Source organism: Dermacentor andersoni, chromosome 6 (genome assembly GCF_023375885.2).
Source record: "Dermacentor andersoni chromosome 6, qqDerAnde1_hic_scaffold, whole genome shotgun sequence".
Taxonomy (NCBI): domain Eukaryota; kingdom Metazoa; phylum Arthropoda; class Arachnida; order Ixodida; family Ixodidae; genus Dermacentor; species Dermacentor andersoni.
The window spans coordinates 139935715-140079893 of NC_092819.1; the positions used below are offsets into that span (position 1 = coordinate 139935715).

The 144179-nt window shown below is 46.1% G+C and overlaps 3 protein-coding genes and 1 long non-coding RNA gene across 6 annotated transcripts; all 4 read left to right on the forward strand.

Annotated features, from left to right (window-relative positions):
- The first annotated feature begins 17903 nt into the window (after nt 1-17903).
- On the forward strand, nt 17904-60727 carry barc (RRM1_TatSF1_like and RRM2_TatSF1_like domain-containing protein barc). Of its 2 annotated transcripts, XM_050172187.2 has the most exons (7): nt 17904-18315; nt 21886-22078; nt 30060-30259; nt 32342-32517; nt 39580-39676; nt 45525-45614; nt 54385-60727. In XM_050172187.2, the coding sequence occupies exons 1-7, from the start codon at nt 18166-18168 to the stop codon at nt 54739-54741; spliced, it is 1263 nt and encodes a 420-aa protein (XP_050028144.1). In that variant the 5' UTR covers nt 17904-18165; the 3' UTR covers nt 54742-60727. The 2 variants fall into 2 exon arrangements, with proteins under 2 accessions (XP_050028144.1, XP_054922904.1); XM_055066929.1 differs by lacking the exon at nt 45525-45614.
- Nucleotides 60728-78699: 17972 nt separating this feature from the next.
- LOC126523309 (palmitoyltransferase ZDHHC15A-like) lies at nt 78700-82347 on the forward strand. Its single transcript, XM_050171959.2, has 3 exons — nt 78700-79283; nt 79857-80174; nt 81855-82347. Exons 1-3 carry the CDS (start codon nt 78700-78702, stop codon nt 82345-82347), a joined length of 1395 nt encoding a protein of 464 aa, XP_050027916.2.
- A 9666-nt stretch (nt 82348-92013) lies between these two features.
- LOC129382753 (uncharacterized) lies at nt 92014-107459 on the forward strand. 2 transcript variants are annotated; one of them, XR_011895289.1, is made up of 4 exons: nt 92014-92529; nt 94228-94333; nt 96843-96912; nt 104276-107459. It is a non-coding gene; the product is annotated as an uncharacterized lncRNA (long non-coding RNA). The 2 variants fall into 2 exon arrangements; XR_008610808.2 differs by lacking the exon at nt 92014-92529 and adding an exon at nt 92775-93398.
- Nucleotides 107460-120262: 12803 nt separating this feature from the next.
- LOC126523372 (palmitoyltransferase ZDHHC20-B-like) lies at nt 120263-134083 on the forward strand. Its single transcript, XM_050172005.2, has 3 exons — nt 120263-120760; nt 130528-130885; nt 131514-134083. Exons 1-3 carry the CDS (start codon nt 120318-120320, stop codon nt 132015-132017), a joined length of 1305 nt encoding a protein of 434 aa, XP_050027962.2. The 5' UTR covers nt 120263-120317; the 3' UTR covers nt 132018-134083.
- The last annotated feature ends 10096 nt before the right edge of the window (nt 134084-144179 follow it).

Below are 144179 nucleotides of genomic sequence, written 5' to 3' on the forward strand. Positions count from 1 at the left end.
AGCATAAAGCTAGAGGAAATTCCCGGGTATTTCGTCTCCTACATTTTAAAAATTCTCCCCCCAAGACTCATCTCAAGTACGAAAGGAGTCGCGGTCTTTCACGAGGACTCTTCGCGAGCCATTGGGAGTCAATTGACCTACGCAGAACGGTTGGCCATTATTTTGGGACTCTGCTCTTGTAAAAATGGGATCCTAAGTAAAGAAGAAAAGAGTCAAATTGCTGTGACTGTGGCAAAATGTGTCTTTCCACTTCACCACAGAGTAGCGCCACCTTCACAATTGAGTTATTACTGAAAGCAGACTGTTCACCCGCAGGTGTGAATAATTACTCCAACCGACACCGGATGAAACAGTACAAGACCTAATTACTGGGAATAATATTGCGCCAGCTACCACGTTACTGCTTGGAATTACAGCGATACGGCGACATTTTTATTGTGTTAGAATCGGTTATTGTGTCCAAGGGAGGATTTCAAATGTGTAACGGAGAACACCGATGAATTCTAAACCTAAATAGGAGGCATACCTTAAATGCACAGTACAAGCTTTTGCATCAAGGTTCAGTCATCAGCATAAAAAAGGCAACAGGAGACCATAAAAACTCATTGTACTGTTGCCTTGGTCAACTACAATGCAGAAGTATAGAAAAGGCAGGCTGTGAAAATGGCAATTCATTATGTGAACACAAGAGCGACCCTCGTAGAGTACGCAGAAAGGAGTCAATTGCGACTCATCCAGTACTTCTTTCGGAGGTGCAATAATAGAAGCCGTCCAGGAAACGCCCCTAAACGGGGAAATAAGAAATAAAAAAAGGCTTGTTTCTCCAGTCTGCCACCATCATTTTAGGACTGCAGAAGTGTTGGGCGTAAAGGAAAGTGAAAAAATAGTGAGTAAGGTCTAATAGTGCCCTCAATTTCAAGAAAAAACATAGAAAATTGTCTTGCAGAATGAAGACTTAGAGTACCAGTCAAAGGAAAAGTGGAATAACTCAGTGAGTTAACTTCCGAAGCTGTAATAGGAAATAGAGGTAAGTATTGAAGATGTCCAGTTGCAAAGGGTTACGTATATAATGATACGCCTCAGTGACCCCCGGTTTGCATACGGCGTTGCCTTGGTCAGCAACGAGATAACTTACAATTAATTATTGCATTTGTTAACCGGCCAATTCTAAGGATAGGTTTCAAGATTAACATGTATGCCGAAAGTTGAGATGATGTTCATAGCTCGGCAAGAAATCAAGAGTTCGTAATTGACATTTAGCCTCTAAATCTGTACCAGAGTACGTTCATCTGTGACAAGTAGTTACAGATACACAGGTCACGAGATAACTTCCAGATCAATAAATACTTGTTGGAGCGCAAACACAGCAAGCACTCTAGAAGTCAAAACGCTTCCGAACACGGCTTAGTTCGGTGTTCACAAAGAGCACGCCCGTGTCCTCTTCCAAGGGACCGCCTTCGGTTGTTCTTCTCGGGTAGTGAGTATAGCACGTATCGTAGCTCCTCGGTCTTTCTATCATTTCAACTTTGAATTAGTTTCTTGCGTGCGCAATGCCTTCTCGTCCCTTTCATGGGAGAGGGGGACCTGATTTACTTATTTACTTACTTGTACTTTTGCTTGCTTGCTTACTTACTTTAACTCCCTCACTCACTCACTCACTCACTAACTTTGCTTTGCTTTGCTTGGTTGGTATACTTGGTTTGCTTGTTTTGCTTGCTTTGCTTGCTTGCTTGCTTGCTTACTTTTACTCACTCACTCACTCACTCACTCACTCACTCACTCACTCACTCACTCACTCACTCACTCACTCACTCACTCACTTTGCTTTGCTTGGTCGGTATACTTGGTTTGCTTGCTTGCTTGCTTGCTTGCTTGCTTGCTTGCTTGCTTGCTTGCTCACTCGCTCGCTTGCTCCAAACTTTTGGAGTCTTTTGGTGCCTGTCAACTAAGCACAAGCCATGGCTCGATGATTACTGCTCTGCACAAGCTCGTTGAAGCATCCGCAAGGTAACGCTGCTATAGGGTACCGACCATGGGACATTTTATTTTATATTAAGCTTTCAGTGTATTTTTATTCTTTCATTTATTTAGCTTATGTCTATAGGTCCTCTCGAAATATGTGTTGTGAGTTAGTCGCCAAATGCTTTGTTCTGAATGTTCGCCTTTACCCCCTTTGATATGTTGTTGGGTGTACGTTAAAATCCATCCAGTGTGACCAATCCCTTGAGTGGGTACGAGACATGTTTGGAGGCAACAACAACACTGGCTACGCTGTTGCGAAATCAATAATTGCATATATCATTAAATCCCTGATTGTTTCTTCGAAATTATTCTAATACCACTATAAAAGAATACAAAATTTGCTGTTTATATATAATTTAAAAGAAAATTATTTCTATGCCTGCCACGTTAATGCATTTTTCAATTAACGCGGACGTTACACTTCATCCCGATTTCATTTTACGTTTAAGTATTTCTCTCGCCCCTTAATTCCTATAACTGTTAACCTTTAAACGCCGGCTTCTTGGACAATCCCCCGTAGTGGGTAAGCGCCATAGTTGAGGAACAAGCAAGCAAGCAAGCAAGCAAGCAAGTTGCTGCGCTCGAGTTAGTGTGTTCGATAATGATCGCGGCGTTTTTTTTTTTCCTTTCGATGTAGGTGAAATGCAAAGTCGCTCGTGTACTTGGATTTAGGTGCACGTTAATTAACCCCCGGTGGTCGACACCACTCCGGAGTCCATCACTAAGGCGTGCGTCATATACTGATGGTGGTCTTGCCTCAAAAAACCCCATTTTTTTATTCCTCTTCAAGTTGCCATATAAAGATTGCTTATAAGTTCCTATATAAGGATTGCTTTCGCTCGAATCTAACTTTTTTATCAGTCACCGCTCATGACTACCCTATCCTAGTGATAGCGTAGGTCACGGACGAAACGCGAACATCAGTGGCATTGCAGTAGAATCGTCGCATTATTCGGGCCTCTTCCTACAGTAAAATCTTCATCGTATGTTATACCACTCATCAATAGAGTTAACCTATGCAGTACTTTCCTTAAATAATCTATATTAACTGCATCTCAGTAGCTTAGGAGGAAGCCTCCGTCATCATTTTCGTCAGTCGTCCCTAAAGAAGAAGCGAACAAAGCCAACCAACACGCGCCCAGCAGAAGAAGATGGCCTACTCCGCCTTTCTGGTGCCGTTCAAGGCGCTTCTGCCCACCCAGGCTTTCAAGAAGGCGTCTCCCAGCAAAACGCCCGCGGTTGGCAGAACGACAGCGTCTCCGGAAGCCAATCAGCGCCGGCCGCAGGACCACCACGTGAGCCACGCAGCGGCGACGTGGTCGTTTGCCAAGCCCGGTGGTCCAGCGCGGGATTTCACCGAGAAGACGCAAGAGCTGGACCGAACTTACAAGTCGCTGTCACCATTCGTGGCCATCTACCTGGGCATACTCTTCCTCACCGGGCTTGGCCTGCTCCTGTATTTGGTGGTGTCCAGCAACCAAGGGCCGCACAACGAGACCACAACCGAAGCACCGCAACACTGGAACACGGCGCGCGACGCATTCGTCGGGTTGCCGAGGGCTACCCCGTCACCGTCCCGAAGGCTGGCCGCTAATTTGGCGTCATCGACTGTGCACTCGACTCGCCCTGCTACGGAGAACACGACGCGTGCCGGTGACTACTCGTATTACAGCTACTGATCTGCTGTGCGTCACGTGTGATGAACCGGCGACATCATGTCTGCGACGACTATACGACGACTATACTACTCCCGCGTGACCGTATGTTCTCAAATAAAGCAAAAGCAAAAAAGTGTAATATATTTATCCTACACAGCTCTATTGTGACACCAGCGGTACCAAAGAACTTATATCTCTACCTCACTACCCCCCCCCCCCCCCCAGAGGAAATATTGTGCGAGAGCCATCAATGATTATCAATGCAAATGAATAGCCTGACCCAGCGAACGACGAACGAGTGAGTACGCGAACGAACGAACGAACGAACGAACGTTTTCCTTGCCGAGTCTCGCCACCGAGCAACCGCGAGAGTGGGCGGAAGAGTCAAAGAAAGAAATTGGCAGTGGCTTAGCACGGCTAAGCCAGGATATACGTAGCGAAAGCTAGGGCATAGCATGATTAGCCTTGGTTAACTTGATTGCCAGTCCAGTTTAGTCGGATTGACTAGCTATGTTGCGGCGTTTAGCCAGTCGTTCGGCGCACTGTTCGTCTGTTTCCTGGGCGATTCGTTTCCTCTTCATCTCATTCCGATGTCGGTTCCAGGTCTCCTCCTGCTTATTAGAATTGTCGCCATCCATACTGCCGTCTCAACTGTGGTTGCGGCGCACGCGAGCTCTCCTTTTCAATCCTCCGACATGTTATCATGCATGCGAGGTAGCTGGCGAAGCGAGCGGAGGCGAGCCCAACGACGAGGAACGCGGTGTGACGTCATACGCCAACTCATTTATTGTCTTGATGGGTGGTCATTGTGACGAAAGCTGCGCACATTCATTTATTCATATTCAAGCATTTATTCATGCTTGCTTGCCTTTCCTAAGAGAATGCAAATTACCCGCGTTGTTCCCGTCTTCAAGCGTGGTGATAAAACAGCATTAAATAATTATCGGCCTATATCAATAATTCCAGTATTTTCTAAGGGCATTGACAAAATAATGCATGTGCGATTACTCTCATTCTTTAACCGTCACCATTTGATTGCAGACTTTCAACATGGTTTTAGAAAGCACCGCTCTACGGAAACAGCCCTCCTGAGCCAAAAAGAAATAATTTTAGATGCATTCAGCAGGAAGCATATGGCACTAGGCATATACATAGATTTCTCTAAGGCTTTTGATTTAATTAATCATTCCATCCTTCTTAACAAATTAGAAATGTATGGTGTACGTGGGACCGCCCACTCGCTTATGACATCTTATCTGTCCCACAGATCACAGTTCGTAGATGCCAGTAACACAATATCTTCAAGGAAGCCAGTTATCACTGGTGTGCCGCAAGAAAGCATTTCGGGCCCACTTTTATTTTTGATTTATATAAACGACATTGTACGCTGTACAGATAACGCTACATTCGTTTCGTATGCCGATGACACAATCGTTTTTATTACAGGCAACGTGGAAACAGATATAGAAATAAAGGCTAATAAGACGCTGTCTGACTTAGAACGGTGGTCCGTGATAAACTGCTTAAAAATCAACCCTAAGAAAACAAAAGTTATCTTGCACGCACCTAGAGGAAAGTTGTTGACAACTAATATGAATTTGTGTCTGGGCAGTGAGCAGTTAGAGATAGTGGATTCCGTTAATATCCTTGGGGTGCGTTTTACAAAGCACCTTACCTGGAATGAGCATGTCGATCATCTCCAATCTAAATTGTCATCTGCCATTGGTGTTATTGCTCGTCTGCGTCGCTTACTCCCGACCAAGATAAAAATAATGCTGTACAATGCTCTGGTGGTATCTGTCATGCAGTACTGCGTCATGGTGTGGGGCACAACTGGTGTAACAAACTTGCACAAACTACGTTTGCTACAAAAAAGAGTTGTGCGTTACATAGCTGATGTCCATTATACGCACTCCACAGAACCACTTTTTTCCAAATATGAAATTCTTCCTGTATTTTGTTTTTACAATTATAGGTTGATGTTGTGCTACGAAGGTTTCGTAAAATTTGGCATTGATGATACAATTCATCTGGAAAACTTCGATAAAATACAAATATTCGACAGACCCGACATAAAGAAATGTGGTTCGTACCCACCCCAAGAACCTCCTATGATGAGCAATCTTTATCTTATACATTACCTTCGCTTTTAAACCTATTAGACCGACAAAATTTTGATCCCTCCAGAAACCGAAACTCTCGCATTAAACGTTTTTGTCAACTTATTTATTTGCAAGACTAGACCATGCCTTCTTATTCTCCTAATTTTGTTCCCCACTGTTATTTATGAGAGTTGATTATTTCTTGCCGTCTTGTTTCACTCTGTATTACCCGTTACATTGTGATGCTTTTTTCATTTCTTGTGTATGACTGGCTGTCATCTTGCTGTTATGCCAACTTACAAGGGGTCAGGACCTCGTCAAGCTGTCCAAGCTTTTAGTCCTGTACTCCTCCTTCTTTAAGGAAATAAAATGATTTATTTATTTATTTATTTATTTATTTATTTATTTATTTATTTATTTATTTATTTATTGCCTTTACTTTTGAATAAAGGTACGAACTCATTTATTGTTTTGATGGGTGGTCATCGTCATGAAAGTTACGCACACTCATTTATTGTCTCGATCAGTGGTCATTATTTACCTCGCAACTGCAATCATATTCCTTGATAATGACAAATCGATGCACGTACGCTGCTGGGTGGTCGGCTGGGCCGCATCGATATGGTATCGCAAGGGATATGTCTGCAACACGGAACGCGTAAACGACTCCCCTTTCCCGTACCGCCAGATCCACATTGAAATCATCGACAACGTCAACAGGGGTAGTGTCATCGCAGCTAATTCACGCAAAGTGAGTAGCCATGAACCTTACGGGACTATGAGTCATTGCATTTTTTGCTTGCTTACGGGGGTATAAGCCATTGATGATGACAGTTTTGAACATGCTGTTCTGTATGCTGTATGCGTGATTAGAAAGAATTTAAGCACTGTTTGCCTCGCTTTGCTGAGTGCTTGTAGCCTCTGCTTTACGCGGCTATAAGCCATTGCCGTTTTGCTTGCTTACGGGGGTATGAGCCATTGATGTTGATAGTTGTTCTCCACAGAGAACAAAAATGCATGGAATCCTATCCATATATATATATATATATATATATATATATATATATATATATATATATATATATATATATATATATATATATATATATATATATATATATATATATATATATATATATATATATATATATATATATATATATATATGTATATATATATATATATATATATATATATATATATATATATATATATATATATATATATATATATACATATATATATATATGTTCGCTGTACAAAAAGGAAAGAAGAAAGAAATGAGGTGCCTGTATAACAGCCAAGCTTTCTTAGGAAAATAAAGGCCTGCTGAACTTTTAAAAAAAGGCACAAGCACAAATATCAAATCTCTAATTATGTTTCGTTTCTTCATCGCCTGTGTATAGGTTACCCTACAAAATTTTTTCAAGCTAAAGCATGTGTCCCAAGGCCCCTACGCTCAGCCACGAGCGATGATACTCTTGTCGATATAAAACACACACACAGATGTATATATATGTATGTATAAAGTGCCAACTTTCAAGATTTTACCGCAAAATAAATAATTTTGCAGAAGACAGCTGCAATAAAAAGAGCTTCTGGAAAAAATAATAAATGTGGAGCTTTCCTAACAATTGTGAATTTCAAATGAAACTAATTCTACCTGTGTTCTTATGCGTGTGTATAGTTATTTAAAACATAGTTTCCTGGCTAACCGCCTCTACATTATTTTGTTATTGCTTTGTGACTACACGTCGCGATCTGTTGCTTTGCGAAGTCGGGGAGTGAAGGGGATACCAAAAGGTTTAAAATCACAGCTAACGGGTTCCGGATGGCCTACCGCGTCCGCGCCGTTCGTGTTGCTTTATTTTGTCTGAAGTATCCCATAAGTCCTAGAAAATAAGCCAGCCGAAACGGCAAACACACTTCTGTCTGCCTCTAAGTTTTTTTGTTTTTTTTTCCTTTCTGAGAATGTCGGTGCTACTTATTTTCTGCACTTCAAATTTGGCGCTACTCGTGTCGCTGGCTTACGATGGCGACCAAAACAGCTTTTTTTTTTCGCTTATTGGAGTACTGACACAAAATTTTGAAGTCGAGTTAACGTGTGAGATCGATCTATATGGGCACAAAAGCATACATCGTCTGCAAAATATCAACGGCGAACATAGCTTAGAGCATACTCAAAATAAATTTTAAAGTACGTGCGCGCAGCCAACCGCAAAACGCAGCACCTCGCGACGTCGACATCAAGGAAGGATTGTAAACAACCAAGAAAACGCCACGGCATGAGTTTGCGCTGCCGTCGGGCGGGCCTGGCGGCGAATTTACAATTGCCTGTGCGTCCGGTATACGCTCCTGACACCGCCCAGGAGGCGCGTCCGAGCAGCGATCGTCAGCGCCTCTTGCGGAACCTTCCGTCAAAACTGACACTGACGGACCACGCTACTCACGCTGCCCATGCGGATCTTCCAATGTGATCGCATGTTCATGCTTGTTTTGAAACGAACAACTGGCGCAAGTACTGCTGTGTGGTTTCAAACCAATCTCAAAGTTAGACGGTCGGATACGCCCTGCCATTCGTCGTAAAGGGGAAAAGCTCTACGCTGCCGGGCACATTCACAGCGTGGTAGAAGTCGCCGGTGTGACTGCTGGCGAAGTGTCACTGCCAGCAAGGCAAACACAACTACAGCGTATCTCTGGCCTGAGTACACTGAACGATCATATGTTTTGATCAAGCAGCTCAATTGAGTGTGCAGGCATGGCTGAGCTTATTAAGCGTTAGGCGTAGGTGTTCTTATCGAACCGTTTGAGTTACCGTAGACAAAACGTGTCCTTCCCTGGTGCTGTTTTGAAACGCTTGCAAAGCCTCATTGGCCACGGATGATAGGCGCCATATCTTTTCGAACTGCACAAAAATTTTATTAGACTGCTATGTTCTGCCAAGCAACCGCAGTACTTTGTTTACAACTGCCGAGGCACCGGCACGGCCTTGGGCCGCTCCGGCCGCCAAGACTCGGGTGACCGTATCCGGCAACCTGAACCCAAGTGGAGCCGCACAGCGTGAAGTGCTCAGCGACTCACGCATACCAGAACACCTGAAGCCACCACGCAGTACGCTTCGTACAGCAAAATAAATAGTTCTAAAAGATATGGATAACTTACAAAAAATATAAGTCGGCTGCCCGGCAAAACTCTTTCTCGACCAAAAACTTCAGTCTACTGACTACAATACCTTCTAGTGCGATCCTCCAGGAAGGAAGCGCGAGCACAAAACCACGGCCGTCCAGGAAATCTGTAGAATCGGAGAGCAGGCCGCCCTGCGCGGCTGTTACAGCCTTTGACGCAGCAGTACCAACGTCCCCACACTTTTTCTTCCTGGGCTGTTTTCGATGTCTTGCATATTTGCCATCGTAAAACAGCGGTATGAGAACGTTTACCTGCAGGACGGTGGCGCACGTGGTTCAGAAGTTTTGAACCACACGCGGTGATAATAACAACACGTGCGCCACTGGATTCTACGCCGTCTACTGAAGTTGTATAAGTGCCAGAGCCGCGCTTTCGACGCTACAGTTGGCGCGGCCGTCGCTGGGAAACTCCACTGTCAGGAATGAATGAATGAATAAAACTTTATTTGAAACGGCTCTTCGTCCGTGTCGTCCGCCGCTTCGGTGCCGTGTGATCATGTAGCAGCACCCGGAGAGGGGGGTGTGGTGGCGCCCTGGACGTGCCTTATGTGGTGCACAAGGAGCAACCAAAAAGCGGCTCGGTGGGATTCAGGCGAAGTGGTCCAGCTCTCCCAGCAGAGAAGAATAGATGGGCTCAGGGGAGCGATGGAGAGATAGTAAGGCGAGGACTGTGCACGGGAGCAGGTCCAGTACGCGCGGCGAACGTCGGGATAGCCACCGCACACCGGGCATGCCAGGTGGCCGCGGCGTTGTTCAATAATGTGTTGCGTCATTCGCCAGAGTTAGAATTTGAGCCTGACGAATTAAGGAGGCATCATGGCGGGTGAATGAAGGATCGGGGGCCGGAAGGGTACATACAGACGAGCGCAGTTCGCGGAGCCTAGCGCGGCTTTGCTTGCGGTGTTCAGCGCGGTGCATTCTGGCTCAATAGGTGTGAGGCCATGGAATAGGAGCGCTCGGTATTTTAGGCCCGCGAGCGAGGGTGTGAGCACTCTCATTTCCCTGTGTCCCATGATGGCCCGGCACCTACTCCAAGAGGACATGAACAGAGAGATGCTGTTGTATATGTAGCGCGAGGAATGCCCTGATATGACAGGGAAGTAGATTGTTTGCGAAAGAACGAAGGGCTCCCTGGCTGTCTGAGCGAACGGTAATGGTTGGCGTGGAGTGAGAGGGAATACTAATGGCGTCCGATGTGGCAAGGATCTCAGCGTCGGTTGGAGACGGTACTCCGCCATGCCAACGAGTGATGTCACCCTGAGGGCAGATGACTGCCGTCTTGGATGCGGTCGGCGAGAAGGCGGCGTCAACATAGTAGGTGTCATGCGCTGGGTCAGTTAGATGGGTCGCCCGCGCCTGTCGCCTGCCTGCCTTGCGTTTCGGGTGCATATTCCGGGGTATCGGTCGGACTTCGATTCGAGGAATAGTTATCCATGGTGGAGGGTCGAAAGAGGTGCAAGTGGTGAAGTGTCGTGTCCTAACATTCTCAGGATGGCGCGTGCCTGGGACGAGGTGCTCAGACGGAGATGCTGAGACTCTCGGTGTGCTTGGACCTTCACATCCAAGGTGTTGTGCAGGGTTGCGCGTTCAACATCGACGCTGCGGGCGTACCTGGGAACACCCATTTCAATGCGGTGACATTGCAAAGAAGCCTCGAGTTGTTTGGTCTGGGTGCCTGGAAGTGCAACGTATGGCAGGCCGTAGAGGATTCTGGAGTACATTGCTGCCTCAGCAATTTTACGGAGTTCGTGTTCACGCAGGCCAGCGTGGCGCTTGCTTACGCGTGTCATCATGTGTATGACTTGACTGGCCTGATGGAGAATGCGCCGTAGCCACTCCGCACTACGTCCAGTCTCTTGCCACAGAAATCCGAGGATGAGGACGGATTTTCTGCGCGGGATAGGTTCGCCGGTCATAGTCAAGGTGATGCGGGCGCGTTCAGCAGCTGCTTTGCGCGTAGAGGAATTCAGTACGACGACGTACTCTGATTTTTCCGTGGTGCATGTGAGGTCTAGCTGCTGTATGCAGGTGTCGACGATGTCTAAGCCGGTTTGAAGTGTGGCTTCCTGCTCGCCTGGGTTTCCGGTGGCACACCAAAGTGTGATGTCGTCAGAGTAAATTGCATGGCGTAAACCTGTAACGAGGTTGAGCTTTGCGGGGAGGTCCTTCATCGCCAAGTTGAAGAGAGTCGGTGACAGAATGGAACCTTGTGGTGTTCCTCGGTGTATAGGGAAGCACATGAATGGCTGGGTGTCCGCACCCAAGAAGCATACTTGCCTAGCACTCAGGAAGCCGCAGACGTAGCGAACCATGCGTTCTCCGGGTTTGGTGGCTGCTAGGTTGTCGATGATGGCTTGGTTCAGGACATTATCGAAGGCACGTTTGATATCCACGCCTACAATTGTCCGGAGTTGTGCCGAGCTAGGGTGATCGTAGACACCTGTCGTAATTTGCAGGGCCACGTCTTTGGCGCATACGTGCCTGCGAAAGCTGATGAGTGTGTCTGGGAGATAGCCCTGGCTCTCAAGGTGCCATTCTAGTCTCGTCAGCACTCTTTTCCATCAATTTTCCAACGCACGATGTGAGGGACATCGGTCGAAGGTTTTTAAGCGTGTCAGAAGGTTTGTCAGGTTTGGGGAGGAAAATAACTAAAGCTTCCTTCCGTGACTGTGGAATGTTCCCCGTCTCCCATGCGTGCTTAATGAGGTGTAGAAGGTGCTTCTGGTGGTTTTCGGGCAAGTTGCGGGGCATGGTAGATGTTATCTGATCCGGACCCGGAGTTGTATTGCGTCGGAGCTACACGAGTGCTGACCGCAGCTCCTGTAGTGTAAAGGCGGAGTCAATTTCTTCTGGCTTGGTTGGTGATTGCGGAAAGAGTGCAAGTTGTGGTGGGGGGGAACTCCGGATAAAATGTCTCTCGCAGTTCTTGGATAATTTCTCCAGTGGAGCGCCCGGTCTGTATTTGATATCGTTGGAGCGCGTAGCGAGATTTGGCTTGGCCCATGGGAGTGCGAAAGATTTGCCATACTCTAGGTGTGTGAAGCTGGCCATTGAGGTCTTCACATGTTTGCCACCACCGCTGAGATGCCAGCTGGTGAGCGTATATTCCAGGCTCTCCTGAGTTATTATGTGTATACGTTGGTGAAGCGTCCTATTATTCTTTGCACGGCGCCACCAGCTCACCAGTCTGCGGCGTCGTTCCCAGAGGGCTATGTGGTGGGTGTCAACCTGGGCTTCATCTTCTGCGACGGCAATGCGGGAAACATGTTGGGACAACCTGCAGCACATTGTTTGTCCATTCTGTGGGGTTAGTGTTCTCATCAATCTCACCCAGTTCGAGCCGTTGACGCACCTTGTTCCAGTCAACGATACAGATAGTTTTGTGGTGGGGTGTCCGATTTGGCTTTTGTGTACGCAAGGGAAGCCGGATCTCAATAATAGAGTGATCGCTCCCCAGAGTGTCTTGGGTATTCTCCGGCTGATTGACTAAGCGAGATCAGGGTTTGTGTCCTCACGTGAGTTCCCCAATCCGGTGGGAGTGGTAATGTCGTTTAGGAGAAACTGCGCAAATTTGTTTGACAAGGGGGTTAGAGCGGTTAGAATGGCGCGTTGTATCTGTTCAATAATTATAGTTGCGATAGTAGATTCGATCGCTCGTTGCACGATGCGATGAATACGTGTATCTAACTCCTCTGACAGGAAGTCTGAGCTCAATGGGGAGGGCTGCGGAGTGAGGGCAGTTTCTGGGAGAGCTGTACCACTCACCGTTAAAGGCGTATACTGCGTCTGTCGCTAGTTAGGTAGCGCAGGCCAGTTAATGTCGTCAGCAGCAGGCCTAGGTTTAGGTAGTTGTTGCCACGAAGGATGGCGCGGATCGTGTTGATCACATTGCGATTTAGCTGTCTGACTCTGTCTGAAGACCACCTTCTGCCTGTGGGCGGGCTTCGGTTTCTATTTGGGACGATTTTGACTGGGCTTGCGGGTGTGACTTCGGCTCCGGTTGCCACTGCGACTACGGCTACGGCTGCAGTCGGCGTTGAGTGCCGAATACCGGTTGCTCGTTGGCACGCCGGAGTCTTCTCGAGTAGGCGGTCGTGAGCATAGAGTTTCTCACTACATTACCTAGAGGGAAATCTGGCGCTGCTGCGCTGTGGTATGAATGGGAATGCCAGTATATTGTGGATTCGGATTGGCATCGTTCTCGTAGAGACAGGACACCTTGAAGACGCGCTTGGCAAGTACCGTTCCGTCTGTCACAATGATTCATTTTCTACTAGAACAGCACGTAAAAAGCTGTTTTAGCTTTATTATTACGCGAAAACATGTTTCGTTTAACTATGAGAACTTGTTATTGCGTGTACGATTATATGTTACGTAAAAAGTATCAGCGGGCCGCTAAAGTTGGAGGACAGACGACAAGGTTCGCGCTCGCTTTGAAACAGTTGGTCGTCTGTTCTTGCTTTTCTTCGCTTGGTCATGCATCGTGGGTGAGTAAAGATGTAATATGCGTGAATGGAAACATCTTATGAAGATTTTTCTTTGAGAACGCGTTATTTGCGTAGCCATATCCAGGTTTTAGACGAAGCCTCTTACAACACCAGCCAACACGAGCCTCGCAGACACATATACCGTCATTCCCATGACGGCACGGTGCTCCCTTAAGAAACTCCCATAGACGGTGGCGCCAGATTACCCTCTAGGTGTTGTAGTGAGAAACTGTATGGTCGTGAGAGACGGTGAGCTGCTTGGTGATTCGGATGGATGCGTGTCGGTGGTTTGCGTCGGCGAAGTGCATCCTCTGCAGCGCGGCGGTGTGGGCAGTTTCCGTCCGTAGCCAAGTGGTCACCCCCGCAGTTGCAGCAGCGCATATCGCACTCGTGAGGAGTTGATGTATCAGTTCCAGTAGGGAAATGTTGCCCACAAGATGGCACACGAATATGTCGAGGCGTTGGGGCAGACTTGAGATCTGTGTTTCAGGCTGTAACAATGCCAGCAATGAAGGCATTTCGGCTTGGGTGGATACAGTCGGTATACCGCTGAAAGCAGAATGGCGCTCTTTGGTATTTCAGGGCCCTTCACCGTAATGATCGGAGACGCCGTCTTGCCAAGTCGATAGACGAAAAGACAGGATTTTTCGGCCCGGCATAAGGAGTTCTTCCCGTACGGCATCTTCAGAAAAGGAGAGTAACACGCCGTGCAGGACGGCGCGGGCGTTTCGTGGGTCGTTGGCGCAGTACGCAGTCACAGGGTGCGATTGTCCGCAGACATCTACGGACTGTAAGGCGAGTAGTTTGGTGGTGGCCGATGCACGGTACGTGTCGACGGCGATGAGGTTTTGGGCGGTTCGAATTTTCACGACTGTGTCCTGTCTCTCGAACTTGGCAAGGTGGCCGCACGACGAATTTGAAGGGTCTACTCGATTGGTACTACTGAGGAGAGGTTGAAGCCATCGGTCAACTTCAAGATGGTGGTGGCCTCGTCCTGCCATGGTGCTGAAGGGGTCACGCACGTAAATGCTCCTTGCGAAGCGTCACCAAAGTCCATGCCCTGCGAGTTCAGCGTGGTGGATTGCGCGGGCTGCGATGCAGTTGTAGCTGTCGAGGGTGGCGGATTTATGCAGAGCACGGCAGCGGCCCACTGTCAGGAGCGTATTCTGGCAAGCGCGGGCGGTTTGCCGGTTGAGCCATAGCCATGGTTGAGTGGGGGCGTAAACGTGAGCGGCCAGATTGGTGGCGCCAGCTGGTGGTGCAAAGTTCAACCACACACAGAGCCAATTACTATATTCTTATTAGCTGCTGGTGTAAATTTTCGACAACGGCGTAATCGCGTTCACAATTACGCCGCTGCGAAAATTTGCACCACCAGCGAAGCAGGATTTAGTCGGTTACTGCACTTTTATCTCTGTGTTTGTCTGGTTGAACTGTACGTCACCAAGCGGCTGCACCGCTCCGGCCGCTCACGTTATGCCCCCTCACAAATCCGGCAATCCGCCCAAACCGCCCCAGTTTGCCGGAATAGCGGACGGTGGCGCGGGGAATTTCCGGAGGCGCCGGACGTTTGCACTCGTGCGCGAGTAAGAGCGGGTGCGAGGGAGAAAATGTGGGGACTTCTGCTCCTTGAACATCTCGCTCTGCCTAGGCACTACAGAGAAGCTTGTTTGCGCTAAAGCCCCTGCATCCACGCACCACCGCCGCTTGTCGGCGGAAACGTGCTTTAGTTTACGCGTGTTCGTTTGTCCCTAGGCGTGCCGGCATTGCGGAGTGGAGTTTCTTGCCGCTCCGATCGCCCCGGGATGTTTTGTTCTTGTTTTTTTGTCGCCGCTAACGGCGGCACAGAAATCGCCTAAATATGTATTCTGACACAAAATAACTAATAAAGTGACCTCGAAAGTAATAAAAAGTAGCGCGAAATAGCAAATCTTTGGCGTGATTTTGACTCGCAAGCGTACAGCGCAGCCGCCGCAGCAATCATCTCTGCAAAGCGGCTCGCCCGGCTGAGGTGTTTTCTTATCGCTACAAACGACGACGGGAAAACTAATTGTATTGTCACTTACGAGTGGCATAAATGTGCAGGCGTTGATTGTGTTGTTTATTACGAGCTGTGGACAGATCGCCTTTGTTCGATTACGTCACAGTTTTGTGCGAACACTTGTACAGCGGTTTTACAATCCTCTCCCTTTTCTCCTCACGAGACGTTCAGTTGAGGGATCGCCAGCCGTTTGTGCGCAGGCGCGAGAGAGAAAATATGGGGGCTTTTGCTCCTTGAATATATGACTCTGCCTAGGCACTACGGAGGATGTTTCTTAGCGCTTGTTGTAGGCGTTTGTTCCCTAGATATGCCGGCATCGCCAAGTGCGGTCGGGTTTGTTGACGCTCCGCCACTGGCTGCCCGTGCGGTGAGCCAGTGGGCACGGACGCCCCATTTGGTGATCGCTGTGTCTCAAGGTTAAAGGTTCTGACTGGTGTTCGCGGATCGCTTTTTTCGTCGCGACGATAGATTGGATTTTTTTTACAAGCAGTGCTCCATGAGGGCATATATGTAACCGGCAAACGGAGGCCTCAATGGAGCACCTGAAACTGTAATAAAGCAGGCGGCGCAGGATCTCCATGGCACCCAAGGAGTAGAAGGGGCATCAAAGGTGGAAACAGGGCGGCCTGTGGTTTGGGGCCGCGGTGGCCGAAGCGTGCCAGGGGGTGTTCGCATAAGAAATTGGCTGTCCGCCATAGTATACAGCCGATTTTATACACCCCTGGCACGCGCAGGCCTCGGCGAGAGCCAACCCACGGGCCAGTCCGGGTTCTAGCTTTGATGTCCCCGTTGCCGCTTTCGTGTCCTGGAGGCGCCAATAATGCGAAATAATGACACGTTGTTTCAATAAGTAAAAAGACCTGATTGAATAAATATAATTACGTCCAGCAGCACTACCGCGCCCCGCGACTTCTGCCGGCTCGCCTAGGGACAAACGCATACAACACGAGCTAAACTCCTCCGTACTGCCTAGGCAGTTATATATTCAAGGAGCAAAAGTCACCCGCCGTGGTTGCTCAGTGGCTATGGTGTTAGGCTGCTGAGCACCAGGTCGCGGGATCGAATCCCGGCCACGGCGGCCGCATTTCGATGGGGGCGAAATGCGAAAACACCCGTGTATTTAGATTTAGGTGCACGTTAAAGAACCCCAGGTGGTCGAAATTTCCGGAGTCCTCCACTACGGCGTGCCTCATAATCAGAAAGTGGTTTTGGCACGTAAAACCCCATAATTTAATTTTTTTTAAGGAGCAAAAGTCCCCACATTTCCTTTCTCGCACCTGCTCTTACTCGCGCATGCGCGGACACGTCCAGCGTCTCCGCAAGTGCCACGCCCGGCTGTACCTACTAGCAATTGTATATACGCGTCCGGGTTCTAGCTTTGGTGTCCTGTAGGCCCCGCCAATAATGCGAAATAATGACACGTTTTTTACAATGAGTAAAAAACACGATTTAATAAATATAATTACGTCCAGGCGCGAACTTGTGACGATAATTTTAGCACTACCGCGGCCCGCGACTTCTGCAACACCAGTCAGAACTTTGCCTCTTAAAGTACGGCGGACAGACTTCTCGCGCCTGCGGAGTTTGTGCTGAGTCAGTCATCGCCACCGGCAGCCTTTCACCCACTTGCGTTCAACCGCGGTTGCTAAGGCGCTCTGCCTTCTAGATTTTCAATATATGCGGCCCGGGCACTACTACGGTCGCAAGCTATGATCCGCCACGACTGACTCAGCACGAGCGCCGCAGGTGCGAGACAGTCTGCCAGACACAGCGGTCGCCAAATCGGGTGTCAGTGCCCGCTGCTTCACCTATATTACCACACCGGCAGCCAGCGTCCGAGCGTAAACAAACCCGACCCCACTCCGCAATGCCGGCACGCCTAGGGACAAACGCCTACAACACGCGCTAAGAAACCTGCTCCGTAGTGCCTAGGCGGAGTCATATATTTGCAATGAGCAAAAGCCCCACGTGAAAAGCCCCCAGATATTCTCTCTCGTTCCCGCTCTTCCTCGCGCCTGCGCACAAACGGCTGGCGATCCTTCAAATGAACGTATCGTTTTTCTCCTCTCTTTGCTTTCTGAAACAGAAACTTGAACTACAAACAAGACTCTAAATAATAACCTGTCGCGCTTTGAAGCAAATGGTGTTTCGTGCCGTGACTACTAGATAATACTGGGTCATTAGCTACTTATTGCAGCAGAAAAGCAAGATCAAAAATTTTTGTGTCTGTACTCCTTGAATGTTGGACTTCTAAATCTAACTCTAATGCTCTGTCTAAAATAAAGGTTATAAAAAACACGAAATGTGTTAGTTATGCTTTATGTAGTCTTTAATAAAGCTCTTGATAGGAATTATTTCGTTTAATTTGGCACAAAACAGACGCACCTCAAGAAGGCAACACTGTTCACCGCCATATTCGTTGATGTTGGCGTGCTTTTCTGTCGCCGACAAAAAACAACCGTAATTTGCGCGCTTTGCACCGCGTTTTCTGTTTGTGTTTGTCTTTTTCGTGCTATGGCTATTTGTAAAGTAAATGCGTACTATGCTTATTATGTGACGAGCATGAATGTGTGATCGCTGAAACTCTAGAGGTGCTCATCGGTTCGGTGAGGAATCGAAGACTGGTTGAAGCTAGCGCTCATCAGCGTAGCTCCTGCTATCCGGTGAGCAATGAGTGACGAGTTCCAGCAACAGTTAGAACTGGAGAAGGCTGAAAAGGAACGCCAGCAGTCCAGTGGTTCCGATCCCTACACTTACGTGGACCCCAACGACGGCACTGTTTACGAGTGGGACCACGATAAACACGCTTGGTTTCCAAAGGTTTGTGCGACTTCGTTCAGTAATGCGTCGTGGCGCTCTGTCGGTGAATCCTGCCTGCTCGTTGCTTAGACAAAGTGACTGCTCGCTGTAGGGCTGGGTAGTGATTTGGTCTATTCAACTGTGAAATCTTTTTACGCGCCCATAATCCTGCAGAACATACATCGCAGGACTTCAGTCCGTCGACCTAAGCGCCTCCGTTTAGGGGATTGTACTAATCGGATGCAACGCATGCTGAAGAAGAGAAGCGCTCACGACATCACCTTTCCCGAGTGTAGCACGAAAAACCGCTCAATGGGTGACTGTGGAAGTGCCAATTTGCTAGTGCTCATTAGATTTTTGGTGACGTAACCAAAGTGTGGCCTTCGTATGCTGCACTAGGCCGACTGGCGCATGTCAGCGATTTGGAATACCACATGCCCACCATGTCCTCCTTTCCATATATGACTGACTGCACATTTCATGCCCAAATCCATGCTGCGCTCTGTGCATGTTTCGAGCTGCTCACATGGAAAGGGGACATAACGATTGGATCTAGTCAAAGCTTCGTGCCATTATTGGGGAGTTCGCAGCTTCCTAATGAAGCAAGAAAAAAAAATTATGGCAGGATTTTTGTGTCAATACCCTTTTAAAATTCAAGCTTCAGCTACACTCCCCCTCACAATCTTTATGCAATATGGCAATAGGTACGGGAGCTGTTGACTAGCCTTGAATCAAACTGGCTACTTGCCTCGGAGGAGGAAGGGTTCCTCTATTGTGTGCTACCGATCTTTCCATGATCATGTTCATTCAGCCAGTGTTGCACACAGGAGCATTAGTAGCAGATAGTGTGATAGTGTTCAAGCTATGGAGAAAGGATACCTTACCAGGGCCACCATGCAACCTGGTTTCACTTGTAAAGTTTGGGTTGAATGAAAGTGGTGCCAAGACAAGTAGGCCAAGTAGCAATAAAGTCATAGCAACTGTATGTGGGCCAATCCCTGTTTACCTGACAGTGGTGGTGCCATGGATAGAGCGAGCTAAATTATTGATCATGGTCTGTAGTGTAAAGCATGTACTTTGTCATTGCATCTTGCAATGCTGGCCGATGGGCACAATGCGAACTCTGCCAGCACCGGCTGGAGTGACTTTATGATGTATGCCACATGAGCACGTTGGTCTGTAAAAATGTGTATGATAAAAAAAGGAAAGGATAGTCAGAGCAGATATGAGGGGGTTCACCAGGCTGATGGAGTCATTGTAGCAAGGGGCAGACAGATTGCATAATGGAGTAGGAGTACGCAGCCTTTCTGCTGATTGTCAATCTTGATGATATGACATGACTTGCAGCTTTTTCAAGTGAAGATTGTATTGCCTGACTCACACTTGGTGTGGCTGTCGTCGTACGGGAAAAACCAAGTCCTCCTCACCCGCAGCTGGTAGCCGGAAACCCAATCTCACCCACAGCTTCTTGATAGGTTCTCCTCGTCACCCACTCCACATGCTCCGTTTCTTGCCAGTTCAAGGCGAGCTGCGCTATGGGTAGGCCGCGCTTGGTCCAGTCCGCCGAAGAGGAGGCAGCCTCCAAAGATCGACAACGGGAGCAGGCCCGAAAATCTGCGCGAGCTCGCCAAAGTAATCCCAAGTTTTGCCAAGCTGAAGCGAAAGCCAAATGCAAACGCCGCACCGATGAAGGAGCTTGACAAGCCGAAGCATAAGCAAAACGCCAATGCTGGGCTGATGAAGGAGTTTGACAAGCCGAAGCAGAAGTGGAACGACAGCGGCAGGTGTAGCTGGAGGTTAGGGCTAGGTGTGTTGAGAGAAAAAGAGAACGACGATCCAATCCAGCGGTTCGACAGGCTGACATGGAGTCAAAACGACAACGGCGCTCGGATCCCGAGGTCAGGGCTGCCGAAGCACAGGCGAAGGCTGCGAATCGAGAAGCAAACTCAGAAGTCCACAAGCATGAAAACGAAGCTAGACACCGGCAGTGGGTAGAGAATCCGGAGCTCAGGTCAACCATGAAAACCAGCTGTGCGATGCCAAAACAACCAAGTGTCTTTAATGTGTCCCGGCAGTCATATGGAAAGGCCGGGTTTGGTTCTTTATGCCGAACAGCAGGCTGTGTTGAAGGAATGGCACCGGGAGCGGGCCAGTGAACGTGTTCGTGCACGCCAGACGAATCCACCGTTTCTCATCTGCCGACAGCCAAGTCTTTTTAATGTGTCTCAGACGCTCAACAAACTAACCAACCCCTCACCTAGGGTTGGACAAGCTTTGCATGCACCCCTATTCCCGGTAGAGGAGGGGTTCTAATTTTTCTGCACAGTACATTGTGAGAATACAGGAGCACATTACCTTGGCTTGATCTTGCAACAGTGTGAGATGCCATAGCAAGTTGCTTCGCTTAATCATGTTTACCTGACACGCCCATTTCTGCGCTCTCAGAAACATTGCAAACCAATCATAAAATTCATTTACAAACAAGGCATGAGGATAGAAAACTCAGCGAGTTGGTAGGCGTTCATGGTGTAGTTTTTTGCCGCACAAAAATACATTACAAACAAGACACATGACAGTATAAATACTAAAACAATACTACACTGAGCAACAGTTGCACATTGCTTAGTATGTAAATTAATTTTGTGAGGCAGTTACAAACAAGGCAACTCTGTTAAGCAAGAAAGGAAGTAAAATATACTTTAGTCATTGGTCAGATAGGCCTCCGGAACTTATAGTTGTAATCAACCATTATACTTCACATTGCCCCTTCTATCAATGTTATGTTTTTGGTCAAAATGATCTATGTACCCTTTGAAAGTTGCATGGCAGGTCATATTTGAAGCAACGTTTGAAGGTGGGGAGGTTATTTTTGAAGCAGTGTTTGAAGCGGTGATCTGTGTTTACTTGGATCCTGTTATGTCTCATACAGCAATGAGCATTCCTTAGACGTTTTCCACGAGGCAGTCCTTTCATCAGTGCACGCCCAGATGCCGCCGGGGCCCAACATAGACTGTTACATGCAAACAAAGGAGCTCACTTCGACGTTACAACTATTGCAAAGATCACTTTACCTGACCCTGAGAAGCTGAACTAATTGATGAAAGGGGCCAACGTCGAAGACTACCGTGCGAACAATGTCGACTTGAGTTTCCTAGATTGTGACATAGTTGCCTCGTATACAGAGGCGAGGGTGCAACATAGGAGGAGGAGTCTGCCGGGACAGTGCGACAACGTGGGTGGGATATTGCAACCGATTCGATGATTGTGATTGGCCGAGATACAGTCATCTGGTTCCAAAGTCTAGTCTCCTATGGAAGACGACCATTTAAAAAGTGGACACCTGTGGTGAAGTGGGTCTGCTGATGCGTCCTGATGTGAACTCATTTGTTTATTGGGCGTTTATTGGACTGTGCTTCCCTATCAGGAGCCACTGCAAATAATGTAAAGTAAACCCTTTTTCATTCGTTCCATTACCAGATGTACTCATCATTGTGTCTAGAGGATTCCTGGCCTAAACACTACCTCGAGCCGCAACAATTCACGGCGTGTGTTTAGCTCAGTGCGTTATGCGTTGGTCTCTCTTCATTTCAGCTGACTGAGGACTTCCTGGCTGCTTATCAAGCTAACTATGGCACAGCTGTGGGGACGCCCTCTGAAGGTGCCGGTCACACCAGTGGCTCAAGCCAAGTGGCTGCCATCCCAGAGAAAGCAGCTGTCCCTGCAGTGAATCCTTCTGAGCAACTAAACCCAAAGAAGCCAGACAAAGGAAAGCCGGCTGAACCAGGTATAACCTCAGCTCATTTTCCATCATGTAGTGATTAAAGTGTGGCTTACATCAACATAAGCAGATGACAGATTTCATGACAAGTCTCACTGTGCCGCTGTGGTCACAAGCGATGCTAGTATAGTCCCCGACTTTCATTAATTTGACCCTGATGGGATCGACTAAATTTATTGATTTATTTGATGAGTCGAATTAAACAAGATGCAGAAAACACACCAAAACGCACTGCTCATTAATTTGGCAGTATTTGCCCACTACTAACACGCCCTTGAATCAAATCTCACTTTCAGTGTCTGAAGTAGAAAACTAACATAGCACTGCCATTAAAGCTTCTTAAGCAACGCATAAATCTAGCATGCATCCAATTGTTTTAATGAAGAATAGCGAGCAAGGGTCTAATATGTGTTGCAATATGGCGACCGGTTTCCTTAAATCAGCTTTGACTAGTGGTTTTTTTTTAAAGTCACCTTTGCCGCAGTGCTTCTAGGTTATGTGGTAAAGCATAAGAATGCCACAAAAGGGGCTTTGGCTTCATGCCCAATTGGACTATACAGGCAATTTTTAGCCCAATTGTCATGAAGAGAAAAAAATGAAGAAAAAGGTACACCTTGGAATTAGGTAAATACCGTAATCAGACATTGTGAATTACAGTTACTGCTTGGAGATTCTCGAAGGGCAGACCAAAAATAGGCGTTTCTGACAGGAGATGATGTGTGCGCAGTGCATTCACTGTCCGCTAAGCTCTGCTGAGAGAGATGTTGCCACTAACGAGGTTGATATTGGGGTCGCTGTAAGATTGGATTTATTGATAGGAAAGACAGAGAGGTCGACCTGAGCTAGTGCGCTCTAGTCTGCTACTCTGCACTGGGGAAGAGGGAAGGGGAGTGAAAGTACTGGGATGGATGATGATGATGATAAGAGAAGTGGTGAGTGCTTATGTACATGAGACAGTTGTCTTGCTAGAGCCGCTCGTCGAGCTTGGTGTCCTGCAGAAACTTCAACAATACTTTTGTTGCACGTATTGAAGTTGCAGTGTCAGGCCATGGGCCGAGGATAGCTTCCTCCGACAGTGGTTGCCTGCCAACGCTGGCTAAGAAACTTTCTAACGTCCTTCGCTCCAGCATATATGCTGGGCAGTCGCACAGTAGGTGTTGCAGTGTTTCAGGCATCTGGCAGTGATCACAATCAGGGCTGTTCGATTGGCCGATAAGGTGTGCATAGCGACGGGTAAAAGCAACGCTGAGCCAAATCCTGTGTAACAGTGATGTTTTGCTCCGTGTAAGCTTCGGGGGCAAACAGAATTTACGGGGTCGCTGTAGGTGTCAGACTCATGCATGTGGACTCATCAAGTTCAAATTACGTGGTCAAGGCCAGTTCTAACATTGAAATAACGGAAGTTTGGGCCCATAGAAATGCAAGGACACCAGCCGGGACTTTCGGTCGAGATCAGCTGAACAGACAAATCAAATTAACCAGAGTCAAATTAACAGAAGTGTACTGTAGCTGTAGTCTGTCTGAAGCGCAACCATGGTTAGAAAACAAAATTTCTTTGTAGCGTTCATTCCAGTGTTTCTCACCTATCACAGTGGTTTAATTACTCCTTGAAGTACATTTAAAATATTTTTTCCCTCTTGTTATTGTTTAAAGGGACTTTAAAGGCAAATACTAAGTCAATGTGGACTCTTTAAATACCATTCCAGAAACCTGGAAATGCTTGTTTCGTCCCAAGAAAAGAGTAAGCGTACGAGAAAATTGTATCTGAGGGGTCCAATACGTTTTTCAAAATTCAAATCTCCCGCCGCCCAACCGGGTAGTGGTGACGTTGCATATGCCATCACAGCCCTTTTCTGCCATCGGTGAGTAAAACTGTGCCTGACAGATGGCGGTGCCGAGCCAAGTAATGGATTCGCCGCTGCAGCTTCTTTTTGGTCAAGTGCCGTAGACCATTCGGGCATTTCGCGACATCGCATGGAAGTTGAATTCTCTGCTACTTGCAGTTTGTTAGAGTTTCGCGAGCCAACAAAACCAGCTAAACGCGAAAGCGTGGGTGGCGCAGAGTCGAGTGGAAACCTTTTGACTGCTTGTGTCATTGTCAATGGTAATTTCAGTGAGTTCTTTTTTCTAAGCATGAAATGGAACTGGACAACTAGCATTTTATTTCATCTTTTAATACACTACGAGGATGTTTTTTGCAACGAGTAGTTGAGTACTAGTGACAGAATTTTACTGAGGAGTGCTTTCATCATCGGGCAAGTGCTTGAATGTCCCGGGGGAGTCTGTAATCATGTCCTGCATTTACCTCGATTTCTCGATTATTAAGGCCCTGTTCGCAATAATATTGATGCCTTAGAGATTCTCGAGCACTAATCCATCACTTTAGTTTAACTTAGTATTTCCCTTTAGTTTCCCTTTAATAATCGGGGTTCTCCACAGGAATTTTTTAAGGGTGTAAATCTTGCAACCGAACAAGAGGGGGGGTTATGAAAGTAAGTTTTCCCCCTCTTTTTTTTTCCTTTAGTATGACCATTCAGTCATGTTGAATGGTACATTAGCACTTTTGGTTGCATTAATGAAAGAAATGCAAGCCAGCGATGCTGCCTACAGTGATTGCCAAGTGTAGCCAGGATAATGAAAGGCACAGCTCGTGTCTGTCAAGATGCACGCCAGTGATTCAAATCTATGTCAGCCAATAGCAGTGCTTCCTCTGTGGCCAGAGCAACGTATTGAGGCACCAGCTTTTCCTCCTTTCACTTTATTTTGTTTTTGCACGAGTGATCGCACCCCGAACTTGTCGCTGCGATATGTCGTGTGCCAAGTCTAGCTAATGATGATCGCGCTTACCGTCTGTCAACTGCTATGCAACGACTCGTCAAGACATACCAAGCGGTCTGCATGCACCCAACATTCTTAAGCAGATGCCCCATTTCATTCCTTTCATTACTTTCCGCACTTGCATGGAAAAAAATAAAGCTACAACCAAACTTGCCTTGGCTTTATTATTTGTAGGCTTCATAATGGTTTTGGTCAACAACAACAACATAAAGGGCGCCTTTAGATTCTTATCGTCTGCACTCGTCGGCACGTAACAAATCGCGAGCAGCAACGATAGTGGCCACGTTTACACTGATACGTTAGAAGTGTACCCTATTCATACGCCGATGCTTGTAACGCAGCTAAGATATTCGCCCACCCTTAGCGGAAATGTGCCGTATTAGGATAGCAGTGAAGACAAATGCTGCAGTTTCCGCAGCATGCCCGCCATGTGTTTATATGTCACTGGCAGCTAAGCGCGCCCATCTCTGTTTCTGTCCCCTCAAAGTGGACATGGCTGTGTTATTGTCACAAACTTGTCAATATTAACGATATTATTCATTACTGATATGGAAGAAACTGTTTCAATGCGGGTAATGTACTCACGAGAAGAAAAATAATCGCGTTCGGTGCATTGGGCTTGCTCCACCGGCTGCATTTTTGTTTTGGTGTTCCGCACTGACAGCGGCAGCTCCCTGCTTGTCATCCCGCAGCAAATGCAGGATAAAAAAAGAAAATGTTTCTTTTCATGGGAAATTTAACCCATGTATGATCACACCCCTAAATTTGCATCCATTTTCTTTTACAAGAAAGTGCCATCATTATGCGAGTAAATATGGTAGTTGGTTAAATTTCCTATTGAACAGATGTTGAAGAGCAGTGGCACACACACAAAAGGTTACAGAACTCATTAAACTGGGCGTGCACTAGATTCAGGGGCATGTTAGAATCTGGTAAATACAGGATTATGACACAAATTTACCACTCGACTGCACTCTGTTACCTCTGCTTATCGATAGGTTTTGCTGTAGTGAAAAAATTTTATGAATATTTTTTATTAAAGGCAATATTCCCAAAAAAACATGATGGCCAGATAGCACTGCAAGTTTAGTAGACACTTGCTTGTGCTTGTAAATGTTATTATTCTGGACCTGCCGTGGTTGCTTTGTGGCTTCAGCATTGCGCTGCTGGACACATGGTCTCTTAATAAAATCCTAGCTGCCGTGGCCACATTTCGATGGCAACGAAATGCAAAAATGCCCCTGTACTGTGCATTGGGTGCAAATTAAAAAAAAAAAACTAGATGGTCTACATTAATCCGGAGTCCCTTTTGCGTGCCTCACAATGAAATTGTGGTTTTGGGAGGTGGAACCCCAGAATTTAATCATTTTTTGTTTATTTTTCTGGTCTTCATTAACGTCCAGCCCCATTCACTGAGACTCACGTTCAGGAAGAAAATAGCATGCTCTCTACCGAGTGCACTCGGTAGAGAGTATGTTAACCAACGAGTGGTTCACATATGTTACATAAGAAAATTAAAGCATTAATATTTTGTCACGATCCACAAACTAAGTTAGTGAGAAATGACATGTCTTTTCTGTAAGCTACTACAAAACTCCAAAACATGGATGTTTTAAGCCCGTAGCGCAGCATAAACAAATTTAGCGCATTTGGCACATCCACGAGAGAACACGTAGAAAGTAATGTAATGTGATCGTACCAAAAGCTTTACTAAGCCAATAACATGACAACCTGTGGATTCAAAGCCATTGGCAATAAATTTAAGAAAGGGACAAGGAGAGAATGACAGTAATCCTGATTTAATACAGCGGCTGAAAGTTCTCGCCAGTGTGCCTTGGAAAACAATGTCTAGTGCCGCCTTCTAGTATGCGCACTGTACAGCAGGGATCGCAGCATTTACAGGGATGGAAGGGCTGCGCCAATTGTGCCATCTTGCGCCAAACCGTCGAGCTGCGCCAACCTGTGCCAAAACACTAATTTCGAATGAAGTTGCCAAATTTAGCAGGATGCGTTTGTTCAGTGGCAACCACACAGCCTGTAGATGTGCATTGGCTAGCACTTAGCCCTGCAATCCAAGATTGAGCATTCCGTTTCAGCATTGGCATCTTTGAAGTGTAGGTGTGTTTGGGGGCATGATTGTGCCTAGGCCACAATAAAATAAAAACCGTTTCGTTCTATACAGTGCATTACAAAACGCTTTATAAAAGTGTTGCGCGTTTCTGTGTATGCGGACCAGAAAAACATGATGTGAACTGGCACTCTTTTCAAGAGGCAGCCGGGAAGGAAAGCCGCACTGAATGAATAAGGTCATACAATCTGCTCAAAGTGTCGCTCATCAGTTTTGTTATAAATTTTAGCACTCGATATTGCACCCTATTGTTGCATCTGTGTCGATTAATCGGCGAACTTCGTGCGTGTGACGTTCCAAATCTATTTTGCATGTGCACCACGTCCATTTACCAGGATGACAGTGCGACACGCTGACAAATGACCTGCTTGCTTTCATGAATCATCTTGGTCACAAGTATCCAATGGCAACCGCAATCGTCACTCAAATTTCCACTCGGGCTGCACTATTTTCGGCCCAACCACACGACACAAGATCAGGCTCCTGCTGCCACAGAATGCAAGCCAAGGATGTAGTGTTTCATATTTAGTCAACCTTAGGGGCCAAGTTGTAGCTGTGATTAAATGTTCAGCGGAACTGCAAACCCCCGAAATTGTGTTCGCGGCAACAATGCTCACGACGCGGCTTGCACTGATCGGTTGAAATATCGGTTGCCGTTTTGCACTGGCTTTATGGCGCCTGTGGCAAAACCGCGAATAAGCCCGAATAATCGAGCTTATTCAAAATATTGGTCAACAATGCAGACCGCAAATCCAGTGCACAATTCTTAACCTTTCATGGTCTTCAAAAATATCATAGAGCTTTCACTTGGCAAGCGATGTGAAATATTGGCAAACTTGCAATGACCAGTACGTCACTTTACATTTATTCTGCAGTATTCCACTATTTTCATTGAAGGTCGCCGAGAATTAGCATTTACCAGAGGACGCTACGCAAACGGCGTTCACTCTACCTTGATGGGTGTGACACTGTGTTTTATGGTGGCCACTGTGAAATTTCTCGTTCATTGTGCACCAACTCGTTTAATTAGCGGAAATTTATAAATTTACTTTATCGATGAGATGTCAATGAAAAGTTGTGAATGATCTCGACAAATGACCGATAACAGCATTTAAAACAACCTAGGATTCGTGAAGACCTTTTTTAACAAAAAAGAAAACCTGTGAAATAAATAAAAAGTAACGAAGAAAGAGATGCTGTGACCATGACAATGCATCCGCGCATCAAAGATTGCATCAATCTTTATGCTAAACTCGTCAAACAGTTGCACTAGGAATGAGCATCCAGGCTTTTTTCTGGCCGCATCAGCAGTTTCTGACATGCATCTTTGGTCCCCATCGTGTGCGAAATAGCGCTATCTTGTAACAGTTCGCTTTCTAAACTATTACGAGACCGTGACCCAGGTTTGCACATTCATAATATATGCAATGCACTGACGACCACTCATATTACTGATGCGGGGATGTGTTGTCACGTGGATATAAAAACAGTATCTCAGGCTTTTATCTTCTTTCAACGGAGGGGTGGGGGCGTGGAAATAGAACCACACAATACCTTGGTCACTATATACGTTGTTATCGATCATTTTCTTTAATGTATTCCACAACCTTTGCATTGGCACCTTATTGAATAAGTAAGGCAATAAATGTTACTTCATTAAAACTAAATGTTAGTTACTTGTTCACAGCGAAAAAAAAATTTTAAATACACTCGACTAGCATAACACAAGCCTACGAATGGAAAGCCCTTGGTGATATTTTTCTTGGTTACGATTGGTTGTCACATCCGGTATGCAATTTTATGGTGGTTTCTCAGAAAGCTTTATGGGTTTTCTCATAGCTTCATGCTACAGTCATGTGGGTGGCAATTTTTCCCTGTGATGAATTTTGCTTGCCTTGCAGGCTTCCGCAGAACTGATCTGCCATAACCTAATAGTGTTCTGCAAAGTCAAATAAGAACACCTTTCCTTCGTGTGCCTGTGCTTCACTCATGTTGACCTTTACCAAACTGCTCCAAAACGCATGTTTATTGCTCCAAAACGGACAATTCATGCTCCAAACCTGCTCCAAAGTGCAAAATTTGCTGCTCCCAGAGCTGCTCCCAAGCTTCCTTGGCCGCTTCCATCCCTGCATTTGGACAAAGTTGGAAAGCGTAGCACTTCAAAGGATGCCTACAAGACGTTTGCATGTCTTCTGAAGCTTTCGCCAAAGTTTAGTCATTGTTGTTGACATATGCGAAAACATCGACTTGCTCCACCTTACTGGTGTTGTGTGCTGCCGTTGTAAACAAAAGCAGCGTAAGCTGGCTGAGGCAAGCAATAGAGACGTCACCACATTGTCAAACAAGGCGGTGCTCACATGAGCACGGTGACAAGGTTCTGTAAAGACTAGGTTCTGTATATATTGTGTACAAGGTACTGTATAGCTGGACATGAAGCTTTGGATTGGCATTGGTAAAGGAGTACTGATGGATATTTTAGAATTGGTAGAAGCTCTGCCACATGGTTGTTGCACGTAAAAGGATGATGCTTGGCAAGCATCAAGGTAGTGAAGCACTTATGTTTGAAATTGTTTTTCAACTTGGTCAGCGAATGCCTATTCTGCTGTCATTGGCATCATCTTGATGTCATGATGTAGAGCAAAGATTCCTGATGTCATAGAAAAATAAGGCCAGGTACGATGTTTTGGTCATCAAAATGAAGAAAAGAGTGTTGCTTGCATTTTTCTTTTGGTTGCGCTTGCATGCAGCAGCCATAGTGATTGTAGAAACGGAGCCATCCAGTTAATCATGATGTCATGACGCATACAACTTCGGGGTACCAAAACCAAAACTGGCTCATAGAAACAAGTGTTACAGTAAACCATTTAGGGTGCTCTGACGTTTGCCAGTATTTCCTCCAAGTTAAATTTAGAGGGCCTGGACCTTTACTCAACGAAAGAAAATTGGCAAGTTGAAACGGTGGTGCGAGCGCTCCTCTAATCCAGTCGCCAGCTAAAGGACACGTAACTGTTTTGAATGCAGGCTGGTTTGAGATTGACGATGCCCACAACACTCGGGTGTATGTGAGCAACCTGCCAGACGACATCGACGAGGAGGAGTTCTTCGAAATGATGAGCAAGTGCGGCCTGGTGATGAAGGACGAGAAGGGCCAGTTCAAGATCAAGCTTTACCGCACGCCCGATGGCCAACTCAAGGGGGACGCCCTCTGCTGCTACATCAAAGTATGCACCTATGTAGTAGTGATGAGTGGCTCTGGGGCTTTTTCAGGTCAATTCCAGAGTTCCTTACTTCTCGAACTAACAAAAGAAATGGAAGACTGTCTTAACGGAGTACTGACAGAAGTTCTTTTTTTGTCCTGCATTTATTACTTTATTAGATAGCCCTTGACCTAGTAATTAAGTTGTGAAGTCTGAAATCACCGAGAGCACAGCAAATAATTGATTATGTTAGCTTTTAATACAACCTTTCCAAATGTATGCCAAGAGCAGTGCAGCATCGGATGTGAGAAAGATTACCTATTTCATCGCTGAAACCTGTTGTGGCGGTCTTGGGGTACCACATACCACTGGTTCCAAGATGTCTACCACTCAGCTTCATCCATGGTGGATGAAGCTGAGTTCATTCAGTACTCAAGGGTATAATAGGGGAGAGAGCATCCCATTGTATTTCTAAAAGAAGTGAACCGTAGGAGGGGCCAGTTTCTTGGCAGCTTTTGGCAACACAGTCACTTTATTGCCTTCAACCACCGCACCCTGCCCCCTCCGCTTTCGGTGACGTGACAAGTAACCTTTTTCACGTCTGAAACTACACTGTACTTGACGGGAGTTTTGGGTAGGCTGTACAAAAGGTGCTGTAATTATTCATTTGTGATGCTCTCTAGGAATTGAGACTTCATACCGTAACTACGGAGCCGACAGCTACCGTAAAATCTCGAGCAAGTGCCGATAGAAGACCGAAATTGAAAGGGTGTCGACCCTGGATCTGGCAACCAACGAGCTAGGCCTATACCATCTCCCAGCGATCACAAGCTCACCTAGCTTGCTTGTTCGCTTCCATTGGCATGTATGAAACTAATTGCATTGCAATTTAAGAGTGGCATAATTGTGTACACGTGCTGACCAACATAGGCACTTTATTACAAGCTGCATGCAGTATTGTTGCAAGCACCACCGGTCTCTGATTCTACGGTGCAGTGAGCTAGGCGTGCTGGCCCCTAGCCATCGGCTGCTGTCAACGGAGGCGGCACTGCAGACATGGCTTTGCAGAAACGTGTCTACTCTGCTCGCATAATCGTGTTTATATTTGCATCATTTATTTAGAATGAGGAAGCTGTGCAAACACGTTTGTTTTCACTTTCTTTGCAGTAAAGTCGAACCCACTTATAACCACATTCAGGTGGCACGAAAATTCTATTGTTATAGCCCATAATTGTTATAACTGGGGTGCATGAAAAAAAATCAAAATAGGGGGAAGGGAAAGTTATGAGAAAAGTGTAATGGCAGGGAAGCCAGTGCCCCTCCCCACCAGCTTCCTTCATCTGACTGCTGATTGTGTTCACTCGTTTAACTTGTTTAACTGTTCAACTCTGTTACCCTGTGCAATCTGATCGTGTGTTACAAGCCGCAGCTGTTGGGTCGCCGTTAGGGTCATCATCGGCCTTTCCTGCTTCCCCCTTCGAGCTTATTTAAGTGTACTTTAGCTTTTATTGCGAGCAAGCACCTGATAGTTCTACAACTTCTGTTGTGTAGACAAATTGAATTTGTTGCACTTTAGAAAAACGACATGGTATCTACAGAGTTAAAGTGTTTAACCTTTTGCTAGATGGTTGGGCGGCACATATTGTGTAGCTACTTGCTCGTAGGCCTTGCTGTTAAGCATTGTTGGGGCTCCTCCTGCTACTGTTCTGCAAGAGAGGTGTGAAAGCATGGAATGTCTGGTGTCCTCACGGTGTCTCTGTATGCGACTTGTTCGTCACTTGCTCTGTTGTTTGTCCTGATCATGCGCTGTGTTATGTGCAGTCATACTGGTTCATTCCTGAGCACCATATTGAGCGACCACCAATTAACCATTCACACCAAGCAACCTTTCAGGTCGTACCTCACTTGTTTTCCTGTCTTCTCCGCCGCAAGAAATGTAAACAAACTAACATTAACAAACCAACGCAGCAACAAGTAGAAATAGGAGACGTCGAAAAACCCCAGTGAAACTTTGCGCACGGCTGCCTTACAAATTTTCAAGACAACGGCGCAACTCCTCTTGCTGGGCCTGACTGAGCCCCTTGCGTTGATTGTCGATGCCACCAGGTGGAGTCTGTGGAACTGGCACTTCGCATTCTGGATGGGTACCGCCTGCGGGACAAAGAGATCCGTGTGGAGCGGGCTCGCTTCCAGCTCAAGGGTGCCTACGACCCGACAAAGAAGCCCAAGAAGAAGAAGCAGGCCTCCAAGGACAAAGAGCGACTCAAGAAGAAGATTGACAAGTGAGCACACCTCCCTTTCTGGTCTTTCTCCGTTTCTTGTCCCCTTTTATTACTGAGGATCGCACAGCGTGAGTGGAAGACCATGGCTTTAACACTAAAGGGACAGAAATAGTGGGGAGCAAACATGTGTTAGTGATGGGTGAGGTTACAGCCGAACCTCAATGTAACGAACACAAGCATAATGAATTATTAGATACAGTGAGGTAAAGCTAAAATGTTCTTGCCAGTATAAGCATGTCGCAAATGAATGCTTATAACAACTGTGCGCATTGCGTACAACAAGGGTACTTTCGGGTCAGGTGTGGCTTGATTATGCTAATGGGACTCGAAAGGAAGAGAGGAAGAAATGGGGTTGGGCAGGTCATGTGATGCCTGGAACACATAATCGATGGAATGGAAGTAACTAAATGAGGTAACGTAATGAGATTGTGAAGCTTCGATCGAATTAGCGACCACCAGACAGTTGTAATTGGTCGTGACTGGGCGGTCACTCCACTCGTTGCATTACTCAACCACCTCTTGTGAGTGGCGAGCTGTCGGCATTGGTTTGCTCCGATCAGGATATAAGTATTCAAAGCGTGATGATTGCAGCTCAAGTAATGAATGACCATGTGGTGGTTAAGTCAGGCAGTGTTCCTTCAAACCACTTTAAGGGATACTGGTCACAGCACACAGGTGCGTAATCACGTGGCACTTTTTGTTTCGCATGCAACGAGTAGAGCATGAAAAAAAATAATTACAGAGGATGTGGTGTTCTGAAAACAGCTGAGTGGGATGCTTTAGGACGCAATAACAGCTTTCGTCACAGCCAGGTGTTGCCTGCTCCTGTGGAACACGCGGTGAACACGCAATAACGTGCAGAACTTCTCTTTGAAGCTACCAATAGGCAGTAACACGAGTTTATGCCAGCATCGCCTTGGAAGCAGCTAGCTTTCCCGTAAATGAAGGCCTCTGCATTGCTTCCCCCAAAACCAGCCAAATAACTTTGCCAAGTGTTACACTGAACGATCTGGAGCATAAAACGCGACCTTTCTGCAAAATTTGATCAAAAACAGAGTAGCAGTAAGTGCAAAATGTATTTTTTTTTACTATATTGAGTGAAAAACACACGACCCACTGGTGCAAAACACACGTGCTGCTGCTTCTGCAGTGCTTTTTGCGCAGGAGCACTGTGGGAGCAACACAGTTTCACAAGAGTCCAAAAGGCCTTATGGTGATACCCATGGAATTCAGTTTGCGAAAGTCTATGCAGTAGGGTTCTGTGATTCGGCACCAGTTAACTTGATTTTTCGTTTAATTCGATCCCGAGCGAAGGTCCCGACCTTAAAATTGGTCTTTGCCACATAATTCGAACGTGAAGAGTCAGCATGCACGTGCCTGACCCTTATGGTGATCTCAATAGCAACCCCTTTAGTAGCAGTGTCTGTGGAGTCTGTCTCAGTGGAGCTTAGGGCACAGTGAAAGCGTCGTGAACACACGTCATCTCCCATTGAAATTGCCTATTGTTGGCCTCGCCTAGTAAGATTTTCAACAAATAACCATAGCTCGCAATGTCTGATTACAGCATTTACGTGATTGTAACGTGCATTTTTTTTTTTCATGAATATTGGGCCGAAAATTGCCAGCATGGTGCAATCCGATATGAAACCAAAACTACCTGCACAGCATTCATATGTTTTACCGCATCGCGCATGTGTACTGTGGCGAAGCTTGCTTTCAAAAACCGGATGCAATTGTGCAACACATTTTTCTTGCTAAAAAATTGGATGCACTTTAGATTTCTACTTTGTTCAGGAGCTTTAATGTAATTTCAATGTTAGTTTTTTGCTTTAGACATATAGAAAGTAGGTGCACGTTTTATTTGTGCGCATTAAATTGTATCAAATACTGCTAAATAAATCAGCAGTGTGTTTTGACAATTGTTAAGCATCTTGTTTAATTAGACCCACCAAACAATCCAATCATTTCATTGTGATAACACTTATATAGGCACTCCAGGCGAAATTTTGCCGTCGGCATCGCCATTGCATGATGCTCCGTATGAAGTCCAGGGGCGATAACACCGTCACCACGCATCGTCTGCTGTATGTGCGAGCAAAAAGCACGCAGGGAAAGCCGATGATCACGGGTCAATCTGGCTCATGCAAAGACAGAAAGCAGAGAGCAAACGCACTGTCTTCCGCTGTGCGAAAGGCCGTGGGGGGATAGGTGAGAAGGAGGGGAGGCGGACGGGCGGCTTTGTGCTTCGACAGCAAGTGCGCATTTTGCAAAAGTGAAACTGATGATTGCGGCTCAATCTTGCGCGCCGTATACGGAGGAAAGTGGGGAGGCAACGTGGGAGGCAGGGGGGAGGGCAGCTTTGAAACCGTGCGTACTTTGCATAGCCGCGCGTGCGTCGTATCTTGAAAGGGATCAGCAGATGGCTCATACCTTTGGGCATGCTGTGTTCTTGCTGCTCATGCGTTGAAGCGATAGACCGCACGAAGGTCACTTCGCCCGCTGCTGCTGCCACATTTTCACAGTGAGTGTCCGTGCTCATCAATTGGGATGTGTTCATGTTTGTGCACGCTGACACCATGCTTGTTAATTCACTTAGTAAGCAAATGTTTCCAAGTTTATACAGTCGATAGAATACCATCCTTACTTCGTATCACTGTCTACTAATTTGCTATCACAATCAATGTTTCACCTTTCGGGCGAAAGTGCAACCATTTTGTCAGTGCCGTCAGGGTCGAATTAACGGAAGTTGATTGTACTAACGTGTAAATGCCTAGAAGATGAATAATATAGCTACTAAATGATCCGGACTGCTTAGAACATAGTAATCTGTGTGCATCAGGTATTTATTTTTCATTGTTCTGCTTGACAGTGTGCAAACATGCATTAAAGGGACACTAAAGGCAAATATTAAGTCAAGCTAAAGTGATAGATTAGTGCTCGAAAATCCTTAAGGTGCCAATATTATCGCGAAGAGAGCCTTAATAATAGAGAAATGGAGATAAATGCAGGACATGATTAGAGACTCCCCAGGGACATTCAAGTACTTGCCCAATGACGAAAGCACTCCCCACTTTAATTCTATCACTAGTACTCAACCACTTGTTGCAAAACACGTCCTTGTATTGTATTATAAGACAAAATAAAATGCTACTTGTCCAGTTCTATTTCATTTTCCAAAAACGAACTCATTGAAATTACAGAAGGTTTCGCTTTTGCTCATCTCTGCGCCCCCCACGCTTTCACATTTCAGTAGTTATCGTATAGTGCTGCGCTGGTTTTGCTGGCTCGCGAAACTCGCGCAAACTGCATGTAGCAAAGAATTCAACTTCCACATGATGTTGCGGGATGTCCGAATGGTCTACTTTACTTGACCAAGCAGCAGCTGTAGTGGCGAATCCACCACGCTGTCTTGGCTCGGTACAGCCTTCTGTCAGGGGCCGTTTTACTCACCGACGGCAGCAAAGGGTGATGATGGTGCATGCAGTGTCACCACTCATGTGGTTGGGTGGTGGGAGATTTGAGTTTTGAAAAAGGTATTTGGACCCTTCAAATGCAATTTGCTCGTAAACTAAGTCTTTTCTTGGCACAACACAACAGGGTGCCTACCAACCGGGAAAACCGGGAATTCTCAGGGATTTTGAATAGTCCGGAAATACTCAAGGAATTTGTGCTTCTATCAGCGAGAATTATCTGTAATTTTATTGAAACGAAACGAAAGTCGCAGTACTGCTGGTTCGCGTAACAAAGAGGGATCGTAACAAATCGTCTTTTGACGCCGTCTCGTCGGCTGAAAGAGTTGCCAGTGTACAGTCAATGGCCGACTTTCTGGACGCCCGACTGCTCCGCGGCAGCATCACGTACCCCATTGTCAATGTCTAAGAACGTCTGAAATTTCGGACGCAAGAGCCCTTTGCCGTCCGATTTTCTGGATTTTCTGCCATGACTGCAGGTCCGTAACGGCATTAATCAAAGCCATCACTGTCGCCATTTTGATTACCTCGCCTCCGTGGTGAACGCTAGGCCTAGCTGCTTCAATGTTCATTATTAAGCTTCTTGCCATTCGGCACCATGTTCTTCATTGAAAGAATTCACCGCTGTAAGCAATGGTACCGGCTCCGTCTTTGTGGTCCTCACGATTGGCTTCGAAGCTCGGAAAGTATGGCGCGTTCCATAATGTCAGTTCCCAAAAGTCAGCTTTGCCTCAATACAGATGTGTTAACGCGGTGAAGCATAACAAGCGTGGGAAGGGGAAATTGTCACTGGACACAGTATCAATTCCTTAATTATACATGCGTCCATCCGCCATCTCCTGTCACAGTACAGGCACTGACGTGCCTAATAAGCGTGCTGGTAGGCCTTTTCGGATGTGCCTGTGGCGATTTCAGCCTTTAATGGCTGTAAAAGACATGCATTTATTTTTTCGGACTGCGACTGCCCGATTTTACAGACATTTTCACGGCCCTTAGGGAGTGTGAAAAATTGTACGTTGACTGTACAGCTGATGAAGAGGATGCTTCGAATGGTCCGGGGGGCGAACGTGTGGTGGAAGGAGGACGAGCACAGAAAAGACCTATGCATTGAGGAATGAACGGGAAAGGAAGCCGCTTTTTTCAAGGAGCTTGAGTGCAAAAAACAAAGTGTTGGCTGATGCCGGAATGCAGGCGTCCCTCATCCAAACCGAAATAAACTCTTTAAAGCAGTGAAATGCAGCACTGAGGCGTTGTGCATGAGCTGAGAGTATGTCAGGAGAGTTTAGGTTGACGCACCAGCTGTTGAGAATCTCATTTGTGACAAAGTTTGGGCCTCGCACCAATGAGCTTGCTATAAATTGATAAATGTAGCTCATATAACCTTCAGCCACGGCGTCCACATTTGTAGACGTGACCTGTTTTTGCCATTTCTGTGCAGTGATAGCAAGGAATAGAGCATGAACATTAAGCTTACGGCAAATTGAAGATTCTGATAACCTAAATTACTTTAATTTTGTTTCTGAGTGATGTGTATCGTTACAGAGTGTCGCTTTGGTGAAGGCACTACCATGTTTTATGTGACGTTTGATGTGGGGCATGTCGGTAGCAACCTTGAAATATATATCTTTTCTTCTTTCTTTAACTTTATTTAAGCTTGAGGCTAATGAATAACTTGTGCATGCAATTCGAGCAGGGGATTTAATCCTTTTTATGAAGCAACACAGCATGACTTCTTTACAATATTCAAATATTTAGTTACTCTGTAATTATAATGACTCATAATAAAATGCTCAAAGAGTCATTCTATCACCTTGATTTGCTTTCAGTGGAGTCTCAAGCACCACCAATGTTTCACACATATGTATCGACAGTCGATCATAATTCGTGACTGAAGTAGATATTCGAAAACATTTGTTTATTTATGCATCTTATTTTTATTCATATTTGAGAATGTTCCACTCGATTTGCAGTTAGGTTTACCATTTTTTTCAAAGATATTTTATTCGCTGTGCATTTTCCTAACCCCTTGCTTCAGATTTTTTAAAAATAAAATAAATGATACTCCCTACTATTCAAATTGGATTAAGTCGTTTTTTAGCATGCTTACTAGAGAGCGACAGCATCGGGCGGCATAATTTCAGCCTGTCTCGATGTAAAACAAAGTTCTGTGTCACTCAGGGAATTTTGCAAAGGTCCTCAGGGAAAACCTGGAAAACTTGGGGAATTTGGGAATGTCAACTTCATAGACACCCTGAACAAGCATTGTGAGGTTTCTGGAATGGTATTTAAACAGTCCATGATGACTAAGTATTTGTTTTTAATGTCCCTTTAAATAATGTGATTCACCGGGGCTGTCACAGTCGCACCGTCATACGGTGCGGCACCTGCTGAAACGGGATGTCATTGCTCTTGTCTTGGCTGCACTTCCACGCTGTTTAAATGTGGTTAGTATGGGAAGCATTTGTGCTCTTAGTGCTGCCCAAACAACTTCCTTTAAGGCACAGACTCATAGAGCTTTAGTTTGCTATTCTTAACTCATGGGCACCATTTCGGACCACCCATTGAGAGCATGTGCATACGAAAGGCTATTGTATCCTAAGTGGGGGAAAAAAAAAAGAAAAAAACTCTTTGTGCAGTATTGTGTTCGGCTGTTCTCAAACACTTTGCAACCTTATCTGGAGCCAGCACTCATGCTAGTCAGTCTTGTTACCTCAGCGATATCGGTGGTATTCGCTTCCATGGGTAGCCTCATCTCTGTATTGCACACTTTCCGCCGTCTTCTGGGCCAGATGACAATACGAAACTTGTCTGCCTATGCAGCCGTCAAATCGCAAGATACAAAAAAGGTAAACAAATTCCTCATCTTGCAAAACTCAGGCCCTTATTATCAGGCAGGTGTTAAGATGCAGCAATGAAAGAAACTCGAGGTTATCAGGCTGATCTTGAAATGCCAGCCTTGAATAGTGGGAAGTGTGCAGTTCACTACTTCCAAAATGTGTGCAAAATAAGTGCGGCAAGAATTCAAATTTGTGTCAGCCAATAGGAGCACTCCCTGAGCGCCATGTAACTGCAGTGACGAATCGCGATGCTAGTTTTCCATTTTCACATTCGCTTTTGTTGCTTTCATTTCTGCCTGGAGAAATACAGCCCTGCAGCTGTCTGAATCGGCAGTCTCTCGTGCACGGTGCCCTCCCATTTACAATGATAACAAGATGGCGGTGCTGCACCAATAGAAAGCCACATGCGCACTACCAGCTGTGCAATGACATCTCGCGAAGCCTGATTTTCTTCCCAATTTCGAAGGCAACGCACTAACAGAATGTAATTTTCTCAAATTCTGCTGTGCATTTCTTCTAAATATTTCGCTATGAAATAAAAGGAGCAAGTTGGCCATTTAGTTGCCACGTGTCCCCTTAATTTCAAGATTTTCTTTGCGCTCTTGGGTGATACGAATTTTGGAGAATATGAATTATTGTGCCATCCTGAAATATTTCTACTGCAGTTGTAAGCCTGTTCTAAGTCATTCGTAGTGCGATTCTCAAATTGGGTCCTTGTGAAGGTTATGTGTTTTCGTGCCTGTTTATGTATGCAGGTTGTTTGATTGGCGGCCGGAGAAGTTGCGGGGCATGCGAGACAAGCACGAATCCACCGTTGTCCTCAAGAACATGTTTGGCCCACAGGAGTTTGAGGCAAGTTCTCCTTGTGGACTCTTTGCATGTTTGCATCACAGTGCTTTAGCATTTACAGTCGCAGCTAGCTTAGTGCATGTGAAAGTGCGAATTAGAGTCATGTCTTCTCTCTTTCACTTCCCCATCCCATTTTCCACATGTAGGGTAGCAAACTGGACTCAGTTTGGTTAACCTCCCTCCGTTCTCTCTCTCTCTACAGTCGCTAACTGATCATTCGGACTTGATGGAAAGTCTTAATATAGTAATGCCTTGTTAACTCAAAGTAGTAAAAACCAAGAAAAATTTTAGGATAAGTGGATTTTCGAGATAAGGAAAGTTGCAGTCGATAGTTGCAGTTCATAAGCAATCACTACAGCTAGATGAAAGTACAGTCATGCCTGCACCAAATTTCCACCCCTGGTAAACAAAAAAGTAGATTGTGCTGCTATAGGTGAATAATCGCATGTTTCATAGCAACAGTCATTGTCTGACACTCTCATAACTGAATCATCACCCTCATTGGCGCAAACACCGACGGTGAAGTTGGTGCCACTTGAAATAGCTTGATGATAGTACTGTAAAACCTCGTTAATTCGACCCTTATTGATTGTAAAAACCTGATAATTCGGGCTTGCCCTTTGGTCCCAGCAGGTGTATGTATTATTTAATGGCATAAAACTCTCATTAATTCGTATAACCCTCGGAGTGCGGCGACTGCGCAGTGCGGCAAATACGTGAAGCAAAACACACAGTGCCGCGAGTGGCCAACTGAATCGAAGCTATGGAATCTGCATCAGCAGAGTCATCAGCGGAAACCGTGTGGGAACAACAGAAACACCGAACAATTCGTGTCTATTTGTGTATATATGCGTTTACCGCCGCAAATAACACTGTGTTGGTCGCACATGCCCTGCGTAGTTGCCATCCCTGATTCTGTCGATAACGATCATGCATGGTTTCGTCGGCGGTGGTAATGGCAAACAGTAGGTTTGTTTTGACTAAGTGTGCATGTTGGGCGTGTGCATTCATAATTGCTTGATCACCATTCGTGATTGCGTCAATAACAACTGTGGTTTTGGCGAGCAATATAGCGGCTCCACAGCCACTGTAGTCCTCCGTAAAGAAAACAGCAAAATCCCAATAAAGAAGGGCGTCAGGCAGGCAGATACGATCTCTCCAATGCTATTCGCAGCACGTTTACAGGCGGTATTCAGATACCTGGATTGGGAAGAATTGAGGATAAGAGTTAATGGAGAGTACCTTAGTAACTTGCGATTCGCTGATGATATTGCCTTGCTTAGTAACTCAGGGGACCAATTGCAATGCATGCTCACAGACCTGGACAGGCAAAGCAGAAGGGTGGATATAAAAATTAATCTGCAGAAAACTAAAGTAATGTTTAACAGTCTCGGAAGAGAACACCAGTTTATGATAGGTAGCGAGGCACTGGAAGTGGTAAGGGAATTCATCTACTTAGGGCAGGTAGTGACCGTGGATCCGGATCACGAGACTGAAATAATCCGAAGAATAAGAATGGGCTGGGGTGTGTTTGGCAGGCATTCTCAGATAATGAACAGCAGGTTGCCATTATCCCTCAAGAGAAAAGTGTATAACAGCTGTGTCTTACCAGTACTCACCCACGGGGCAGAAACCTGGAGGTTTACGAAAAGGGTTCTACTTAAATTGAGGACGACGCGACGAGCTATGGAACGAAGAATGATGGGTCTAATGTTAAGGGATAAGAAAAGAGCAGATTGGGTGAGGGAGCAAACGCGAGTTAATGACATCTTAGTTGAAATCAAGAAAAATAAATGGGCATGGGCTAGGCATGTAATGAGGAGGGAAGATAAGCAGTGGTCATTAAGGGTTACGGACTGGATTCCAAAGAAGGGAAGCGTAGCAGGGGGCGGCAGAAAGTTAGGTGGACGGATCAGATTAAGATGTTTGCAGGGACGACATCGCCACAATTAGTACATGAGCGGGGTAGTTGGAGAAGTATGGGAGAGGCCTTTGCCCTGCAGTGGGCGTAGCCAGGCTGATGATGATGATGATAGTTTTGTTTTGACTCGGTGCTTGCAATGTCTGCGTCTCTTCAGAGTTACGTGGTCACCATGTATGATTGCATCTATAACAACCGTAGTTTCTTCCATTACAGTTGCGGCAAGATGTGGTTTCGTTCCAACTCAGTGTGCGCATTGGCCACGTGCCTTTAGAACTGCGCAGTCACTATGTATGATCGTGTTGATAGCGACTGCAGTTTCGTCCGTAGCAGTTGCGGCGAGCAGTAGTTCTGTATTGACTCAGTGCAATGTCAGAAATAAGGTAGAAGCTCTTGAGGATGAAGACCAATTGTATTGCGACCTGCAGGATGGCATCAAATCCACAGCCACATCACAATAGTCGGACGATCTGTTGAAGTCATTGGCGAAAATAGTCACAGGCCTGCATGGCACACGCAGCATAGTTGCAGCGTAAGCTGGAGGAGTGGCTTCATAGGAGGTTCATTTTCAGCAGCACACACTAGAGGGTCTTTATATAGTTTTCACGAGAACGATCTGAACTGCCCGCCCGGTGTCGACGGCGAGCTGCGGCTTTGTGCTGCTCTCTGCGCAGTGGTCTGCTGAGCCCGACATTGCTTGGTTGCAGTCGTACCTATAGCTCTACTGCTATCTACGCTCTTTATACCGGACCCACGTACAACAGAATTTCGGATAACACAGACCATATTTCAGCCTTAGTTTGCTCTACCTATTTTGTTAATGCAAAGAAGTTTGCTTTTAATGGACAGCGCTACAACTGACTAGCAGCTAGAGCGGACGAAATTGGTGGCAATATTTTTCAAAATCGGGCATATACCGTATTTACTCGCATCTATCGCCGTATCTTGTAAGCGATTTGCGATGTGGACAAAGTTAAAAAAGCAATCTGCGATCTGGACAAAGTGCGGCCAGTGCCGGTTGCTTCGAATGTGCTGTGCTTTCGATGTTTAGTTCGCGTTGAAGTGAGAGACAGCATGAAGGTCAATTTGCTCCCTGCTGCTGCCACGCTTATCTTGCTTGATTTTCTATCGCAATCGATGCTTCGCCTTTTCGGCGAAGCTGCGAATATTTTTGTTTGTTTCTAATTTTGGAACTTCGTCACTCACTTTTTACAATAAAGTTGTTAGACATTGCGACAATAGTTTCTGAAGTGAGGCGTTCTGGATATTACGGACTTCGGATAAAACGGACATTCTATTGTGGGATTATCAAGGTCCGTTCTAACAACAGTCGACTGTATTCGCTTCTTCAGCAGCGTACCTTGCGAGGAGGCGCCAAAACGTGTACCAAAGAGTAAACACAAGTATCCAGATACGCAACGCACACATCCTGTCTCTTGACCCGTGGCAGAATAGGGTGCTGTTGTTGACGATGATGATTTATGAGCATCCCCTTTGAAACGGGTCGGTTATAAATGGTCACATGGCCTGCTTGATTTAATCAGGTGTGGTATATGTGCTTTTAATTCTAGTAGTTTTGTATACATCTTCTTAATCATCCTTTCCCTTTTCCTTTCTCAAACCTTTTCTATCTGCCGTAAAAACTGGACTATAGGTCGGACCGGAATATAGTTCGATCTCCCAATAATGAATTATAAAAATGAAAAAAATCTTTTTCAATGGCAAAAGTACCGAAAGACACCCTTACCTTGAAACAAATGTGACTGAGCCGGTTGCACAATGGTGACAGTATTTATTTAAACGCTGCTCGCATGTGCACCTGGCCAAGCTTTTAGCAGTATCGCACGACCATAGACCCGCGTGCTTGTCAGCACCTTATTAACGGCGCTGAGCGGCGAAACAAACGAGATACGCGCATGTGTACACATGTGCTTACTATCGCTATTTGGCCGCTTCGTGCCGTGATGATAAGGTGCCAACATGCGGGTCGATGGTCGCGCAATACTGTTAAAAATTGGCCGGGTGTACAGTACACAGAAGGGCACGAAGTGCGCAAGCGTTGCTGCGAATCAGAGTAACGCCTTTGACCTGAGTCGTCCGAACTAGAGTCAGATGACGAGTGCTTCTCGCTGCCCAGTCCATAGGCGCGCACGATCTCTACCGCTTTCAACTGGGTGCATTGGCAGTGACAGGCAGCGATCTTACACGCAGCTTCCAGACGAACTCCGCAACCTTGTCTCCCAGTTCTGCGGTCCGCGCTGTGATCCGTCCACGAAATGACGTTTCCTTTTGGTTGCTGCAAGTTGTAAATACGTTGCTTTTACCTCCGCCACTACCGAATGCTCTTTTCGGATACTCCAAATTTGCGCTGTGCTGCCAGGTTGCCGTGGGCTTCCGCGCACTCAATCGCCTTTTTCTTGAAGGCGATGGTGAATTGACGTCGGCTTCCGCTCATTTTGAAGCAAAATGTGAAAAAGCAGCCTTTAACCAATACAACTTTGCGACAATGGAAATGCGAAATGCCGGTGCCACAATGTTGCCACGCCGCACGGCTGCTGATGGCGATGACACTGGCGATGGCGGCTGTTTGCTTCGTCCGCCCATTGTTGCAAGACTTCCATAGGTTTTCCGCCAATGTCCGGTATGTAAGACGAGGGTCGACTTCTCGCAATGGTTTTTTGAAAAAAACGTTCGACCTATATTCCAGTTTTTACGGTACCTTGTACCGCTACCTATGCAACTGCTGCATGGGATGCCACCTGGTGTAAGAATACGCAACTGCAGTGCAAAGTGTGCACATATTGACGTATGGTAGCGTGCACGTCACATTGCGTGTCTCCTCCCTAGCTAGGACACAATTATAGGTCATGTTTTCACTGCAGACTAGCGAGCGCTGGCATGGCTCAGTGGTAGAGTTCACTCAGTCTGGGCCCACTGCTGACATTTGTGCAGCAAGCCTGGGTTCGATCCCGGTGCGAGCTGGTCTTTTTTCTGCTCACTCCGGGCGATAGCTGTCACAGGCACCGGCGGCGGCAGCAGACATCGCCTACCCAAACGGCTATTGTAATGAGCCCATAACAGCGTATGCTGTAAAATAATCGGGATATGCTTGCAATAGTAAGAAGCATCTCTACTCGGACGAAGATGCATGTCTTGCGCCGCGGCCAGACGGGTCGTGCTACGGAGGAAGTCACGAGACCCTTGCTGCTACAATTGCTAATAGGTCACGAGATAGCGAGAATTGCTGCTTTTGTGTTTAGTTTGTGCAGAATAGAAGCAAGGGTTGTGAATTTAAACTCAAACATGTTATATGCGCTTAACGGTGTCCTGGGATAACTAGATAATTCACAGAGTTTATATTTAGAGCTTAAAAGGGACAGTAAAGAGAAAAGCAATTTGAGGTGCATTACTATATTGCCCTTCTACAATACCAGAAAAAGCTACCCCTACTGCGAGACGACGCTTGATAAGCCAGAAAAGACGCGAGAACGAAACACAGGTGGTGACACTGCCACCTGCGCCAACTGGCCTGTGGCATCATGGATATTGACGTCTGCTGCGGCCTAGTTACCTTTTTATTGGTGAACACGGGCTACATTGTATCCTAAATGAGCCAGAAACAGAACTTAACAACTTTAGAGAACTTTCACATTGCCAAAACGGCACAAATGAGAGGAAACACTTTGACTTTCATGACAGTATACCGATGTGCCCGCCCTTGGGTTTTGTTGCAAGATTAAAAAACAAAATTATCTTTGCCCTTCATTTAAGGTGTACTGGAACCAAAACTATGGAACGGGAATATTGACTTGTCTTTCTTTGACGTTTTATATAATTTTTAGGATTTTCGTGCTTAATCTGTGCTTGGCAGAATTAAATTTATAGTCGAAATTTGTATTCCTTCGCACCTTGTCCCTCGGCCTTTTGCAGAAGGACCCCACCTTGATTCTGGAATACCAGAAGGACCTTAGGGAAGAGTGTGGCCAGTTTGGAGAGGTGAAGAAGGTGGTCGTGTATGATGTAAGTAAATACCTGAGAATTCTTATTGCAGATCGCTTGGCTACTTTGGCAAAATGCTGCAACTTCGGTCTCAAAGCTGCTTTGAAACCTCATCTTCGCTCTTTAGTGGCATTAGCTCTGTGTGATGCTGCACGTGACAACTGTATAAATACACCATGGTGGAACATTTTTGCGCTGCTCTATAGGAAGTTGAGTGAGAGAGCAGCTAATTCAAGAGTTGACAAGCCAAGGCCTAGAAAGGTGGTGTTCACAGTCTCTTACTGAATAAGGGAAACTTTAACCCTCTATAGGCGATTGTTGTTTATATGCATCAAACAAACAAATTGTTGTTCTCACATTATTTTGGTATTCAGTAGTTTTTGGCTAAATGTGTTTGGCTAACACTGAATCATAAGCAAATTGCATTCATTGTTTGTTGCACTAGAGCAGGAACAAAGGATGAGGAAAGAAAGTTTTACACACGACTCGCTTTGTTCTGAAAGTGTGGTCAGAGAAGAAAGACTAATGCAACATCCCCAGCTGGCAAAGGTATCACACAGGTCATCGTCATCATCAGCCTATCTTATGTCCACTGCATGACGAAGGCCTCAGGGGACATAATGGTGATGTAGGTGACAATACAATGGTACAATACAGATAGTCCTAATGGTGACATAAAGGTGATGTAGAGCAAATACAATGCTCACCTCTGTTTCACGTCCACCGAGAACTTTCCATACAAGTTCCACATGAGGCCAGTGGTGGCTCGGGGTGAAAGTCGCGTTCAGTGTTTTGCTTAATGTTGCCCACAGGCAACACCAAGCAAAACACTAGCAAAACACTAGCAGCTAACCTATTGCTAAATAATTTTCCGCAATATATTTTATTTTCTTTTTGGTGAATATCCTTATTCTCGGTGTATTTTGCACATTTGAACAAAAAATGAGCACTTCGGGGTATTTACAATAGAACCTCATTGATACGTTCTCGTCATGTACGTTTTCCTGGCACCAATGTTCGAAATCGAGGACACAAAGAATGACCCATAGAGTTGCGCTCATTCCTTATTGGTTCATACGATCCCGAAAATACTATTCTTCCACACCAACATTCAATGCGTTGCCAAACTGCAATCGCATGATATGTTTTCGGGCCGCTAAATCCCATCTAAAAAGGAAAATACACGAAGCCCGCATGATCGTGAACAGTATGTAGCTGCCCGTCACTGTAGCTTCACCACAATAAACAAAAATTCTGCAGTGGGCCAGATAGTTCAACATAATTGAAGGTACACTAAAGGCAAATACTAGGTCGACGTAGACTGTTTAAATACCATTCCAGATTCCTCGCAATGCTTGTTCCATGCCAAGAAAAGGCTTAGTTTACAAGAAAATTGCATCTGAAGGTTTGAATGCCTTTTTAGAAATTCAAATCTCCCGCCACCCAACCGGGAGAGTGGTGACGTTGCATAGGCCATAACCACCATTTGGTGCCGTCAGTGAGTAAAACCCCACCTGACAGACGGCGCTACAGAGCCAGGACAGAGTGGTGGATTCGCTGCTGCAGCTGCTTTTTGGTCAAGTGGTGTAGACCATTCGGGCATCCCGCGACATCACATGGAAGCTGAATTCTCTGCTACTTGCAGTTTGTGCGAGTTTTGCGAGCCAGCAAAACCAGCGCAGTACTACGCGATAGTGAAACGCAAAAGCGTGGGCGGCATGGAGTCGAGCGAAACCGAAACCTTTTAATCACCCACGTTGTTCTCAAGGGTAATTTCACTGAGTTCTTTTTTCTAAAAAATGAAATAGAACGGGACAAGTAGCATTTTATTTCGTCTTATAATACAAGGATGTTTTTTGCAACGAATATGTGAGTACCAGTGACAAAATTTAACTGTGGAGTGCTTTCGTCATCGGGCAAGTGCTTGAATGTCCCAGGGGAGTCTCTAACCATGTCCTGCATTTACCTTAATTTCTCGATTATTAAGCCTCTGTTCACGATAATATTGACGGCTTAAAGATTTTCGAGCACTAATCTATCACTTTAGCTTGACCTAATATTTGCCTTTAGTGTCCCTTTAACACTGTTGCGCAGAGCAACGAAGGGACATGACTTAAGCGAGAAAACAACACGACACCTGAACGCAAATTATCATCTGGTTTGCGCTGTAAACGGTCAACACCCATGCGTAGGGATGCTCTTCCCTGTCTACGTATGCCCTCTGTTGTCAGTGATTATGCTAATCTCTTTATTGCTGAGTGAAATAGATGGCGCGCTGACACATGAGCCCTGTGGGTCCATCTTGATGTTGTATGCTTCCACGACTTCTCTATTTCTTTGGTTCCTACTTTTCAGCAGAATCACCGTCTTGTGGGAGATAGCCTTGCACTTGCATGAAGCGCAAAGAGCGGCTAGGTGCTCTGGTGCATACGCACGGTCAAGAACAGTGTACAGCCGCCCATCTCACTTGAAAATGACGGTGCGGGCACAATTTCTTACTCCACTACAGTAAGACCGCGTTAAACCGTACCCGCTTAAACAGTAGTTTCATTTTAAAAGTAGTAAAGTCAAATCCCCAACTCGACAGCCATTGAACATAATGAGCTTTGTATCCGCATAAACGATACCAGCTTATTGCATACGTGTCGGTTAAGACCTAGTGTTTCCACTTTTTGTCACAAATCACGGCAGTGCGTTGTCCCCATCGGGCGGCCTGGCAGAACAAGCCTCAGAGATTGGAACAACGGCCTCCAAGCGCCCTGTTTGTGTGCGCATGAAGCCACATCAACATCGTTTAAGCGCCATGCCACAGAGGGTTGTCGCGTCATACTCGAATAAAAAACACCGAGTGCTCAGCATAGAAAAAAAATTTGACCTCGTTCGTGCTATGTTAAAGATTATGTGCACGCCAGCCAAGAAACCTGGTGGAGCTTATAACAGCGATACTACTGCCCTCTTTTGGCTGGCATTCCCCCGCTATAAGCTACGTCAATTAGAATGGGGAAGCTGGGAAGGGGCTGTGTATGCAAAATAATCCTATCGAGTCAAATTTGACTAGAATGCTTCAAAACGAAAGTGTTATTAATGAATCAAACTAATTTAAGTTGTTTCTGAAATAATCACTCAAGTTTTAAATATAAGCATTACTTTAAATCGTGCAGTAAAAGAAAAACTATTTGCTGGCTCTATTTGTTCCCAAAAATTGTGTCTGCTAAAAGCACATAAACCACCTGTGCGAGCAACTATTTGTGCAGATATCAGTTTTATGAAGAATTCATCATCATCATCGTTATCAGCCTGGTTACACCCACTGCAGGGCAAAGGCCTCTCCCATACTTCTCCAACTACCCCGGTCATGTACTAATTTTGGCCATGTTGTTCCTGCAAACTTCTTAATCTCATCCGCCCACCTAACTTTCTGCCACCCCCTGCTACGCTCCCCTTCCCTTGGAATTCAGTCTGTAACCCTTAATGACCATCGATTATCTTCCCTTCTCATTACACGCCCTACCCATGCCCATTTCATTTTCTTGATTTCAACTAAGATGTCATTAACGCGCGTTCGTTCCCTCACCCAATCTGCTCTTTTCTTATCCCTTAACGTTACACCTATCATTCTTCTTTCCATAGCTCGTTGCGTCGTCCTCAATTTAAGTAGAACCCTTTCGTAAGCCTCCAGGTTTCTGCCCCGTACGTGAGTACTGGCAAGACACAGCTGTTATACACTTTTCTCTTGAGGCATAATGGCAACCTGCTGTTCATGATCTGAGAATTCCTGCCAAACACACCCCAGCCCATTCTTATTCTTCGGATTATTTCAGTCTCATGATCCGGATCCGCGGTCACTACCTGCCCTAAGTAGATGAATTCCCTTACCACTCCCAGTGCCTCGCTACCTATCGTAAACTGGTGTTCTCTTCCGAGACTGTTAAACATTACTTTAGTTTTCTGCAGATTAATTTTTAGAACCACCCTTCTGCTTTGCCTCTCCAGGTCAGTGAGCATGCATTGCAATTGGTCCCCAGAGTTACTAAGCAAGGCAATATCATCAGCGAATTGCAAGTTACTAAGGTATTCTCCATTAACTCTTATCCCCAATTCTTCCCAATCCAGGTCTCTGAATACCTCCTGTAAACAAGCTGTAAATAGCATTGGAGAGATCATATCTGCCTGCCTGCCGCCTTTATTTATTGGTATTTTCTTGCTTTCTTTATGGAGGACTACGATGGCCGTGGAGCTGCTATAGATATCTTTCACTATTTTTACATAGGGCTCGTCTACACCCTGATGAAGAATTATGAAGAATTACTGATACTTTAAGTCTCAGAGGCTTGTATAATTTGGAGATAATGGTGTTCTGGCAACACAATAAGGAAATGGAAACTTGCCAATAGCATTTGAAAAGGTAAAGGAGGAGGGTGTGCCTAATCCATTTGGCTCTACTGTATTATTGGCCTACCTTTCTTTTTCACAGTGTGCTTCATTTTAAAGGTCACACTTATAGCATTAAATCTTCGTTTTGGGCAAGTTGGTGCATACTTGATTTGAAAATTATAACAGCGCAAACACATGGAACCACAAAGGAACAAGGACGAGACACAGCGCTTGAGTCTCATCCTTGTTCCTTTGTGGCTGCATGCACTTGTGCTGTTTAATTTTCAAAAACATTTATAACAAGGAGATCACACTGAAGGTTCTCAAAACACCTTCGAAGTCGTCACGTAACCCGTCTAGGTGGTTCCATGCTTTTCTAAGCGATTACTAATGTTCACTTCGAGCACGTTTTAGGACATTACTGCTTCATTGCAGTCCATATTGAGAACACTGATGAAGGAGGTGTGTCATTTTTAGTGTTTGATGTTATGAGCCGGCAACCACTTACTGTTTTCATGTGGCTTGCCCACTGTAATAGTTCAGATAATATGGTTTGCAATTTCTTTCATAAACCTGCTCCTAAAGTACATTTCACTCCTCTAAAAGCTGCTCCGAAATGGCATGGGCCAGTAGCATCACTGTGAATTGAGAGGTAGAATAATCTAACAGCTTCTTACCATCATGGGTAGATGAGAGAAACAGGCTTCTTTTAGCACATTTCTAGCTGGCACACTACTCTTCTTTTTTCCTTAATATTCTGCAATTGAAAGCAAAGGTACTCTGGTTCAAAGTGTTTCTAAACAGAATAAGGCTAGTGGAGCTTCTTATGTTACAGTCTGTAATGAGCCAGGGGATGGCTGGTATTCAAAGTTTGAAAGTTTTGAACAGATTTCCGTCTCCATCTTTTTTTTTAAGGAGATGCACTGTAATCAAAACACGTGGAGTTTGTAGTTGTACTGAGGTCATCAGGCAAAAAATTCTCAGAAAATGCAAGCTGTAGAAGTACTTTCCCATGAAAAGTACTTCAATGCATTCAGTGGAAGCGTAGTTATTGGCAGTTAAGATCGCCTATGCTCCCCTCACAGTGCTCCTGCTCCTTCTTCGATGCCTCGCACTGCGAAGGCCATGGTAGAGTGGGGCGTGCTCACAATGCTCTGCCTGCTGAATGTCACTATGGTGCGCAGTTCAAATGTGCTTTTGGCACCTGCGACATACCAAGCTCTGAGGCTATCCTTCAACTTACGGTAGACTTCACGGTGTCTCATCTTTTTGCTTTGCTATAGTGTACTAGGTAGTTATGTGCTGTTTTCTCGCACCAAGTGACAAATAGCAAATTTTTTTCCCCCTTATCTCCACAGCAGTCACACAATTTGGGAGGTTTGAATGAAGCATGTTTACGTTCACTTGTAACGAGCTTCAACCATGATGGTGGCACACTTCGAAGATGAGCAGCTTGGGAAGCAGATGACCTGTTCCAGTTGGATGTTGTTGCACAAGCAGGCTCACCACACACCTGGAGCCACATCGCCCACAGATACAACTCGGAGCATGTGGTTGTCCTCAGCGAACCGCATGTTCATTGAGCGGGCTCGTTGCCACAACCATGGTATCTACGTTATGTAGCAGTTACAGCTATATGCAACTGTAGTGGATTTGCTATGTGCACAACAGAGCTGGAGTGTGGGTTCACTCTCACGGGCTCCAGTCTAGTCGTGCTTTGGGGTACAGACTGGCTTTGTCTTGCACCAGCTTGACTTAAAGATAGTAGTGACATTCAAATTGCGCATTCAGAAGCGCTGTTACTAGCTCAGTACAAAGCGATGTCTGTCAAGGCATCTGGCCAGGAGCTGCCAGGAGTGAGCGCTTGCTGACAACCATACGTGTGGTCTGACCTTAAGTTTTGCATGGTTTGAGGCTAGTTTAGTGTTCACACAGGGTGTGTACCAACCGGGAAAACCGGGAATTCCCAGGGAAATTGAATAGTCTGGAAAACTCAGTGAATTTGCGCTTCTATCAGGGAAAATTAGCTGTAACTTTATTGAAAGGGAATGAAAGTCGTGTTAGTGCTGGCTCCAGTAACAGAGGAATCACAACGAATCGTCATTGACGCCATGTCATCGGCACAATGTATTGCCAGAGTAGTTAACGACCGATTTTCCAGACGCCCGATTTTTCGGTCATGCCCGATAATTCGCACGGCATTGCGGCACCACCACGTACTCCATATAGTCAATGTATATTGCCCTAACTGCAGGTCTGAAATGGCATTATTCAAAGCCGCCGCCATTTTGATTATCTCGCCGCCTCGAACCGGCACTCTCGCACACAGATCCGCTGGCAGCCGTAGCCACCACCGCGGCAACGTTAGGCCTAGCTGCTTCTACGTTTGCTGTTAAGCTTCTTGCCGTGCGGTGCCGTGTTTTTGATTGAAGGAATTCGCCGCTGTCAGCAATGGCACCGACTCCGCCTTTGTAATCCTCGCGATTGGCTTCGAAGCTCGCAGAGCACAGCGCGTCGCGTAATGTTAGTCTCCGAAAGTTAGCTTCGCCTCAATACAGAAGTGTTAGGCGGTGAAGCATAACAAGCGTTGGAAGGTGAAACTGTCACGGGACACAGTATGTATTCCTTAATTATACACGCGTGCACCCCCGTCTCTTCTCACAGTGTGAGCACCGATATGCCTAATTAGTGTACTGGCAGGCCTTCAGAGCTTTTTCGGACGTGCCTGTGGCAATTTTAGCCCTTAAGGGCAGTTAGACATGCATTCATTCTTTTCGGACTGCCCGATTTTTCGGATGTTTTTGCGGCCACTAGAGAGTCCAAAAAATCGGACGTTGACTGTACAACTGACCAAGAGGATGCTTCAAATCATCCATGGGGTGAAAGCGTGGCAGAAGGAGGATGAGAACAGAAAGGACCGACGCAGTGAGGAATTAACGGGAAAGGAAGCGTGCTGCTGCCTCTTTGAAGGAGCTTGAGCTCAAAAAACAAAGTGTTGGCTGATACAGAGATGCAGGTGTCCCTCATCTAAACCAAAGTAAACTCTTTAAAGCAGTGAAACCCAACACTGAGATGTTATGTACGGGCTGAGAGTATGTCAGGACAGTTGAGGTTGACTTCCCAGCTGCTGAGAGAGAAATCATAGTTGTGACAAAGTTCAGGCCTCATACTGATGAGCTTGCTATCATTGATAGAAGTAGCTCATAGTCAAAAATATTTACTTATGTATGCATCTCCTTTTCATTCGTATTTGAAAAAGTTCGACTCAATTTGGAACGGGTTTTACCATTTTTTAGCTGTACATTTTACTAACACCTTCCTTCTGTTTTCTTTTCAAATAAAATAGGTATTACTCCTTGCTATTCAAACTGGATTAAGTCATTTTTTTGTTTCAACATGCCTACTAGAGAGTGACAGCATCGGGTAACATGGTGTCAGCCTGTCTTGACATAAAACTAAGTTCTGGCTCATTCAGGGAATTTTGCAGAGGTGCTCAGGTTAAACCTGTAAAACTCAGGGAATTTGGAAATGTCAACTTGGTAGACACCCTGTGAAAACTGATCGAAATTTAGCAAGAGCCGACTGCTACAACATCAATAAGCAGTGTGGACGAAGTTTAGTTGTTAAGCAGGTGGCCGTGGCTGAGCATGAACAGATGATAGTTGGCTTCTTCCAGAAGTACGTAATTCTTATCAAGTTTCGAAATAAAGGTTTTCGCTTACTTCAGCCTGTTTAGTAAACTGCATCAGTAAATACACATTGACAACAAGAAGAAGCAGTCTCATTCCAACACCATTTTTCGATGGATGTTTGCTATTGGCTAGTGGCAGTGCTATGTGGGAATCTGCCTGCTGACGTCGAGGGGCAGCCACAAACAGCTCCTAAAGAATGTGAAGAAAGTCTCTGTTAAAAGTGTTAAAAGGTGACTTCACGCTCAGCTTTTAAGGGCCATGCGCCACACACAAGTGCAAAATTTGGCTGAGATGCTCACAGCGGTGTACGCTATCTGCAGGATGTGCCTTTTTCACCAAGTTTGAGAGGTGGTTCAGGGAATTTTTAAGGGTTGATAATTAAGCAAATACATTGTTGCAATATCTGCGTCACACAGGGCTGCATGGTCTTATGTGATTATTGTTTTTTACCTTGTATGCGTTTCCTCAAATCTCGCAATACAGAAAATGGACAGGCATGGCTTTTGCTTAGACCCCTTCGTTCGAAGTAGGAAGAAGTCTTGCAGTGAGGCTGTGTATTTTCCTTCTATAAAGCGCAAGATACCAAAGGGAACTGGAAACATACAATTGTATTAAAGCTTTTGTGACAAAGCACTTAGCCACTGTGCTGACACAAAGAAGGCAAGAAATGTTCTGTTGAGTGGAAGTTGAAGACCTCACATCTGAACTAATCTTTTTTGCTTCAGAGGCATCCTGAGGGCATTGCCACCGTGACTTTCAAGGAACCCGAGGAGGCAGATGCCTGTATCAGCAGAATGAACGGACGATGGTTCGCCCAACGCCAGTTGTCTGCCGAGACTTGGGATGGCCGAACACGCTACAAAATCTATGAGACAGAAGAGGAGCTTGAGGAACGGCTGAAGAAGTGGGACGAGTACTTAGATGGAGAAGAAGAGGAAAAGGCCAAAGGCAGCACTTCGGGCACATCGGCTGCACCACCGTCGTCTGTAGCGAAGAGAGAGGCAGAAGACGGCGCAGAAGCCGAAAGTGGTGCCAGCACGCAAAAGAGGCCTAAGACAACGGCCGATGAAAGCACGGAGTGAATGCTTTTCAAGTGAATGGGGTGTATCGATGGCGTTCTTTTTGTACATAGAGAAGCTCATTGTCTGGCTATTACTAAGTAAACAAGAAGACCCTTCAATTTCTCTTTACAAACATGTTGGCTCTTGTTACCCTAATTTGGATATGCATATTCTGGCTCAACTTTTTAATATGTTGTCTACTGTAAAGCAGAGCACTGGATGCTTCTGATTTGTATTTGCCGATTGTTGTTTTTCATTATAGGTGGCAGTGTTTATAACATTGTCTTTGGAGTGAAGGATTAGGGCAAAAGCACTGCATGCATTTTTTTTCTCTTGGTGCTGATAGCACCTGACACCCCCATAAATGGCTTTCTATATGTGCATTGACTTTCTATGTTCAAAATTTGCGGGAAGGACACTTGGTGTTCGGCACACACTGTTGCTTTGCCGCAAGTGGGGCTACCATGTATATGTTGAATGCGCACTTTTCCTGTCATGCTGCCTCGGAAATGTTCAGGCTAAATAGTTATATACTGTGTACATGGGTGTACACAGTTACGGACTTCACGGAAAGCACATGTTACTTATGTTTGGTTCGTGGTACACTTCATTCTGGATGACATGTCAGGAGGCAGCAATGTACCGAGAAACGCTATAAGCTTTTTCTGTTCATCCCCTGTAGTCTTGAGCATACGTTTCGGGCAAAATCTGCAATGTACAGTCGTTGGCATAGTTGCTAGGTCGGCAAGTCGTGCAACACATTCAGCCTGCTAAACATGCTCAACATTTTCAAGCGATAATGTGAATGAACAAACCAGTGTATTGATCTTTTTGTTTGTGCCATTCCTCTTGTACCTGGCAGCTGCCACATAGCAAGCATCAGTCATGTGGAGGTGGGTGATTGCCTGGTGCCACTTTATCTCATTGGTTCACCGTGGTCTTTGTGGTTCCTACGCCCAATTTGTTGCAAGCATAAGAGTAGTTGGGATTATTAGGAAGCAACCCCTTGTTATGGCCCTTGCTCTACTCCAGGTGTACGTACCTATACTATGTTCAAAATTCAATTTTGAGTTTTTTTTCCCTCTTTTTATGTAATCATCTGTGAAGGAAAGTCATGGCTATTGAGTGAGTTTATGCTATGCATTCTTCTAGCAGACAAATCTACACATGGGTTCATTTTAATGCTACACGTGTGTGAGTATGCATGTCAAAGCTTTGATATTTCAGGCTAGTGGAGAGGGACACGAGACTGTAAGCAAAACATTAGTGGCTGCTTTCAGTTCGGGTCAGAGTGAAGGCTTTCCCTGCTGTGGGAATAATGAGTTGCCTGTGATGTTTGTGACTCGATAATTTTGAAAGGAAATGTGTAGCCTATGCTCACTGCTGAGATCTACCTCAGGGTATTGGGCACCATTAGTCATTTTTTTCGAACAGTCACAGAAATCTTGTGCATTCATTACCGTTAGTGCACTTCGGAAAATAAGTACGACCCATATGGCTTGATAACCAAGGCACACGCTTTTATGTCTATAATGTCTCGTAAAATATAAGACTGGCTTGCTACGATTTCACATGCGTGTCTCTAACTCCTAATCAAATAGCTGCCTTTATATCGGTGTTGAGTTTATAGTGGTCTGTTTAGTTTTTATTTTCACTACCTGGCTAACCTACATGCCAGCAATAATTGTGCTTCACGACTTTTCACTACGCTAAATGGCACTAGTAAACTAGTAATGATCAGTGGCATCACTATGGGGCTTATTGCACAGCCCACTGAGCTGCGGCTCTGCTGCGGTTGCCAGTGAGCCTTTGTTTTCTCCACCGCTCGCAGCCGAATGCAGGGAACGTCTGCGCTCGGGGCAGCTGAATGGGCTGTCACAGAGAAGTGCTGATAGAACAGAGTGCGTGGCGTAAGCTTTCAGACGCTTGTATATGTGGCGCAAGATGTAATGACGCCAGCAGCGGCAGCATTTTTACATAAATAAATGCTGAATTACCGGCAGAAATGGGAGCATTGCCCGTTTAAATTATTTCACATTCACCATGCAAATGTGTGTTAAATAGAAGAGAGTGGAAAGAAAAAGAGGGGAGGGTTGACATGCCGACCAGGTGCACTGTGTGCCAGGAAGCAAAGTGATGCCACTGACAATGACGAATGCGCTTCTACACTCTTCGTTCATTCAGCTTGTCCTGCACTTTGGGGACTAGTTTGCATCAGTTAAACGCCAGCCAGTTTTCTGCTCGCGTGGAATGAGCCTAGCACTGTATCTTTGATTGATGTATAAATCGATTGATTGACTGGATTTAATGCCTCGTAGAAAGACCTGGGTGAAGAGACCCAGCATAATCCGGTAGTCTGGATTAATTTTCACAACATAGGGTTCTTTAACACACACGTAGATATAAAGACACTAGCAATTTTGTATTGTGCCTCTATAGGAAAGCGGCCCCCGCAACTGGGAATCAAAAGTGCAACCACCACAGAGCCACTGAGGTTGTTCTGCACTATGTCTTGCTGAAGTGTAGGAAAGGCTGCAAGAACATTCTGCATATTACTTGTGCCATATACAACAAATTACTAAGTGCAGCACCTCTGGAACTAAGTTAGGAACTGTAGGCTGATCAGATGAGAGAGGCTTGGCAAGTGCAAGTGGCAAGCTGCACTTATTTCTGTACAGCAAAAAATGATAATAATTGTACCAAATTTACAAAAGCTTTTTTTTTTTTTCACACAGATCGTAGAACTTTTTTTTTCCCAAACACAATGGTACCACTTTTTAAATTCAGTGAGGTAGCTTTACTTTTGAAATTGCATGAAATGAAGGTTTGAGGAAGGCTTCTCTGCACTGCACTGAGGTCTTGTGGCACAGCACCGTGTTTGGCTCGATATACTTACAAAAAGACAAAAATAAAATAACGTAAATGGTGCAAAACACATGTACAGCTCGAAATTGCACTGCCATTATGTGACGGAATAGCTCGAGGACATTAATGAGAAGCTCCAGTCCATCCACATAATCGTCATCCGAGTCCTCAGAGGGGACTACCGTATTTACTCGCATAATGATCGCACTCGCGTAATGATTGCACCCCTAAATTTTGTCGGCAAAATTCGATTTTTTTTATTTCCCGTGTAATGATCGCACCCCGAACATGCCGCAGCGATGTGTCGTGTGCCAAGTCTAGCTAATAATGATCGCGCTTACAATCTGTCGAATGGTACGTGAACGACTCTTCAAGACAAGCCAAGCGGCCTGCACGCACCAAACATACTTAAGTAGATGCCTCATTTCATTACTTTCATCACTTTCCGCACTTACATGACAAAAAGAGGTACAATCAAACTTGCCTTTATTATGGGTAGGCTTTATAATGGTTGATGTCAACAAAAACAAAAAAGGCGCATTTCGATTCTTTTTATCTGCACTCGTGAGCACGCAACAAATCGCGCGCGGCAATGATAGTAACCACGTTTACTCTGATACGTTAAAAGTGTACCCTATTCACACGCCGACGCTTGTAACACAGCTAAGATATTCGCCCACCCTTAGCGGAAAGCATTAGGATAGTAGTGAAGACAGATGCCGCAGTTTCCGCAGCACGCCGGCCGTGCATTTCTGTCACTGGCAGCTAAGCGCGCCCATCTGTTTGTGTCCCCTCAAAGTGGACATGGCTACGTTATTGCCGCAAACTTACCGATATTAACGATATTATTCATCACTGGTAGGAAAGAAACTGTTTCAATGCTCGTAATGTACTCACGAGAAAAAAAAATCGCGTTTGGCGCGTTCGGCTTGCTCCGCCGGCTGCCATTTTTGTTTTGGTGTCCCACACCCGCAATCCTGTAGCAAACGCGGGACGAAAAAAATTTTTTTTTTTCGCGCGAAATTTAACCCGCGTAATGATCGCACCCCTGATATTGCGTCAATTTTTCGGACAAAAAAAGTGCGATCATTATGCGAGTAAATACGGTACGTCATTTTTTGTTTCTGACCAAAGCTCTACAGAACTGTCTTCTGATGAGGAGTTGTCAGAATACTTTTTTTTTGCACGCACTTTTGTTCTCCTGCAGCAGGAAGGTAGCCATGTTTCCTGCGCAGGAGTCGGAGGATGGATGTATGGATTTACTTTATTGTGGTCCTTTAGGGCGTGCGTTAGCGTGTGGCGGGTCGCTCCCATGTCGGGACAGAGAGGCCGAGCCTCTCCGCCGCGTCGCAGGCCCGTTGGACAGCCCATAACTGTTCTTTGAGGTCAGGGCTGCGCAGAACTGCATCCCTGCGTGAAGAAGTGTTGCTTTCATTGCCGCATAACACAGGACATTGCCAGAGCATGTGATCTAAGGTCGCTAAGTCATAGCATAGTGCACATGCATTTGTTGTCTGAATTCAGGGGTAAAACCTGTGAAGAAGTAGGGGGTTTGTGTACGCCCTCGTCTGTAGAAGCCTTAGTGTTAAAGCCCGAGTTCTGTTGAGTTTACAGTGTGGGAGAGGGTAGATCCTCCAAGCCAAGTAAAAGTGCTTAGCAAGTTCTTTGTACGAGGAAAGAGAGTCCTGATTGTCTGTACCCCCAACATCACGCTTCCGGGTAGCTACGTGGTCAATGATCCCTCGCTCAGCATTGCGTGCCGACTCATTTTGGTTGGGAGGGGCACACTCAATCTGTCCCATGTGGGCTTGAAACTAGATGACTCTCTGTGGCTTGATCTCCTTGCTTCCTAGTATTCCTAGAGCCAGCGTGGGTATGGTTCCTTGGTAAATGCCTGAACGGCTGATCTCGAGTTACTGTATATTGTTGTCCTCATGTCGTCCAATAAGGCCATCGCTATTGCAGCCTGCTCTGCGATTTCAGAGGACGTCGTCCGACTCGAGATTGTGTTTGTGACTTGAATTTCACGGTCTACCCTAACCGCAGCGAAGGCGCATCCGTCAGTGTAGCGTCCTATGCCTACTAAGCTGTTCTCGCAAAGCCCGTTCATGAGCCTTTTCCAGGAGGGCCTTTGCGCGCGCCTGACGTCTTCCCGCGTTGTGTTCCAGATGGATGTTTCGTGGGATCGGGGCGACAGTGATGCGGTCCTGCTGCTCTCGTCAGAGGAGGCGGCAATAAAAAGAAAGGCGAGGTACAATGGCGCAGTATGGTCAAGTGTGGCAATCTATGGTGGAAAATTGCTACTGGATGAAATTTGATGATTATGATCATCATTGGCTACATTGGTACAAAAACTCATAACGATTCTACTTGTCAGCAGTATAGAAATGGGTAATTATTAGGATCCAAGATGAAAATATAGAAGTGTAGAACATAAATAACTGCAATAATTAATAAATGTATTAAGTAAATAACTTTTCTTAAAGAGTGCACACACATGCACACATTGGCTTAACACAGCTGGCACACCAAACAAACTGTACAAAATGTGGTTTGAGCTTTGGTTATGCAAAGCACTGAAAAGCCAATTTTTAGTAAACAAATTGAAAGCCATGCTCCTAAAAAAATGTGGGAATGTCTTGTAGTCTGAGGCATGTGATGTGACTGAAGTGTAAAGAACTCTTTAGGGCACTCGTCGAAGCTTTGACGTGTCTACAGATACAAATTACGGGAGCCGAGCTATGCGTACTACAGCATGTGGCATATTGGTGCACTACATGCATTCTGAATTTTAAATAAAACGTGATCAGCAAAAGTGCAAATGAACCTTGCGTGGCATCTGCAGTAAAAACGGTAGTAGCACAACTTTGCCAGCAAATTCGGTCTCGGTGAACACTGATAAGAATCAACAGGTTGGTGACAAGATTGGTCACAGAATGAGAACGCTAAATTTTGCATGTGTGCAAATGTTACTTATTGCTTCGTTGTAGAAGCATAGGTGATTATTTCAGCGCCTAGTGTTGTTCAACATCGAGTTTTGTCACGTGCTGCTTGAAAATAGGCATTGTCTTTTTGTTGTTGAATGGACTCATCGTGGAAACAAAATTGTAAGAGCTAATAAAGTCATTGGACTTATTTCAAATCGTTGTGAATGTTTTTTTTTTCTTTGATTGTATGCTTGTGCATTGCGGCATGTGTGAACTTTGGCACTTGACAGCAGCACATAGAATGCTCCTTGAAAAAGAAAATCGGGAGGAAAAAAGTAAATCCAGTAAAAGTCATTGTTAATGATCATCAAAAACTGTTGACGTCCTTGAAATCCGCTGGAATTCTGTTGAGTGGCATTTTATAAAAACTGACCAAAGGACGAAGCGAGGATAAGCGTGCCATGCATCCGGTGGGGGAATGGTGTGATTTCACCGCCTTACTCCACCACGTGACCCGCGTGACCGCAGATGACAGTGTGTGGGATTGGCCCAGTTTTTTTGCACCATCACCGGGAATGGCCCACTTAACTGTTAGTGTACACTGTCTCCACTGGCCCTCTTGGCGAGAAACCAACTGAGCAGATGCCCCATACCTCGAGGTGGAAAGAAAAGAAAGCTTCCCTTTAATAAGTAAACATATTATGCACTTTAATGCGTATTGTATACGGGGTGTTTCATCTAACTTGAACCAAGGATTTAGAAAAGTGGTTAACCGCAGCTGAATGAAACCAAAAACTTATGGTATGCCGTCACGTGACGCTCCTCAGAGTATTTATTATATTTCGTTCTATTAACTAAGGTCGATTACCATGTTTACTCGCATAATGATCGCACTCGCTTAATAATCGCACCCCTGAATTTTGTCATCAAAATTCTATTTTTTTCTTTCCCGCATAATGATCGCACCCTGGACTTGTCGCGGCGATTTGTCGTATGCCAAGTCTATATAATGATGATCACGCTTGCCATCTGTCAAATGCTACGCGAACGACTTTTGAAGACATACCAAGTGGCCCGCATGCACTCAACAGTCTTAAGCAGATGCCCCATTTCATTCCTTTCATCACTTTCCGCACTTCCATGAAAAAAAAAAAAAAAGCTACAACCAAACTTGCCGCGGCTTTATTATTTATAGGCTTCATAATGGTCTTGGTCAACAACAACAACATAAAAGGCGCCTTTCGTTTCCTCTCGTCTGCACTTGTAGGCACACAACAAATCGCAAGCGGCAACTATCGTTGCCGCTTGCTATTTGGCTGCAGTTTACACTGATACATTGGGAGTGTGCCCTATTCATACGCCGACTCTTGTAACACACCTAAGATATTCGCCCACCTTAGCGGAAACGTACCGTATTAGGATAGCAGTGAAAAATGCGGCAGTTTCCGCAGCATGCCTGCCATGTGTTTCTATGTCACTTGCAGCTAAGCACGCCCATCTCTGTTTCTCTCCCCTCAAAGTGGACATGTCTATGTTATTGTTGCAGACTTGCTGATATTAACAATATTATTCATTACTGATACGGAAGAAGCTGTTTCAATGCGCGTAATGTACCCACGAGAAGAAAAATAATTGCGTTCGGTGCGTCCGGCTTGCTCCGCCGGCCGCCATTTTTGTTTTGGTATCCCACACTGAACAGCGGCAGCCACCTGCACGAGACATTCATTTGAAAGGTCGCCAGTCGTTTGTGTGCAGGTGATCTCCAGATCCTGCGGTAAGAGCGACCGCAAGAGAGAAAACCTGGGGGCTTTTCCTCCTTGAATATACGACCCTGCCTAGGTACTACAGAGGAGGTTTCTTAGCGTGTGTTGTAGGCATGTGTCCCTAGGCTTGCCGGCATTGCGGAGTGGGGTCGAGTTTGTTTACACTCGTACGCTGGCTGCCGGCGCAGTAAAGTAAGTGAAGCAGCCAGCTAAGTCGTGGCGGATCGTACCTTTTTAGTGCGTCACGGCGATGTAGCTTGTAAATAATGATTACAGATATTCCTGTGGGATCATAATGACCATAGTGGAGCCCGGATAGCATATATTGAAAATCTAGAAGGCATTCCCATGCATACCACAGCATGAGACGTTCATTTTAGGGATCGCCAGCCGTGTGTGCGCAGGCGTGAGAGAGAAAATGTTGGGGCTTTTGCTCCTTGATTATATGAGTCTGCCTAGGCACTACGGAGGAGGTTTCTTAGAGCCTGTTGTATGCGTTTGCCCCCTAGACCTGCAGGCATTGCGGAGTGCGGTCGAGTTTGTTGACGCTCCGCCGCTAGCTGCCCGCGCGGTGAGTCAGTGGGCACGGACGCCCCATTTGGTGATCGCTGTCTGAAGGGGCAACATTCTGACTGGTGTTGTATAAATCGCAAGTTGCTTTTTTTCATCGCGACGATAGGTTGGATTTTTTACAAGCACTGCTCTAGGAGGGCACATGTAACCAGCCGCCAAATGGCGGCCTCAGGAGAGCACCTGAGGTTATAATAAAGCAGGCGGCGCAGGATCTCCAGGGCACCCAAGGGGTAGCGGGGAGATCAAAGCTGGAAGCAGGGCGGCCCGTGGGTTGGGGCTGCGGAGGCAGAAGCATGCCAGGGGGTGTTAGCACAAAAAATCCGCTGTCCGCTATTGCAGACAGCCGAAAGTCTGTCCGAAGTCGGACAGACTTTGTCGCGCCTGCGGCGCTGGTGCTGAGTCAGTCAGCGTCACCGGTGGCCTTTCAGCTACTTGCGTTCAATCGCGGTTGCTAAGGCGCTCTGCTTTCCAGATTTTCAATATATGCGGCCCAGGCTCTACCACGGTCGCTACTGCTCCCACAGAAACATATGTGATGTTATTTACAAGGTACATTGCCGCAAGGCGTGAGAAAGCTATGGTCAGCCACGACTGACTTAGCACGAGTGCCGCAGGTGCAAGACAGTCTTTCCGATACAGCGGTCACCAACTCGGACATCAGTGCCCGCTGCTTCACACATTTTACTGTGCCAGCGTCCGAGCGTAAACAAACTCAACCCCACTCCGCAATGCCGGCACGCCTAGGGACAAACGCCTACAACATGCGCCTCCGTAGTGCCTAGGCAGCGTCATATGTTCAAGGAGCAAAATCCCCCAGATTTTCTTTCTCGCACATGCTCTTACTCGCGCCTCCGCACAAACGGCTGGTGATCCCTCAAATGAACGTCTCTTGCCACCTGCTTGTTGACCCGTTGTCATCCCGCAGCAAACGCGGGATGAAAAAAGAAAATGTTTCTTTTCACGGGAAATTTAACCCACGTAATGATTGCACCCCTGAATTTGTGTCAATATTTTTGAAAAGAAAGTGTGATTATTATGCAAGTAAATAGGGTATGCAAAAGTAATATTAATCACTTTAGGACCAAGTGCATTTCGTTACGTTGTAGAGGGGATTCAGAAATGACGAATCCAATTTTTTGTGGCAACGTATATGCTGCGAGGTGATTTTTTTTTGGCGTTCAAAGAAAGCTCGTCAAATATTAAATAAAGCCATGCTACTATGCTCATGCGCCATCGCATTGCAGCGCTCTCAACCATGCGAGCAAAAGAACCGTGTGCACAGACTGTGGTGGAGTGAGCGGCCACTGTTTTAGGCATCAGCTTCAAATTGCGTCAGCACCTCCCACGACAGCATGCAGAAAACACTGTGGACATGAAAAGACGGTTGAGAGTACTGAGGTTGAGAGTTGAGAGTCACATGGTTTCAATGCGCCTCGAGTGTCCGTGTAAATTATTTATTTACTTATAAATACTGCGGTCTAAGTTAGACCATAGCAGAGTGGTACATTTTCATAGGAACGGTGCATTTGGGCAAGAAAAAAAAGATGGCTAATAACAGTCAGTATTAACAGGCTACAGAACACTTCAAATTAAATGCTCTTGAAAGGATACCAAAGATTTTTGTATTACAGCTTCATTAGAGGGGTTATTCTAATTGTTTATTGTATGAGGAAAGAAAGAGTGTGTAAAGAAATTGACTATTTGCTTTAGAACCGTAATTGTTTGTGAGTGTCAGTTTCTAGTTGTGTAACCTGCAGGTGAAGCCAGGATATGTGATGTGTTAATATTGTAGTGCCCATTTATCAATTGATAAAAGAACTTAAGTCTACAAACATGGTTTCCTTTAGTAACTGGTTGGAAATGACCCTTTTTTATTAATTTGCTAATAGAGCTGCAACTATATGAGTTGTAAATTAATCTTGCAGCCTTTTTCTGTATTTCTCATTCTTCAATGTTGGATTTAGTGAAAGGGTCCCGTATTGTCACGGTATACTCTAACATAGCATGGATAATTGATTTGTAGGCAAGATTACACACTTGAGGGGTAGCTAACTTTAGTGTATGCCTCAAAAAGAATAGCTTCCTTAAAGTATTGGCTACAACTTTATTCATGTGTGCATTTCAAGAGAGTTTTTAGTAATCAGTAATCCTAAATATTTATAATGTTCCACCTCAGAAAAAACTCGATCAGCTGTAGAATAACTAATGAGCAGGGCTTTCTTATTGCAAGTAATTCTCATGAAAACAATTTTTTTCAGAATTGATGGGCATTTGCCACTGCTCACGCTGCAAAATGATCTTGGCAACATCCTCGTTCCTGCACAATTCTTGCATTAAAAAGATAGACTCTTGTGACATTCTATAAGCACAGCCAAATTTCTAGCGTAATATTTAATTCGAGCATTTACATTAAAAGCTTAATTTGGCTGTAATTAAACCATACACATTAAAAACTTTATTAAGGATATTTTGGGTAAAGGCTGTATTTCGCCCATGCTCATTAAACTTTATATACACATCAGCCATAATGTTGCCTCTATTTTCACCAAATTTGATCTCAGTGGCTGGTATAGTTGTTCCAGTGCAGGTAGTTAATTTAAATGCTGTTCTTAAAGGGACTAACAACTGACTGGAACATGTGAGACGTTGATGGAAATGAAATTACCATGATTTATAGTGATAGAATTCAGCACGCTGTTTGTAAGTAGGAATTATAATTTTAAACTGGCAAAGAAAATCTCAAAAGCCAGTAAGTGGCAAGAACTGGCGGTGAAATCTTGGTACGTTGGATGTATTCTATTAGCTTATTGTACGTAAGTCGACTGTTATTAAGTACAGCATAATTGCTGCTTAAAATAGCAGTTCGTATATTATTAGGCACTTGCTAACTATTCTATGCTTCAGAAACTAAAACGCATGCGTGGCTACAACAACAGGCTGAATCCTGTATCACGTGTAAAGGCGTTGTTTCGTTTTGACTTTAAATACCAAAACAGTCGGACAGGAAACCACAAAATTACTTAGCCATTATCGCAGAATAATATAACATTCCGGAAAACATGAATTGTAGGAACATCTACTTGATAAACAAAATCATACTTTGTTACAGCTATGGCGACACTTGTTGTTGTCTGCCTCCCACTTAGGCCGGCAGATAATTGCTATTGTGCTCACGTATCACCGTTTTCAGCAGGCTTCCAGTCAATGACTACATCCTACCCGCCGTGGTTGCTCAGTGGCTATGGTGTTGGGCTGCTGAGCACGAGGTCGCGGGATCGAATCCTGGCCACGGCGGCCGCATTTCGATGGGGGCGAAATGCGAAAACACCCGTGTACTTAGATTTGGGTGCACGTTAAAGAACCCCAGGTGTTCAAAATTTCCGGAGTCCTCCACTACGGCGTGCCTCATAATCAGAAAGTGGTTTTGGCACGTAAACCCCCATAATTTAATGACTACATCCTCACTGCAGATAGAAAAATGCTGATAAAAAATGTTCCACGGCGTTTTCCGCATTAGCACTTTATGATTGGACACTCTGACCGGTAAGCGTCCCATTGCAAAAAAAAAAAATAGGTACCTTGAAAATTGGTTGTTAGTTCCTTTAAGACACTTGTAACGTTCCCGAGTGCTTGCACAAGTAATTTATTGAAAAGGCTGTAATAAAGCACACACTTGGAACTTTATGTGCATCGTGCCCATAACCTGCTCATTGCTCGAAATTTAAGCAAGGTGTCTTGTTTAGCTTAGCGAAGGTACCGCAGCTGTGCATAACCAATGAAAACTGGCAAACGTCAAGGGCTTAGTAATTATTTGCAAAGATCATAATTAAACTAGATACGCGAAGCTTCTCTCGCACATCACCCTTAACATTGCTCCCATTTCCACCGAATCTGAAATGGGATTCACCTGCAGTTTTAAGACACTGAGCAATGTTGGGATGATGACAGAGTGTCTCTAGTAGAACACACCTGAGCTTCGTTATAAGTTTTTCTAATTTTTTCACTACAAGACCAAAGGAGCGGCACTCCCAGCGTTGCAATGATGGAGTTACAGCTCTTCGAGACCTAGTCAGGATCGCTATCTTCCACCAGAACCACCTCAAGGAAACATAGAAACGTTTCTAGAGACAGCGAGGACATAGAGGTATTCTCAGCCTTGGGAGACGAATCCTCTGGCGACGAATTTTGGTTGTCTTGCATCACAAGGAAAAGGGACATTTCTCGATACATCCTAGCCATGAAGTATGTTTACTCTTAGGTCCGCACCTCAATGCTGGCCGCGTATACCGTGTTGTTCTTGCCAGAATACTCAGCAAGCAATCGGCGTGTTCTGAACTGGCAAAATTTATTTATTACAGTGGAGCTGTCTTAAGCTAGGTTCTGGCAGTTTGTGTGCGTAGGCAAATAGATTGCAGTCACCCCAGAGCTAAAAAAGTGTAAAGCAAAAGCGTATCGCCGGGTATGCCCCAGCTGCGTTTAACCACGAGATTGTCAAAACGTATTGTGATAAAAAAATATCCTAATAAAAATAGTAAAACCGGAATAGGCACTGTTTAGTTTGGATTGCAGTTTGACATCACAGGTTCTATAGGCAAACCGCGTGACCTTATCTCAGTTAACTTCAACCCGTGCGGTGAGTAGGTCGAATGCAATGAAGACTTCAGAAGAGCAGCGTCTTACAAAGAACACCGTCGTGAACAGAAGTGGGAATGTGCATGGCGACGGTGGACAGCACGTAATACGGGTCACCAAGCATATGCACCATTGGTTGGATCACCCGTGCGGACTCCACTCCCACAGTAATTCTGGATGATTTCAACATAGATGTGTCTCGTCCAGACGGTAAGTGGTTCGTGACATTTTTCTTGGAAGGGTTCGGTATTCAGTGTTACACAAACATCATTGAGCCCACGACGCTTCATCGGTCGTGTATAGACCTCACATTAGGGAAGAACCTCTCCAGTGTCGCCACAGAGCCACTGGCCATATATCATAGCGATGACAAAGCAATACTCATCTTGGTGACAAGTAAATCCAAAAAAACAAGTAAAGGAAGGTTAAAAAAAAAAAAAGCAGTGAGTATGCAACTTAATAAAACAAAAAATTGGGAGAACACAAAATTCATTGTGGTATGTGTCTTTTATTTTCAGTCACCATATTTATTATCAGCATAGTTATCACCATATATGCAGCTCCGCTGGTAATCCACCTTCACAGAGTGGAATGGCTCTGAATGTTTCTTCAAAGCGTTGTTCCGAATGAAATTAAGCACGTGAAACTAAACACCAGAAGAAACATACTGCCCATTGACGGGAGCATGCTGTGCACACAGCGCACTATAACGCAGCTGGACAACGCCAAAGTTCTATGTTATATACCTGAGGTCAGTTTCGCCACAACTGGCATCTATGATATTCCATGTTTTACTTTAATTCGGTTTATTTAGTCTCCGTGAAATGGAGAGGCATGAAATGGAGGAGGCTATAAGGAGCAAAGCCACCGGAACAACTTGAATTACTGAGATAAATATACATAATGCAGACCTATACCACTATGCATAGAGCCTGCTAACAAAGGTGTAGGCAGCGTGCACATTGGCCACCTCGGGAAGGCATGCTGCGACGAGGTTACATTTAAGGGTAACCCCATCCCCATATGTCAAGGTAGGCCATTTCCGGAACATAGTTTGCTCATTTGTTACAAGATCACTTCAGTGGCACAAGTTCCGTAAGCTTGGACATGTGAACGCCGTGTGTACATGCATGCCGATGTGTGCCCAGTGTGCAGAGAACCACACAAAAGGCATTTGCCGTGCAACCATATTCAAGTCTTTGAACTGTTAGGGTTGTCATGATGCCACTTCTAAAGACTGTCGTCAAATTAAGAATTAGTGCACTGTCTTCAAATAAATGTTAGGGAACAATTCTACTCCTAGAGATAGAAGTCAGTGAAGTTGTTCTGCGTCACCGAATTCACCACCGACATTCTTGCAGGCAAAATACAGCTGCAGTCAAAGAGATGTCTAAACTCTCCAGTACACTACAGTTGCAGTGCTGCCTACATTGGAAGTTGAAGGCCCATCGGAGAAAGAAGTCGGCAAGGCTAACTGTTCAGAAGGATGGCCTGGCATCATCGCACGCACAGATTTTGAAGGAGTCGCAGCATGTTATTCCAGTAAAAAAGTCAATGGGTTGAACTGGTCATACCAATTGTTAGGAATGGGATCCAAATGGAATGAACTAGAAATCAAGTGGAACGTTACAATTGGATTGTGCAATTTGACTTGACAGTTACAAATGGTCATGCCAATTGGTGAATAATTTTCCATTTGGTCTTTTAATTAGAATGCTTGTTAGAATTAGAATGGGGGACTCATTAGAACAGTGCCTTTTCAATTGGAATGCTTGGTAGTTCTATTGTTTTTACAATTGTAATTGGGGTCAACTCTTTGGAATATTGCCTTTCCGGTTATAATGTTTTCACATTGTTGTAGATCCAGTTAGTGTTAAGCGTTCCATTTGGGCATTGTGATGAGGCCGGCTGGTTGGCAATAAGTATTCTTGTGAGACCAATTGGTATTAAGACAGCTCCATTCGTCTTTGTATGGCCCAATGGGACATATATTTGAGGTATCATATTTATAAAGGGGTTTAGGCGTTTCATGTTGGAATCTAGAATTAGCAACTAGAAGGATCCTAAATGCCACCGGAACATAATGGAATTTGATCCAGTTGATTTCAGTGGGAATTGACTGATATAACAATTGGTATTAATTGGAAGTCGCACAGATAAGCAATGCTGTGAAACAATGAAATAGTTAATGAAACTAATTGCCAAATGAAAGCACAAGTCCGTAAGAAGAGATATTTGTACTTTGATATGATGAATGGAGAGCAGCGTTTATTTATTCTCGGAGTTTTATAATCTGCCATAAAAATTTGCCTATTTGTTTTAAAAAAGCTCACCCTATCTGCTGGGCCAGAATTTACTGGCATATAGTGGGAGTGAGCTACTTGCATTTAGAGAAACGGAAGTACCTCAGTGAAGCAATATTCTTTGTGCAGTTACAAGCATTCAGACACCCTGCTTTCTTTATCTTTACAGAGGCCACTAAACAGTAATAATAATGTTTAACAGAACAACTGTGTGCAAAAGCACACACACAGGTCCAGCTGCGCACCAGATTATATTCTTGCAATTGTAAAACTATAGAGGCAAATTGGGTGATCATTTGGATGCTATTTAGATCCCATTGGTTTTTAAGGGAAATCTAGTTGGGAAAGCAGCTGCATTTATTTAACTCGTCAGATCTAACTCGTTGACCAACTGGAAAAGTTTTTTTTTTTCAGGTTGACTACCATGTTGTATACAACTGGAAGTATAATTGAATTCAGATGGCATTTCCAATTCGTTTTGAATGGTATGGTCCAATGGGCGGCGAAAATCTAATTGGTCCGACAGCAGTTGGTGTCTGGAAAATTTCTAATTGAGCCCACTGGAGTTTTTTGCTGTCTTCCCCTGCTGTGACACACACTACACCTGCTGAGTAGGTACCATTTTGAAGATTGACAAGTCATATCTGTACTATGATTATGTATGGATTATGACACTGTACTGTGTACTGTAGTGTGCTGTTCTCCTAAAAACCAGCACACTACGTCTGCTCAAAGTGCGATGTGTGTACCGGATGCACTGAATGCAGTGCTGGCATCCCTTGTGTAGTGCGCTGCTTTACAAGCTACCATCATTTCGTGCACCAAAATATCCAAGTGTCCAGCTATTTGCAGCATATAACACCATGTACTACCTCAGGACAACTGGGTCGGCTGTCCAAAATAGCGGTAGCTTAACGTCGACGACGGAGATGGCTGGTGCGTCGGCTGTAGTCTCCATGGCGTCGATATGTACTTGACGCGAGTACGTGCTGAGGAGAGAGACCACTCAGCGGCGTGAATCCCAACTGTCAACTCGCTTTATTTTTCTTTTGCGTCAACCCGCATTAGTGCTGTTCGCCCTTCCCTCTCCTCATTATCGATGGAGAGTGGAGAAGGAAGGGGGAGAGAATCCGGTTCGGAGGTGCGCTCGCGGCTCGCTACAAAACGCCGTCCTGAAGGATCAGTAGGCGCAGATTAAACTTGCTGAGTGACGATCCGCAAAGTGGCGTCAAGGCTTTGCTCATTGGCCTTGTCCAAAAGCTGGGAGATGGGGAGAACGCAGACGGAAGCGTCCATGACTTCGACGTCGGGCGTGTCCACGGGGTAACGGGACATGCAGCCGGCTTAGATGTGCTGGCACACAGATTTGTAGACCGCTGGACAGGAAAGCTCCTACAGCCACAAAGCCCATGGTCCAAGCATGGATCATGGGCTTGTGGCTGCAGGACGGGCTTGTGGTCCATGATCCATGGACCATGGACCACAAGCCGTCCTTAAAAGACACCCATGGGGTGTCTTTTAAGGACGGAAGCCAACATAGAGCGTGATGGCCGGTGATAATACAAAAGGACCGGCCATATAAGTAGGGACGGAATTTCGCAACCGCCCCAGACAGTCTCACTCGGTAATAGGGTAGTGGTGCTCCGTAGGTGAGAGAAGGTGTCTAGCGTACGAAATACAACGGTCAGGACCACGCTGAATTTGCGCCTAGACAGCACCGATTTTGTGGCCACTTGTATCAGGGTAAATCTGTGTAGGGGCTAAAGCATCGAAGTGACCGATGATAAGTGGGGTGGTGAGTGGTGAGTAAGGTCAGTAAGTTCGTGAGGCGAGAGAAGGTGGCAGCTGGAGAGGAGCTCCATGAAAAGGGCACACCTTTTTTCAGGAGTTCTGTGAGACACCGCGCTATGGCGGCAAAATCTTGACAAAGTGGCGGAAGTAAGAGCAACAGGCTACGAAGCTGCGGACACCTTTTGCTGAAGGCGGTACAGGAGAGTCCTTAAGGGCGCGAATTTTTCCCGGTTCAGAAGCGTGAACAAGATGTCCAAGCAGAGTTGTCTGACGATGGCGGAAATGAAATTTCTTCGATTTGAGCTGCAGGCCGGCTTTGCGAAATATAGCAAGAATGGCTGAGAGTCCCTCAACGTGTGCACCGAATGTAGACGAGAACACTATAACGTCATCCAGGAGAGAAGTCAAGTTGATCACATAAACCTTTGAAGTAAGGAGTCCACCATTCGCTCAAAGGCGGCCGGTGTGTTACAAAAGTCAAAGGGCATACCCTTAAATTGGTAAAGTCCGTCCGGCATTATAGAGGCTGTCTTTTCACGATCGAGATGATCCAGAGCAATTTGCCAGTACATGGACCGAAAATCCATGGATGAAAAGTACTGGGCATCATAGTGATACTGAAGGGTGTCATCTACGCAAAGGGGTGGACATTCTTTTTTCTGATGCGATCGAAGTAACGATAGTAAACGCGGAATCTCCACGTGCCGTATTTCTTTTTCACTAACATGACTATAGTGATGCCCACGAAATCGACTATCGCTGAATGATCTCTTTTGCTGGCATCTTGTCCACTTCTGCTTTGATGACTTGATGCTCCGACGCTGAAACTCGGTAAGGTCGTCAATAAATTTGCTGAGCACCTCTGGTCTGGATACAATGTTTGACAAGGGATGTCTGGCCAAAGGGACCGTCATTTAAGTAAAAAATGTCTCTAAAAGATTATGCGGATCCCTCGCACTGTGGGAATCGATGTAAGCGAAGCTTCCTGTGCCGCTTGTTTTGATTGACGATAATTAGCGGTGATGTTGACGGCGATTGTTTAATTTCTTCAACGTTTAGTCTCACACGAGAGTGGTGAGTTGATGTGAAACGTTACCTTACGTGTACCGCTGCTGTTTGTCTGCGTAGTACACAGAACACACAGGTGTTTGCCTGAGGTGTTGTGCGTCATACTTCATAACTTCTGGGAGGTTGAGCACATTCGTTGCCTCACATGGCATAATGGCAGAAGTATTAAACTTCAATTTAATTGTGGGGTTGTACGGCCCCAAAATACAATGATCTTATGAGGCATGCTGTAATGGAAGGCTCCAGATTAATTTTGACACCGGGGTGTTCCGAAACGCGTACCTAAATCTATATAAGTGCACGAGCGTTTATTATTTCGCCCCCGTCGAAATCGGGGGTTATTCCAGAGAAATGCTAACTGTCTTGGAGGCCACGAAATTGATGCGGCGCTGACACACCTCCCCATTAAACCTGATATGTTGTGTGCATGTATATATTGCTGCCATATCCTGTTTCCATATTTTTTTATTTTCGTGATTTATGACATGCACTTTAAAAAACTGTTGACCGTTCGGGTTATCTTCCTCCCTGATAATATACGTCATCTATCATGCGTCCTTCTTCTCCTAAGGGTACACTAAAGGAAAAAGTTCCGGCAGAAGCCACCTCACGATGAACGTCGACGTTAATGCGATGAGCATAAATTAAAGCAATGCAGCGACTCGCCGTATTGCCACAAGGGAAACGTGTCATGTATGACTGGTATATTGCATCCGGGCTCCCCTCGCGCGCTTCTATCTGAACACAATTCTCCATCTAGAGACGCGCGCGCGAAGTCTGCGCGAAGTCTCCCTGCTTTTGTATGACCTCTGAGATTGGACAGGTCACGCGCCGGTGCGCATGAGCTGTGTACTGCAGGCAGGATCCTTTCTCGTGCTCACCTCTGGACACTAAATCCCCTCCATAGACGTGTTCACCGACCAGGCGGCGTTGACGCGTGGAGGGGCTTTACTGGACACGCTGCGCCAAATAGCGGCACGTGTGGTAAGTCCGTTGAAAGCTTCCTCCTGTGGCGTGGCCTCCGAGATGCGTGGCGCGCCGGTGTGTGCCATCGCTGAGAAATGCGTTGGCACACACCGGCAGTAATACCTACCAGGCGTCGTAGATATATCTGACGCGACGGAACTCCTACAGCATCGCGCGTACGCGCCCATTCACATGTTCAAAGGTGAGCAGACGCGCGCTAGGCGAGCGCGCTTATGGATCGAGTGACCTCTCGGGGCCGTAGGCGATCATGCAATGAAATGCAAATGACATGGCGGGGAACGTGCGCTTTTTCGTTCCTTCCCCCCCCCCCCCCCCATTTCTTCCCTCGTCGCCGACCACGGTGTAAGAATATGTACCATACTTGCACCGTGTCGCCGACTCTTCTGTGGCCGACCCCTCCTCCTCCTTCTCGTGCTGTCCTTCCCTTCTCCGAAGATCCCCTACTGCCTCATAAAACTAGAGTTACTGTACAGGATCCTATATAGTAAGGAAGAGGAGGAGGAAGAGGAAACAACCTTATTAAATATACAGTAACTACACAAGCTGGCAAAATTGAGTCATCTCGCGGGAACGCCAGAAAATATCAGTCATGATGACTGCTTGATATACGTATATAAAACAGATTTTCACTATAACTCAGCAGATAACACTTTCCTTTTGAAACCAGTTGAAAAAATCCACAATGGCATTCTCCCCAGCGTACCCCTAAATGGCGCCTTGAACTGAAGTGCAGCGGTAGAGCAGCGATTACTACTGTCATGATGGCGCCGCGAGGGCCGCTGCGCATGCGCATATAGATTCACAAGACGTTTCAAGTTTGGCGGAGTGCGCCAGCACTCCATTAATATTCTCGTCTGCAGCAGAATTAGCATTGATAAGTTCAATGCCGTGACGTGTGCAGGATAGATTTTGGGGAACATTGAATATTAATTTGTAGGCTCAAATATTTGTTGCAGATTTGTGTTGCTCTCATTACTAACACGCGCAGTAAGCCCCATTTGCCTGTAGTATAGTCGCAATCTTCACACAATAAGCCAATAAGTCACAATAAGCCGCTCTCAGTCAACCACTACTGCGACTCCTTTGGAGTTTTCGGTGCGCTGCATTTTAGTGTCGAATGGCTCGCGCCGCTTTGTGCAGTCAAACCAGGACGCACCCTTTCTTGTTAAAAGAGCAACTTACATTTTTCTTTCCTTAGTGCGACAGCAACTATAAGGACGCTAGAGGCGCGCGGCCGCCGTGCTGTCCTGGTATCGACGGCGCATGCATGACCCGTGCGTGGAAGCTTAGAAGGTCTCTAGGGGTGCGCAATGCGTTTGGATGCGAAAACGACGACGCCAAGCGGATGTGCTGTCCACTCTTGGCCCAGCCAGCTCTGACGGAGCCAGGACATCTTCTGCTGCTGGTACGAGCGCTGTGTTCACAAACATTAGCGTTCCCGAGCAGGCTGTGTGCATTACACATCGATAGCCGACAGTGGCCATCGATCACATGGTTCCTTTGCGATTTGTGTGGGGTTTTCTTTCACTCTCCATGCTCGCGTCCTCACTGTACATAAGTTGCAGAGTTGAAAGCAAATAATTTTTCTCGTGCACTGAAACTAGGACAGCCCCATAGAAAGTGCGCAGGGGTCTTTTTGCACCCGCAAACTTCACCTTCTTGACTTCAGGCCATTCCGATGAGTAAGGAGTAGGCATTAGTGAGTGCTGCTCCAAGCCATCGGTGACGAATTAAGTTAATTTCCCGTCGTGGTAAGCCGTGCGGAAGGCGGAGGTTTAGGTGGGGATCCATGCATGGAATAGACTCTGGTTCGTAAAGTCTACCGAATTCCATTTGGCCTCTAAGCTCGCGCTGCACATTTCGCGCTGCATACGCTATCGACATCGGGATAACAGCGCAATAGAGATCAGTTCAGCATTAGGCAGAAAATATTTTGTCGCTAATCAGAAATATCGGCGACGAGGCCATCGACCAACTTACGGCCTACCTCAACAAGCTCTGGCAAGAAGGAAGAGTTCCGGCGGAGTGGAAACACGCCATCGTCGTAATGATTCAGAAGCCAGGGAAGAAACTGCAAATAGGAAATCTCCGGCCGATATCCCTAACGTCGTGCCTAGGCAAGCTGTACGAGAAAGTGATCACGAAGAGAATCCAGTCGCACTTGGAAAACGAGCGATGGTACCCGGATAGCATGTACGGTTTCAGAGCGAACCTCTCAACGCAAGACGTGCTACTCCAACTCAAGGAGGAAGTGCTCGAGACGATGCCGAAAACGGGCGAAAACGTCGTCATGGCCCTCGACATAAAGGGGGCCTTCGACAACGTGAGCCACGCGGCCATCATGGAGGGCATCAACAACACCAACTGTGGGAAGAGAGTGCACGATTACGTCAGGGACTTCCTGAGCAACAGAACGGCAACGGTGGGGCTGGGCGATCTGAGAAGCAACGTCTTACCCACGCCGTGCAAGGGCACACCCCAAGGATCCGTCATATCGCCCGTCCTCTTCAACGTGGCAATGATTGGCCTGGCAAGAAAACTTATGGAGATCCGAGGAATCCAGCACGCGATATACGCCGACGACGTCACGATCTGGGTCACCCAAGGATCCCTCGGAGAGAAGCAAGAAAAACTGCAGGAAGCGGCGACCTGCGTGGAGAACTACACCAGAGAAAGGGGACTGCGATGCTCCACGGAGAAGTCGGAGCTCCTCAGGGTCGGCAAGCACCCAACGCAAGCGACACTGGAGGTGACCCTTGAGGGACACAACATCCCGGAGAAGAACATGATTAGGATCCTGGGCATGTGGCTACAAGGCAGCCGGAAGTGCAGCCACACCATTAGCCTGCTGAGCAAGGCGGCGGAACAGGTGGGCCGCATGATCAATAGGGTATCCCAAAAGAGATACGGAATGAAAGAAGACGACACTCTCAAGCTAGTCAACAGCCTAATTGTCAGCCGAGTCACGTACTCCCTGCCGTACCACGTGACGACCAAGGCAGAAAGAGAGCAAGCAGACACCATCCTCATAAAGGCGTACAAGACGGCTCTGCGTCTACCGAGAAACACGGCGAACGAGAAGTTGCTCCAGCTGGGCATCAGCAACACCTTCAGAGAGCTCGCCGAGGCTCTGCTGGGTACGCAAACCGCGAGACTGAGAGGCACCCCTACGGGACGAGCGCTCCTGAGGAGGTTGGGTCGGGATACGACCGGACTGACAGACAGATACGCGGACGTACCGGACCACCTCAGGAAAACCATTAATGTGGGACCACTGCCGAGAAATATGGATCCCAACCTACACGAAAACAGGCGAAAAGCTAGGGCCGAATACGTTGAGAGAACGCTAGCCCAGCTAGACAATACAGTATACACGGACGCCGCCGTATATCTACACGGAAGAGAACGCGTGGCCGCGACGGTAGTGGTTAACAAGGAAGGAAACCCGATCACGTATGCCACGGCAAAGGTCGCTGGCACAGCGGAGGCCGAGGAGATTGCCGTAGCGCTGGCGGCAGCGGAAGGTTATAGAACAGGCCGATCTCTCAACATACTGACGGACTCAAAAGAGGTGTGCAGGAACTATACGAGAGGCAGAATCAGCAAAACTGCCCTCAGAATACTCAGCGGAGCCACCTCCGCCGAGAAGGAAAAGCCCAGGCACAAACTGATCTGGATCCCGGGTCACGTAGGCATAGGGGGGAACGAAAGGGCAGACAGCCTAGCTCGAGGTGCAGCGTTCCGAGCTGGGCGGTCGGATGCCCCGGAGACCCACCTACAGGCTTGCGAGGGGGGATACGCAGAGACCCTGAACTTACATAGGGGAACTAGAATTAGATATCCGCCACCACACAGAGACCTCACAAAGGAGGAAGCGACCAGCTGGCGCAGACTACAAACAAACTCCTTCCCCAACTTACACGTGCTCAATAAGATGTTTCCGACACAATACAGGGCCACCTGCCCTTGGTGCGGTGCCAAACCTACACTCTACCTCATCACCTGGGAGTGCGAACGCAACAAAGCATTCCACAAACACGAACACCCGAGTACGGAGCAATGGGAGAGTCGGCTCACCAGCAGCGAGCTCACGGCCCAAAGGGCCCTAGTGCAGCACGCGAGCGATGCAGCACGACTCAGTGGAGCCTTGGAATAGGGGCCCACCCTTGCTGAAGAGGAGTCTCCAGTCGCCAGCGCCAAGAAGATGAAGACGACGGAGACCTCGTAACCGCGAAACTCTTGAAAAACTCAGAAGTTGTCACTCACTCACTCACTTGTCGTAAATAAGAGAGGATAAGGAATGAGAATAAGGACAGGTGACAAGGAACAGAAATTAAAACGACACAGTGTTAAAGAGGAATTAACAATAGCAAGGTCACCGGTGCGAAATTGTATGGAATAGAATTTTCAAAGGTTGTGAAAACGTGCAGAGGAATGTAGCTGTTGTTGCCCTCGAAATTCGTGGCACATACACCGTCGTGTGTACGTGCTATAGTCGAGAACCGAGTGCTTCACACACACACACACACACACACACACACACACAGACACACACACACACACGCACACACACACACACACACACACACACACACATACACACTATGTGGTGGTGAATGATCGACTTTGGTGTTGTGAGACACGTAAAAATTTTTAGTACAACTAAATTTACGTGCCCTACACGCGTAAAAAAGTAAACGCACATAAACGAAATACCGTTCTAGGCTTTAAAAAATTCGGTTTCTTTAATAGGTTTCATTCAGACAGGTTATATTATTTCCGTCTGAAGGCTCGATAATACTTAGCTTTTTTTTTTCTCGCTTACAATTACCAACTTAGCTTTGATAGTCTCTTTCGATAACAAATTCTGCCCGTGGAGCCCGATCCTTGTCTAATTCCGTTTAATAGGAATGAGTAATAGTTTTTGACATCAGCAGTATCACAATTAATGGAATACCACGGCTGGATTAATTAATTTGATTTGTAATCGTTTTATTTCATATTTCCATTCGCATTTTTTCTTAACATAACAGCACCCATTTTTTTGGCCCATCCCCCCACTTCGGGTTTATGGCATTTGCTGAAGGGATCGTCATCATCATCTTCATCATAACCATCATCACCACCATCACCTCGCGCAAACGTTCCCTCGCACCCAGATTTTGGGAAGGCGACAGAGTGACCGTCTCGATTGCCATCATGTCGTCCTCCTCGGAAGACCCGGAGCCGACGAAGCCCCGACGTTCCGCGACGAGTCGTCTTGTCGCCTGGCTTCCTGTCGCCATGGTGGTGGCGCTGTTCGTGTGGGCCTACTACGTCTACGTCTTCATCTTCTGCGGCTCCCTTGTCAAGGACGACGTGCAGCGGCTCGTGTTCGGCGGCGTGTTCCACCTGCTCCTGCTGCTGTGCGTCTGGTCGTTCGTGCAGACGACCGTGACCAGCGTGGCGCCCATACCGCGCTACTTCTCGCTCAGCGAGAGCGACCAGCGGCTGATGGAGCAATGCGCCGACGACGACGCGCGCTGCCAGTTCCTCGAGATCCTGGCCGACAACCGGGGCGTGCTGACGCGAGGCTCCAACGGAGTGGTGCGCTTCTGCGACACCTGCAAGCAGGTCAAGCCCGATCGGGCGCATCACTGCTCCCAGTGCAAGAGGTGAACGGCTTTATAGGTGTGCTTGTGTTGAGGTGGTTCACAGGAAGAGGGCGGTTTGCGACGATCAGCAGGGATGTAGCGAGAAATGTGTCGGGCCGGAGCACCCGTTCTGGCAACAGGACTTGTTTGCCGGGACGAAGGCGAGTCCCTTTGTTGAAACGTTGGCTATAGGTTCAGGCATGCTTTACTCGAGCTCTGTTAATTGCGTTTTTCTAATGCGTAATGTTAGCATTCAATGAAACACGATAGCACTACATTTGCCATTATACGCCACGATTCAATGACTGCTGCAGCAAGAACAACAACAATGACGACGACAAGAAAACATGTGCGACCGTAGGCGTAAACATAAGATTGCGACTTGATTAAAATGTGATAGGAGTGCATATTTCATTGCGCACCCCTGTATACATGATGATTGACACTACTGCGCTGGCAACATAGCTCACAAGTTATGTTAAAGACATTCTGGCAGAACCCACATACGATGATTCTCTAGGTTATGCGAGATCTATAAATCAGTGGCGTGTACAGTTTAGAAAGGGTGGCACATCCTTGGGTGAATGTTCCCAGGTGCATACCAAAGATGGACCACCACTGTCCGTGGTTCAACAACTGCGTCTGCTTCAACACGTACAAGTTCTTCCTGCTCACGATATTCTACGTGGTGGCCCTGAGCGTGTTCGGGCTGCTGAGCGCGACGCACCACGTGGCGGGCTTGTGGTCCGACCGCGCCGCCTCTGACGTCACGCTTCACGCGACACTCCTGTACATGTTCGGCCTGGTGCTGTCGCTGTCGCTAGGTTCCTTCCTCTACTTCCACATCACCATGGTCTGCAGCAACGTCACCACTCTCGAGGACCTGCGACCGCACCAGTTCAAGGATCGCAGGTACACGCTATGCGGATGCGATAGTTGTTTATCAACCCTGTATTTGACGCGTGCTCACTGAAGGGAGACACATTAAGACTGAGCGCAAAGGAACACAAATACAAGCTGGCTTGCTTCAATATGTATATTAATTATACAATGTAGGACAGTAAAAGGGAAACGCAGTTGTCGGTGACAGGGTACTAAGCACTGGCGGCCTCAGTGGGACCTTGTGAACAACCCCCCCTGCCCCTTCCCCCTTCTGCCCGAATATTGCCGACATCTTTTCTGACATACACCGTGGGGTTGGTACATACGTTGTGCAGAAAATTTGTGTATTGACAAATTTAGGCGCGCAGCGAACAGCCACCTCCCGTTTTGCTGAGTTCCCACCCCCCTTTGTGCTAGCCTAGATCTGATATTGGTGCTAGATAGAACAATTATATGAATGGATGAATGAATTTATTTCTCCTGTTTACGACAGAAAGGAAGCAGAAGCTAAAAGCCATGTGGCCTGACAAAGGCAATCTGCTCCCACAACTCGGCACGCAGGCCGTACGCAGCACACAAATCATACAGACATACCGAAATCAACTGGAGTTTCGTGACCTGTGAGCTCGTGTCCCTGTTTGTGAGCTTTCATATATGCGTAGCCGTAATCATTGACTTCTGAATTAAAATGGTATGCGCGAGCGCCCACAACTGAAACGTTGGAACGACTGAAATGATGAGGGAACTTATCCTTCAAGGAAAATAAAGAAATGCAGTACAAATGTACGCCTGTGCACTCATCGCTCAAGCACGCGTCATACAGCAATGTGTCAGGCAACTGGAATTCATCGCATCATGCAGGCGAGGGAGGCTTGAATGCATGGCTGCTCCAGCTTTGTGGCACCAACCATGTACTCGACTTGAAGTTGGGACCTACCCCCTTGACATAATTAATGAGCGCGCTAAAAAAAACTTCCAAAGTACCAAGAAAAATTAGTGGGAAGAATGAGCAAAGAGTGTAAGGACAGCGGTAGTAGCAAATGCCATTGATGAAAGACGGCCTCGTTAATGGCCATTTTACCCCGTACACTGGCTACGTTCTCGCATTTGAAACGTATTGTTCTTTACACGTTACCTGTTTAAAATTGACACACTTTGCCACTCGACCAGCGTGCCAAAGTGTGCGTGTGTGCGTGACGATCTTCTTATGTGGCTACGTAAATTGCAAGGGCTTCTTGGTGTGCGTCGCTTTATCTGTGTGCACAGTTACGTACCAATAGCGTTGCGCGTTCCAAAATCATGAAATCCACATATTGGGTCATATACACTTAGCGTCTACAGCATTTTGAAAACACTATTGTTCCGGGAAGTTCTCCTTGATACACCATAATCAAACCATGGCGCAGAAGACGAACGGCAAAAGAACTGAGGTGAAACAGCGCGAAAAAGACGAGGACACAAGGAAACAAATACCACAGACAAGTGCTTGTCTGTGGTATTTGTTTCCTTGTGTCCTCGTATTTTTCGCGCTGTTTCACCTCAGTTCTAAGTATGAACCAAGTAGCCCTCATCAAGATTTTACTAAGGCAAAAGAAAGTGACCGGACACGCGCTTGACATCGCGTAACCAGTTTCCTTCTTCGTCTTCTATGCGCTATACTATACAAGTGACCCCATGGAACACCATTCGGAGAAGCGTGCCGCTATACAGGGACTCTTTCGACGTGGGCTGCTGCAACAACATCGCCGAGGTGTTCGGCCGCCGCAAGGCCCTCTGGCTGCTCCCGGTCTTCACAGCGCTCGGCGACGGAACCCGGTTCCCGACACGACTGCATCCGGATCGGAACGTGTACGGCCCTCCTGCGTCGGTGGCGGTCGAGACGCGCAGGCCTTCCGTACCGGTCCCTCCCGCGACCGCGGTAACCGGGACTGCCGCGCACTCACGGATGCCCCCGGTCGTGGGTCCTCCCTCGTGCCGCTATCCGGTTCCATCCAGCGAGTCGGTGGCCCTGACGCTGTCGACGCCACTGCAGTCGCCGCGTCGGGGAGCTGGCCGTGGGGGCCACGCCCGTTTGCCTCCGATGGCCATCACCATTGTGTCGAGCAGCGAGACACCGGCGTCCCTGCTTCACTCGGCGCACAAGAAGGACGCGACGTCGTCGGTGGCACCACCGACGTCGTTGACGTCGGTGGATGTGCGGTGACTTGGATAGCGGGCGCGTGCATGTCGTCGCCGGAGCCTTGTGGCTTCGGTTGCGTCAAGCGAACATGCGCGCGATGCGCGGATATGTACCCGCCGCGCTGCGAGACCTTACCGAGGAACAAGAAATCCAGCAAAGAATCAGTGCATGTATTGATATTGCGTAGGTATACACTAACGTACCGCTTCTGCACACTGCGGAACATCCGTAAAATTGTGTCGAAGAAATGCACAGACGTGATTTTACCTTTACACTTCGCTTAACTTCGTCACTTGTATGACCATTCAATTCATCCATATGCAGTTCATCCATAAGACCGTTGTGAGATGATGAACGTTAAGGGTGTTAATTATGGAAGAAATTTGATTCAGCTTAAGGAAATTCTTTCATACGGAGTTTACACGGGCAAAAGATGTGCAGAACACGAAATCCTTGTGATTGAATGAGACCATAAAGGAGTGAGGTGCTCATTGCCACATCATCACAAGTCTTCTAGCACAGCTCGAGCTTCGGAGGCCCTCGTATAAATGCGACACTTCCAGTGCGGTAAGCATTTGTGATGCATGTTCCCAGCGTCACTCTGTGTCGTTCATACCGGGTGTTCCAGCGAACACTTTCAAAATTAAAAAAAAACTTTTCTTGTGGCAGATAGCACCATTATAGCTCATGAGCTAGTCTACTCAAAGATATCTCTGGTTAACTTCCCTGTCTTTCCTTTGCCTTTCTCTCTCTCTGCTCAAAGAGGAGGACATTATGTTAACAAAACATTGAAATGCATAATCGACTAAAAAATTTGTTTTAGCCTAATTACCCTATGGCGCATATTGCAATTTACAAATTCTAGCTGGGAAGTTCGCAAGGCGGATCCACTTGGAACGAATTCTCAGGATGACAGCAGTTTCGAGATATTAATTCCTGAATTCTCGGATGAAACGCATTGGCCTTTAAGTTATTTTTGTGCTTCAATGAACAAAAAATTTCGTTAAAATGGAACGGCTGTGCATTTTTACCGCAAGTTTCACGGCGCATATCTCTTAAATGGTGTCATCGACACAATTATCTTCACCCGCTAGAATATTTAAATTGGGATATGTACGATCAGGTAACTAGTTAAAACATAATTAGTGGATCTTTAATTAGTCTTATGCATTTAAATTATTTTTCAAGTAATGTCCGCCTCTTCGAATAGACCAGCTCACGAGTAGAATTGTGCTGTCTGCCACAGGCAATTAAAAAAATTGAGTGTTTGCTGAAATACCCTGTATAATTGCTTTTTGGTGATTCATAATTAAATAAAATGACAATAAAAATAAAATGAACAAATCATCCAGACCCCACGCACTGTGGGAATCGATGTAAGCGAAGCTTTCTGCGCTGTTTGAGTTTATTGGCGGTATCTAGCGGTGATGTTGACTGCCTACGACAGTCGTGATGCGATGTTAAATGTTAGCACCATTTGAGTTTGTCTACGTACACAGAGCACTCAGCGAGACGTGTTTGTTCGAAGTGATGACGGGCGCCATTGTTTCTACCTTGCGACAAAGTTAGCAGTGTCATTCCCTCAAACGGGCGAATCGAATCGTGGCTCAAGTCTTGATTAGCTGGAAAGCCGCTTTGTTTCGTGCAATTGGCATTGCACGAAATATTGCGACTCTTTCTCTTTTTATACTGTTGTACTAGATATCGGTGCTGCTGCTTCGCACTGTATTATGTGGAACTACAGAAAAGCCCATGAGTCTCTTCGCTGGCAAATAAGAGTTGGTTTATGATGTTTCGGGAGAGGTTTTTTGTTGTGTACATTTGGTGCAGTCATCCCCAGCGCTCACCTGAACCTACAAGATCAAGTACTGACACACAAATGTTATAAATGGGCCCTTCTGCGTTTTCTAGCTGCCACTAAATGTGCGGCCCGCATGTTGGCCATAATAGGAATATCGTGAACATCATTATCTTAGCCTATGGTGTGAAACTTGAATTTTAGTAAAATTGTGAACAAGCCAGGGACTTCCGAATAAGTGATTAGAAGAGAAAGCACAGGAAACGTTTTAAGAGATATAAAGGTACTAACGCGGTTCCAGAATGAAAGCAATGCAGATTTGAATTAAGCTGAATTTAAAGAGGGAAACGTGGGAGTGGGAAATCATGTTGTAAAGAGCAGGCAATCGGCCGCTTGTGCAGACTCTAGAGTAATAAGCGTATTAAGGCAATACTGAATTGAACAAATAAGAATACGGCGTTGACGGTCGCATATGGTTGGAGTAGGTGATAAGGAAATTTCCTGTGTTTAGGTTGAGTTAAGTTAATGGAGAAAAAAGGTAATCAGATATCACTAAGAAATAGCCCAGACAAAAAATATAACAAGAGCAAGAAGGTTCCTGTCGTGCCTGCACAAGTTTGGTCGTGTTCTATGAAATACCTGTTTCCAGCGCAGGGCTTACAACAAGAACTGTCTTTGTGGACTACTTTCGCCGCTTCTTTTTCAGCGGGGAGGGCTGTCCTTAGCCTTTATTACACTACAATGATCGTCATATTCTATTCATAGAAAGAATGATTTAAGAAAAAAAATGAACAATTTTCACAGAAACGTTTTGCAGGAAATATGGGCATTTGTGTGTTTGTGAGCGTGTGTGCGTGCGTGTAGTCTTCACATGGTGTTTCGCGTTGCCAAAAGCACACATTCGGTTGGCACACACAAGACGGATATGACCACTCAAATTCTTTGCAGGGACCTTGACCACGCAGGAATTTCATGGTTCAGTTAGCTAAATATTGCCACTTAAGTACCTTAAAATCTTAGAGAGTGTGGTTGCACCTGCCCGAAATTTACGGAAGACTTTGCGAACGCTGTACGCAACACTTCAGAAGACTTCGAAAGACTTCACGCCATCTGGCGCTATTCATTCTTATATCCGATCATTTTCAAACGCTTCACTGTGCCCGAAGCATGTTCATCTACACTTCGCCGGCTCTCTTGACGCCAGCGTATGGTGTACTGGAATGCCGCCGTCCGGCTGTGTGTTATGACCAAGTCCCCCCCCCTGGTCCCTACCGTCTGGTCATAAGACCGCTTCGGAACGGCAAGCCAGGTTGCATGCATTGCTGGTTTTTCTTAGTTATGATTCGCAATCGATGCCGGCGTCCGGCTTTTGTGGGCTCTGACGCAGGCTGCCTTGTTGGCAGTTCTGCAGCTGATATTCGATACCGCCAACGCTACTGCACCTTGCTCCCACCACGCGAAAACCGTTGTGGAAGGCCCCGTAACAACTTCACTGTAGAATGTTACTTGGTGGGTCAGGAAAGACTGCATTCGCATGATTTCACGGAGTTATTCGTTACCTAACATGTTCTTTTGCGGTTTTACATGTTCGTGAACGTGTTGGTCGAGTTTCTGGGTGGGGAAGAGGGAGTACCACTTTTTCCCCAATTATAAAGGGACATATACGATGCCATTGAGAACTGGTTCCGCGATTTCAGAGTGCTGTCAGAAATGTTCAGGTGTTTCATTTTTCTTTGAACAAAGCGATGAACTAGTGTTCCTACTAGCAGCAGGTGATACTCAGATTGCAGACCCGGAGAAAGCGTGAAATATTTCCCCCATTTTTAAGCGACACATAGTTCGCCGTGAAGAATGTCCGTTTTTCAAACGAACTGCTAGAAATTGTGAACACAAATGGCGTTGCATTATCTTTGCGGCGTTTAAGCAGGGTCTCCGAGACTAAAAGCCATATACTGTTACAGAAGATGCTTTCATCTTCTTGGACTCTGCTTTATCAGACGATTTGAACAAGACCGAGTAACACGAAAGTCGCAGAGGCCACCAGGACGACTGTGCTAGTCAACAGAGCAGAAACCACTACTTCAAATTGCGGTTTTTGCGACTGGCTATTCACTTGACATGGAAAAATCCCAATAGCTCAGGAGTGTGCATGATTGAGCCACTTATCGACCATTTCAAGTCTTCTACTCAAAATGACGGCTCTGACTTTTAAAGGCAATTGTAAATGTGGGATGCTTTCAGCCACGATCGGATACCGGCGCCACCGAGAGGGGTTTTAGACACCACGGTACTGATGCGGAGGTTCAGAAGGTCTCTGGAGAGGTGCGCAATGCTTTTAGCTACAGAAACAACACAGCGAAGCTCGACCATGCTTCACTCAGTCAGCTATGCCAGGGAAGTGTTCTGGCTTCCGCTGCTGGCATGACCGTTGTGCGCAACACACATTAGCGCTTTTTACTGAGCAGCTCAGTAGTTTGGGAGCCTACATACAATCGCTGCTTAAAACAGCGCTTGCATGTAGGCTCCCTCTGTGTGGTGGATACAATGTTTTGAGCGGAACAGAGCGTAAACGTCAAGCTAAACATATCAAACTTTTTCATATAGTGATGAAAAACGTCTAGGATGTGCCGTTGGTCTCATCTCGCGGACCCTCGACGTGCGACGCCCGTGATGCCTCTGGCAGCGTTCAACCTCGTGCCAGCGTTGTACAAAGCGTGGTATCCGTCAGGGCGCGGTTGCTGCAAACGGGCAACGCTTGTTCTAGCTGCGCTGGAGCTGGGTCGTGCCATGTCGCCACCGCCTATTAGAACTTATGGGAGACTTGGACCACCGTGCGATCGAGAACACCTGTCATGAAGATGACAGGAAGTTTATTTCTGTAGGGACGCAAGTCGCTTATTGCAGGGAGTTTGCCTGGCTCAGATCGAGCCCTGAATTTATGCCAGGCAAACTCCCTGAAATAAGCGCCTTGCGTGCCTATAGCCGCAGAAAAGTTTCTGTCATCGAAATAAAGTGAAAGGGTGAGTGCTTGCGTATTTATCCCTATCGGCGAGAACGGTGTTGTTGGCCATAGCATCCACCAATGTTATTTGGACAAACATCACTTAGATCCTTAGGCGAATGGCGCAGTGATGCACCGTGCGACTTCGAAGGCCGTTCACTTGACGAGCAGCGCAACAGCGCCTATCCTATCTTTCACGTCAGTCAGTGGGTAAGCAGTGACGAATGTTCATTAAACACTCATATTACACACGGTTAGCTTGTATGGAGACACCGATCATAATTCAACTAAGCGAGGAAATGCGACTGGCGAAGCGTCCCGCCGATAGCTTTTCCCAAAGCTTGAGAAAATAAATCGATGCAGGAATGTTTTTATCGACAACAGCGACACGCAAGTGCGGGATGATACGCTTTACGAAGGTCTTTCTTTCTTATTTTTCACCGCGGGACCGTAAACACAGGAATAGCTTTCCATGCTGGATCCGCGCTCTTCTGCATGTAGCACTATGGCCGCCGCCAGCTTCACTCGCTCCCGTAGGCGGCGTCTGGGACTGCCTCTCCAGAAATGTTATATAGCCTCCTTGAGTCGGACCATACAGAGATTGAGAGAGTGCCCATCTGGACTTGCCTCATTAAGGACGGCATGCTCTCGCGGAAAAAAATTGACATTAGCTTAATTATCTTTACGCACGTGATTTGGATGCGAAAGCATTAGAACTTGACTAAGTTGTCACGTTAAATGCAAACGCCACATTTATCGACCTTCTAATTTGTACGAACCTTAATCCACTATTATCCACCTTAATCCACTTCAATCAACCTTAATCCACGTTACTCTAATGTGTACCAACCTTGATAAACCTTAGTCCACCTTAATCGGCCTTAATCCTTCCTAGTCCACTTTATTCTTTTTATTCACCCCATTTCACTAATTAACGTTATTTAACCTTAATATTGACACGTGTACTTATCTTTATCGGGCGACCACGTTTCGCCGCTTAACAACTGTAATCGCACAGCGAGGGACGCGCCTGCATGTATCCGACGTTTCTGGAAAGTTATCGATGCTTCTACCCGGCTGTCTGTTGTCGCCGAATCTTGTGTTATCTGATTTCATCGCGTAACGCGAATGGTGTAGAACTTTGTGGAAGGCACGCGGGTCCAAACGATTAGTCTGGAACATTCGACGACTGCTCTATAAAAGCCGACGCGCTTGACCCACTGATCAGATTTACGACGATCGCCGACTGTGTTCGCCGCTCTCGTTGTGCTTTAAGTGTAGCCTGTTTTGTGGGCACAGGTTCGCCCAATAAAAGCTAGTTTTTGCCTTTCACAGTTTTGCTACTGTGTTCTTTGACGTCACGACCACGTGACATCTGGTGGAGGTGCTTTGCGTTCATGTACCGGACGCCCCCACAAAGCCGTGACCCAAGCCCTCACTCGGAAGACACCAACGTCGCCAAGAACCAGCGAGGTAGCCGCAGGCTGCAAGGACTACCCCCGGAGCACGGACATTTGCCTGAGACGACTAGGAAGATGGCCACCAAGTCCACCCCAATGGCAGCCCCAGCGTCACCCGTCGTGCTGCAGCAGCCCAGGGAGCCTCCGACGTTCCGCGGTTCAACTTTCGAGGACCCGGAAAGCTGGCTTGAGACGTACGAGAGAGTCGCTACCTTTAACAACTGGAACAGTGACGACAAACTGCGATATGTCTTCTTCGCTTTGGAAGACGCGGCCAGGACGTGGTTTGAGAACCGAGAAGCCACCTTAACGACCTGGGAACTTTTCCGAAGCGGCTTCCTGCAGACATTCGCAAGCGTCGTACGCCGAGAACGAGCCCAAGTGCTATTAGAAACCCGGGTGCAGCTACCTAATGAGACGACCGCGATCTACACGGAAGAAATGAGCCGTCTCTTCCGCCACGCCGACCCTGAAATGCCCGAGGAGAAGAAAGTCCGCCTGCTGATGCGTGGTGTGAAGGAGGAACTTTTTGCCGGAATGGTACGAAGCCCACCGAAGACCGTCGACGAGTTTCTTCGCGAGGCCATCAGCATCGAGAAGACACTCGAGATGCGAAACCGGCAATTCGACCGCCGCACAAACTCGACAAACTACGCCGGAGTTCAATCACTGGCCACCGACGACCTGCGCGAGACTATCCGAGCGGTCGTGCGGGAGGAGCTACAAAAGCTGCTCCCACCATCACAGCCTCAAGTGGCTTCGATTGCCGACGCCGTGCGTGAGGAGCTCGAACAACAACTTGGAGTAGCCCCTGTATCGCCCCAGCCTGAGCCGCAAGCGATGACCTACGCTGCCGTCGCACGCCGTCAAGGTCCCCCTCCGCGACCGCGCCAGGGCCCTGTCACGCCGCAGTTCCGTCGTCCGCCGCCGCCAGCGCCAGCACGACCACCCGTCGCCCAGCGCACCTACGCGAGGAAGACGGACATTTGGCGCGCTCCTGACCACCGCCCGCTCTGCTACCACTGCGGAGAAGCGGGGCACATCTACCGCCGATGCCCATACCGGGAGATGGGACTCCGAGGGTTCGCCGTTAACGCGCCGCGACCACAGATTGGCGAAAGACCTCGCGATATCGCCGACTACCTCGCCGCTACTCAGTGGAGCTCTCGACGACCGTCGCGTTCGCCATCACCAGGCCGCTACCTGTCGCCGCAGCGCCGACCATACACTGGCCCAGCCCGGGGCCGGTCAGCGAGCCCATATCCGGAAAACTAAAAGCAGCAACCGATGGAGGTGCGGTTGCTGTTCGTCGAACTGACGAAGATCCTCCGCCGCCGACGAAGATACCGACGAAACTACCTCGACGACATAACGACACGCCGCCGTCCCGACGAAATCAGTAAGCCAAGACTACACTTATGAAAGACGACTTGACGACGCGACGTTCCAACTTCAGTTCAACACGACGCAGCCGTGATCCGACGCCAAGACCTAACTGTAACGCAAGACAGAGAACCACCGACCTCGACGTGCTTCTCGACGGCCACGCAGTCACCGCCTTAGTAGACACAGGAGCCGATTACTCCGTCATGAGTGGACCCATCGCCGCCCAGTTGAGGAAAGTTAAGACTGCATGGGAAGGCCCTCAAATTCAGACCGCTGGAGGACACCTGATTACGCCGACCGGGATCTGCACGGCAAGAATTACCGTTTATGAACGGACTTACCCTGCCATCTTCGTTGTCCTCCAACAGTGTTCACGAGCCGTCATTCTCGGCATGGACTTCCTGAATCAACATGGCTCAGTCATCGACCTGAAGTCGAAATCGATAACGCTGTCACAAGATCAAGCGATACCGCCGGAGAGCTGTCGTAGTCACCACGCCTTGAGTGTGCTCGAAGATCAAGTGAGCATCCCGCCGCGCTCCAGCATTATAATTTCCGTCGGCACTGAAACACCCGCTGACGTAGAAGGCGTCATCGAGGGCGACCAACATCTACTGCTCGACCGTGAAATTTGCGTCGCAAGAGGGATCGCTCGACTTCACGGAGGGCAAGTGGAAGTTATGCTAACCAACTTCAGCCAAGAGTTCAAGCACATCAACAAGGGCACGACAATCGCATACATCGAGGAAATTGTGGAAACCAGCAATGCCTTTGTCCTCTCGGATTCAGCCGCATCTACCCCGATGAGCATTGTCCCCGAACCAGACTTCGACGTGAATCCAAGTCTTCCTATGAGTAAGCAGCAACAGATCAGAAGTCTTCTCCGACGATACAAAGACTGCTTTTCGACGTCATCGAGGATTCGACAAACACCAGTTGCAAAGCATCGCATAATAACCGAAGAGAGCGCTCGACCACTCCGCCAGAGCCCTTACCGAGTTTCGACGCGAGAACGTGAAGCTATTAGGCAACAAGTCGACGAAATGCTGCGCGACGACATCATCCAGCCGTCGAAAAGCCCGTGGGCCTCTCCTGTAGTCCTGGTAAAGAAAAAGGACGGAACCCTACGCTTCTGCGTCGATTATCGTCGACTGAACAAGATCACGAAGAAAGAAAAATACCCCCTCCTACAGATAGACGACGCATTGGATCGGCTCTGCAATGCTAAATACTTCTCATCGATGGACCTCTAGTCTGGCTACTGGCAAATAAAAGTCGACGAAAGAGATCGCTAAAAGACCGCCTTCATCACGCCAGACGGCCTCTGAGTTCAAGGTTATGTCATTTGGACTGTGCTCGGCGCCTGCAACGTTCCAGCGCGTAATGGACACGGTTTTAGGAGTATTTAATGGCAGACCTGTCTTGCTTACTTGGATGACATCGTCGTCTTCGCCGGAAATTTCGACGATCACCTTAGGCGGCTTGCGACAGTGTTAGAAGCCATCAAGTCATCAGGGCTCACTCTGAAGCCGGAAAAGTGCCGTTTCGCTTACGATGAGCTTTTGTTCCTAGGCCACGTGATCAGCAAATCAGGAGTACGCCCCGACCCAGAGAAGACAGCTGCCATCGCAAAGTTCCCGCAGCCAACCGACAAGAAGGCAGTGCGCAGATTCCTTGGCATGTGTGCCTACTATAGGCGCTTTGTCAAGGACTTTTCACGCATCGCGGAGCCGCTAACACATCTAACCAAATGTGATGTCGCGTTCAAGTGGGAAACGCCGCAGGCCAAGGCATTTCAAGAACTCAAACGACGCATGCAGTCGCCGCCGGTACTTGCACACTTCGACGAGGACGCCGATACCGAAATCCACACTGACGCCAGTAGCCTAGGCCTCGGTGCCGTCCTAGTCCAGAGGAAAGAAGGACTTGAAAGGGTGATATCGTATGCTAGCCGGTCGCTGTCAAAAGCGGAAAGCAACTATTCTACGACTGAAAAGGAATGCCTCGCCATCATTTGGGCTACAGCTAAATTCCGTCCTTACACTGTAAACACAAATGAGCCCATATGGGCGTTTTAACAGTTGATATGCCATTTTTCCCCCCTAGCTTAAAATGAGTACTCCCACGAGAAGAAGTAAAATAAGCTAGAACCATTATTGTACCCCCGACCCCATTTGATGGGGCATTGCGGTTGTAAAATGGGGGTTTTCAAGGAATAACGGTGGCGTAGGGGAAATTGAGACGAGCCAAACAGAGAAAGGAATAACTCAGCCATGACCAACAAGGCAGTCAGCCGCAGCGACAATTTCAGTAGGATTATTTCTGCAGTCAGATTCGAAATATCCCGCGCAATGTGTGTCGGCGCTGTTTTTCTGTTCGGAGTAGCCGCGCCTTGGTGCTGCAGAGGACGCCGAAGTCGGAACTACGCGCGGAGGAACACCAGCCTTCGGAGCGCGCGCGCGTGCGTTGAAAGCTGCGATCGAGCAGCCATTTGCCAGCGACGGCGCATTCTTCTACCGTGGTTGATGTTTCTCACTGCTTTGAACCCCCAAGACTCCACGGTAAGTGACTTTGAACGATTATTACATGTTCTATGAGTGTGCATGTGTTCTAAGTGAGGAGACGCGCTGATATGACTTATTGAAGGTCTCGGTACAACATGGCGCGACAGTTGGCCGTCCAGAACCATTTTGCACGATCACTGTGTTTCTTCGAGCTTTGTCGTAATCGAATCGACTTGAGTGCTCAGAGTCAAGCGAGTGTACTTAAAAATTAGAATTTTATATAATGAGGGACTTTGCCGCGTCTTTAATTGGGCGGATGTGAGCATTCGACATGATCCCCGAAGCGCAAGCCACTACCACAATAGTTACGTGCAGTGCGAGGTTAGCTAAGCTTCGCCGCCTAACCGCGGCCTGAAAATGTGGCGGCTCGTTAAGGGTTTACTGCGGTGCGCGTGTGTGAGTGTTTGTACAGCGATCATTTGAGCGAGAACCGGCGGCGCTTCTTTGTGCGCGGTATCTGCTAGCTGGCGCGTACGTGGCGCCAATCCCCTAGCTCGTGCGATTGTGTGCAGTAGGTCGCCCACTTAGCGCGCATTGTGCAGATTTGCCAGTACGCTCCTTTCTATCGCCTGTGTCTCTTCGCACCCACGTCGTTGATTGTGCAGGCAGTGCGCGACTGCGGCACGCAGCATGTAGAGCCTGCGCCCGTCGACTTTGATCTACGGGCGTGAAATGTCGGCGGCGCGTTTGTGGTATTAAAAGCGTGTGGTGAGCTTCCAACGGCACTACGGGTGAACGCCGCATGAGCTGCCGGTCAGAGTATAAGAACCTCTTTATTGTTAGCGTACTGCTTGGCGGTAACAGGTGTCCTGCTTGGGTTCAGATTACTGGATACGCCGTCACTTGAACCTCGGCGGCCGGAGCAGGTGAGTACCAGTGGCGGCGGCACCTCGGCGGGCAGAAAACTGTGCCCGTGCCGTGACGAGATATATCAATTTACGCGATAGCATTGCCGGTGATAGGTCATACGGGCGCGTCGCTCCATGCCTGTGTTCTTTGCTGAGGCCGCCACTACGCCTGCGGTGCACTTACTAGGCTATATCTATATAGTCGATGCTTGTGCAATGTTGTTATTCAACAGCTGGCGCTGTGCTCTGGATACCTGAACTTGTTTAATGTTTAATTACTTTGCTGCTGTGCCACTGCGTATTGGGTACAGATATTTAGTATTGAATTCTAGGTGCCAAATTCACACAAAGAAGTTGCGCTTTTCAACTCAGGATCATATCACACATCACAGCGTCATCCTATATTGCACGAGTATTAATAACAAAATTTCTCTTGCTGGTGAAAAAAAAAAGGCAGACCGATCAACCTGTATCTGTGAGAAAAATGTGCTTCAAATCCGCCATTGTCTATAAAAAAAGGTACTACCTTGGTATTCAATGTCAGTAACACTCATAAGTTATGCATCCTTTTGTGTGAAATAATTTGTCTTAGAAGCCATTCATTGTAAGGGATCAGTAAACATCTCATAGCTTAAGTAGTGCATATGTGCATGAGTTGGGCAAAGGTATTGGTTTGTAAAGAGCAAAGCCATTAAGATATAAAATATTGGCAAGCTTAGTTTAACAATAAGCTGACGAATATACAAAACCTAATGTAGCAGCAGATGTTCTCCAAGATAAGCTTGTGACCAGCTTTTTTGTGTTCTGTGTGATCATTGTAGTGTCAAATTTTTCATTTTTATTTCAGGACTGCGGCTGCGGTCGTTTCATTGCCAACTGTGAGGATGAAGCAGCTTCATGGCCGGAGATCGGGTGCCTCCCATCAGTTTCCCTTTTCAGCAATAGAGGCCTTGGTATGCTCTTACCTAGAGTTTGCTTTTTTTACCCTGTATGTTTTGAGCGCAATGGCTAGTTTAGCGGCATTACTTAGAGTGATTGGTGTGACACCTGTTCCATAGGAGGTATGCAGGCTATCCCACGTAACTTTAGCAAACTTTTAAAAATATGAATATGCCACCTAGCTGCACAGAACCTATGTAATGTTGTTTCCTGTCTCTTGGAAATACTTGGATTTGCTGCATTTTGCCTAATTACCTAATTAGTCTTAATCAATTAATTAACTTCTCAAATGTAATTAGATAAAAAGTCTTAATTATAAAATTGTAGAGCAACGTGAAAATTTCCCAGTACAGCTATCTGTGGCTCAATATGTGCTACATAATGTGTTTTTAGAGCATGAAAGAAGCCTGAGAATCTCGCAAAGTGCCTTGAGTATGTTTCTGTGTGACAGCGCCTGTGTTGTGTTCTTCCTTCAGTCCTCGTCTCTTGCGCTGTACTAACAGTCGACCTCGAGTGGCCATTCCCGTGGCAGTCTTGCATGTATTGAGTGCTTGCCCTGTATAGGCATGTGTGTTTCCAGTAAGAAAAAAATACTGAAGGAGCCCAACGTGATGTATTTCAGGACAAGTGTATGGTGTAAATTACTATGTGACAATAAAATAAACTGAAACAAGACTTCACAGTAGAGGTATGCAGGTGTGTGCATCAGCATAATGACGAAAACCTCATGCAAGTTTCGAAAAATATTTATTAAGTTAGTTTCTGTCATTCTTCTCTGTCACATTATTATTGCAAAAATGTGCTCTCTAGTATTGCACAATTAAAAATACAGTTCAAATACATCATTTGCTGGAACCTTGACATTCATAGCAACATAGAGAGGAATGGTTAAAAATTTGCTTTGCTTCTCTGACCTTCATTTTAGGTCCTTCTCATGTTTGCTAAGCTTCTTAAACTATCATAGACCCCTTCCAGGGTTTACAGGCAGCTTGAGCACATTGTGCCAGATTGTGGAGAAGCTGCAGAGGTCGCAGTGTGTATAGTGGTGTCCGGTAAATGCAAGTTTATTGCAAGATGCATTATGCTCAGTACCAATTATATTAAGTTATAATTTTAGCAAAAATCTGTTTTCCAGATATATATCAATGTGTCTCCAAAGAACTGCACTTTTTAAAAGAGTTGCTCATTCTCTGTCTACTGTTCGGTGTTGTTAAATGCATGTATGTTGGACAGCATAGTACTTGGCCTTCAGCTGAAGGTAGTAGTGTAGGTAATAGGTAGTAGTGTAGCAGTAGAGTGGCAGCAGTAGTAGCTTTATGCATGTGCATAAAGCTGCAGTAAGCCAAATGTGAAAAGATAAGGGCTAATACGATACAGCCACGTAGCAAAATTTACACAAGCAAACTGTTTGATGCAATCCCTAGGGAAGTAAGCAAAAATATAAGAATGTGCTTATATGATAAACAATACCTATGTTTCAGGCGCATGGCCTTCTACCGCCATATTCCATAACAGTTCATTATTTAACACTTTAAAACTACTTGCCCTGTTTATGTCTAACTGCTCTAAATTCGAAAATTTTCATTGATTGCACTATGAAGGTTTTGGCCGTGGCTTAAGTTACTGCCAGAATTAAATTTATAGTTGTGGCCGTCCTATGTGTGATAACAAAAAGCCATTTTGGAACCAGGTGACTGTTATGCAGTATGCTAAGTGTGCATATTAGAACAGCCACTTATATTTTCATTGTAACCATGTATTAAGTATGTATGTACACATCTCGAAGCCATAGACTGTGTACTCTTAATTGGAGGTGTTATTGTGTGGAGTAGGTATTTTTGTAAGCATTGTCTAGAATTTGCACTACATTAAGGTGTAGTGAAGCCAAGCGAAAAATATTGACAAAATGGCTAAAGTACATTCTTAAGAGTATTAAGCGCACTTAGATGACTTTACAGCATGTAGTAAAACAAGAATGGGAACTGAAGTGCTTAATTTTTGTTCATTATTACCATATGGCACCAACATGCAATGAAGACAAAAGAGGAAGAGAAGTGAAGTGCACTAAAGGGCAACTCGCTCCTGATGGGAGCTGCATTCACATCTACATGATGCATGCAATCTTTGAGTTATAGCAGCAGCTAACCACCTGTTCACATTGTTGCACATTTGTATTGTTTATGTACTAAGTCTGGCCCTGGAAGTGTTAAGCAGTGCCACTTGTGGCATTGGTGCTGCATGCAAGACATCCTTCTAACCACAGGTGTTATGTATTATGTAAACCTAAGTTCTTTTAAATTCATGTAACCCACAAAAGTTACATTTGAGAGGATGTGCCATATTTGCCACCATTGCCATGAGTAGCATTGGCTGACAGTCACAGGGCGAGACGTTAACCTTGCTCAGCTATTATGCAAAACTATTTTACATACAAATGTGGTAATTAGTATACATGCCGAAAGCCTCACAGAATAAAATTTTTTATTCGCATCTTACAACGATTGTTATTTTGCTTTAACTCAGGAGGCCTTTCTACCTGCGTTGCATCCTGTGGCTGGACCACTCCAACGATCTCGGCGGAATCGTTACACAGGTGTGTTCTTTTGTGATTCTCAGTACTGATATTTTCTAGTTTACGTTCAATGTAAATGCACAGATCAAATGAAAAACAGGTTAAAAGATGAGCTCACAGGCACTGTATCCAAATGTTTGTTAGGAAGGAAAATCTTTTTTACAAGTTGTCGTTATAGCAACACAAGAGAGTGTGTACATCACACCACCAGTACCTAGCAAGCAACAGCATTATACCGTAGAAGAAGCCAAAACATCAGGCGAAAACCTGTACTAAACTAGAAACTGTATTAAGACCTTTTCGAGGCTTAAACTATTTCTTGGGTTACTCTGTCTAATTGCTTGAACTGAACTGACGTGTCCTGCAAAACAGTTTGCAGTCGCATTTGATACAATCTGCAGCAAAATATGAACAAAGGGCTGCAATACTCTAAGGGCCTACTATTGAAGTTGCAACCAGTCTTCCCAGTGTACTGCAGCCTCAGGAACATGAAATGTGGTACACTGTACCACATGCACACACAACAAATTTTAATCCATGGGCATCTGTACACTGTGCTTGTGCAGGACTGTGCAACTGGCTGTTTCTTCGTGACTGAAACAGCTACGTACATCAAGACTGTATTGGGAAGCCACCATTTTTTTCAGTCAGTGTAACAGTCCATAAACATATGGATTTCCATGAGCATTTTGTCTGCCACACTTTTCTTTGTCGTTTTTTGTGCACTCCAGCTTTTATGGCTGCAAGACACTTCAGGCTGGCTGAAGAGACAGTGGTAGCCTAGTAGGTGGTCTCACAAAGTTGTTACTTTGATTTTTAAGAGCCGACTTGCTTTTGACAATGCTGAATAACACATCAAAAGGCACGGGATTATTGACAAGGTTAGAATGACTTTGAAAGAAGTTTAAGGCTTCTTTTTAACTCTGATCTGTCTGCTGAGACCAAATCATGTCAGCTTTTAATGAAGCAATGTTCAGGTTGGAAAGCTGCAAGGCTGTGTGGGTACTCAAACACCATCATTGCTTCATATAGCTGAAGTTGCTGTGACATCAAGGCAGAAGCAAATGACATGGCAAAGGAAAGGTTGGTCGACAAAGGACTCATTGGCAATTATGTAGGTTCAAGGGCTATTGCACTGAGTAAGAAAATGTGTTCCTGATACAGCATGAACAGTGTTAATGCTGAAGAACAAACTGGCACCATCTCCCCAGTCCTACACAAGCACGTGCATAGAAAGGGATGCCTGTTGGCCTTAAGGGCCACCACTGGAAGGATCACCTGCTATCGCTATGACATAGAATGTGACATCAGATGACTATGACTATAGTTCACACCTTTGCTGCAGCTCGCTGGCTGGGCAATTGAAGCCTTGATTGTAAGGATGAAAAGTTTCAATCACAAGGTGGCAATTTAGTTGCCAACTCTTACAGCATGGTTCACTACTCAGTGCTGCAGTGCTGGACGTATTTGACCAAGCCTGGTGCGAGTTCTCATGAGTACCCATGTTCAAGCTGCCGCTAGATACTTAGTTGATGAAGTCACTGCAAATGAAATTTGGTCATCGAAAGAGTCATGAAAACGATGCACACAAGGCTTGTAGCGTGCTTACTTGGTATGACCTCAGTCAAGACACCCTGTGTAGAGATGCTGACAAAAGTGCAGCAGAAGTGTGGATTGAGGAGACAAAAATATAAGCTGTTCAAGTTCCACATATAACAAACTGATAATAAATCGCCGTTCAGCAAGAACTCCGGCAAAAGGGGCAAGCCGCACTCCCCACAACGAATGCTATAAAAACAGTACTGTTATTGCAGCAAAATTGCCTATAGCTCTTTTGATAGCTTGATAGCTGGTAGCTGGTAGCTACTTGGTGGTAGCACTTGATAGCTGGTATCACACAATGTTTTCTATTCCACGGAAATATTCCAGCACGTGGGGGCCACAATTCTCCTAGAGGCCAATACAGACACAGGTTGCCAGCAAGCATGGACTAAAGATTTTTCCGTTTGCATTGATGTAGTCTACCACATTTTGTTTTCTTGGGTGCACAGTCACACTGGGGTAACAATTTTCTGCCTGAATATTCATCGCAGGGAGCACTGCAGCCAGCTAAAGCGAGTTTTTTGTTCACACCTTGCCACAGATGTGACAAGATGTAGACTTGACCCATTTTTCTAGGCACATTTGTTGGGTTCAAGAAAGAACACAGAGTAGCTTAAAAACTTTATTCCTTCTAGATTTAAGGCGTGGGGCCAGGTATTAACCATTGTTTTAAGAATTTTACCAAACCGGGAAAGATTCTTTCTTGAAAGTCTTCTCATATCAGCTTGATACAGTCCCTGGCTTAGTATGGGTGCATGTGCTGTGGCTTTGTTTTAGTCTGTTTAAAAGGTCGTTTTTCTTTTGAGTGTTCCAGTCGCAAAGAAATCACAAATATATTTTGATTTCAGGAACCCTTGTGACATTACACAATTCCTTTACATGTTGCAACCAAGCTTATTTTTTAAACACATGCCTTTCTTTCAGCATGAAAAAAACATCTTAGATGAAACAAGGCAAAAATGGCTGCTTATGCATTTGTACGATATTCCAACTGAGAGGGGTGAAAAGTAATAAAATGTTCTACTTTCATAATTTTTCTACCATGTGTACAACATTTCTTAATAGGCATGAAGCAAATTCACTTTTATCACTAGCCTATTACAGAAACAAAAAATGACAAACTGAGCTTTTAAGGGGGCCCTCAGAAGGGCCCAGTCCGTGCGTCTTCTTTTCTAGCGCCATGGCTGTGAGCGCATCTGAGCACATCTGCAGCCTGCACACCCTGTTCTAGAGGTGATCTGCTGCGTGTGGAAAGACTAGACGTGCTGATATGGCGTGGTATTATGTGCACAGTCTTCCCATGTGTTTAGTACACGGGGTTGCATAATCTGTAGTTTCAGAGATGCATTGAAGTTTGAGACAGACAAAGCATTCGCCTCCACTGCCAGCACTTTTCATGATAGTGTCGTTCCACTGTGTGTGGCAGTATCAAAGAGGACAGGGTGGATGCGAAAGCAAGGCTGGGTTTGCTTCATGCTACCTATGTGAAGGTATCGTTAACACACCGTGAAACCGTATCTTTGGTCGCTGACTCTCAAATTCAAAATTTTTTTCTCATTCAGATTTGTGTTTTCTCACTGCGGCCCTTTCCGTGGGAAAACAATCCATTTGCAAATGTACTTATTTGACTAAACGGTCGAATCTGAGTACAACAAACCAAATCGCTGATTTTAGTGCATTCGTTATGTTGGGGTTCCTTTGTATATGACTCCAGAAAAAGCCGACCATTGTCTGCTCACACTCCGCCGTGCCCGTCCATATAGGAATAAACTTAATTTTGGTTGGCCACGATGCTTATCGGTGTAGTAGCTGTCGTGTGTCCACCCATACACATTTTGTTGACTTCCCGAAAACCTCAAAGAACAGCTGTATTTTGCTTATGTGCATTCACTAATCAAATAAGTACATGTTTGCTAGAATCCCCATAATATTGCGTCAGCTGGTCTGCTTGAAAATGTTCAAAATATGGCAGTTAGATTTGTAATAGGAAGTCATACTAAAAGGCTTTGTATTACTAAGAGTAAGGGTAAGCTGCAATGGCAGGATTTAAAAGACTGGGAAATCTCTTCAGTTAAAATTATTTCAAGCATATACTGTTCCAAACATGTAGAGATAGAGAAATTCATATCAGGCTATCATCATACCTCACAAGAAAGAGATTACACTAAAAAGGTTTATTAATTTCCTTTTACTTATAGGTGATGCCTCACATTGTTTTTTCCTTGGACCAAAGGGGCTGCAAGGTTTTTCAGCCTACAATTGTTTGCATAGTTTTGAAAGATAATTCCCTCCCTGCTTTGTGTGCTTGATTTGAATGTAAGTTACATTACACAGAATGTATACCCCCCCTGCAATGCCAGTACAGGCGAAGCAGGCACTAAATGAATAACCACGCAAGGATTTTGGAGCGAGCAAAAATGGCATGTGCAATAGATATGCGTAGATGTCCCGTTTGTGTTGCTGTCAAACAAGAAATTGGGATATCGAGGAACTGAGCAAAGTAACTACATGTGTGCTTGCCAAACTATAGCTGTCATTTACACCTTGATTGTGACTTAGCTACCAAAAGAAGTTTTTTTGTCTTGTTCTTTTTCTGTTAAAATGTACTTTTTTCTTTGTCTACTTTCATTTGGGTTTTTGTAGCTATATTGTGCACATGTGACCAATAATGCCGTGTGGAAGTTAGTGGTTGTTGGTATTCCTCACTGCCTGTCGTTTGTTCAATGTGTGTACTAAAGTCAATAGAGCACCAACCAGTATAAACCAGTGTGTTGAATTTGTTTTCTTGTTTTAGTACAAATGATCTGACTGGTTATGTGCCCAAATAAACAATTAGATTATGATAACAAAGTTCATCAGAACATGTCATGCATTTTACTTATAATTACCCTATTTCAACTGCAGAACCCACATATTAAGGCATGTAGATTTAAGTAGAACAAGTCTTTTTGCAATCCTTAGTTCTGAATAGGTGAGAGCAGTGCTAAGGACACAAAGTGAGTCCACATAGATAAATGGCATGGTGCAATGTGCACTGACTAATAATTGATGTGCTTTTGCAACAGACAAGCAAATAAATATCCAGTAATGCCTTGTCAAAGGCACGAAAGCACATAAAGAGGCAGGGGGTGGTCAGATACAAATGTGCCGTGGTTTCAGGTTTGTTAACAAGCATACCACTTTTCTGTAACTTCTGAGAACAGGTGCTGCGCTGACACATTATTCTTTTTTTTGCTTGTTATTTTGTGGGATTTGATTAGTTTCTGGGTTAATGGTTGCTGCTTTCGCTAACATGTTGCACTTATGAAATTTGGGCTGTCATCTGCACTGTTTACAGTGTATGTACTCTTATGGTCACATTATAGTGGTGCTTAATCGTGAAGGCTCTCATTCAAATATAAGCTTGTCTGGTCTACATATGCTTTCCTTCATGCCAAAGGAATAAGATATACTATGTTTGTGTCAGAAGGAAAAAAACTGAGACTGGTGTCTATTATTGCACATAAATCTATGCTTAGTTGCGTTAACATTTTTGCGTAATTTCAACAACTTATTTAGTGCATTTTTGTAACATTCACACTCTTTCTTATCCACTTAGGTGTAAGGAATAAAGGCAAAAAAGTAAAGCATTGCAGTGGATTTAACTTAATGCTCTTGATTCTTGTTACCTTCTTGATAGCTTTTCTATTTGGAAGAGCATATTTACAAAAGCATGTTTTTACCAAATAGGCTGCTGTTTGGGAGGCTTTGCAAGCACCACTATAACGTGACAAAAGCAGTGTGTGGCCATTTGGTTATATAAATTCTGGTGTAATGACACCACAAAAAGTAAACAAAGATATGTACGCACATGACACAAGCACCGGATCTCACTTCAAGCTTTAAAATAAGGAAACAGGCAATATTTAATAACAGGTGGAGACATGATGTGATGATATCTGTTAAAAGAAATTCTTTATGCAGTGCAACTAATGGATCACTGATACATTCGTCATACTTTTTAAATGTTGCAAGCCACAATTACCTTGCATGTTGTCAGGTCGTAATACCTGGCTACAACGCAAGTTTTGTGGAACACAGGACCGCAGTCACATTCTTTGCAGTATTCAACATTGTGTGATGGAGGATTGTTTCACACGGATGACTCATACTCCCTCAATTTCCCTGATTTCGCATTAATAGAGCATCCCATCTGTCCAATGTAGGCACGGCCTTATGATGGCAGCAGACTACACAACGCTTGCGGCCTAGCTCACTAGATGCATATTGTGCTTCAACCACAACCAACCTTTTCCTTTTTTTGGCTTCTGCCTTTTATTACAGCACAAAACTCTCCTAACAAGGGCCTGAGAAAACAATGATTTGCGCAACTAAATTAGGCATGAATATGGAATATAATGAATGAGATGAAGTAAAAAAGTGGTTGCAGTTGTTTCGTATGCATTTGTAATTTTCATGGGTAATTGTGTAGCTGGTCTCTACGGGCAAAAATTTTTTTTCTGTATGAAACATGTGATGAGAGATTTGCTCTGATGAGAAAAAAAGACAAGCCAGGAAAACAAATTAATTTGTTGCGTGCAGCACAATTTGCAGGCGGTGCACTGTGCAACGGAGGTTATGTACAGTCAGCCATTCCCATCCAGTCATGCTTGCATTGCATACACACATTGTATTAATTTGAGATTGCGGCTAATGAAGTTTGTGTGGAATAACTCTCATTCGCACATAGTGATGCACTGCAAAATAGATTGGTTCGTTCCTGTGTTCATCAAAACTCGTAGCCAGAAATTATGAGCAGATGTACATAAGATAATTAAGCTTTGCCAGATTAGCACGAAAAGGACAAATGCATCAGTCATTCTCAGTTACATTGCACAAAGAATTTGTTTTTGAATTAATGACATCACTTCCTGTCACTATGTGTTGTATATGATGTCTGTTTTCTTGTTAAAGCGAGACTTGAGGTTAGGCACTTGTGTCCTGCATGTCTTTGTCTTCGTTTGCTTCTGTGGTGCCATTACACCAGAATAAGTCCATGACAGGAGCTGCCAGTCTATGCATTGGGCTCAGTACGCCTGGCGGCCTGAATGTGACGAGTGCGAAGTAGCAGTAAGAACTTCAGAAGGGTAGAATTGTGTGTAGGTGGTGCATATTACAGTATGGTGAAGCGCTATAGATGGAACAGTGTGAGGCGAGACAGATGGGAAAGTGCTACAGACAACTGTGAATGTTTACTGGAAAGTTTCGCTGCAGTGGGACAATGCATGCGTTATCCTGGTGCAGCAAAATTTGCCAATGTTCATAGTTGTCAGTAGCACTTGCCCATCTACATTACACTTCACCGTACACTAGTAGCAGTAACAACAGCAACCAACTGACCCGAGCAATAATGAAAGCCCACAGAATTGCCAAATTGTAGGAGAAATGTTTCAGTGTAACACATGTTTTGTTAACTGACAAGCAAATGTCATACATGTCTGCGAACCGATGATCAGATGCATTTTTCATGCACATACATTATTTTGTACAACTGCTTCCTGCTTTGGTTTTTTATGGCTTTTAGGAAGCATTCCAAAGTACTTAACTGTTTGTCTGTTCTAAAATTGAATCTGTTCTCAGCCAGCACTATGTGGCATTACTGCATAAGCCCTTACTTCGTCAGTGTCCTTCGCACTGTTCCCAACTAAATATGAATAACCAAATAACCATGTTTTTAAATTTTCAGATTATGAAGAGAATGCTATTAATATGTATTTCATTAGAAAAATTTTCTCAATTTTAGGAAGAAGTCTGGCTGGCCCCAAGCCTGGTGCAAAATGAAGAAATGGCACTCCACATCAATTCATGTTTACTTGTCGTCATAACCAGTCTGTTAGCTTAATTTTTGGTTCTTTCTATTGAATTCTCAAGAAAGGTACCAACTCTGTCATTCATTGAAAACAAATTTTTGCACTTGGGGATGCAGCCATGCACAAAGCCTTTGAGCTCATTAATATCTTTATTTTTTAAAGAAAGTGCAGCTCCTGCGTGGAGCAATAGGTTGAATAAGACGAGGGTAAATGAAAAGATGGCGAAATTAGTCATCAACAGTTGTCCAACAAAGGAAGTCTCAAGCTGGAGGCAACATCTTTGCAAGAGAACCAAATGGCTCCAGCCTGAGACATTCGTTGTTCAACCTGGCAAGTCTCCTTCTCGAAATATTTCCTCTAGCCTGAGACCTATAGCCATTCCACCACCCTTGACCAACAATACACCTATACATTTGGTAACCCATGGAAAGGTAGCAAATTCACATTCAAGGAAAGGGAATGTAGTGTGCACCCTGGAAGGTAGCATGAACAGTATTTTATTTACTTAATGAAATGCAGATTTGCTATCCAATTACTTTATTTTGATCCCCGTTTTATAATTGGACAGCATGGTTCCTCGGAGAGAATAATAATTCGAAGCTTACACAATTTTGCTCCTTTATGTCCGTTAAATCTGTCCTGGTTGCTACACTATCAGCCCTGTCTGCAATTGCATAGCAGTGTTTTGAGCATGCATCCAAATTCAAAAGAATAGTTAGGCTTCTACCTCAGAATGTTTGCTACTGTGTTGCAGCTCGAATTCTATGTCTAGGTGGTCACTGTGATGCCATGTGCTTTTTAAATAAGACCAATATGCTATTTGAAGGGCAATTAAATGCAATCTCAAATGACCTCAGCTCGGGGAATGACACAATTGGAGGTCAATGTGATAAGGAGGATCTGATTTCTGAAAACAAGGCACTTAAACGGGAGAAAGCATGACTAATTTCGTCTAAAGATGCTGCTATTGGATATGATCAGGGAAGGTACTTGTTCGTGGCTGCATTTGCAACATGTTACATTGCTGGCTTTATATATTGCACTGGGTACAGTGAAATGTTGCTGCTTGCACAATATTCAACTAAACATGGTAGCCATGCTAATGTGTCCATGCAGAACACAACTCATCCACTATTATGGACTACAGTGGAACCTCAATAAACGAAAATCGCTTCGAAACTGCCGCTTAAATAGGACACCATCCTGATAATTGGTTGGCTCTCTGCAATGTCTCTCAGTAAATATAATGCCTGGTAAATGGAACCAATTTCCCTGGCACCTTGCGGCTCCATTTAAAGAGCACCCACTGTAAAAATATAGGGGGGATCGTGTTTGGAACTTTCGTAAATGTAGTCTTAAACAAAACCGCATTTCAGTGGGAGCGAAATGCAAAAGCACCCATGTACTTAGGTGCATGTTAAAGAACCCTAGGTTGTCCAAATTAATTCGGGGTTACTCGCTATGGCATGTGTCATAATCAGAAGGTGGGTTCTGGTTCGTAAAAGACAATAATTTTTAATAGCTTGCTCAGAAATCCAGCACTAAATTATGTAGCTCGTTTGTGATGAGTCCCAATTTCTTAATTTAGTACTTTGACATTTATCATATTTGTGTGCTAGTCCATGCAAAATACAACTGATCGGCCTCATTATACCAGCCACTGTTAATTAGGAATGGCTTAGTCAAGCAACTTAAACTTACAGCACGAACATCTAAGACGAACCACAAAAGGAAGATACGACACACACTGGTGCTAACAACTTCTTTATTTCTTCGTCGTCGATGCAATATAAACCCTAGGCCACACTACCGCGCAGGCACTCAGATTACATTACAGAGATCTGCCAAATTATCACATACGCAAGCGTAGGAAGTCAAATTCAGATGGATGCAGGGACAAAGATATCTTACTAATGCAATTATCGCCCTGCCTTTCTTGTGGTAGGCCTCTAAGGCAAGCCGCACATGCTCATTCTTGCTTTTGCCAAGAATCGACGTCCCATCAAGTTGTGCCTCACAATTGTTGCAAGAGTTTATATGCGCACCAAGGTGCGCTCCTCTATCTACATTTTTGTTTACTTGTTGCGCATGTTCCCTGAGTCGTTCATTGACGCAATGCCCTATCTAGCCAAGCTATGTCTTACCACATGAGAGTGAATGGTATAAACCACGCCGACCGCGCACAACACGTATGAAGCATCATGCCGAATTTGGCATCCTCCTCTGCCCTCTCCGCAGGTGCGGGAGCATAGCTTTAAAAGCTTGTTCGGTGCAGAAAACGCCAAAGGAACACTATGCCTGCAAGCAATTTTCTTGAGTTGATAGATGACCTTATGTGTTTAAGGGACCGCCCAGGGAACATGCACAAAAAGTAAACAAAAATGTAGATAGAAGAGTGCACATTGTTGCGCATATAAACTCTTGCAAAAATTGTGAGGCACGACTTGATGGGACGTCGATTCTTGGCAAAAGCATGAATGAGCTTGCGCCTTAGAGGCCTACCACATAAAAAGGCAAAATGATAATTGCATCAGTGACATAGCTTTGTCCCTGCACCCATCTGAATTTGAGTGCCTACGTTTGCATATGTGATAATTTGGGAGATCTCTGTAATGTAATGTGTGCGCCTGTGCAGTTGTATAGCCTAGGGCATATATATGCATCGACGACGAAGAAATAAAGAAGTTGTCAGTTAGCGCCAGCGTCTGTCGTATCTGCCTTTTGCGGTTCGTCTTAGGTGTTTGCGCTGTAAGTTTTAAGTTCAGAATTATGTACCAACTAGGCCAAATGAAGTTTTACTCTTAGTCAAGCGAGCTCAATATATAGTCTGTGCAAAAGTGTGGAGTGTCAGTACAAAGTAACAGTTCAAACACATGGCTCTGTAGTTACAGTTCAGTATGAAAGGAGATAAGATTTCTTAGCATTTCTTTCATTTACTAATTTCATTGTGTTAGGACATGTAGAATACTAGCAACTGGCATGCTTACAACGTACAGTGCTCTTTTTTAAAATCCAGACAATTGTTTTACTGGGGCAGAAATGTGCTTTCTTTTGGGCCCGGAAGTGAACATATTATATTTCTTACATTTGGTGTAAAATAAATTTTCTTCACTGTCAGTGTGTCTCGTGCATTTTTCCTTTCAGCAAGTAGCAACTGCTCTCGAAGGCGTTTGCTGGCCTCGGAGGCACTGCCGATAAGCTAGGACGACTGTATAAAAGCTTTGCAAAGAGGGGCTCTGTGATCAGCGAAAGGGAAAAAAAATGAAGACGTGCGGTGACGGGTTCATTCGCCATTGGACCACGTGTGCGCGTGACTTGGTCGATTCAGCGGTGGCCCTGTGCCGTCGATTGGACCACGTGTGGCGAGCCCGCGGCGAAATGCTTCGTGGCGGTACGCCGCGCCTATGCAGCAGCAGACGGAACACCGCAGGCCAAGGTGTCGGACGCCGGCGTTCGCTCCGAGCAGGTGCGACGCCTGCTCGGGTGGCAGCTCACGGACGGCCGAGTTCCCTTGAGCCTTGATCGCCGGCGTTCGACATTTCGGCCTGCGGTGTTCCGTCTGGTACTGCGTAAGCGCGTGACCCGCGCCACCATGCATTTCGCTACGAGCTTGCCGCACCTAAACTAAAATGCCTTTAATTCCTTCACAATACTCCCATTGTACCTCCCAGTCAAATAGGGGGGGGGGGGGGGTGAAGTGGGCGTATTAGGTACCCCCGTTGTGTGCCCAATTAATGCCCACGTCAATGGGAGTTTTATCGTACGCCCTTTCAATGGGAGCAAAAAGATGTACAAAAGGGAATGCGCTAGAGGACAAGCAAAAAACGCCCATCTGGGTGTTTTCTTGTTTACAGTGTACCTCTATGGCAGGCCATTCAAAGTCGTCAATGACCATCACGCATTGTGTTGGCTAGCTAACTTAAAGGACCCTTCAGGACGGCTGGCACGGTGGAGCCTCAGACTACAAGAATATGACGTCACGGTAATATACAAGTCCGGAAGAAAACACTCCGACGCCGACTGCTTATCGCGCGCCCCCATTGATCCCCCACCGCAAGACGACGAGGACGACGACGCCTTCCTTGGGATAATCAGCGCGGAAGACTTCACTAAACAGCAACAAGCCGACCCGGAGCTAAAAGGTCTCGTCGAGTATTTGGAAGGGAACACCGACGTTGTCCCTAGGGCATTTAAGCGCGGGTTGTCTTCGTTCACGCTACAAAACAACCTGCTCGTGAAGAAGAACTTCTCACCAGTCCGCGCCAGCTACCTTCTTGTTGTACCGTCAGCGCTGCGTCCAGAAATACTGCACGCCCTACACGACGATCCAACCGCTGGGCACCTCGGATTCTCCCGGACGCTGTCGAGAATACAGGAAAGGTATTATTGGCCGCGTCTGACCGCGGACGTCGCCCGTTACGTCAAGACATGCCGAGACTGTCAACGACGCAAGACACCACCGACAAGGCCAGCAGGATTACTACAGCCGATCGAACCTCCTCGCCGACCATTCCAGCAGATTGGGATAGATTTGTTGGGGCCGTTTCCGATATCAACATCCGGGAATAAGTGGATCGTCGTGGCGACGGACTATCTCACCCGTTTTGCTGAAACTAAAGCTCTACCAAAAGGCAGCGCAGCCGAAGTGGCGAAATTTTTCGTCGAGAGCATCCTGCTGCGACATGGTGCCCCAGAAGTCCTCATCACCGACAGAGGAACGGCTTTTACAGCAGAGCTCACCCAATCCATTCTGCAGTACAGCCAGACAAGCCACAGGAGGACAACTGCCTACCATCCGCAGTCGAATGGTCTCACGGAGCGCCTGAACAAGACCCTCGCCGACATGCTAGCAATGTACGTCGACGTCGAACACAAGACGTGGGACGCGGTCCTGCCGTACGTAACCTTTGCGTACAACACGGCGGTGCAAGAAACAACACAGATCACGCCGTTTAAGCTGGTTTACGGCAGGAACCCGACGACGATGCTTGACGCCATGCTGCCGCACGAAACTGACGAAGAGAATGTTGACGTCGCTAGCTATCTCCAGCGCGCCGAAGAAGCCCGACAGCTCGCCCGCCTGCGAATCAAGAGCTAGCAGAGGACCGACAGCCGACACTACAACCTCCGACGACGCTTCGTCGAGTACCAGCCTGGCGACCGTGTTTGGGTCTGGACCCCGATACGCCGACGAGGACTCAGTGAGAAACTACTCCGACGCTATTTCGGACCCTACAAGGTCATCCGACGTATTGGCGCTCTGGACTATGAGGTCGTGCCAGACGGCATTTCGCATTCACAGCGGCGCCGCGCACGATCTGAAGTGGTCCACGTGGTGCGCCTTAAACCCTTTTACGGACGCTGACGAACTTCGTCATTTTTGTTCTTTTCTTTGCTTCGAGTGCTTTTGTTTATTACCTTCGTTTGTTTGCAGCATCGGGTCGATGCTTTTTAAGAGGGGGGTATTGACACGTGTACTTATCTTTATCGGGCGACCACGTTTCGCCGCTTAACAACTGTAATCGCACAGCGAGGGACGCGCCTGCATGTATCCGACGTTTCTGGAAAGTTATCGATGCTTCTACCCGGCTGTCTGTTGTCGCCGAACCTTGTGTTATCTGATTTCATCGCGTAACGCGAATGGTGTAGAACTTTGTGGAAGGCACGCTGGTCCAAACGATTAGTCTGGAACATTCGACGACTGCTGTATAAAAGCCGACGCGCTTGACCCACTGATCAGATTTACGACGATCGCCGACTGTGTTCGCCGCTCTCGTTGTGCTTTAAGTGTAGCCTGTTTTGTGGGCACAGGTTCGCCCAATAAAAGCTAGTTTTTGCCTTTCACAGTTTTGCTACTGTGTTCTTTGACGTCACGACCACGTGACAATATAGTTCTAAGCGTAGACCACGGCGTCCGTCCGACGCCGTGGCGGTGCACCGTGGGATTTCACAGAACGAGCCGCAACAAGCGCAGCGCCGGGAGCATGACGTCCACATTTGGCCACATAGCTTTTCTCGCCATCCTACCTTAGCGCCGTACGCTCGCTGGCTTTCCCAGTTCATGGGGCATGTAAGGTTTTCGCCTTCATATATCCACGGACACCTATGTATTTGCTATGAGTTGTGAATGCGAAAGCATTAATGTCCAACTGAACGCCGCTGTTGCCTATCAAGTTACTTACAAAGAAAGGGATCAGGCATGAAGACACAACTTCTGCAATGCTATTCACTGAAAGCTTGGAGGAAGTATTCAAGCTTTTAAACCGGCAAGGCTTAGGATGCCAATATCAAGGGTCAATATCTCAGCAACCTTCGGTTTGCAGATGACATTGTCCTGCTCGGCAACACTGTGGACAAACTGCAACGAATGATTGAGTACCTTAAAAGAGGAAGTGCAAGTGTGGGGTTGACGATTAATATGCCGAAGACAATGATAATACTCAATAGCCTGGCAAACGAACAAGAGTTCAAGATCACGAGTCAGCCTCTAGAGTCTGTGAAAGAGTACGTTTACCTAGGTCACTTACTCACAGGGGGCCCTGATTATGAGAAGGAAATTTTTAGAAAATTAAAAATAAGTTATAGTGCATACGGCAGGCATTGCCAGATCCTTACTTGGAGCTTATAGCTATCATCGAAAAGAAATGCATACAATCACTGCATTTTAGCTGGGCTGACATATGGGGCAGAAGCTCGAGAACAAGTTAAGGATTGCGCAAATAGTGATGGAACGAAAAATGTTAGGCGTAACGTTAAAAGACAGGAATATAGCACTGTGGATCAGAGAGCAAACGGGTATAGCCGACATTCTAATTGACATTAAGAGAAAAATGTAAAGCTGGGCAGGCCATTTAATGTGTATGACGGATAACCGGTAAACCATTAGAGTTACAGAATGGGTGTCAAAAGAAGGGAAACAAAGTCGAGGACAGCAGAAAACTAGTTGGAGTGATGAAATTAGGAAATTCGCAGGCGCAAGTTGGAATCAGTTGGCGCAGGACAGGGGTAATTGGAGATCGCAGGGAGAGGCCTTCGTCCTGCAGTGAATATAAGAATAGGCTGATGATCGTGATAAACGTAGTTGAGCGGTCCTTGGAGTTATGAATTGGCGGGAAAGAGAGCACGTCGAGACGCTTGGCGCGTTTTGCGCGGACAAGGAACGCGCGGGTAACACGGGCTTCAGAGAGCGAGGGTGACGTGGCGTCCCGGCGATGTCCTCTCCCCTCATGCAACACCTGGCGGGCTAATGTTGGCTAATGCATCAGCGTGTGTTCCATTTCACCCAGACCTCGACTCGCCTCTTACGTCCGCCAATCATTGATGCATGCACACACGTGCACTCGCTCACACCCTCTCCCTTTCGTGCCTTGTCGCATCAGCTCTGGCACAGGAGTCTCTCTTGAGCGTTCGAGTAGATCGGACGGTCTTTCGGAGCCCTGGCGTCTGCGTTAGACGCTGTGCCGTCTCATGAAATGATGCCTTCTTTCGTCTATATGGTGATGCGCTTTCAACACGATAGCGTTAAGGGGCCATGCCGCAAGAAATGTGATGTGTGCGTAGGACGCCGCTTCGCGAAAAATTATCCCAGAGCACAACCACACAGGCCATTCGAGAGGCGCAAAGGCGTTACTGAACAAATTGAATTCCTCAAACTAACATGCGTCAGAAAAATCGTAAAGTACAGTCTAAACACAATGTACAGGCAGGATAGCGTCGGATTGTAATCTGAGCATACGAGAAAACAGTTCTGCTACGCGGAAACTCGCACACCAACCTCTTTACCTGCATTTCTACATTTCATAGGGCGCCGGCCATGGCCTCTAAGATTTGCGCACGCCAGCCGACGCTCGCCGGTCTCGGAGGCCATGGAGTGGCGCGCCCGTTTCCTTGCAAGACGTCCAGATGGCGATCACTTCCATCGCATTGCAGGGGAAGAGAAATGTAGCCATAATGAAACACAGAGTGCTATGGCGATACAATAGGTACGAGGCGCTCCGGGGTATGTGGAAAGGTGTAATGGCTGCAGAACTAACTTTTGGAAATGTGGTTGTTTGCTTGAAATCAGGGGTACAACGGGGACTCGATGGCAACCACAGGTCAATGGGACGCCTCGCATTGGACGCTCACGGGAAGACTGCAAATGAAGCTGTGCAGGGTGATATGGGCTGGACAAGTTTTGAAGTCAGGGAAGCTCACAGTAAAATTGATTATGAAGAACGACTGAGGAATATGGAAGAAAGTAAATGGGCTGGGAGAGCGTTGAAGTATTTGTGCAAGAAAAACATTGATTCACAATGGAGGAAAAGAACTAGGAAGCATACCAGCAAGTATAAAGCATGTAGGCTGAGCAACACAGCAACAAAGAACGTCAAGTGGAAAGTCAGAGAGGCTGGAATAATCGCATGGGTGGCGGCAATGAAAAAAAAAAACCTGCCATGAGGAACTACTTAAGAGGAAAAAACAAAATAAGGAAGGAAACAATTTATGATAACTCAAAGGGAAGCTCATTACTTTGCGAAGCGAGATCAGGATGCCTTAGAACACGCACCTATAAATCAAGGTATAAGATGGAAGAAGAAGAATGTGCTTTCTGCGGTAAAGCTAGGGAAACGATGGCGCATGTTTTATTAGAATGTGAAGGTATCTGCCCAACGGTCGATTTAGGCGTCACTCGCCTACTTGAAGCCCTTGGGTTCCGTGAAAGCAGGAGGAAAGTAAACATGTCCGCAATAGAGATTAGTAAGAGGCAATTGGAACATTGGCGGAAGAAAAGTAGGGAAACGACAAAGAACGGAGACGTACAAAAACGAAGTTCACGATAAGGGGTCAAAAAATGGGGTTGTGGGAGTTCATCGTGGGGTTCTTTTTTCTTCTTTAACCTAGGTAGTACATTAGGCAGTATAATAGCAAGAGTTTGCTGGTGCAACTCACCGTCCTGTTCCAAAGGCGACGCTCATAACACCATCCATCCATCCATCGCATGCCGTTTCTATCAAAAAGCTCACCTTCGTCCATAGCGTTCCGCGCCACCGTTTCCCGGTAAACACTACGGTTACATAAGCTGCAGTTGGCGGGAAGCGTGAGAAGCAGTCAGGGATCTCTGACTGCTATGGCGTTCCACTCTTAAGGCAAAACTTAGCTGTCCTCCCCATTTTCTTGAACCATAAGTAAGTTTACTTACTTTTACGTTTACGGGCACGGCTAAGTTTAGCCGTGCCCGCTCGCCTGAGCGTCGTTCGACCTGGTCGCTCCGCCGATTTCCTCTTCGCCGCTTTATTCTCCTGATGGTTATTCACGAGCTCCGCCGAGCTCCTGCCATCTGTGTGCTTAACATGGCAGGGGCGCCCTAACCCTCCCCGGCGCAGCCGACCGACCATGAGCACCCGCGGCGTTACCTCGTATGCAGCTCTTTGCGCAGACGCGCGGTGAACTTCGCCTGCCCGCGAATTCTGTGGCCGCTCATCGGCAGCGCCGAGGCGATGCGGTTGCAGCACGAGTAGGAACGATGCCTCTGCCGGGCCGCCAGCAAAGAGCCGACATGTACTGCCTCATCGACGACCGTCTCCCAAAAGGAGATGCTCGTGACGTCGCAACTCTTGTACACTAGGAACCCGCCTGCTTCAGCAGCCTTCAGCCCCACTACCATCGCCGCTGCCTCCCTGGACACTGCGGCGGCTCTGTAGACACCTTCGGCCGCTATCCTCGACGCCGTAGCATGGCGACAGCTACAAACGGGAACATTCCCGTGCCTAAACATACTAAGCAAGATCTACCCCATGCAGTACGAGAGCAAGTGCCCATGGTGTGGAGACAAACCAACCCTATACCATACCACATGGGCTTGCCAGAAAACAGATGGGCTAGCCATAATAAAGAACCCGAGTTCGGAACAGTGGGAGAGGATGCTATCCAGCGACATCCTGAAATTGCAACAAGGACTAGTAAAGCGTGCACGCAGGGCAGCTACCCTCAGCGGAGCCCTGGACTAGGGGAACCGACCCTGGAGAGAAGATGGAAGACTCCATCTGAAGCCGCAAACAACACTGCAAAATAGAGCAAATAAACGTTTTTCATCATCATCATCATCATCCTCGATAATGCCGGTGAGCTCTCTATAACCTCCACGAGTTCTTCGGGCGTGCTGCTCTCTGGAGATTGCGCCGCTGTGCCGGTGTTGCCGTGCGTGTCTCTCCTTGAACCGCAATACGTCCCACTGTCGACAGACTCGGACGTCAAAGATATGGACACCGCTACTGCGCGTGTTGATAAAATTGCATAAACAGGCCTGGAGTGCTGCCTGATCCCGGTGACCAGAACCGGCAACACACTCCCTCACCGGAGCAGGATTGGCCACCCTGGTGCAGTACTTGGCCACAACCTCCTATATGAATACAACAATCAAACCCCGGCCCTCAGTGCCAGCAGCTGCGAAGCAATTGACCACGGCTGCGGGCACACCTGTGACGCAGCAGAGGGTGCTAAGAATACCTGGGTCCGAACAGGCCGCCATTGGAATCTGAACTTGGCAACGTTTAACGCTAGAACGTTATCTAGTGAGGCGAGTCTAGCAGTGCTACTGGAGGAATTAGAGGGCAGTAAATAGGATACAATAGGGTTCAGTGAAGTTAGAAGGACAAAAGAAGCATATACAGTGCTAAAAAGCGGAAGCGTCCTGTGCTACCGGGGCTTAGCGGAGAGACGAGAACTAGGAGTCGGATTCCTGATTAATAAGGAAATAGCTATATAGCTATATAGATATATTGCTGTGAAACTTAATAAGAAGTACAAATTGAAGGTCGTACAGGTCAACGCCCCTACATCCAGTCATGATGACCAGGAAGTCGAAAGCTTCTATGAAGACGTGGAATCGGCGATGGGTAAAGTCAAAACAAAATACACTATACCGATGGGCGACTGCAATGCCAGGGTAGGCAAGAAGCAGGCTGGAGACAAGTCAGTGGGGGAATATGGCATATGTTCTAGGAACAGCAGGGGAGAGTTATTAGTAGAGTTTGCAAAACAGAATAATATGCGGATAATGAATACCTTCTTCCGCAAGCGGGATAGACGAAAGTGGACGTGGAGGAGCCCGAATGGCGAGACTAGAAATGAAATAGACTTTGTACTCCGCGTTAACCCTGGCATCATACAAGATGTGGACATGCTCGGCAAGGTGCGCTGCAGTGTCCATAGGATGTTAAAAACTAGAATTAGCCTAGACTTGAGCAGGGAACGGAAGAAACTGGAACATAAGAAGCCGATTAATGAGTTAGCGGTATGAGGGAAAATAGAGGAATTCCTGATCAAGCTACAGAACAGGTATTCGGCTTTAACTCAGGAAGAGGACCTTAGTGTTGAAGCAATAGAGTGTGCAATACAAGTCGGTGGCAACTCCGTTAGACGAGATACCAGTAAGCTATCGCAGGAGACGAAGGATCTGATCAAGAAACACCAATGTATGAAAGCCTCTAACCCTACAGCTAGAATAGAACTGCAGAACTTTCGACGTTGATCCACAAGCGTAAGACAGCTGACATAAGGAAGTATAATATGGATAGAATTGAACATGCTCTCAGGAACGGAGGAAGCCTAAACGCAGCGAAGAAGAAACTAGGAATAGCCAAGAATCAGATGTGTGCGTTAAGAGACAAAGCCGGCAATATCGTTACTAATATGGATGAGATAGTTCAAGTGGCTGAGGAGCTTTATAGAGATTTATACAGTACCAGTAACACCCACGACGATAAGGTGAGAGAGAATAGGCTAGAGGAACTTGAAATCCCACAAGTAACACCGGAAGAAGTAAAGAAAGCCTTGGGAGCTTTGCAAAGGAGGGAAGGCAGCTGGGGAGGATCAGGTAACAGCAGATTAGTTGAAGGATGGTGGGCAGATTGTTCTAGAAAAACTGGCCACCCAGTATGCGCAATGCCTCATGACCTCGAGCGTACCGGAATCTTGGAAGAACGCTAACCTAATCCTAATCCATAAGAAAGGGGACTCCAAAGACGTGAAAAATTATAGACCGATCAGCTTACCGTCCGTTGCCTACAAAGTATTTACTAAGGTAATTGCAAATAGAAGCAGGAACACCTTAAACTTCTGTCAACCAAAGGACCAGGCAGGATTCCGTAAAGGCTACTCAGCAATAGACCATCATCACACTTTCAATCAGGTGATAGAGAAATGTGCGGAATATAACCAACCCTTATATATAACTTCCATTGATCACGAGAGAAAGTTTGGTTCAGTCGAAACCTCAGCAGTCATGGAGGCATCACGGAATCAGGGTGTAGTCGAGCCGTATGTAAAAACACTGAAAGATATCTATAGCGGCTCCACAGCCACCGTAGTCCTCCATAAAAAAAAGCAACAAAATCCCAATAAAGAAAGGCGTCAAGCAGGGTGATACGATCTCTCCAATGCTATTCACAGCGTGTTTACAGGAGGTATTCAGAGACCTGGATTGGGAAGAATTGGGGATAAGAGTTAATGGAGAATACCTTAGTAACTAGCGATTCGCTGATGATATTGCCTTGCCTAGTAACTCAGGAGACCAATTGCAATGCATGTTCACTGACCTGTAGAGGCAAAGCAGAAGGGTCGGTCTAAAATGAATCTGCAGAAAACTAAAGTACTGTTTAACAGTCTCGGAAGAGAACAGCAGTTTACGATAGGTTGCGAGGCACTGGAAGTTGTAAGGGAATAGATCTACTTAGCGCAGGTAGTGACCGCGTATCCGGATCAGAGACTGAAATAATCAGAAGAATACGAACGGGCTGGGGTGCGTTTGGCAGACATTCTCTGATCATGAACAGCAGGTTGCCATTATCCCTCAAGAGAAAGGTGTATAACAGCTGTGTCTTACCAGTACTCACGTACGGGGCAAAAACCTGGAGGCTTACGAAAAGGGTGCTACTTAAATTGAGGATGATGCAACGAGCTATGGAAAGAAGAATGACGGGTGTAACCTTAAGGGATAAGAAAAGAGCAGATTGGGTGAGGGAACAAACGCGAGTTAATGACATCTTGGTTGAAATCAAGAAAAATAAATGGGCATGGGCAGGGCATGTAATGAGGAGGGAAGATAACCGATGGTGATGAAAGGTTACGGACTGGATTCCAAGGGAAGGGAAGCGTAGGAGGGGGCGGCAGAAAATTAGGTGCGCGGATGAGATTAAGAAGTTTGCAGGTACAACATGGCCGCAATTAGCATGACGGGGGTAGTTGGAGAAGTATGAGAGAAGCCTTTGCCCTGCAGTCGGTGTAACCAGGCTGATGATGATGATGAGGATATTGATGACTGCGCGTAAGCGTTCGCGTCTGAGGGAGCCTGGTGGCCACGACGAGAGCGTCTCAGGAAAGCTATAAGCAGTCGGGACCGCGCCACATACGGCATCGACGACTAACTTAACGCCATGTGTTGCAGCTGCAGACGAGCTCCCCTTCACTTCTGCTGGTGGCAGTACCAACGAGGGCGAGTTTCAGCAGGTCCTGTAAAAGGCGCAGGAACGCCGCCAGCGTACTGCGTTGCTAGCGGGCCTTGTCGGAAACAATGCCCCTCCTCGGGAGACCGATCCTACCGTCCCCCCTGCTGCGCGTCCTCGAGTGTGCTGTAGTTCACCTGAGCGCTCTGCACTTATTTCCGTGACTCCCGCTGTTACTTCCGGGGCCCCTGCAACTTCTATGCCCGCTTCGTTGCCGACAGCCTGCACAGTGATGTTTTGTCCGGCACACAACGGTGCCCCCTTCCGAGTACCTCCCGCCTCGCCATCGCGCAGGCGCTCTCCGCTCTACCTGGCGTAAAGGAGGTACGCATGAACACGAAGAACATTGTGGTAGTGGACGCGGCATCGCTGGAATAGACGGAAGACTTGCTGGCTACGTCGGCAAGCATCGGGGTGCCCGTGACTGCTCGCCTTCCTGCTGACCGCTTCCGGAGCAGCGGCATGGTGCAGGGCGTACATGGCAACTACGCTGACGTGAAGCTGCTGGCTGCCGTATCGTCGGAGGTACAGGTGGTCGCGGCTAAATGGCAGGGCACCACCATGGTGCTGCGTTTTGTTGCCCTCTCCCCCTCCTTCCGCAAGGATTACCTTTTTGAGCATGCCTTCAAGGTGCGGCTCTCCCGGCACAGCCCTTTGCAGCGCCGTCGTTGCGGGTGCTACAGACTTGCCACAGCAACATGCCATACTTCGGTGCGGTGTCTGTTGTGCGGAGACGAATGGCTGACGGACGCCAGCCGTTCGAGCAGTGTCACATGCCTGCATTGCGGATGGCCGTATCCAGCCTAACCAAATGATTGCCAGCTATGGCGGAGAGAGTGGCGCCTGGCCCCCATAAAGGTGTCAGCTCCCACACACCTATCGCATCGCGAGGTGCAGGTGGTCCTGCGAGCTGCTTCCAATAGTTCAGAACCAGCTGCTTCCGGTCCGCCTCATAACAGTCTGCATGAGGCAAGACCTGCGCTGCAGCACTCGGCGCTCCTACCAAGGAGGCCACGACTCTACCAACCACCCCAACTCCGCTTGCAGCAGCGTGGACAGCAGGCAGGCGCCAAGAAGCGGGGCTGCACGAAGTCATGGCGGTCCCTAGAGGAGGCTCCCCAGACCAGCAGCGATGAGGAGAACAAGAACCTGGCGACCGGTTCTCGGGGCGATCGCCGACCTGCGGCCACCAGACAACCAGCAACTGCGTTCCATCTGTCTCGAGGCAGGTGGCGTGCCTGGAGGCATGCCAGCCCCAGTAGTCAACATGGCTAGCCCCACCCGCCAGCAGCAGCACATTGCCACCGTCGCCAGAGTATGCGCTAGAGCAACGCAAGCTTGCTGCAGCGCTGGCAGGCAGACCTCTCCATGGACCTTTTGCGGAGTCAGTATGATGTGCTTGCTCTGTAGGAGGTATAAGCTGCAGCAACAGACCTGAGCCTTCCTGGATACGTGGGTTACAGCAGCCGCATTACTGCACTGGGGAGTCCTGCCAATGTGCCCCCTGCTTTGACGAGGGCCATCAGCAGGGATCACCACGTTATGCGATCTACGTGCGGCGAGAACTACCACAGGCTGAAGTCCACGTTGCACACCTGCTGAGCGGTCCTCTTGAATTATGTGCTGTTCGGGTACGAGAGGGGGGAGGCGAGGCTCCGACACTACCGTGGTCAGCACCTGCACGGCTATGCGCCATGGAACACAGTCAGCCTCCTGCCACTGGGCAAACTCCTGGGGAAAGACTTGCTCCTCTGCGAAACGTCAATGCCCACCACACCACCAGGGGAAGCGGCTGCTGCTGTCCACGTGGCTAGGGATTGCGGGACGTCGCCACCAACCAGGTCCTTCAATTCTCAACGCCAGAGCTCACACATTCATCCGGGTGCCGCGTGGGTGGTCTTCACAGCTATCGACGTCAGCCTAGCAACGGAGGGATGTAACTATATTTGGGCACCGCTTTCGGATACCTGGGGTTTGGGCTACCGGCCCCTCCCGCTAATACCGTTCAGAGGCAAGACTGCCAGGAGCAGGGCGTGCCTCACTGTCTACTGGAGGGCTTTTCGCAAGCAGTGCCAGAAAGATGCTAACCCCTGTACCTTCCTCCAGCTGGTAGCAAACAGTGCAAGTTCTGTTATGGCCAACTAGCCCAAATTTTACAGTAATGCCGGAAATTATAGTAATGCCCGAAATTATACTAACCCGAAATTATAATAATGATTTGTGCGTTGTACAAACAGAAATTGTATGGCATTACATGCTGTCCAGGGTGATAATAAATACAGTTGTATGCACGGACATCGCGTTTTATGACGCTTAATTATCAGTTTGAAGAAATCTGTGCTTCACATACTTCCCTACATGTATGTTGGATCCGCACAATTTTTATTGCTATTTTCATCACAGTTTGACTCCTGTCCACGGCTCATTTGTGGGTAACTTCCGCTATAGGTCGAGCAGTCAAGTAGTGAATGAAGAAGAAGACAGGACCAGAATGTTCCGCCAAGCCTTCGGACTCCTGCTCAAGGGTATCAGATGGATTTGCTGCTGGCTTCCCGCCCTGTTAGCGATGGCCACATTTACCGAAGCATACTACGCCTACTTGATCGTGTTCTGCGGCCGGTACGTGAAGGAAGACCCTCTGCGCTTCGCCTTGGCCACTGTCTTCCACCTGCTGCTGCTCATGTGCCTGTGGTCGTACGCGCAGACCACGTTCACGCATGCGCCATCCGTGCCTCGCTTCTTTCACTTGACCAAAAACGAATGTCAGGCGCTGGTTCGCTGTACCCAGGACGGGAATCGCCGGTGCGCGCTGCTTGAAACGATGGCCAGTGAACGAGGCGTGCTCACTCGCTTAGCGGGCGGCGGCGTGAGCTGCTGCGAGAGCTGTCAGCTAATCAAACCCGACCGATGTCACCACTGCTCGGCCTGCAAAAGGCAAGTAAGGCGACCGTGCCAGTTATTGCTTGCTGCGAAGATTGGGGGTTGCTGGGATAGCAACGGCTGAAATATGCACAAATCCAATCACAATGAGCAGAAGAAAAACTAGATCGCGCGCTCCGTAAGCTATTCAGCCAAAATAGCCCAGTCACGTCGCGTGCCACCAGAAGGCGCTTCGTGATATTTTTACATAAATGGGAAGAACGCAGTGATCATAATCATCGTCGTGCTTGTTGAAGGTGGCCATTGGCAAGGCCTTGTTTTCTAATTCCGCAGCTATTGTTTTATGCTAAGGCCTTTTGCACTCTAACATAGATGGCATCGATGACTTTGCCGTCACTCATAATGGAGTGTTTCTCTGAAAGGCAAGTGAACCTGCTTTCTCGATATCCACGAATAAGGACGGTTCTTTCTAGTTGCGTGGACTACAAAGGCAGTAAACCTGTGCGATAGTGCGATAGTTTGGCAGAATTGAACGCCGCATAGTTAACAATTAGCACACGTATGTGACTGTCCTATCCCTGTCATGCTCTGAAGCTTAACCTCAAGCGATTAGGTTGTAAGTAAAGTCAAGTGCGAAATGGACGTTAAGCGCGTGCTGACGGACATACACAAATGCAAGCAAAGCAATAGAACCAGAGGCGCTCGTTATATCAGTCCTTCCTGTATGTGTCTCACAGCGGCTATTGTCTACCGTACAGTTAGCAATCTTTTATCGAGCAACCCAGCTAGAATTTCTCCCTCCTGTATTACTGTGCTGCACAAATGATGATTTTACTCAGCGACGGTTTGAAAAACCAGTAAACTCGCATCCAACTCAATCAGCAAACTTTTCTTAAAAAGGTGTCTGTTATCGCAAAAACGCACCCGGAAGGCGTGGAAGGCGCGTTTGCTGTATTTGCAGGTTTACAGTGTCACTCGTGATAGGTCTTGTAAATTAAAAATGAAATGTGACCCGACCCGAGGAAAACCTTATTGTTCGTTTACAGGCTCTCATTGTTAGAATAACGCCCATTTTTCAGCAGGTGGGTAATTAAAATCTATTTCCAAGCATGAACGTCGTACACTCTTCGCATTCCTGATTGTGCCGCTTTCCAAATAGTCTATACTTCGAGGAGGTTCCGGAAGAACAATTTCTTAAGCGAGATAATAGAGGCAAACAAGTTGTAATATCGGGAAGATAGCTGTGTCGGCACTAGACGATTTTCGATGCCGCAAACCGAGATAAATCTCGAGAATGCCGCGGAAGCATAGGCACATAAAGTTTGATTTGGATTCGCACATATTTGCCGTGCAGAGTGAATGCCATGGGCAGCACGGGTAATGAAACGAAGAGGTGGAAACGAATGGCTCCTGTGTTTGGCTGGAACGTCGCAGCCATGTAAATATTAAGTACTCATTCGTTCCAGGCTGTCTTGTTTCGATATGACTGCGTCGAGGTTTCAGTAAACGACAGTTGTTGAAAACGCTTCCGTGTTTCCTTTGTGAACCCCTTCTACTAGTTTTAGTGCGTTCGAATATATACATGTGAGCGCGAGAGTGCAGCCGCTTGGACTTGTTTGATTTGCAACCAAACGCTCTCAGCATACCTCGCGTCTCTAAGACCTTCTAACCCTCTAAACGCGCGCCACGCATACGCCAATGGCACCGCGACAACATGACATCGGCAGCGACATAAAGACGATCACAAGGTGCTTGTGATCGTCTTAATGTCTCCCTGCCTATTCCTCGTGTTCCCCGGCGCGTTTTTTCGCAAGTCATAAACAAGCAGTCATGTAAACGTATTAAAATTTAGTAGTATGTTTATTTGGCCATATTATATACAATACAATATGCCCTCGAGGTGAGGCTAAAGGAGGTAGACCAAGCATACCTCCTGACAAGGCCTAAACCCCGATCACACATCATGGAAACGGGGGCCGAATGGACAAAAGGAAAAAAAAAAACAATGAGCAAACATGGTCACAATAGAAAATAGTTAATGATAGACAATAATAAATATCCATTAACAATAAACAAAACATTTCATAATATGCACATTCAAAGAACTAAGTATACAGAATTAGCTGAAATTTAACCGGGGGGGAAAAGAATCGTCAGTTTTTTCTTAAATACAGACACACTATAATTTTCTAAAGTAATCTGAGTAAGAGACTGGTAGGCATTGCACAATGTTATAATTTGATAATCGGTTGTTTGTTTACCATAATTTGTTCTGGCTCTTGCAGTAGATAGGGCAACGGAACGTAGACCATACGCAACGTTTCTTGAATTATGAGTATTAGAAAAAGAGTTAAAGTCATGTTTGACTTTATAAAAAATGTGAAGAGCCAAACTAAAATTGTATAAATGAAAGAAATTGCGAACATGAAATGTTTCGAAAAGATTAGCTTCAACAGATGAACTTGAACTTAATAAACGTAGAGCTCTTTTCTGGAGAGAAAGCAATTTGTGTGAATCAGTTTTGTTGCATGTACCCCACACTAGGTTGCAATACACCAGGTGAGACTGAACAAGGGCAAAATATAACTGTTTTTTAACTTGTAGTGGGAGGAGATGTCTAACACGATAAATAACATAAATAGATCTGGCCATTTTTAGTCTAATGTAGTTTATATGATCACTCCAACCCAAATCGCTACGAAAAAACACACCAAGGAACCGGCAACTATGAACTTGCTCGATGTTTAAGTCATTAAAAAATAGTTTGATGTGATGATCTAATGGTTTGTTTTTTGGATGGAAGAGCATAAACTTTGTTTTGTTTACGTTTAATTGAAGTAGATTAAAATAGAGTCAAACCGCTAACTCCTCAAGCCAGGTATTACATTGGTGTTCAAGTACTTGGAGACTGGAGCCGGAAAAAAAGACATTAGTATCGTCGGCATACATCATGATATTAGGAGTTAATGGAATGTTTACAATGTCATTAATATAGAGAATAAATAAAAGTGGTCCCAGAATTGAACCCTGAGGGACACCGAATTTTATCATACCAAAACTGGATTTTACATCATGAATCTGAGTGTACTGTGTCCGTGCAGTTAGATAACTTTCCAAAAGTGAATTTGCCACTCCACGGATCCCGTAAGTCTTTAATTTATGGAGCAGTATTGTATGTTGCACAGAATCGAAAGCTTTGCGCAGGTCGAGAAAAATTCCAACAGAAAAAAGCTTAGTTTCAAAATTGTTAATTATAGAGTTTTTAATATCTAACAGAGCAGATTCTGTTGATTTACCGGCCTGAAAGCCATACTGTTGGGGGCAGATAAGATGTTTAGCTTGTAAGAAATTGTTTAGTCGCCTATAGAGTATACGCTCAGCTAACTTCGAAAACAGAGGCAATACCGAAATAGGACGGTAATTATTTGGGTCATTTTTGTTGCCTCCTTTGAATAAAACGGTAACGCGCGCGACTTTTAATTTGCTAGGGAATACACCAGAAAGAAGCATTCTGTTACAAATATGCGTAAGAGGGCCAGCAATAATATTTACAGCACATTTAATAGGAAAAGCAGCAACTTCGTCATCTCCAGGTGAGCAGGTGTTCCTGAATGAATTAATGATAGAAATAACTTCATCCACTGAAGTAGGGGACAAAAATATAGATTCAGTACTGCAAGAGGGTAAGTATGAGTCAACAGACCGAGTTGAATGACAGCTAGCAGAGGGTCGGTATGCTCCGGCAACTAAAAAGTGTTCATTCAGCATATTGGCAAGTGAAACTCCAGCATAATTCACCCCATTGACTTTCAGCTCAGAGGGAAGACAATTCTTCCTGTTCCCTATAATAACGTTAATACCTTGCCAAAGTAATTTAGGATTGTGTAAGATTGACGAAAACTTATTTATATAGAAAAAAGATTTAGCTTTCTTTAGATCTGAGTTTAATTTATTTCGAAACTTCTTAAACTTAACTAAATCATCCGGGCATCGCGTTTCCAAAAAACGAGAGAACATTTTGTTCTTTTCTTTAATTTGTTTCAAAAGTGCTCCTGTCATCCATTCTTTTCTAGCCTTTCTATGTTTTTTTATAGTTTGAGTTGGGAACGCAGCGTAATAGCATTCAAGCAGCTTCTGAATAAATATATCATAAGCACGGGACGAGTCATTTTCACCATATACACCTACCCAATTAATTGTAGACAACAAGTGACAAAATCTGGAGATGCTCTTTTCATCATTAACTCTACGAGCGTGAACGCGTTTATTCAATTTGGTCGTATCAGGAAAAAGTGAAAAGAAAGGCAAGTGATCACTAATTCCAGAAGAAAAAACACCGGATATGCAACTCTGAGGTGGGAAATTAGTGAAGCACAAATCAATTAATGTTTCAGAGTGCAAGGATATGCGAGTAGGCAATTTAATAGTATTGTCACAAGCATTAGACAGCATTATTTCATTTAAGTTAATCTTCAGAGCGTTATCCTCCAAAAAGTTAATATTGAAGTCACCTAGCACAATGATACGCCAGTTGTTTTGGTTAGCAAACTTCAGAAAACAATCAATGAAGCGAAAAAAATTGTCAGAATTTCCTTGAGGGGGGCGATACACAACCATAATAGCAACTCTATGAAAAGCAATGCAGACAGTTTCAAAATCAGTACAAACAATTGAATAATCCGACAAGACCTCAAAGCACAAATAATTTTGCACATATAAAGATACACCACCACCACGCTTTCCATCTCGAAATACTGAAATGGGTTTATAACCAGAAAACTCGCTGACATCTGCATTTGAGGTAAACCATGTTTCAGTGAAGGCAATAAGGTCAAAATTAAAGTTCAGTTTAGTTAATTCAGCTTTTACTTCTTCTGATTTATTTTTTAGGCTTTGACAGTTTAAGTGGTAAAGAGATAGTGTGTTGCGAGGATTGTAAGCACCATCCTTTAGAATGTCGGTGAATGACTCGGCAGTAAAATAAGCCATTGTTGAGCAGGTGTACTGCGCAGTCTCGCAGCAACAGTGATTAAACCATCTTATCAATGTCCTCCTCACAAGCGATCCTGATGGCTCGTGCACCAGGTTGCCTTCGAGCGTAGATATTTCCTTCCTTTGACCAGACGAAAGCGTACTTCATTTCCTTAGCCTTCATTTTAGCGAGCCACAGTAAATTCCTGCTAGAAGCCGTCAGGTTATCAAAGAATCGAATGTCATCTTCGCATTCTTTGCGCTTTGAAATCCAGTCTGTTTTTGTGGATCGGTTGGCAAAACGGATCAAAACCACAGGCACCTTGTCTGGTTGAGATGGAAGGCGGTGTAGCCCTTCAATGTCATTTGCTACAAGTGTGGGCAAGTCAAGCTTCACAGCAAGGCTGTTTACTTTGCTCAGTAAATCTTCACCATCTGTCACAGGCATTCCATGTATTTCCATGTTTTGCCGCCTACTGTACTGGCTCAGTTCGTTCAATTCCTGACGCAGTTTTCGAATTTGCTGCCCGTCCTGGTTTGCCTCAATGTCGTCAACTCTCTTACGCAGGAGCTCGATTTCCTTGTCATGCTTATTAGATACTTCGAGCAATTTGTCATACGTGTCAGACATATGTTGTACAGACTTTTCAATGCTTGAAACGGTTTCCTTCAAAGATGTCAGATCATCCACTTTGGCCGTGAGATTTACCAATGACTTACTAATCTCAGCAAGCCGTTTGCATAGGACAGCAGAAGATGCATCACTGCTGCTATCCTGACTGCGAGACGCCGAAGATCGACATGTCAAGCATTTCAAGGCTTTTCTTAATTCAGCATTTTTTGCTTTGAAACTCCGCTCCCCAACCTCTGCACACTTCCCTATATGAAACCTTTGACAGCAATCTGCACAAGTCATAAATTCTTCACCATCTATAATATCTTCGTAGCATGCAGAACAAGGATCAAAATTTTCAGATGACATTGCAAGCAAGACACTAGACCATGGGCAGCAGTGGCAGCAGTGGCGGCAGTATGCACTGGCAGCTTAACAACAGTAAGAAAAGACAACTAACCTGTAAAATTCAAAACAGTTGTTTGAGCACTCTTGTGCAGCAACGTGCCACCACCACCGCTGCCGCTGCCCGATGTGTGAAGGCTCTCGACGACTTGCGCAGCTTTATAGCCAGAAGGAAGGGGCGTATCTTCACGTGATGACAGCACGTAGGCAGCCACACACGGTGCGTCAACGAAGCCAGCAGAATGCAGATCGCGCTTGATACGGAAATTCTTGCAGACGGACAGCAGCGAAGGAAACTGTAAAATTCAAAACAGTTGTTTGAGCACTCTTGTGCAGCAACGTGCCACCGCCACCGCTGCCGCTGCCCGATGTGTCAATTGATAGAAAAGTCCTATAACAATTGTCAGTTTAAGCCTAAGGGCGGAGCGCTGTCTGTGTTAGCAAGGTGCATATATTCATACCGATAGACGTTATTGGCAGAACGACCTGAGCTAGTGCGCTCTAGTCTACTAGTCCGCACTGCAACAAGGTTACCAGGCACGGCTAGCAAGGTGTAATGCTGCACCGGAACTTCCCGGACGGAGTTGGAATTATACACGGGTCTGACTAACACGGACGCGACATGCGCGGTCGCGCCAAAATTTCTGACACCTTTAGGAGTTTTTAACACGCCGTGCTAGGCCTGTAATACCATAGCACAGGCACCACTACGCTGCCCGTAAGGAGCCAGACCAGTAAAGTTACGTCACTTTCAAGTTTGAGCACGGATATTGTTTCACACTTCTGATTTTTAATAGTCTGAAAAAGATTTAAGATAAAAGGCATTCGCTGTGAATGTTATGTTTCATGACATTTGTTTGCGGGCTGTCACACTCGAAATTCCTGGGAGTAATTTAGTCAAGAGCATAACACACGATATGAGCAACTTTAGTGTTTGTATAGTGTAGCAATAAAACCCGCATATAAAGGCATGAATAAGCATACAGCATACAAATGCTTACATATATGCGGAGCTTCGTGGCAACGCCGACAACGAAAAGAACTCGTTTGGAGTGTCCATGTAGTTACTATAGCAATAAAATTTCGCACAAATGCATACTCACCTAGGAACAGTATAGGAATAGCAACGAAGGCGTCATGCCTAGCTAGAACGCTTCAGTTGCGCGAAAAGAAAAAAAAAATAACATGGTCCCGTACTCGAACTTTTGCGTTCGGCTACTTATTTAATTCCCCTCACAAGCTTATTCCGTAAAGTTTCCTAAAATAGTGGCTAGATGGATTTCTGGCGTTGCAATCGTTCAGCCACTAGGGAGCTTACATGCACTCTTGTATGTGGGTTCACTGTCAGCCACCGTTGGAATGATGGTTAGTTGGTGAAATTGGCTGATCTTCTTGCTTGTGGCTTAAGATGGTTTTGTGACTTTCTTTATAACGCTTTAACTGCTTTCATTGTGCTAAGTTTCAAAGCATGTTAACCTAAACGCAGAAAATCCTCCGAACAAGCATGATGGCTACCAATTGCAGCGGTTCAGCCTGTCTAGGTGGCCAAACCGACGCGCCAAGCGTCTCAACGCGCTCACTTGGCCGGGAGAAAGTCATAAGGGTGCTTTATGCCGCTTGTCGATGCATGCGTCTGTGGCGTAATGATTTCAATATCGGTACTGAAGGTCCTGTGTTTGAATCTTGCCGTCAGACAATCTCAGTGGCGTCTATTTATTTATTTAAGATACGGTACTTTGCTTAAAATGATGAGCCTGCGAAGCCGTTCGAAGCCAGACGAATGAAGTAGAGGCAAATCCATGTACAATCCATAGCATCCAGACATAACAGCTCCAGCTCCTGGAAACACTAAAGTCAAAGTTACCGCTAGTAATTCTTGTGCGAAACCTTATGCATTTTTCGATCGTTTCCGCACAACTTCTTAAAGCGAAGTTTTGTTCGCAAACTCTCCCGGAATTTGCTGACCGTGGCTACTGCTGCCGTTGGTTGTCTTGCCGAATAGGTCACACAGCAAAGTATTATGCAGATACAAGGCACACTGGTATCCATGTGAAGCGAAACTTTCGCGAAGCGGCCAATGGAATTATATGTAACCTAATTTGACGCGTACAGTTGTGTTTATTTCAATTCAACGAAATGGTGCAATCTCGTGAAATGTTCATGCACAGCAAATTTCACAATTCTAAGAGGAAGCTCTAGATCAGGGCGAGCTCCAATCCCCCAATCGAATTACTCGTAAACCGCAGCAATGATCTCATTCGACAGTTGGTATGTAAATTTTAGTGAAATTTCTCGAATTTGAGAAAGGTCAATAGTAGCCACTGTATGAAGCAGAATATTTTGTCTAGGACCTCAAGATATGAAAAAAAAATGCAAAAGCAGAAGCGAGAAGTTGGCAAACTTGTACCAGGATAACGCAAAAATAGATGTCGCATTACCTGTAGCGGTGCATGTTTGAGCATATCAAGCGGACTAAAGTAATAGATGAATTTACAACTTACACCCGCCGTGGTTGCTCAGTGGCTATGGTGTTAGGCTGCTGAGCACGAGGTCGCGGGATCGAATCCCGGCCACGGCGGCCGCATTTCGATGGGGGCGAAATGCGAAAACACCCGTGTACTTAGATTTAGGTGCACGTTAAAGAACCCCAGGTGGTCGAAATTTCCGGAGTCTTCCACTACGGCGCGCCTCATAATCATAAAGTGGTTTTGGCACGTAAAACCCCATAATTTAATTTTTTAATTTTTGAATTTACAACTTACGTAACATTCTTACATCATTCACGAGGATTCTGCAAAACTCGCACTGACAGATTAGCAGTTCAATTCGGAGCGGTCTATGATATATGAATTTTGTTCGGCGAAGAGGTATTCTTAATTGCAGATGGCAGAATAGTGAGATTTCTTCATTGCCGAGTTACAGTTGTAAACTTGACACTTGAGTTTCTTCAAATTTGGCTATTTTTATATATTTTACTAAAAACGTGCTGGCTTAAACTGAAAATCCGTTTTCTACATTTACTAGACTTTACCTTCCTGTTTTAATAAGTGTGACAGATTTTATCAAAATCGGTGCAGTGGTTGCCGGGTGCAGTGCATTGTTGTGCTCTGCCCCCCCCCCCACCCCCTGCAGGGTTGATTGTGTGGTGCATCAAGTTGCAGCCTAATTGCTTCTTCGTTTTTGCAGCCAAAGGTATCATCCGCATCTCTAGAGACATTGTAACGATGCACGAGCACATCTTGCATGCGCGTCTGTAGCGTTGGCACAGTGACATCACCACGGTGCATTACAGTGTTGGTATTGAGTATCCGTATAGTTGCTGTCGGAATGAAAGACAGCGCATCGCAAAGCACTAAAAGTGCCCGACCTATTGAAATATGTAGCCATATACTCCCATTCAAAATTGTTAGTAAATAATACTGCTGCACAGCTGCATAACGATGTGTAAGTATTAGTGCCACCTATAGCATTATAGTGGGATTTACTATGACATCACAAATTTGTTGGTTGTCTGCGCTGCCCTCCACAAAGAATCGCCTGGCACACGTAAGTGGATTAAGGAGATAGCACCAAACTTTAGGAAAGCGTTGGCATGCCGTGCCTTTTATATTATGTTGTGAGTACTTGACACTTGTGGCCAGTACTCACGATCAAATCAGCTACAACCTTGATGAAAACAAAACCCTGCTTTAGTAGCGCGTCGGTGTATGGGCACACCACCGATCATGTTCCAGCGAATAAGCGGTCATCAGCAAACTCACGCTGGAATACAACCTGCCACAATATTGCCTAAACGGAAACAGTTCTCACTTCGACCAATCCTTCTGCGCAGGTGCGTACAGAAAATGGACCACCATTGCCCGTGGTTCAACAACTGCGTCTGCTTCAGCACGTACAAGTTCTTTCTGCTCACGCTATTCTACTCCGCGTTCCTGGCAGCCTACGTTTTGGCCAGCGTGTCCATATACCTGCTGCACAAGAGCCCCCGCCGCCGACTCCTGCACCGCTCGCGCCACATCAGCTTCCTCGTGGTGATGGGCGGCGCAATGTCCGCCATGCTCGCAGTCTTCCTCGGCATTCACATGTCTCTCGTGATTCGCAACGCCACCACGTTGGAGTCCATGCGGGCGCCCAACTTCAAGCAGCGCGGTGACTCGTTCAACCTCGGATGCTACAGAAATTGTCTCGAGGTCAGGTGGAGCGACGGTTTCACACAAATCACTTACACGTCATGGGCTAGTGTTTTCGGCTTGGGCGAGTTCGTACATTTCGATTTCGTGTACGTACATAATGCACGAAAAAGCGAGGACGGGAAAGAAAGACGGGACACACGTAGCACTACCTGTCCGTCTATATTTTTTGCCCCGTTTTTTTTTTCTCGTGTGCTACGTATACGATGACCTATGGACGAGATTCAAGCTCTTCTATAAGTGAACAAGTGAGCAATGGACCATTGTGTGCATTTCGTGGGTTGCATGCATAAATGCGCCGGCAAATAACCATTTATGCAATGTTCCTCATCTTCAATTTCCGGGCGATGCACATTCAACCTTAACCTTGCCCGCTCACTGAGTGGCGTCAACCACCCATCGCAAACGAGGGTAGGAAGTGCATGTCACTGAGGTGCACCTGTCAATAAATACGCAAAAGAGGTGCACGTGATTGTCTTAGTATGGCGGGTTTTTCCCGGGCAGTGAAGGCATGTTATATGGGTTAAATGTAATTGCTGGAGCAAAGGGACAAGAAACACTGCTTTTTAAGAAAGGGCTGCTGCTGTGAAACCTATTGCAGCGCATAATGAAAACTTTGCTGCTGCAGGTTTTCGGCTTGTACATCGTCCTTTGGCTAGTTCCTGTGTTCACCAGCCTAGGCGACGGTTGCCACTTCCCGACCAAGCTGCACCCGGACGGAACCTACTCCGTCGTGGTCGGTTCGTCACAGCGAGCCGCATCTGTTGACGCAGCTGCGGCGCCAGATGCCGGAGCGGGAGGTGAAGCCGGTCTGCAAGAAGCCTCTTCAACTGCCACTGCGTTGAAAAAGGATTCTGCGTCCTTGATGGGAGAGGACGTCACACGTGCAGGGTGCCCGTCGACCGCATTAGACACCATGGCGCAGACTGCTCGGCCGCCTTCTGGAGCCGAGAGTCTCGAAGCCATTGGGGTCGGCCCACGCAAGTCTTCTAGTAGTGCCAAGTACCCTAGTTGCGCGGTAGCACAGGCCACGAACAATGACGCCGCACCAGCAGAATTGGTTGGGTCTCAAGCTCGCCGTAGCGCGCTTCGCCAGACTCGGAGCCTACCGTCGGCGAGAAGGCTCGAGTAGAGTGCGGCTCAGCGCATGTAAGCTGACCAACGTGGAGGGTTGCTTCGGCTTTCGGAAGGATGACATTTCTTGTACATTTTGCTGCACTATGAAGTTTCAGGTGTGATTTACCCTGTGAGGTAAAGTGGCGTTTTATTCGGCACGTGGTTCCGTATCGGTCGCATAGCACCTAGAGATTTCCAAGATTTCCGCCCCCCCCCTCCACTTTATGCATTAGAAGAAAACAATAAATCGGAGTCATATTTGTCCTATTGTGTTAAAAAAATTGCGCGGGTCTTCTGGGATGTAAAAATATAAAAAAAAGGAAACGGCTTCTTTCGCCAATGTTCTCGACACTGAGTCCTTCAAATCTTTGCTCTCCAGCATTAGCTAACTTACTTCTTTATATTGAACACATGATTTCACTTTTGCTTTTGAACGGACTCGATTGCAGCTGTGTTGCTTTACAAATATTTCTCTGGAAAAGAAAAGTTACTATAGATAGCGCTGTATAAAAACCATGCGATGTGTCTTTTTCCTTGCCTTATTTGACCATGGCAAAATGGTTACAGCGTTAGAATGGTGAAAGTAATTAAGAGAAACCTTTTCATCTGCCCCCGCCGATGGTTCCTAAACTCAGCAGTGTGCTTTCGTAGCAGATGTACGGAGCCGCGAGGTTTGAGATGTTCTTCAGCGCATACGTCGTTCTTGCCATATGCCCAAATAGTAGGGGGCCCAAACACACGGAATCAGACACGTCGTCTAGGCGTCACGCTAGATCACCGAACGCACCTTTCAATGACAAAATATACTTTTAGGCCTCAACATATTTCAGCTTCAGAGCATTTCAGACAAGTTTTGTAGAAGGTGTCGTAGGAAGCAGTGCACTCCTGTTGTGCTGATGTCGCTGTTGTGCTAGTGTAAGACACCTTAAATTGAAAGCGAGCCCTGAATGTCAAGCAATGTCACTGTGCAGTGCAGTAATCACATTAGGTTTGCTAAATCAACATAACCACGTTCAGCTAGTCCTAGATTACTGATATCCAGAAAGTTGCAGACGTGTATTTCGACAACGAAAGTGTCAGATTAGCAGTGATTTAAAGAAGGCCAGTATTTCGCTCATATTATCAGAGCAAGCGCCCCATAAGCAACGTGTCTTTTTTTTTTTGAAGAAAAACAAACCTTAAGGAATGTCAAATACACAAAGCGCCCAAGACTAATTTGCACAACTAAGAGACAAACTAGCACTATCACCACATCTTCCTCTTGTCTGGCACGTTCGCAGCAATTTCGCGGTTTGTTCCGGCGTTTGAATCTTGAAATCACTTGGATGTTGCGGCTTTGCGTGTATTGTTGACTGTAGGCCTCAATTTGCGCCAGATGACGATGTTCAGCGGACCCCATCAACTTGCTGAAGAAGGCTGATTCGAATAGTTTCTCGTGCACACAGAGGCGTCTTATCAGTTAATGGCCTAATACGCTCACATTACTTTTTTGCCAACGTACGCTGTTTTCTCTTTCAATTGAGTAGTGCATTCGTGGTCAATAATTGTCAAGTTTAGATTTAGGAGTGACCCCGTAGCAGCCTGTTAAAGAAGCTTACATAAAAATGTCTACATTTACACACCAGCAGTTTTCTTACATATTGTGGTACGAGGAGCATGAGCAGTCTACCAGCAAAACTTGGCAGCCATCGAGCGATTACACGTCAGCACAGACACAAATTTGAAACTTACATGGCTATTTCATCTCTGCGAATGCACTTCGAAAATGCTGAAACTATTGTTGCCAGAATTGATGCCGGATTTCGCAGTCACTGCGACACTGGGCAACGCACCCTATACTGCTTATTTTACAGCGCCATCACCGCACTAGCTTCTGCAACCCTTTTCAGACAATTATTGCACAAGAACGATTATTTCTAAAGCGTTTTAGGCGTTTGGGTTGGTCGCCGCTGTCTCTTCACACTCCAGCGTGTGGTTCTCCAGGCCTCATCATACAGTTACTTACAGGCTCCTTTCACAGCCTTTGTTAACCGATGTATTATGGTTAGCATAAACCTCGTGTGTATGCAAATAAACTTTCAAGATTCCAACTGAAATTTACTTACGTATAATGTACACGGCAAGCGCTCATATTTCTGTGTATATCACATGCATCATGGTTTGTAGATATTTCAACGGAGTCGCCTGCGCAGCGAATTTTTTTATTGAATTTTATCGCTAGAGAGAGACCCCATAGTTAAAACTACCTGGTGTGTAAATTGTGGTCTTTACTAACTGGTTGCTGCTACCAGTCTCTGTTGTGTAGCATTGTTCACTATGTTTCTCCAAAAGTCATAAAATCACGGTACAGATCATTTTCCTAAAATTTGATTTCACAGCTATAAGTCATATTAATAGTCTGTGTGTTTTGTACGGAAGAAAACTCAACTAAAGATTGCCGTCAGTTCTTCAACTATGCCAATGTAAGCCGTGTGCATACCCACAATTACTTTAGCCGTTACATTACCTTACCATTACAATTATGTAAATTCCCTTAGCCAATCTACATTGTAGTACATGCTGCATTCAAAAGATTGTCAATTTTTGTGCTTGCAAAGGAGATATTACTTCGAATGTCACATTATTGAATTTCTTATGGCGCTGCCGCGGTGCTTGGCCGTGGTTTAATGGCACGATCTAATGGTTGTATACTGGAATGAATCGCTAATATTTCAGACGTCGAGAGAAAAATGATCTATTAGTTTTAGGACAGCGTTTGTCGCCTTACGTACGTTAAACGTAAGGAGGTATGCAGGATGTTACGGTGACCCGCCGTGGTTGCTCAGTGGCTATGGTGTTGGGCTGCTGAGCACGAGGTCGCGGGATCGAATCCCGGCCATGGCGGCCGCATTTCGATGGGGGCGAAATGCGAAAACATCCGTGTACTCAGATTTAGGTGCACGCTAAAGAACTACAGGGGGTCAAAATTTCCGGAGTCCTCCCCTACGGCGTGCCTCATAATCAGAAAGTGGTTTTGACACGTAAAACCCCATAATTTAGGATGTTACGGTGTTCGTCTCTTCAAGATTTCTACTTTAGCGTGCGACGACACAAACGAAAGGAATACGTTAGAAGAGAGGTTGACGTGTGGTGCCTCGTATGAATCATATTCAAGCCAAGACAATTCGGTAGCAGTCACACTGTCGTTTCTATGGGGACACAAATCTTTAGGCGTACAGACGTCGGAACCGCAGTATGATTAAAAAAAAAAGAGAAGTGGACGCGCTTTGTTCTAATAGCTAACGTTCCAGGTAAGTTTACAGCAAACGAAAGCTCACTGCAACAGTTACTGATGAATAATGATAGCGATGGCGTTGGCATCACGAGAATTCAAACTGAAGCGGGAGCCATGCGTGCCCCCTTGCTCTACAGGCCTATTTCTTGGCGTACCTGCTCATTACAAACGTTAAGCTGGCTATTGACGTACGCTACCATACCGTGCGTAAACCGCAGAAAAGCAATAATGTACGAAGCATGCGAAGTAAGGAGGATGGTCTAACAAACTGTCGCAGAAACGTTCCCATTTATCCAGACTTCAAAAGGAACCACAGACGCGATTAACGCAGGAATCATGAACTGTGCGCAATTTCTCAAAAGCAGCCGACACGTGCGCTTGTAGGGATTATAAATGGTTCAAATGATATCAAGAAAATGCCGCCAGTCATTTTTTTTACAGACCAAGCTCTCGGCTGCGCTCGCACAAAGCCGTACGTTCCTTCGATTATGACGACTCGCGTGTACTCAGTAATTTGTCTTGCCTTTGAAAGGCAGCCCCGACAAGTGTTTTTACGCACGTAAATAAATATAAAGGACGTCCGTTAGAGGAACAGACGAGTTCTGTTTAGACAGGGGCAATCAGCTACCAAAATGGTATCAAGGAAAGGCCTTTAATTTGTCTGTCTTTTTTTTAATTACGGGATAGGTTGAATGTACAGGAAAATAAACTGTGTGCATGTCGACTGTGAAACTGATGCCATTTGCTTAGTATGTTAATAGGACATGTGTTTAGTGTAAGCGAAATAACATGTATAAAATGTACAGTGCGGTGCACTTTTAGAGGAAACATTCGAATGTGCGCCTTTCACTTTGTTGGCGCTCTTGCTTCGGGTGGCTTCGGAAGAAATGTCAATACGCTCCAAAGGTGTGTTCTAAGGAGTCAGAGCTACCTTCTGTAAGTTATCTACTTCAAATGTAGGCGATTGCACTCTTGCGAGAGAGGAAAATGCGGACATGCTCTGCAGTGAAGCGTTCCGTTCAAGGTTCCGTCCAAGCGTCGTCTGGGATTTATCGCTCACGGCCAACGCCGCTGACGCCGACACCGACGCCGACGACACCGGCTTTTCTACGACACGAGCTCCTTAACGCTGTCGCGTTAATATGAGGAAGTAACTTCTGGCAATTGCTGTAGGACGGATGACCACGCCCACTGATTGGTCCAAAGAAAAAAACATTGAGTGATGTCGTGATATATGCCCTGACAAACCTACCACTTTCCCATCGCATAACTACAGAAAGAAATATGCGAAATACTGGGTGGCGTCTGCGCACCCGTTCTGACGCCGAAGTTTGTTGCACTGCATAATGGGGCGACTGCCCGCTCGATGCACTTTGCGTGTATTAGCGGGCTGCTTTCAAGCTCGGAAAAACACTTTTATGTTGCACGTATCAAGCAACAGAAAGCTGTATCGGGAGTTTTTCATCTTGCTCTACAATTTCCTCATCGACACTTATAATCTACTTATAATATTTGAGAAGTACTATAAATAATTAGGAGTAATTATGCAATTAGGTAGAATGAAAAAAAAAGAAATCCGAGTATCTCCAAGCGACGGCAAATAACATTACATTGGTTTTGTCCAGTTGCGTGGCATTCGAATATCTTAACACTGAAAGACCCTGTATACAGTACGGTAAGCTGGAACACTCTCTATACAGGGTCCCATTTATCAGTTTTTTATCGTTTGTATTAGTTTTGTATCGGTTTCGTGGTGTTGAATAAAAGCACTCTCTCCTAGGCCCAGGTAACCGTCTCTTTATGATTCTGTTGTTGTTTTACTTAATGTCAGAAGTACAGTGTCTTGTTTTAGCTGCACACAATTTCTAGAAAAAGGTTAATTTTGTGAGGATACATCCCGATATTCTGTCAGGTTGTTTGTGTTCCGGACCGCTAGGAACTCGGTATCGAGCAAAATATAACAGATAATTATTGAAAATATCCTAAATAACTGCTCAATTAGCAATTATAAAGGAAACTTTGCAATTCGGAAATTGAGGTCTCAGAGTCCCCCATTATTAACTCAACAAAAACTTCCCTGAACAAAGTCGTCTTGGGTGCTGAAGCCGGTAGCGCTAAGGCACTGTGGGCGGCCCGATGTGGCACTATCCAAAAAAAAAAAAAACATGAAACAGTGCAGCAGTGACGTCTATCTCTCTGTACTCTCCATTGCGAGTGCAGACCAACCGTAGCGCAAGCTGGCACGTGCTTCATCGCGGCGTTCTGTTCTTTCTTTTTTTTTTTTTCGCATGGCCACGCCCGGAATCAACGCGGTGCGGGTTTTGTTCCCAACCTTGTGGCGGTAACGGAGCTCCGACGATGACGTTTGCCAATAGTAGCAAATAAAGAAAGGCCTTATGCATACGAATGAAGATAACTCGTAATTTCATAGCATTGTCACCCGCGCAGCAGGAAAGCAGCTGGTGTTACACGCTACTGACACGCTATTTAATTTTCGCCTGGGTTCAGGGCTTGCCCACAGCCCAATTACTACATGCCGTAGTACAGACGATGATTTTTGTGAAGTTGTTGGGCAACATGTCACTGCCGGCCTTCAATTTTGGAAATGTATTATTGCCTCTAAAATCGCTAATAAAAAAGTTATTGAAATATCGTTGTTACTTGGCGAGCCATATTTTCTACGATGTCGCATCTGTACTGGCTTGCAAGCCTTACAGTATGACAGCAGATGTGCAAATGCGCTTATCACAAGTTATCAGTACAGCACCTTGTGTTATTTGGTGGAGAAAATAAATCAGCATTTACAACTGCTACATTAGCGTTCTCTGAGAACGAAGGCGAAGGGGGGGATGTGCGGTTTCCAATACTGTTGTGCTGGTGCTGAAACACGAAATCTCCTCCCCGGAAATTTCGGATATATTTGCCTTCCTGACTACACCATGGGGGAAGGGCGGTGACAGAAGACCATGGGCCCCGGGCAGTGGCGTAGCGAGAAATGTCGATCGGAGGGGGGCAGGAGGGTAGGCTCACATTGCAGCTCGGCCACCTACTTATAGAAATTGTTGATGGATCAAACACATGATTAATAACTGCATTGTCATTGCCAAAGATGCTGCAAACAAATTCTTGAACGCTAGGCACTGTCAACGTACAACCAACATTGCTTCGCCGTTCAGGTAAAACAGAAAAAAAAACTTTAATACACTTAACGTTGTCAGAATATGTCACGCATTTTCCGCTGCTTTGTTTCTAACCGCCTTCCGCGCGCGATGGCGTGCTTCGGCCAGAGGCAGGCACTTCCCGAGTCCCTCCGAATGGTCCTGCTGTCACATATCGAGCTGGTGTAAGTGTCCTGAAAGTTGAACGGGTTTGAGTACACGGAGTGCTTTGCTTAATTCTATATATCATAACATTATTCAACTGGATATATATTTAAATATTCGAGGACACCTAACGACTTCTCATGAGTTGTGAATGCGAAAGCATTAATGTCGAACGCCGTTAAGCGGTCCATCAAGTTTACCCTGCGAGCAATGTAACATAGCGCTACTTGCTGCTGGAGCCAGAAAGCAGCAGCAGCCTTCTTTGCCAACGCCGCATGCCACCGACGTTCTTCGCTGTAAAAGAACGAGGAGGCAGCCGCTGCCACCAAGGTCCGCAGGCGCGCGCAGCAGCAAAGCACATCGGGGGTGAGAGAGATACAGACCGCACGTCGTCTTCCGGGAGTGAGGGTGACGTGCCGTCGCGGCGATGCCTGCTCCTATCGCGCTACACCTGGCGCGCTAGCGGCCTAGAAGTTGTTCCCTCTCGCCCGCTCTTCTCCGTCTTGGCGGGCCAGTGGGACTTTAGATCCCGCTTGGTTGATACAGACTACATAAGCCAGCTTTTTCGCTCTATGCGCCATTTGACGCATTCGGATCAATAACCATGACATGCCAAGGACAATCATTCATGAGAGGCATCACGGGGCATGCCGAACGCGACATATACATGGGACATGCGCGCCCGACAAGAGTGACATATTATGACGTGCATTATGTGGAACTTGGAGCACAATACTCTCACAAAGTAGTGACGGTGAACAATACAGCTGCAAAACTGTGAGTGGCAAAAGTAACATTTTATTGCGCGGACTTGTACCCACAAAAGCAAGTTACACTCAAAATACAGCAATAGCGGATAACACGGTCGGCGATCACCGAAATCTGATCTGCTGTTCAAATGCGTCGGCTTTCATACACGAGCCATCGAACGTTCCATAGCAATCGATGGTGCCCGCGTCCGGCCTCGGAAACAAGTAACTCGCCCAGCTTCCCATTCCGCTCTCAGTGTTTTTTCTGTGTGTCACCGTTCTGCAAACGTACTAGTAGAGGAAAAATACTGTTCATGCTTAAGTATTATCTCAGTAATTGCCGATGGGAAAACCGCGCGAATAACCTTCACGTGCAGGCATGATTATTACGGAGTATTACGTAGTTACTTAGGTGACACAATAAACGAGTTTTGTGCCTAAACCTCACACACGAGACAGGACACAACACGGGTGCTTTCTCGTGTGTGTGGTTTTGGCGAAAAACTCGTTTATTATGTCGGATAACCAACTAGCCCACCAGTTCACTCTCTTTAAGTGGCGTACATTTACTGCTAAGCATCGCATTCGTGGTGAAAGAAAAGTCATGTTGTTGGCTTATTTCGCTTGGTCATTGATAGAGGAATAGGCCTTTCGGCGAATGTTTTCTATGTGCTGCTGCAGAAGCGGACTACCTTCTCCTCTACTTTGCCACCGTTAGTCAAGTTGTCCTCAAGTGCAAAATAAGGTTATAATGTGTATTTCCGTTTTTAGTACAATTTTCACGTCTTTTTCGTTTTGTTTAGTTGTCCTGTGGTATTATGGTGCGAACATTTATCTTGCCCAGTATTTTCACTGTACTCAAGATATCCAATGTTGCTCTGTTCTTGACATCAACTGCGAGAATGTTCTTACGGGTGTTGATTCGCCGTCACCGCAGACGATCCTCGTCTACTAGAAATACTGACACTGTCGCGAGACAGACGCTACTTCCTGAGACTAGTGCTCCCAAGGCACTCACCCACACTATCAACACGGTGTCTGGTGACGCAGTGAATACCTCTACTGCAAACGACTGACCTGCACTTCCGACATTAAGTCCTCCAGCCCAACAAAGGTCGACGGTGGACTGCCGACGCACCAATGAGGACACAGATCACGTAGGAGGTCAAGACAAGCAAGTATTCGCCATAATAAAATCACTAATGAAAATCTCTAATGACATGCAGACGCTATGGGCTCGAGGTGCACTACAAGTGCTGGACGGCCTGGATCCGCTTCTTGCGAGCCTCGAGTAGCAAGCACAATGGCTCTGCTGCGTCATCCGTTCTTCAGACAAGTCAAGGAAGCATCTATTATGCAATGGAATGCCCGTGGCCTGAAATCTCGCGTTGACTTTCGCCATTACGTTTTCACCAATCGATTCCCCATTGTTGTCGTCTGTGAACCGAAGCGGTCGAAACCCGTCCGGATCTCAGGCTATGAACCTCATGAGTCATCGACTTGTAATGACATTAGCAAAGTGATCATCTACATACGGTGTGAACTGACTTGCGTTTTTCATCCAGTGCGGCCACATGACAGTAATCAGTATGTGTGTTTGACCGAGAAAAAACAAAAACTTGCGTTTACTTTAGATGGCGCTTACCTTTCTCCATCAAGTAGTTTGGATAGGCAGAGACTGAGTGACATTATAGATGCGGCATCTGGTCCATGGATTGTTGTTGGGGACTTCAACGCGCATCATTCACTTTGGGGATGTAACAAGATAAATTCCAAAGGAAGAAACCTCGTGTCCTTTGCTTGCGACCATTAACTTTGTTGTCTAAATGATGGAAGTCCCGCGTTTCTGCGCGGCCGGACGTACAGTATTTGTTTAGACTTAGCTTTTGTTTCGCGATGCCTCACTCGCTGCGTCCATTGCTTCGCAGATATAGAAACCCACGGAAGCAACCACTTCCTACATACCTGAAGATAAAAGGCCTCACCAAATACGTTCCATCAAATTTTAAACAAACAATATATTGTCCCGTGTCCAAATCACTTATGGAAGACGCATGCCACGAAGGCATTTCGTCCACACTAGAATTTGAGATCGCCAAGGCTATGCACGATGCTATACGTTCATTTCGGCCATTAGAGAAATACACAGATTTTGATTCGGAAAAACAGAGCCTCCGTGCAATCCGCCGGCGAGCGGAGCGATGGTACAGATGGACTAAATCGGTCTACGACCTTAGAGAGGCCAGACGCATTCAAAAGAAAATTCAGCGTCGCCTTGCTGTACTGCAAAATCAACGCTTGAAATTGTTTTGTGAGTTTCTCGATCCGCGTAAACCTCTGTCGGTTGTCTGGAAAACAATCCGTGGACTTTGAACAGCTCCTCAACAGCGTCGTCCATTTAAGTCTCTAGCCCTAAATCAAGTACGCTGAGAAGTCGAGGTAGCCGAAGATTACTGCGCGAGGATCGCGGGTCCGGCGCTCACGTATTCACCTTGCGCACCTATTCCCATTGTCCCCCACCCTTGCTCCAGAGATCCTCGTATGGACGCTTCTTTCTCCATCGAAGAACTGGAGGCCGCACTTGATGGGTGCAGGCGATCTTCGTCACTAGGACACGATGGCATCACATACTCTGCGCTCGCAAACCTTGGTAAAGAGGCCAGAGATGCCCTTCTTGGCCTATACAACGCATCATGGCGTGACAGTCGGATTGTACCGCTCCTCAAGGCTGGCAAATCCCCGTTGGAATTGTCATCTTACCGTCCAATAGCACTGGCCAGCTGTGTCGGCAAGGTAAGAGAGATAATGATCCTTACACGGTTAGAATGGTACGGAATTTTACAACGTCTATCCAGAGGTAATGGCTCGTTTTCGACGCGGCCGCTCGTCAATTGATAGCGTTATCGACCTTGTTACATACGGATAACACCAAAAACATCTGAAACGAATCACTGCGGCCCTATTGCTTCATGTTAAAGGTGCGTACGACAATGCACATATCATGCAATTCTGGCCGTCTTAGAAGCTGTAGTGATTGGCGGACACACCTTTCGCTGGATAGGCAACTATTTGAATGGCAAATCTTTCTTTTGACTGAAGACAAACCTACGCCGCCTAGCTATACCAGTCGTGGTGTACCGCAAGGCGGAGTACTCAGCCCTACCCTTTTCAACCTGGTGCTCGTTGGTATCGCTGATTCGTTACCGCAAACCGTTCAGCTCTCCGTATATGCAGACGATATTTGCATATGGGCTTCAGGCGTGACACGTGTACAAGTCCGCGCACAACTTCAGAAAGCGTCAACAGCTGTGTCAACATACCTAAGAAGACAAGGCCTGGAGCTTTCCGCTGAGAAATGTGCACTCGTTGCTTTTACTCGCAAAGCGATGGCCCCGTATACTTTGCGAATTAATGACGAAGTTATACGATATAGACGAACGAACCGATTTCTTGGCGTCATCATTGATAGAGACTTGTCTTGGAGCCCTCACATCTGGTACGTGACAAAGCGTTTGGCCGCCATTGTGGACCTTCTTGCGTTTCTCGGCGGGAAGTCCTGGGGCGCAACAGTACCGTCAATGCTGCAACTGTATAAAGCACTATTTTTGGGCTTCCTGCGGTACAGCTTACCTGTACTAGGAAATACTTGCACTGCGAGTATCCGCAACCTCCAGAGTGTGCAAGCCCAAACACTCAGGACTTGTCTCGGTCTCCCCAAAACTACGTCATCGATTGCGACAGTGGCCATAGCCAGAGACGCTCCTTTGACAGTCTACATTGATACAGACGTCGTGAGAGCGCCCATCCGACACCTGACTCGGATTCCCTCCCACCATCTTGCTTGCTTGCCAGCAAAAAGGCCACTTTCAACTTTTGCCAAAACTATTGTAGGACATCAGCCCTACTTGCAATCGGAATTTACGCCCTCTGCACGCTTCTCAGATCCATTGTGGTGTCTGCACCGGCCAGAAGTGCAACTGACAATTCCAGGAATCAAAAAGAAAGCTGGAGCTCCATTGCAAGCTTTGAAACAAGCAACTTTGGAGCACATTCACAACGTGCACAGATTCCGGCGACATGTATACACAGATGGTTTAGTAAACCTCAACAGCTCTGCTGCTGCAGTCATCATCACGGCAAAATCTGAGGAGATCAAATTAAGAACTTCATGCGTGACCACATCGACGGGTGCAGAACTGGCGGCGCTCCGTGCTGCACTTGATGTCATTAAGCAGAAGTCACCGCAACATTGGACAGTCTTTAGTGACTCCAAGGCAGCCCTTCAGTGCATACGAAGCTCAATGCGCCACGGACCCAATGAACAACTGGCCTCAGAAATTCGGCACATATATCATCAAAGCCATGAGAAGGGACACAACATAATCTTTCAGTGGCTTCCAGGACATTTTAACATCAGCGGGAATGACCACGCCGACGAAGCCGCCCGATCTGCACATGAAAGTGGTCAACGAGTCTTCATTCCGCTTTCGCGAACAGACGCTGGGGCTGGGCTGCGATTGATGTCCCGTGATTGTACTTTGCCCCTGTGGGACTCAAATGTCTTTACCATGTGTCGGTTGCGGACGTTGTCTCCGAATATACGGATGCACCTCCCGCCTGGGTTACCACGACATGAATAGACCATGCTCTACCGTGTATGGCTAGGCGTTGCCTTTACGAACTCATATGCTTTCCTCATTGGAATGGCCAACAGCCCCACGTGCGACACATGCAACATCGACGAGACGCTCGCACATATTATCTGTGTCTGCCCGCGATATAGTGCTCAGAGACAAGCGATGTGCAGAGTACTGGACCAGTTGGACAATTGT

Bases quoted from the DNA above. Each gene is read 5' to 3' on its own strand.
- barc (XM_050172187.2), top strand. From the start codon at position 18,166: ATGAGTGACGAGTTCCAGCAACAGTTAGAACTGGAGAAGGCTGAAAAG. The intron at 30,260-32,341 runs GTATGCACCTAT...CGATGCCACCAG, and splicing joins CCCTCTGCTGCTACATCAAA to GTGGAGTCTGTGGAACTGGC. The intron at 39,677-45,524 runs GCAAGTTCTCCT...GGCCTTTTGCAG, and splicing joins TTGGCCCACAGGAGTTTGAG to AAGGACCCCACCTTGATTCT.
- LOC126523309 (XM_050171959.2), top strand. From the start codon at position 78,700: ATGGCATTTGCTGAAGGGATCGTCATCATCATCTTCATCATAACCATC. The intron at 79,284-79,856 runs GTGAACGGCTTT...GAATGTTCCCAG, and splicing joins CACTGCTCCCAGTGCAAGAG to GTGCATACCAAAGATGGACC. The intron at 80,175-81,854 runs GTACACGCTATG...GCCGCTATACAG, and splicing joins CACCAGTTCAAGGATCGCAG to GGACTCTTTCGACGTGGGCT.
- LOC126523372 (XM_050172005.2), top strand. From the start codon at position 120,318: ATGTTCCGCCAAGCCTTCGGACTCCTGCTCAAGGGTATCAGATGGATT. The intron at 120,761-130,527 runs GCAAGTAAGGCG...CCTTCTGCGCAG, and splicing joins CACTGCTCGGCCTGCAAAAG to GTGCGTACAGAAAATGGACC. The intron at 130,886-131,513 runs GTCAGGTGGAGC...TTGCTGCTGCAG, and splicing joins GCTACAGAAATTGTCTCGAG to GTTTTCGGCTTGTACATCGT.